Raw genomic sequence first — 144179 nt, 5'->3', positions numbered from 1 at the left:
GTCTTGCTTTTATTTCTCAAAAGCCTGTAAAAGTAGTAGCTGTAGATGCCAGGCTACAGGTACTAGCATTTATTTTATTTTTTCCCATAATTTCCAGACGCGTGTCCTGCTTCTCTCCATTATTGTTCTTGACTTTGCAACTGTTTTATACACAGTGAAGCATGGCAGAAAGCGACTTTTACTGAGAGCTTTCAAGAAAGCAGGAAATCAAAGTCTCTGACTGCTAGGTCTTAGGCAAAGATCATAGCAACTCGAGGCACTTTCCCTTCATACTTGTCATTACCATTTATTGAAAAAACACAAAACATCATTTTGTCTTTATGATGAGTTTCTCATGTTATCCATTCCAAACAGCGTTATAATGAACACGGAGTCTTACTGTGTATTGGCATTCGTGTTATCTGATCAGTGCAGTGCTACTCAAGTAACTTTGAAAGAGATGAAGTTCAAATGGTACAGCCCTCCCCACACCGAGATAATTACTGCCTCGGCCGTTCTCTCCAGCAGAAACTAAGTAAATCTTTCCCGAGTGGAACAGGTTGCACTCCCTGAGACAGTGAGCAATGTTTGTCTTTTCTAACATATTTCAGCTCACCTTGTAATTTAGAGGGTTCATTGCATCTCCTCTAGCCACAACTGAAACCTTTCATTATATGTCTGAGGTTTCGAGGTCGCAGTGTTCCTTTAATTTTCACAGCAGCATTGCTATTAATAGTGATCAATAAAGTCAACAGCAGTAAAAATGTTTTGCACTGTTTTGTCAACTCTTTATTTACTTATTTATTTATATTTTTCTATTTGGGAAGTTTTTTTAAACAGCTACAACTTATAGCAGGCATCCTGTTTATCAGCAAACAACGAAAACCTCCTCCAGCCAAATCCAGCAAGAGACTTTATGTCCTAGAGATTTTGCATTTTAGCCAATTAAGTTACATAAAATCACTTTCTTTACCCGAAGCAAGTGCTTCAGGTATTCTCACCAGCTATTTTTACACATAATTCCCTTTAAAGAAAGTCTGAAAGAAAAATCAAAACTAGATCAGTAGTGACTGCACAAGAGGATAAAATTGGCTACAATGCTATCGAAAAGTTCAGAATGATAAGGGCTGGAGGCAAGAAAATGGGAAATTCTCTGCTAACAAAGTCCTACATATGAAGAGGGACTATTAAAAAAAAAACAAACAAACAAGAAACCAACAAAAAAACCTAAGGCATAAACAACCAGCTGCAGGTATTAGATCATAAATTAAAGAGCTTGCTTTTCTTTTCTGTTAGAACTGTCATGGAAGCATTTCTCTTGCATTTGAATTGGTCAGAGCTGAAGTTCACCAACTTCCATGGACTCAGATTTGCTGTTGAGTTACGGCTAATGCATCTGCAGTGATGCTTTTAAGATATCAAGTAAGAGAAAATTCAACAAAATTGTATCATCCTGTGTTTTCCACACACTAAGAGGGTACTCACATGTACTGTGACTTAGCAGACATTATAATTTTTGCATTATCCCTACTGAGTTAACAAAAATAAAGTTTCATTTGATGGGTCTGCACACTCCTTTAGGTACTTTTAAGTACTTAGACTCCACTAAAAATATTCCTTTACAATACCAGATGAGTCCTTACTTCTGGCACTCTTAATATTCAAAAGCTGAAAGAAAAAATTTATGACATTTTCATACAGTAAGTGGAAAAACAGGCAGATAAGAACAGGATACGAAATACTCAGAACACAAAGCATGGGAATACTGGTTAGCACTTTTCAACTGGGATCACTGATAACCCTTGTGTGCCTTAAATCTGGAAATGCATGCAGGGTGTTGGAGGTGTGTGGGATGTATCTATTCTCAGGAAACTCAGGGTTAAAGCTTGTATTTCATAACGTAGTCTTTTATTAACCTTTTTCAGAAATTAGACTGGTCATTGCTTTTTTCAAGGCACAGGGTTTCAAGGCATGGTATGCTGAGGTAGTGAGAGATGCAAATTTAGCTGGTACTTTACTTAGGAATGTTTCTGGCAGAAGGAAAATAATGTTGCATAGAATAGTCACAGCCTTTCCAAATGAATGTCCCCAGCAGAAAAACGTACAGCCCGGAGGTTAAACTATTCTTGAAAAAGGGAGATGTAGATTTGAAATCCCTCAGGCCAAGGAAGATGTAGAATTTAGCTGGTGGATACCTTCAACACCAGTCCTTATCCTCCACTCCCCTACGGACACTCAGATAATTAGTCATGTTGAAAAACTGGTACAGTTCCGTATGATTGCTATGCATGCAATCAAACTAATGCCAAAACTGGGATAGATTAATATACTGTAGAAGATATTTTAATTGAGTATGCTCACAAAGCCAGTCAGAGGTCTGGACCACTTCTCTTACAAAGGCAGGCTGAGAGACTTGGGCTTGTTCAGATTGGAGAAGAGAAAGGTCTGGGGGGACCTTATTGCAGCCTTCCGGTACCTAAAGGGGACCATAGGAAGGCTTGAGAGGGACTGTTTAGAAAGACATGGTGTGACTGGAGAAGGGGAAATGGTTTTAAGCTGAGGAAGGGTAGATTTAGATTAGATATCAGGAAGAAATTCTTCACAATGAGGGTGGTGAGGCACTGGCACGGGCTGCCCAAAGAAGCTGTGGCTGCCCCCTCCCTGGCAGTGTTCAGGACCAGGCTGGATGGGGCTTTGGGCAACCTGGTCTAGTGAAGGGTGTCCCTGCCCATGTCCAGGGGTTGGAACTGGATGATCTTTGAGGTCCCTTCCAACACAAACTATTCTGTGAGTCTATGACTCTATGAATATCTTCTGGCTAATGTGAGTAATTTAACTAGGCTGGGCTTTTTCCTTGTGTGCTCTAAGCCAATATTAAATAAAGCAAAATGGAATCTGTGCATAGGTCAGATACGGGCACCCTGAGGCCAGTAATTGGACACTCAGATGGTGCAGCACAAAGCTTGTTGTTCTTTGCATAGTTCTCTGTTCTTGTTTCCACCAGTGACCTATTTAAATAACGAGAAAAGAATATTAGTGTAATACAGTATTTAATGTTAATCATAAAAGATATTACAAAGGCCTTTCATTAATGTATAAGAGTCAACACCCAGCACTACCCACCTCATGACTGCTTTACAAGCATCTTGTTCCAGAAACACAAGCAACTCTTCCTGTTTCAGATGTCAATCAAGTGATGTTAACATATGGTCCTCTTCCCTACATAGATAATACTGCCAACATTATCACGGACATTTGAAACCATTATTTTGAAGATAATTCCCTTTTGGTTTTCCCACTCAATTCGAATATCTTCCACGGTATATTAATCTATCCCAGTTTCTGGCATTAGTTTGATTGCATGCATAACAATCATACAGAACTGTACCAGTTTTTCAGCATGACTAATTATCTGAAGCGGGCAGAGAGACAGCCACACCAACAACACACCCACTATCTTTTTGCATAATATGTACTTTACACTCACCAATCTGTTCACATATAGGGGTATATTTTTCAGGCATTGTAACCAAGAATTTTAAAGAGATAACATATAGAGAAAAAGACTGGCAGTAAAAAAACCCAAGCTGGACAGAACTTAATTCAGTAAACGTAACAAGTACTAATTACATCTGTTCAGAGATATTGAAATATTAATCCAGAAAGGGTGCAGACTTTTTACACGTTCACACAGTTGTGCATTTCCTGATTGAATCCATGTTAAGAGACACCAACCCATGTACCAAAAATAATATATTCTTCTTCATCTAGTTTAGCATAAATCAGAATTTTCACAGGTAATTTTTATAATATATGACATATAGTATACAGTGTACAGTATGCAATATACAATTTATAATATACACCATATATGTGTATGTATAATATATTATTTATTTATTTGTAGACTGGGTAAACACTTGGACTTCATGTAACTCATCAGAACACATTCTCAGTCCTGTTCCTGGAATTTAGCACCCATTTATTCAAATTGCATTCACCAGTTACACACATCCTTCTCTGGAATATGAGCTACGCTAAGACCTGGGGAGACTCATATCGCAGAGGAGATGCTCTGAACGATGTGCTGAGGGGGAGGCCAGCATGCATTGATTCCAGCTACCTGTGACCCCTAAACGACAGTGCTTCTGTGCTGAGTTACAGCATTTGGCTGTGGAGAGAGAAGTTGGAGAGTCACAAATGGTTTCTGGGAATCTCAGAACTTCTTTGAACTTTAGCCCCAACTACTTTTATTTCCTTATTAGAGGATCAGAGGGAATGTGTTCAGTGGTATAATGAAAAGTATATGGAGCAATGAGATACTCTGTGTTTAATTTGGGCAGCATTTATTTCCCTTCTCTCTCTATTTTTTTTTTTTAATAGCAGGAAGGTAACTTTATACACCCTTTTACCACACTACCATTGTGCCCCCCCTTGCTTCATGTTCAGCAAATTTGGCCACATTATTAGCAAATATTCTTAAATTTATCTCAGGATGAGGGATTTTATTTGCAACATTTCCTTCCTTCAGCCAGCCAGCATTGCAGTATGTACATAAGGAATCTGTGATGAAAGGGTTAACATATATATATATATATACTGCAGTCATCTAATATCTACTATAGTTGTCTCTCTGTGGTCTGGTTCTTATAGAGAAAGGAGCAAGCAATGCCCAGGGTGCTAGTGAGAGGTATTATAACTCAAGCCCAAGGCAGATTCACTTGTGGGAGTACAGAAATCTGTGCTTCAGCCAGGTGAGGTCAGCTTTCATTTACTGCCTGGTCTGTGCTGAAGGCAACTGAGGTTATCTGGATGTGCAGATTGCATGTGACTAGAAAACTGTAAGAGACATATTGTTTGAAAGTCAGAACAGGAAACTTACTGAGAGGGGTGGCTGAGGTCTCTCCATTTAAGTGCCTATTCCCTTCTGAGTTTTGTGCTGAACAGAGATAACCATCTGTGCTCAATTGCTAGTTATGGTTTTGTAACATCAGCATCTGCTGATAAAGAAAATAAGGGAATGTGTGCCCGCAATAGCTGAAGCCTCATTTACCACATCAGAATTCACTTTCTAATTGTTCAGATTTATTTTAGTCAGAGTACAGGTGTTGGCACTCCTTCTGCCATCGGAAATTATTTAGAGCGAGATTCATCCATAGAATGCTGTAAATGTTACTTTTTGTGCTTGCTTTTATTTTGAATTTACTCTGGATTTTTGGACACAAATAAAAAGCATAAATTTTGTCCTGTGTGTCTCAAATAAATTGAAAGAATAAAAATGCTTTCTAAGGGTTGTTTTTCTGCGTAACCACATGCTCTCAATCTAAAATGATATTTTTTAGATGAGGAAGAGATGAAAGAGAAATCTAGAGGATCACAGAACATATGTCTCTTTTGTGCCAGCTATAAAATATTAGCCCAGAATGTCTGCCTGTCTGCTACTGACAATTCTTGACAAATTTTTATGTTGCAGCACATGAGATATTAAGCCATAAAAATATCAGTCTCACTCAAGATTGGCACATAGCCACACACCTGCACTAAACACAGTTGTGCACACATACCATTTTTATGTGATCTATCAGCTTGATATGAAGTGCTTAGTATTTCAGACTGTCAAAATCCCTGTTAGGTTTGCAGACAGCAGTGTGAACGCAGTGGATGATTTAAGGGAGGATGGTGCGATATATCCTCAGTGCCTGAAGTACCAGGAAGTTCCATATCTTCTATTGAGGGAACTTCTGTGCCCCTGGAACTGCAATCAGAGCACTTGTGTGGGTAGAGAGAGCCAGCTTGGCTCTTCTGACCTTACTGGATGGGATTCATAGCCAGACATGCCAGACCAGCCATGGTTACATCAAGAGTGATTCATTTATTCCTGCATTCTGCTTCCAGGAGCCATAGCATTTGAAAACACTACGTGAAAAGACCTAAACTGGCTTCTGTCAGACTTGTCGGGTAAAGCTGCACATGGCAGGAGAGCATCTGCATTTCTTCAGAGTCCAAGCAGTCATCAAAATACTGTACCCACACTTGTGCAGTGCTGTCTATAAGCACCTGTTCCCCAGGCAGCACTGTACACAGCACAGCAAATCTGAAACAATAAACCCTCAATGGGCAATTGAGATTAATGAACACCCTAAAAGGAAATAAAGATAAATTTTATGTTAATAAGAAGCTGAAATTCGAGAAGGAGCTGGAATCTTAATGTGGCTGTCTCTGCAGGAGAATCACTTCGCATAATTTGTATTTGACAAAACAAATTTAAACTAAAGAAAAAGTTGAATAACTGTGCATGGAGATTCAGCTTCCATGAGAAGACTAGAATATATTTTCCCCCTCCAAAACAAATTAACTTCTTTCCAAACCAACATATTTACTTGGAATAATATCCAGAAAAATGGGATTTGGTAGTCTGGACTCAAGTAGAGCAGAGAATTTAAGTCCAGTTCCTTACAGCCCAGAGCTGTATGTTCCATTTACAGAAATAATTATTAAAAATATTATAAGAAAATAATAATATTATATATTATTATACATAATTTCAGTGGCTAGCCTTTAAGCAGTGTTACAGGATGTTTTGTAGGTCAGTTCCTCCAGTCTTGAGGTGGAACTGGCCTCCCCTTCAGAGTGCTGGAGAGGAGTACCAGGCTACTGCAGTCTCATCAAGTAAGCCCCTGTGAAGTTGTTGATTGATGTGGTTGATTGGTATGGTTCTTTCCTCAGAAGTTGGGAGTCTAAACTGACAGGTATTGCAATACCTAGCACCCTAGAGGGTCTGGATCCCGCCCTTCTTCAATACATACTAGGTTTTCTTACAATTTGATAAAGAGAGTCCCGGAACCATAAAAATAAATGCTGGGTTTATTGTTGCTGGAAGCAAGGATATGTTTTTTCCCTACATTAAGCAAAGAACTTTTTATGTTTATCATCCTTTGACTAGTACATACTAGCACTGGTTATCTTGCACAAAATCTGCCACACTTGAATATTTTTCTTTAATCAAAACCAACAAAATTGTGTATGTCCTTAAAATGGTAAATTTGTATTGCAGATATTACACAATTCTTTCAAGACAAATTTATCCCTTTTTTTGTTACAGTATGAAAATAAGAGAACTGTTAAAATAATCCTCGAATAAGACTTCTAACTACTTTTTTTTTTTTTTTTTTTTACAGCTTAGACCTCATTTAAATTCCTTTGATTCATACATCCATTTGATGGCCTAGCAAGGCTCAGGGCTGACAGCATGTAGTGACACCTGCCAATACATTCATTGGCTTACATACACAGACCTAATTCTGACTGTCTGGAAAACTTAGATTTTAATTTTACCTGTCTTATTAGTCTATATCTGCCTTCAAAAGAAATTTACTGCATTTTGGTATTAACCAATTTTTTCCTCTAGAAAAAACAATAGAGAAACACTAGTCAACTTGGAATAAAGCAATAAACCTCCTTAATTTTATATAGCATTTATTAGGTATGGGTCAGGTCAAATACTAAGCTTAATTTTTTGTTTATATATATAAAACTTTAAAATTAATTAAATACTTGGGGGTTTTTGGGTGATCATTATCCCAAATATTTGAAGATGAGATGAAATGGACATGGCAAAAATGAAGAAAAAGATAAATGGCAGGTGAAAATCTTTGTTAAGGCATTAGCAAAGGAAGCAATTAGTTTCTAGAAAATTCAAGTAATAACCTAAAATATAATTAATGAAATGGAAGATTAACATAAATATGAAAAAGACAGTATAATTTAGAACACCACAAGAAATTTAATTTTTATATAATGGTACAAATAGAGCCATGTGACACTCACTCATGAAATTTAATATTTAAATAAATATATTGTCAGTGTTAGAAATGTAAATCTATGGGTGCTGTGAAATTTTGGTCCCAAAACAAGAGTTCAAAGAGAAGATAAAGTAATTGTAGCAGACTACACCTCCAGATATCTGTTTCAAATTACTCCCAAGAAAGTCATAACAATCTGAAGACTTTGTTCCTGGATTACTTTATAACTGCAAGGAAATGTTTTCCCTAGGACAGGATGTGCTTTACCTCTATGAATAGGATTCTCTACTTGAGAGTTATCATTAAATACAATCTTACCAAAAAAATGGAGAAGACTGGAGGTTTGCAATGTAAGTTGGACTTGATGCAGTTCAGTTTAACACAAGATAAAAATAAGAATTGTAGACAGGAATACAATTGGTTTCAGGACCAACTGTACAAATGGTAGGATTTGGATAGCTGAAAATAAGGACAAAGAAGATAATAGATGTCTTGAGGAAATTTTCTGCTTTGAAAAATGCCACAGGAACTGCCTGTGCAATAATATACAGAATTGCCATAGTGGTTTGGAACTTTATAGTGGTTTCCTTTTCTTCTATATCCTCAACTTAGTTTTAGCTGGAGGTCAGAAACATTTCAACTTAATGCAATTCCCCCTTCCAATTGAAACTCAATAAAAAGTCTAGCGAATTTTAACTACAACAAAATAAAGTGTGGTATTGCTGCTTGCATAAAATAATTACGCTGCAGCGTTTCACTCATTACAGCAACAGGTGAAAACTGTGTGCAAGCTTCAACTTCTTTTCCCCAGCATTCTCATTTTGAACATATTGCAAAACTGTCATGTTGTAGCTTCATATACAATCTTAATCACCAGAAGGGTTTGGTGTTCTGAAAAGGTGGTGGTAGTCAGACACAGAAGTTATCTATTTAGATTTAATGTAAAGTAGAAGTGTTAAAGGAACATAAATTGGAACAAACAGGGAGGTAAGCTATGAAATCGAGAGTAATTTAAATGAATGTGAATCAGTAGTCTTGACACACAAATAAGAATGAAAATAGAATTTAATCAAACAACACAGTAAGAGGATCAAACACCAGAATCAAACACCAACAACAGTGGAAGGTCATTGGACAAAAACAGAATATCTGTCTGCCACATAAAGGCCCAAAATACATAGAACTTTCAAAACGTGCTGCAAGAATCTTTATATATGGTTATTTACAAGATCACCACAATAAGTCTTTCCCACACAAACATTGTGTTGCATGGTAAATTGCCCCTAGCTTGTATATCTTTGACAAATATTTTCACAGTACATATGTTTGCTGGCTTAGATCAAATGATGTGCTTATGTCCTGTTATTAAAAAAAATGCTTTCAAGTCCATTAATTAGGCCTCTGATGAAAGAAACGTACTCTTCACAGTTCAGGATATACATATTCTTATGTGGGCACTGGACTGTCTGTCCTTGTCAGGTCTAAATCTCTATGCTAGGAGCAACTGCAGGGCTTTATTCAGAGACCATGACCTTACAAGTGTCTCTTCATTATGCCTCCTCTCTGAAACGCAAATGCAACCGTTGTTCCACCACTTGTGGCTGAGATTGTGATGAACACAGCTGAGAGCAACCATAAACAGAATGTGTAAAGGCAAGGTTAAACATTTTGCTTTCATTTGTGAGGCAGAGACAAGCGAGCCGTTTTGATTGACTTGCCATACAGAAGAAACCATACCCAGAACTGAATGTCAAAATTCTGTCTGACAAGACCTTCAGCTACAAGCTAAGAATGGCTAGTGCATATCCATACATCTGCAGGAATTCAGGATACTTCCAAGAATATGCTATCTCCCTTAAAGCAAGGAGCAGCAAGATTTAGAAACATGTACCTGGTTGCAGGAACATTACAAGCTCAGCCGTTTATCCGAGGCATCCCAGTGCCGCAGTGCTCAACTCAGTCACACTCAAAGGACTTGCAACACCACCCACAAACACACATAATCAGAGAAAGGCGTCTTGAGGAAACAGAGAAGAGATTCTTACTATGGAAAAGAGATTTGAACATATACTGAGAATGCCTCAAAATCAAAGAAACAAACTCTGTAAGAATTTTGGCTTAGATGCAGCGTGAAGTTACAATCTCCTGTCTCAAATGAGGGGAAGGGCAGAAAAATTAGACTGCAACACAGGATAAAAGTAATAAAGCAATTGGTCTGGGATAGTGGTCTAAGTTTGAAAATGAGGGACTCTAGAACACAGAAATGGTAATAGTCAATGACATAATATAGATACAAGTTTGTTATCATCAGCTCCATAAAATAAGCTGTAAATAAAAGGTTCTGAGATATAAGGGGCCTGTGGTACTGTAAAATTTGGACCAGAGGTTGTTGAATTTGTGTCAGCATACGGACATGTAGACTTGGCTGAAAATTTGTAACATTTAAAAAATTACAAAATATGTTTTCTGAAGACATTTTAGATTTCTGGAAAGTATCAGAGGATGGAGTGCAGCACAGTTCTCTCCCATTCACCATTAGACCTGTTAATAACAAGGCATGTATTTTTTTCATGCATATTTTTTTCCAGTAAAATTACCATGTAGTAATACTTTACTCCACAGCAATGCTAAAAACTCCTGCTTATTCTGTTGCCTTTATAATTTTTTTAGCTTTTTAGATATATTTGTGAAGGATTTGAGCATGTTCCTAGATATATGAATCTCACTCCTTAACAACACGAACAAGAAAATTCATCACGAATCATAGTTATATTATGACTAGTTTTGTCCATATAGCCTTTGGGTAATCAATTTTAATCTTATATATCCTCTAAGTGCTAAGAAAATATTTATCAAACAATTTTATAATCAGTGACTGTTCCCAAACTGATCAGTTCAAATATTAGGCACACGATTTTGTATAATAGCTCATTTACATCATGAATTATTGTTCCTATTGCAAAATTTGTGTTTGCAGTGTTTTGAATGGGAAATTGCTTAATAACAAAATTAGCATAATCATTTCTATTTAAATTACTTAAACTTTCAGACTTAACTAAACTTGCATGGCAGTATCTACTCATGAGTGATGAGACTAAAATCTAGAGGCAAAAAAAAAGATTCCTTACAACTCCTTATGAATAAAACTATATGCTTTTGCTAAATGCACCAAAATGCTTTTGGGGAAATTCTGAATTGTATTTTAAGTTATTGCTGTAGCTAGAGAAGGAAAGACAACTTTGCCATTGGTCGAGTTTCTGTAAGAATTTGCAAACTATAAAGTTACAGTAGGTCTGGGGAAATATTTTACCCTGGAAAAAAAGGTGGGAACTAATAGTTCCTACTTTACTGTAACTTTCTTTGCAAATGTTTAATGCTTGTTTGGTGAAAAGCTAAAACATTATAAAACGTGGTTTTTGCCAGAGTGCTACATTTTGTTTGAAAAGTCTGATTAAAGTTATTTTAGCATGCAGTAGTAGTACAAATATGTCTAAGGTGAAGGAATATGTATAGCTACTATATTACTGTAGTGGTATCTTACTACTGAAGTTACTAAAAGATGTGTATTTTAGATATTTGATCAGAAACGTTTAGGCTGGGGGTGATAACATAGTTTAAGTCAAAGGAAAACAGCTTCAAACACATTTCAGCATAGACAGATCTGAGACTGAAGCATGTGCTTACAAGACATATTAAGCAGGGATGATCTTTTTATATGGTGCCTGCCCTAGCTTACTCCATCTTTTTAATTTCCTCAGAGGTATGGCATGCCCAGAAAATGCTCTTATAGAACATTGATACTTATCATCAGCAACCACAATGTAAAATATCCTTGCAAATGAAAATGATGAAAGCCAAATTGTACTTCTTCATATAATTTGCCTTGGGACATGCTTACAGGATCCCAGAGTTCAGACTTTAACACAAAACTTTTCAGTGAGGCTGAGGAACAAGCATTAATATTAAGGGTAATATTTTCAATTAATGCTATTTCAACTCTGCCATTCTAGTAGTAGACATAGGCCCAGATAAAGAACTGGATTTATGCCCTGAGCATACGTGTGTGTGGACACTGTGATACTGGGGTGCATGTGTGTGTGTGCATGTGTGTGTACACAGTATCTAATAGTCTGGCAGATATACAAAGTAGTGAGAAAACTTGGGGCTCTAAGGCTGTTACAGTGCCAAAAGGTTGATACAGGGGCTTTGTGGATCAGAAAGGCACCCATTTCCTTTACTGGGAGTAGTTGGGAGCTTGCCACTCCCAACTACAATGGCTGTGCAATCAGCTGGCATCAGATGTATATAGGAGATACAAATATGCAAGTCTTTGGAAACAGGCACCTTAGAAAATGCTGAACTATTAAACTAGAACAGGTAGTGCCTTCCTCTCAGTTTATCTGTAATACCTTTCCTAGTATTTAGTAATGTTTTGGAGAAAACCAAAGCAAAGCAAAAACCCAAGATACAGCTATTCAAACATTGTATTTTGACGGGAAAATACCCACATAAAGCATATGGGTGTTAAAAATCTTAATGTGAATATTTGCTGTAAATCAGTAATGCAACATGATAGTCTAATTAGGAATCTTACCTTTTGTTCAGGCTAAAGTCCATATTTGAAATCATGAGAAAGCAAGCTCAAATGATTCCAAACTATATGGAATATATTATATACCTATATGATATGTATACAATTGCTGTGTAGGGTGTAAATGAATCCCAAACTCATTCTGTCTGCAGTGATGCCTTGAGATAACATACAGAAAACATCAACTGCAACTTCAGGGTGAGGCATGATTTTAATACTAAGCTGTATATTCCACTTTAATCTTCTCAAGACACTGATCTTACATCAATTTTGTTTGTCCACATAATTCAACAGCAAGTCAGCAAGTTGAACACTTTCTTGACTTTGGTCTATAAAATAGAATCCAAGAAGGGAAAAAAAAAAAAAAAGAAATCACTCCCTTAGTGATTTTTCTGGATTTAAAGGGAAGACATGGGTGACAGAGATGGAATGGAATTGCAACTTCCTCCTCAAAATCCCACTGCAGTAATTTTATTTACTACCCTAAACATGTGAAAAATACTTGTGAAGACTGGAAATCCAGTGCTTCTGCCAGGGATCTTTGCTAAATAATTGTTCTCATTCTTCTCTTTGGCTTTCTACAACTAAAGAACAAACTATGATCATTGTGCAACAGCTATGATCATTGTAAAAGAGTCATCCCCCTCTCCCCCATGTCTGGAACAATGAATAATTAAATATTTGTATCAGATTCATAATTAAAGGTGAGAGATGTAGTTTTTCCCGCAACAGAATGCTGAAGAGGTTGCATAAATTAAGCAATGGGGACTTCTGAATCAGGGTTTCTCTCCAAGACTGGGTATTGTAAGTATTTGGAAATGTACCAGCAAAGATGTTTAGTCTGCGTCTGCTTTGGATGCAAGGCTTAGTCCAACAGGAATGCTTTGAAACAGCTTTGTGATTGGATGAGATGGAAAGGAGAACACATAATTAGTGGAACAAACATATAATTTATGAAACACATAGCGAGAACATATCAGGAAACAGCACGTACAAATGATATATCCAACAGCAAAATGGATCAGGGAATGATGAAGTTTCCAAAGTTTTGCCAGATATGGTGGCAGTAAAGTTAATTATTTTTAAATAGTCAGCAAATCTATAATCTGAAAAAATGAGTAATCTATACACCTGAGGTTTTAGTTTAGTGGTTCTCAATAACAGACTCAACCTAAGTTAATCTCATTTTGTTAGTTAAATGCCTCAGGCTTTCACTTAGTCCAAAATTCCAATTAATCTAAACCACCACAAGATAGCATCAGGGTGGAATAGCTTGGCAGCGATCTAGTTTAACATGATATGAGCTGCACACATTAATGAGTCAGTGGCAAACTTACCAGCTAGATAAAACATGTAATAGTGACAAGCAGACAAATGGAAAATGAGTTGTGGATCTCCTCCTTAGTACATTAGTGCAAACTACTGATTTAGCTCAGAAAATAGCCTCTGCAAAGCAGAGGAAGATAGTCACTTTCTTGGAAATTTTATAGACAAAGAGATGATAAAAAAACAGTAAAAACTTGGCAGTTGTTTATGCAGATATGGGGTATAGTGTAATTATTGGAAGGAAAATAAAGATAGGAAAGGATTCAGAACAGTTGCCTAAAGAGAGATCTAAAGGAAGAAGGAAGATGGGGGTGGATGTAGACTGTGCTGTGAGTAGGGTTCATGGTGAAAGAATATGTGAAAATGAGTGTGAGAGAAGAGGAATAGTGGAGCAGTAAATTTAACGACAGTAAAAAGAATACATTATATACTATTGCAACATGTAAAACCTACATAACAAGAACATACTGAAGTCAATACTTCAACATATTCATTCCTCTCTTTCTATAATCCACCCCTTGGAACTGTTTACTCTGAATTGATAGTTTTGGACCCATTCACAGATTTCTACAATTCCTATATCAAACAAAACCTGTGACTGCTTTCTTTTTCCTCCTTCCCTTCCTCCCTGCACTTCCTTGCTCATGTGGAGGCTGAAGGCTGTGGTGGGACTGTTTGGGTCTCTTCAGAAGGAAGGCTGAAACAAAGTCTGGAAGGCCAGGCCCCACAGTTTGTGGTCATGGGCATCTGCAGTCAAAGAGAGGAGAGGAAAGCCTCCTTCTGTGCTTCTGGCCCCAATAAAGTAACCATAACAGCTTCTGAAATGGTTACAAACCTACTTCCCATAGTTAACAGTCCTACTGCAGTATTTGCCTTCTGGACTCCAATATGAGTCACTGTCCTTTTCCACAGTTTCATACTCCTCCTAGGTACATTTCTGGTAGAGGTGCTCTAGCTCCTCATAGTTGTGGGCTTGCTTATGCTGTATACAGATCCACTTCTCTTGCCATTGAAGCTACTTTTCATAAAACATAGATCTAGGACAGGATGCTTTCTAACAACTGCTATTTGTGCATTGTTTCATGGTGCTATTTGGTGTGCAGGGAAGAAGGTAGGTTGCAAGGAGAACCAGAAGCTCTCCATCCAGTCAGTCTCTGGAGTCAAAAATAGACACAGTATTCTCTGAAGAGCTGTGGATATCCACAGAGTAGCATGTCTGTAGCCATCCTCACTCTGAAATCAATGACCCACATTTTCCACTGAAAAATAGCACATCTAGAAGTAGTCTTTTGCAGACGTTGTCAAAGTGGGACTTCTAGCAAAACAGCTTGGGAGAAAATGTCTCCCTAGTAACCTGAAAGCTTATCTATGCCTTCAAGGAAAGATGGGATCCTGAGGTTAACTCCAGTGACATGTGACTTTACAACAATCTGCATCTGAGATTTCAGCAAAAGCTGTTTGGCAAGTACAGAGAAGCAGGTGAAGGACAGAGACAGAGTGATCCTTTCTGGGTCTTTGTAACTATTTCTGAGTGGTGATTAAGACAGTTACAGTACTTAAAATGCCTTTGTAAGGAAGATGAGATGTGAGAAAGCTGCTGTATGGTATTCTACTGGCCACCATCATTGAGATGTGACTTGGTCAGGTCTGTAACTAGAAATGCTTTGATGTGTGAGAAACACACAAGAGGAGTTTGGGGATTTTATTTTTTTTTTTGTTTAATTGATGTCATGCCAGATAAATATGATTCCTTCTCACTGTAACCGTTCTGGACAATAGGGAGAATTTTTGGTTCTGGCGTTTACAGCACTGCTTTTACAGCCTTATCATATAATCTATTTCCTGTGAGAATAATGGCAGGGATTTGCTAGGCCCCGTTTTCCTTGGCAGTCATTTCTGCAGCAAAGGTGTGCCACAACTATGTCTACTGGTCTTGGTTGGAGGGAAGTCAAGCAGTGACATAGTTGTTGCTGTGTGGGAGCGTTGCCTGGCTGGGAATAAAGCTATCAGGGAATAAAGCCTGGAGAGCTGCCAGTTAAAGAGCCTTTTCCTCCTGCTGACTGCAGATAGCATTGGCAGGGAGAAGCAGGGCAGGACAATTGCGTGAGTAGGCCCCTGGCAAAAGGGTGCTGACTCACACAACCTTACTCTTAAAATGTAACCCTTGTCCTTTCCTCCCAAAAACCTGTCCTCTGGTGGAATCATCACTGCAGGATGCACCACCAGAATGCACAGGGAGAGATTAGGATGATTTCCTAGAGCATGGAGGAGGAGAAAATCTTATTGCAGGATTCATCCACATCACCTCCAGGACCGCTGCACAGAATACGTCTTATATGTGGAACAAAGCTGATCTTGCCACTCCAGATGGTTGAATACTAGGTTACAGATACTGGTCAGTACCACACCCTTGTGGACCTAGCTCATAATCCAGTGTGGGTTTGGCTATCTCCGGTGACTATATCACACTGGATTAATTTAAGTAATTAATTTTGAAAAACATTTTTTATATGGCATGTTTCATTTCACCAACTGTAATAAAATCATCCATTATTTTTTTCTCCAGTGCATAATGCCACAGGAATACTCTCCTGCCCAGCTAAACAGTTGCATTTGCATAACTGCAGTTTGCAAATGGGGCCTCTTGAGATTTTTGTAACAAGACTATGATTTAAAAGTAGATATCATGACTTTTTTTTCATAAAACTATATTTGGGGTAGTAATTTCAGGTAGATTAATTTCTTCTAATAATTGTCACTTCAAGTGGTTTTTTATATGTATTTCTTTTTTTACTTTCTTATAATTCAACATGCATATATACAACACTATCCAGCTCTATCACATCATTTATGAAAAGTATACTATCTGAAATGCTCCACTGGCCTAAGATGATCTTCTACTCTGTAAAATAAATACAAATTTGAAATTTCTTTTATCACATCCTAGAGAGGCAATTGAACGGTTTCTAAACTAAATGACTAAGCCTGAAAATCAAGCTTATACACAAACTTCCTCTGTAGATACACTGAAACTAATAAGAAAATATTTAAGAATGTAAGAATTATTTAAGACTCATATCATCTTTTCTTTAGGAATAATACACTGATCATGAAAAAGACATAATCATATTATAAAATATAATGTCTAAACTTGAACCTTATCTAGGAATAGAGGAATCTTGTGGGGGTTTTTTTAAATTATTATTAATATATGCCAAGATCAATAAAGCTTCATAATCAGGTTGCTTTTAACTTCACCCAGACTACTTCAGTCACCCAGAAGACAAAAAGCCCAGCAAGACAGCATGAACTCAGCAAGTGGGACTTCCACTGCCTTGCACATTGATGGCAGCATTTTTTCTAATTAGAATTTTCCCCAAACAGTAAAAGTCTATATCTGCTATGCCTATGTGCTAGGCTTAAGCAGGGTGCAAATTTCTAGCAAAAAATGTGAACAAGAATGCTGTTAATGATGCCACCATTATTTTTGTGACTTTCTATGCAATACATCAGTTAACATCCAATTCATGAGGATACTCTTAATTTCCTAAAGCATTTCTGGAAACACATCTATTTTCACTTATATAACTTACTCATGCCTTACGATGTGGAAGAAAAAAAGGATTCATAATGAGAGTTAGAAGGATGGTTACTTAGAAACATCACCACCCTTGTTCAGAAAAGGCTGTGTCATTTTCTCTGTATGATTGTAGAAAATTATTTCAATTGGCTGAAAGTTTCCATTCTCTTCACTGAAGAAAGGAACCAAAGTGGTTTTCAGGGTGCACATTTACCACTGCATTTATCTGTGCAGGACATGAGTCTTAGGTTAGCTAGTCATTTCCACTAGCAGTATTACGGAGTTGCATTTGAACCTTAGCACAGACATGCAAGTCCACTGCGGTACGTAAGCTTCACGGGCTTACACTCAGTGTTCTGGGAGAGTATCTCTAAGTTCCTAGTGACTCATTAAGCAAAAACATTTTCTGAGAGCTGGTTCACCTAGAAATTGAAAAGTAGCTGGTTTGCTCTTCCCAAACTCATAAATGGGTTTGGATCATTGCTGCTTACATCTCAGGCACTCCTAGATGTATGTATAATGAGGAAAAGCTTAGATCCCCTGAATAATTGCTCTTTTGATTCTGATTTGTATATGGAATTTTCCATTCAAATTTGCTAGTAAAATATATCTAGATCAGAGAAGTATGTTTCAAAAGATAACTAAAAAAAAAAAAAACAACCCCAAAACCAGGGCAGAACTACAGGTACAGTAAAAACACCTACAAATGTTGCTAGACATTGTTTCAACATCATTTTAGCAAATCCAGTCCTGATGTACTAATTTACCTGCAGTGTAAGAAGAGGAAATTTTTCATTTTTTCAAGGGATGAAGAAGATGCATCAGGCAGAGTGAAAACCTGGTTAGATTAGAACTAAAAGAAGATGAGTCATGTCAAGAGAGGATGTTTTCTGTGTTTACAATCTTGCCTCACAGTGACTTGGCTGAGGAGAAAGGGCACGTCAGGCTGGGAAAGGGAAATGAAACGTGTTTGGCTGCAGCACACATGCCTTTCGGTGGAAGAAAATACTGTGAGCTTCTTTCACTGTGGAACATCCTGGGCAATGACACTGCCCTGTCCTGTAAAAAGCCCCTGTTGCCATGACTGATCAGTGGCCAGAACATGGTGGTGAAGCATAGAGGTCACAATTCAAAACCGTTCTTTATGCCCTGAAATCCCAAAGTAAGTGTGTTTTGTTAGGTAAAACACTTGCTTAGCTGTCCATTTGAGTTTCATGTACAGAGAGGGATGGGGCATAGTCAATGCACACAGCAAATCTGTAAGAACAAGATCTGGCAGTGTTCTGTCTTATATTGATTTGTTTAAGACTCAGGGCTTATGTCCTTATAGTCAGCACCTTAGATGCAAAAGAAAAGGAATGGAGTTTAATAAATACATACATACATACATGCATAAAATTTGATGACACTTGTAAAAATTTCAGCTCCCCAGAAACTCCCAAAGTAGACTGTCTTTAAAGTCAAGGCTAGCTCATAGTCTTCTGTTTCACATTGAGAAAGGCCCTTGGTTTTGTTGTGTTCTGGAGAAGACTAATGGCCTTTCTAAGCTTTCACTGCAGATAGGAATTGCAGACAACGGTAGGTAGACCTACTTCTGCAAGGATTAAAAGTAAAGTTTTTGTCCTAAAATCAGTGATGCAAGGTTGAATGAGTAGTATGGCTTGAAAACAAATGGCAAGTCCTGGGGGTTTCAAAATGTATTTTTAGAAGAAACATATGCTAATCAAGATATGCCCCACATAGTTGGAACAGCACGATTCACAAGGGAACTTCGTTAGCCCCAGAGCTGAGTAGTGTTACAACTCCTGGGAAATCCAATAAAATAGGTAATATTATTTTTTTAAAAATAAATACATTCTCCAATTTAATCCCCATGGATTTCCTAGATTTTTTTGGTTCTGTTCTTTTCCATCACTACTGTGCTGTCACACAGAAGATAGATTGTCATCTAGGAAATGTGCAGCAGTACTCTCCATTCTGCCTTGAATGGACAGACAGATCATTAATGCCATACAACAGTAGACTGAATATGTTCTGTCTTCAGCAAAATAGTCAGGCAGACAACTCATCATCCAAAGGGAACTAGACAGGTAGGGTCATAAAATGCGTATAAACCATAAATCCAGCAGATCTACTGGAATAAAATTAATTGTTAGTTTGTAGGTAATTTGGGATATCATGCCTTCATAAAATAATGCCTGCTATCTCTGAACAATTGTTCAGGGGAAAAAAAGAGTAAAAATGAATACTAAGATTCATTTTGTTCAGATTCCATTTTTAAAAGAGCAATTATTGATAATTTATGTAATGCAACAGCTATTGTATTCCTGTTGACACATAACTGTTGTGACTGACATTTTAAAATATACTTTTTGCTTTTTTTCCTTATATAAGTAACTATTTTTAGAAAATGAAAATGCAATACAAGGGAACAACAGCCAGAAAAAAAATAGCATTGTGCCAGACTTTCTACAGTCTGTGAGTTGGGTCTTGAACAGAGAAGCCAAGGGGCAAAGGGGCTGCTGTCAACTTGCAGGCTTCATTTACATCCTAAATCAGATTCTCTGACAGGAACAAATTCTGAGATACCAGAGCAAATTCAGCCCTGGCAAAGTTTCAGAGAACAGCCTCAGGGCACAGGTGATGATTCATTCCTGCACCTGAACTATGAGTAAGGACACATGAAAGCTGTTCAGAAACGTCCAAGAGTAGGACGAACTCACTGTGTCTTCACTGTCAAGTCTGAAGTCAAACTGACTGCCCATAATCCATTTACCTTCCAGAGCTCACTAAGGCCAAGCTGGAGAATATTTACAAGGCCTAGCTGTCTCAAGCATTCCCCCTGTGCCATAGCAGAGGGAATTTGATCTGAAGGCTCTTGCTGGGGTCAGACACTGATGGAACTGGTCCCCGTCTGCTTGCTGGGCTTTGGGCCAGAATCACCCAACGCAGGAATGCTACAGCTGAAGCCAGTCTGGCTTGTGGCAGCATGAAATTACCACATGTCCATGGACCATTAGTCTCATTAATCCAATTCTCCCTAGCAGTAACTGAAGAATTTCCTCTCTTAGAGAGTAACATAGCTTTTCTGTGTGTCTATAAGGATATTATCAAGGTTTTTCCCTTTAAAATAATTAGTGAGAACTACCCAAAGTGTTTTATATTTCCACATGGCTGCTTCTTCAAAGGTATCGGGCATTTTTCCATTAAAATAGTTCATAACTAGAACCCCAACAGAAGACTATTTTCTAATCCTACGCACTTTTTCTGAGGTTTTGTCCAGGTGCTCTCTGATTTGTATCTTTCAATCTAAATCCAGTTTAGTCTAGAACTTGAATTCAGCAGCCAAGTTACTTCTTATTTTATTTTATTTTATTTTATTTTATTTTATTTTATTTTATTTTATTTTATTTTATTTTATTTGCAATCAAAAGATTGAAGAATAAAAATTCTCTTGTTCACTTTGCTTATTGAGTGCAAAAAATTAAAGTTCATTATTTCTAGTGCTGTTCACCTGAGAGTTATGTTTCAGTGTTAAACATGTATTTCTTGTTCAGCGACTCCAAACAATTTCTCACCAATATCTATACTGACTAGTCTTCCATTTCATCAGGCTTTGACACATCTAGTTCCTACTAGTTTTCATTTTTGACTGTGTTGTCAGCTTCTCTTTACCATTAGAGGTTGGACTAGATGATATTTAAGGGTCCCTTCCAACCCCTAACATTCTGTGATTCTTTGATTTCTCCGTAGTATGCACTTCAGAAGGAGTGTTTTAGTAAATATGTACACATTAGACTCAAAAATAAAGGACTTTGCAAGAGTAAAATTTGCAAATACATTAAATGCTCTCTACCCTTGAATCTTGGTATATATATACTTGGAGATATTTACTAATAAAGCATTACTAATAAAATACCTCTTGAAAGTGTTTTTTATTATATTTTCCCATTCAAAAAGCATTTTAGTTTACACTGGTAACAAGGGAGAATGACAAAATCATTCCACTTGCACACTAGGACCAGGATAGTATGCTTTCTACTTTATATTGCATTAAAAATTGAAAAATAGCTTGTAAGGAGAACAATAAACTTGTTGGTCAAATGCAACCACATTGCAATGTGTTAGAGCTCTACGGTTTGGAGAGTCTTACCCAAGAATTTGCATGTATAGTAAAGGTAGAATTAGTAACAGGAAAATATCTTAAACCCCAAATACTTCTGAAAATTAAATTAATGAAAAAACACTCTAGTCTACAGAGTACAATTTCTAGCCATTCAATTGTGCAGAGCTTGAAATTATTGTAAAACAGGGCAGTTGATTTTTCTTTTGTTTGATCAATACATTTTTTGAAGAGTACTATTTTCCTTACTGCTGTGTGCATGAAGATTTGTTTGGAACATTTTGGATTTCGATGCTGTTGTAAAGTTAGCGCCATGAGCTGCAGATAGCATCAAGTTTTGCTCTGTTTACATGTACATTGAAATAAAGGATGGAGTTTCCTGTTGTAGATTATTTAAAATCCAGACATTGTTAATCAAAGGAAGCTTCCTTCCCTGGTATCTCAGTTGAGATCTGATCAAAATATTTCAGTCACTTTTAACGACAGTCACTTTGGCAAAGTTCCTCAGGGGTTCCTGGGAATACGAGTCTTCATGGAATTAGTGTCTGCAAAGGCTGCAGAGCTCACAGCTCACTTGACATCTCACAAGTCCCTGCTTCTGTGCAGTTCCTCTGAGGCCCATCAGCTTACATCTCACACAGATAGAAAGCCAGACAGCAAAAAGTTGCCTGCACCTGGGACACTCCAGATACAAAAAACCCAAACTATATAAATATATAGATTTATATGCTATATTTATACTACTATTTCTAGATTATGAGGTATTGTGGGATTTTCTCCGTATTTGTACAGATAATTAGCACCTTGCAGCCCAGCATTAGAAAACTGCATGTGTTACTTTTCATTGTTGTATATAAGAATGTCACAGGAATGGTGTGCCAGAGTGGTCTGAATATAATCTGCTAACTTTCCAGGAATTTTTCCATTTAACACATCTGCAAACACAATTCTTCTTGAAAAGGATTTTTTTTCTTTCTGTTTTAGTTACAGCAATCAGAATTTACATTTATGATAATGATAATTCAAAATAAAAAAAAATCACATGGCACTTAAGTTGACAGCATACTTTAGGGTACCACAAAACTTTTATGAAATACTGTACAGAAACTGTGTAATTATTCATATCAAACCCTACTGTTAAACAATGATTTTTAACATCACTTTAACCCTACTGTTAAATAAAGAACTGTTAAATAAAGAACTTAAGATACACGTCAAGAAAAATAAATGTTAGACTACGGATTCATTTGGCCAATGATTGAAACAGTTATTGAACCATTTAAATGCATGCTGCCATTTTCAATTTTTAATTTAAATACCTTAGCTAGAATTAATTTCATCTGGAAGTTCATTTTTATCATGCTATTTCTTTCTGCTTCAGCTTTCTCTTCTTTTTTGCAGTTCTCTCTTTTCTCTTAGTATATTTATGTTCATGACATTTTCATTTAATATATTCCTCTCCTTTTCAACTCTTTCAACTTCAGACATAGCACTGTAACAGCAGAATATAACACCTAGGTCTGGTGAAACGTTATGTGTATTGACAGCCAATAAATAACTTGATTCAAATTAGCAGAGCTTTATTGACCTTTTTTTAAAAAAAAAAGTTTAAAAAAGGATCAGAAGGTTTTCTTTTTCTTTTTTTTAGCCTAGCATCCCAATGACTTATGCAATTCAGTGGTTTACAGAACAGCTTTATAAAAAAACCCCAAAACAACAGGCTCCACAGAGAGTAAAGAACTCCTACTCCGAGGACAGAATAACATCCCTAACCTCTTAACCTCTTCTTACTGAAGAGTTTTAAACTTGCAAGTTATATCATTAAAATGGCTTCCCAATTTACAATATTTTTTTATCTTTTCCTGAGATTTCTTTTTTCCCCACCAGAAAGCATCTCTAATAAGGAAAATGCTCTAACATACATATTAAAATCTGAATGTGTATCAACTTCCCATAGAGAAAAAAATCAAATTTATGCAGATATTTCTGTTTCTACTGGAATAACAATGACTTTAATGTTTTCAGCACTCATCTTTGCATACACTATTTATATCCTAGTAAAACTTGGAGCTTCCAAAGAACGTGATTATTCTCAGCCTGTTTTTCATAGGTCTGCCTGTCTGACTAGTCTGCATGTACCTTATCATAGATGGCTATCAATCAGAAATGCTGCTTGGAAATGTAGATCTGTCCTATGATCCTTTAGGCCTTGCCTCTTAGGGATACTTACACAGATACTGAAACTGAAGGCAGTTGAATATGTAAAGCTAGTAGTTAGCGTGAACAGTATGTCAGGACTTCTCTCATCTTAAGTCTCTAAACACCTTTTTGGATCTGGGCTATAAACACTTGCATTTTTTTTTCTTCCTCTTGTTTTACTACTGTCTTTAAATTCTCAGGTGCATGACTTAACCATAAGATGTAAATTCTCTCAAGTTTCCGGTCCTTGCAAGCAATAAATACTCTTTAATAGGCTTTGCTGAGTGTGGCAATGTACTTTTATATTCGTTTCTACCTCTGAAAAATTCTGTATGTGCCATGCTGGGCCTACTTCTACTTCTCGAGAAGTGAATTTCAGAACCCGTGTTGGCTTCATTAGATGCTAGAGCAGTCCTACAGCAGTGTTCACATACAGTGGGCCAAAGGGAAGATGCTGCTGCAGTATCTATGACAGATCATGTATTCTCTGTCTAATGGCACTGCAATAAATGTCCCGCAGATTAGCAGGGCACTAGCATGTGAGACACATTCCTTCATGTTTGCATACATTTACGCGACTGTGTTTTGATATTAGTGAGGTTTTCTCATTTCTGTGTTGAAAAATTGTACAGTATGATGTAATTAAGGATGTTCCATTGACAGCTGCCATGAGAATTGATTATTCAGCTTTATTTGTCACTTGGACAGATTTCCCATAAATATCTAAAAGTGTTTATGTTTTCCCCTATATTCTATACTGCAGCAAAAAGCAGTATCTGTTATGAGTCACTTAGAACACAATGTTAGCCCTGCAAGATAAAAGCATAAGGAAAACAGGCCTCTTGCTATGCACGAAAAGATACATGCAGAATCACAGCAATATGAGAGGATCGTCATGGCTGGGAAAAAGCTTGAGGGCAAAAGAAAAGGGTGGAGAGAGGAGGGAGGATCAGCTTATAGAAATGAACTGGCATGGCCCTAGGGTTTTTTTTTTTAACCATTCCATTCAATTCTATCACAGAAGCAAATGATGACTGAAAAAAATCTTCCCCAAAAACCTACTGCTGTCTAAACAGTGGTAGCACTGTTGGAAACAATGTTGAAAGTGAGCACTTCTGAATTTCAATCAGGCCTTTCCAAAGAGGAGAATAACAGCCCTGTACATTGTGCAATTTTGGGCCAGACACCTTATGAGGGGAGCTACTGCGCGGCAAGGAAAATAATCTGAGGTCTATTACAGAACAAGAGAGCAACTGTTTGTGGGAATATGAAAGTGCTGGCAATGAAAAACAGAACACAGAAAACAGCCCATTCAAAAAGCAACGAGGAAATCCACATGTATTAAAAAAACATGTGAAATGATAGAAATCATCTGGTCAGTTTATAGAAGGTAGGTAGCAATTCAACTTGTACCTTGACACCTGAGAATCTCGAACGAGAAAATAAATTAACAATTTGTCTAATATAATTAAGTCAACTTAACCTGGAAACAATTTCACTTGGCAGAATGAAATGAACCAATATTGCATTGAGGAGAGCTCTGGAGAGGACTGTGTTCTGATTAATGAGAAACTTAGACACAACAACAACCAGCAAAAGCTTTGGATCCTGTTCAGATTTTAATTACACCAATACGAATAAGGCTAACCTTGTTAACGAGTTTTCCAGTGCAGAAGTGATTCAAACTTCAAGACCTACCTGGAAGAGGTCAGCAGTGAGTAGTTAAGTTACTTATTCCTCTAAATTATGATACTCAGAAGAGTCACTATGGAATTTGGAATGAAAATAAAGGGACTTGTTATTCTCATAAGGCATCAGGGAAACTTAATTTCCAATGGGGGAGGGAGAAGGTGTTTGATACTATTTATACTGTTTCCATGCCCACATAATTTCTCTCTCACGATGACCTTGATTATGGCATGTTAACATACATCAAAAAAAAAAAAAAAAGGTTTCTGATGTAAATGTGATAGAAGCAAAAGGAAGAGGCTTTTGTTGTGTGGCTGTTTGTTGGGTTTTTTATTTGGAAAATTCCAAAACAGCCTAAAATTACATGGCTCACAGGATGCTTTTCTCGGGAATACAGCACAGTGTAGGACAGCAGGACAGTGTAATATAGGACAGACAGGACAGCAGAGATCTCATCCCTGTATTAAAAGGGGGGAAATATTGTCTGTTTTTCTCCATGGCTTTTGAGTTACAGTTTGGGAGACAGCATGTGTAAAGAAGACTTTTAGGGTCTGAGGGGTTTCTCCTCAAAAGGAGACTGCATCTAGATAATCCGTGAGACCCACACAGCTCTACCTTTGTTGTTCTGAACTCTGAACAGCCTACGTTACAACCTTACAACATGTTGCTGCTGTCTCTTTTTTTCCATCCTCATCAATTATTTTCCTCACATTTGGGGTTTTTTCTGTGATGTCTTGTATCCTGGCCATATTGCCAAAGGCCACTAGACTGTAACCTGCCGTATATGAGAATTTCAAAAGCATTGTACTCCATAGGAAAAGCATGAAAGAGCCCTTCATGTTCTTTGGAATAAGAAATGAAAACAAAGGCAAAAGATCATGTTCCTTTCTCCCATGCTACTTTGAACACAGGCTCAAAATGCTTACAAACTGAAATGCTGCTACCCAATGCGGCCACAATAAAGAAAAGTAGTTTTAAAAGTGCAGTAGAAAGCCATTTAGAGTGTTATATGCAGGAACATAATTTTATCAATTTTCTTCATTTTCCACAGGTTTAGAAGTCCAGCACATGTGACCACATTATTCAATGAGAGATTTCAAAGAGAAATTTCGCAGATTTCGTTGGATATGTTCATAAAATGGAAGTGAAAGTAGTATATGCAAATAATATGCTCATAGTAACTAGAGATACATTCTCATTTTTAATTGCTGTCCAATCCACAAAAAGCACTTTAAGCATGTACTTACTTGCTTACTGTATTACAAAGTTTTAACATTAATGGTCCCATTGGGACTATTACCATTGACTTCAAAGGGAACCAGATTAGGAATTATACAGATTTGGCTAGTAGTGCTGCTTATTATTAAAGACCTTCTTTTATGTTGCATAAAACTTTGCCAGACTTTAACTATTTAGGCTGAAATTCCATATGCTTCATAGCTGCCTCAGGCTAAATTCTTCTGAAAAACTCCAAACAAAACAATTCAGCTCTTTTCCAGAGCTAAGGCTGACTAGGCAAAAAGACTGGGACAGGGAAACCAGGGAGCGTGAGTGGGACTATGAATGTCTGGAAGAGGAAGCTTGGACTGACAGTGGCAGAAGTAATCTAGGACTACAAGGAAAAGCTGAGAGAGAGAACCAAGAAATAAATTAGGTGAGGACAAACATGAGGTTCTGGGAGTAAAATACTATGGATTGAACAATATGATTTGTAGAAGAAAGCACAAGTGGGAAAGATGCAAAACTGGGAAATAGGTATTAGGTTAGAGGAGCTGGAACAATGAGGATTGGGCTATAATGCTGCAACAGCCTATGGTGTTACAGCACCATCCTCTCTGGAGGTTGGAGCAGAGCCCTTAGCTCTGCGATCTCATTGTTCACTCCTTCTATGGGCAAATAGCCATAAAAGACATGAGTAAAATTGCTGATTCTCCTCTACAGCTTGTCCATGCAGAGGGTAAGAATTTGTTAATTATTCCTTTGACTTCATTATATTTGATAACCTTAAATCCTATCTTTTATGGCAGTGGTTCAAATGAGGGATATAAATATTCCAGTTTCAGTCACTCATAGAGGTGTCACTATGAAACCACATCACAGAACTTAATTTTTACCCTTTTCTTCTTCAAAAAAAATTCATTTGCCTCCTGCTTTCCCTGGTAAAAGAGCATTATTTCACTTGTAAAATATAGGATTTAGGGTCAGATCTATGAAATTGTTCCCTTGTGACCATGCAATTCTTTCTGCTAACTAAACTTTTTCTGGTTAAGGAGATATATATATTAAAGAGAGACAAACAATAAATCAAATAAAAATGCCCATTTGTAAACCAAACAGGAAACCTCAGAATAGAAAACTGAAATTTTGAATTGTAATCTAGATTATTCCTAGAAGTTCCTATAGGACTGTGAAAAAAAATCTGATTTATTTGCTTCCAACTTGCATATTATTTTTCCTATGATAGAGTGAGGGGACCAGATCAACTCCTCAGGAAGATAGGAGGTTTATCCTTAGATCATGAACAAGGAGAAAGGTTTCCAGACTGCAGAGATGAACAGAAAAAGAAAGAAGGAGAATGACAGCAAGAAACTGGGATCACAGACCTTTATAAAGATCATGGAAGGGACAGATATGCCTGTAAGACAATAGAAAGAGAAAATATCTGGGGAACAACAGGGACTGTGGCATTTTTGCATGATCGATTGACAGCAAGCTGGGACCAGTTGTCAGGGACACAGTGGACAAAGCAAGTGTGGCTTTTTTATCTCTATTCTGGTTCTATTTTTTTTTTTAATATGCATTGTAATATCTAATCCCAAAATACACAGAAATTTGTTTGGGTTGGTTTGACATTTTTAGTGGGTTAGATTTTTTTTAAATGTTAAAAACTTTGGGGAGTTTACCATCAGCAAAAGGTCTAAACAGTTCAGATCAGCAAATCTGGGGTTCTGACATTGAAATAGACATTTCAAGGACAACTACAGGTGTTGCATTTGACTTCTAATCAAACTCCATAGGAAAATGACTGATACGTCTACTCTCTCCCTGACAAACAGTCCCAATCCCACTTAGTCCCTAGTCCTTGTGCTATGCATCACATGCTGTGGTTGCAGCACTGTAGCAGCATTGCTCTTCTCCACCTCTGGATCACCGTCTGCACTGACAACCCAATATGTAATTGAGGGGCAGCCTGAAGACTCAATGAAATGTAAAATGAAATCAATGGAAACCAGGATTTTGAACGCGTACCTGTCATTGAGAGCTGTAGATTCATGCTGCAAGTCAAGTGCCAACACACTGTATTAAAGTAAATGTTTGACCTTTGGCTCTTTCTGCTTCAGCTTCCCCTCTTTTGAGAGTGGCTTATGACAAGAACTTCATGAGTCTTTGTAAATCTCTTGTGTCTTTCATTTCATGGATGCATCCCACAGTGAAATCCAGGAGGAAATTAGTATGTCTTCTGTCTGAATAGTGTGTAATGCATAGAGCAGAAGGCCACATAGGGAACAAGGAGAGAATAATTCCTGAAACAGGGGCCCACTGTGTGACAGAAGCTTTTCCTGACTGCATAAAGGAGGGTCCTGCTAAAAAAATATCATATGTTAATATGATTGATGTCTGCATATTCTAACGCATGAAGCCAGAGAAAGTAAATTAATTCTGTAAAGGGAAACTAACCTTGAGTTCTTGGTATTGAATTAAAAGATTGACTATTTTAGGTTTTTTGGATAGTATATTTTTAAATGAAAGCTATGGCTTTATAATCTGTATGCAGAAATAACAAAAATATGAAAAAAATGCTATTTAAATACCTCAGATTTTAATGATTTAAGAAATATTACCATTATAAAAAAAGAAATTTCACTTTTTAAGTTACAAACCTTTTTCCATATAAAGTACTTGCATATTGACAAAGGAAAAAGGCCATATCAAATTTCTTTTACTTTTCATGTAAATGCTATGCATTATTGTAATGCTAACATATTCCATAAGATTTTGTAAGACCTTAAAAGGAAAAGCATTAGAAGCATTAGAAGCATTAGTGCTATGGTGTCCTAAAAGCTGTTACTGAAATGGCCAGATGTAATGAAATTGCAGCTGTATTTTAAATTAAGACATTTTGATTTGCACCTTTTTTTTCCTCATTCCACCTGCCAGCATACACCTACATTTAAATTTTGCACATTAAAAAACCTGCTCATGAATCCATCCCCACACTCCCGTGGGTCAAATGGCTTCCTCACTACATGCCTACAAAAGAGTTCATCTCTTTTAGTAGGCACTTGAGTGTGGCTTTTCTGTTCAAATTGTGTATCCGAAGGAAAGTTTTCAAAACATTTTGCCTTGAGTCACTGCTTAATAGAGGCAAGTCACGGTCACAAGAGGCAAGTCACTTTCTCTCTGCTTTTGCTTCAAAAATGTTTCAAGACATGATACTATGATGATAACAAAAGCCATGAGATTCTATTTTATTTGGTAGTGATGACAGACCCTATGTCATTTGTTGCCACAGCAGGAAACTCCTAGCTATGCTCCAGATGATGTATCACACGGCAGAAAATTCAAAGTGAATCCTACATGCTATTCCTAACTCATAGTCACAGCATGTCTTTTGCAGTGAGAAACTAAGCAGTGCCACAAACATAATAAAGAAATTAATGCATAACTCCTGCCCACTTGGCATTTTGGAAAATGACTGTTGGTAAACACTGGAAAATAGCACCTTTGGCATGAGAAAGCAATGATCTACAGTAAAACTGTTGGTTATTTTATTCTGTACTTAATCAATACTCAATGCACAGCTTTCCTAGGGCACATGATCAACTGCGGTACAAGTGCTAGACGCCACGCAGAGAAATGCCAGCTTGATCTTTAGAAGGAAACGAGACAGGAGAGTGACTATTCTTCCTCTGAACTAGGGGCACTGACAGCCACATTACACAGAAGCCTCCCTCAGTTTCCCAGCTTCTCGTGATTCGAGTGAGCACATTTTTAGAGAAATTAATTGGTATGCAATATATTTACCCTCCCTTCCTCTCCCACATCTTAGCACTAGCATGAGAGTATAGAGGGAATTTCACTACTGGTGTCTTTAATCTCTTCTTCTATTTCTTCTTTGCAGTTCAAAATCCATTCTCAACCAGGCCTCAAACATTGGCCTGCTCTGCTGGATGTGTGGATCATAACTGATAGAGGTTTTGTAATATAAAGTTTTTCACAATACCTGGTTATTAAACAGTTTCCTCCTACAAGGTGAGATGAGTGTTGGCATGATAGGACAAAGGGTAATGGGTTTAAAATAAAAGAGGGTAGATTTAGATCAGATTTTAAATCTTCTTCACAATGACGGTGCTGAGACACTGGAACAGGTTGCCTAGAGAAGTTTTGGATGCCTCATCCCTGGCCGTGCTCAAGGCCAGCCTGGATGGGGCTTTGGGCAACCCAGTCTAGTGGACGGTGTGCCTGACTATGGCAGGGGGGTTGGAACTATATGATCTTTAAGGTCCCTTCACACCCATTCTATGATTCTATGATTAGGCAGACTTTAAACTAAAAGTATTTTTCATTTTTATCATTTTTATTACTCTCCCTAGTGAAATATTTTTTCTTAGAAATCTACATTGCTGTAGCTACTTTTGAATAGTTATTCTGGGATCAGTTTTCTCTCTAGCACTTCCTCCCTTTGATGTATTTATAAAATACCTTATGCTCCTTAATTCTTTTGCCTGGCAGCAATAGTTTGCTATGAATGACTTCACTGTTAATGTTCCTGCAAAATTTTACACTTCTAAGTCACATGTAAATTTTCTGACATTTATTTAAAAAAAAACCCCAATACTCTACGCAAATACAAGGAACTCATTATAAAAAACCCCCAACCAAACAACCACAAACACAAAACCCAAACAACTTACCACAGTGTTTCATCTGTAGCAAAAGGTCCATAGTACAGCCCTGCAAATAACATGATTTCATAGAACGTTGTGTTGCATCCTGCACAAACACACAATGCTTTCACACAAAATAACAGAGAAATTGCTTCTTGATGCTTGTAGCATCATATAGCAGCCATCATGACTGTATTTGCTGTATCAGCCCTGAAATTGCTTTAAGATGCAGCATAATCTTTGCTGAAGATTCAGCCTTGCCTATTTGAGAACTGAGTGTACCAAGTTCCCTGACAGTTACATGAAGTCAGGTCACTATTTCCACCTTCCCAAGCCTTGAGCAATTCTTCCTATTTTTCAGTTCCTCGTGGCTTTTGCAGGCCTCGTGGTACAGTTGGATTTCCAAATGCATCCAGGCTTTCAGAGACTATCAAAGCAGCAGCCCCAGTTCTTTTGGTCTCTACTTGTCTGTTCCCAAGAATATTGTGTATTTTGCCAAGTTAGATGAAGAAAGGTGTATTTAACTTACTGGCAAGGGAAGTCATGTAACTCCATGTGAAATAGCTATTCCTCTAAGGAATAAATTGAGTCTAAATTGCAGATGTTCTTATGCTTTCACATGTAATTTGCTACTCAGCATGGGTGTATATATTCAGAGATCCACACAGTTCTTCAGGGAAGCAGGCTGTTTTCAAATAACTTTATTTAATAAAAGGCTATTTGAAAAATTACTTTCCAGAGGCTACTATCAAAAAGGCACATTTACACCAATAGTCTATCAACTTTGTTATATAGTAAATTATCCAATTCCCATTACAACAGATGGAGTGCAGCAATTAGATGATGTCTCATATAGGACTGTCTGAATTTTATTAGCTCATGACTCTGTTGAAACTAAAACTGAAGAATTCACAGGAGTATTTCTACTTACTGTGTTCTCACACCTTAAATGAGATCCTTCATCTTACTTTTGCCAATAAGGGTAAATGCAATTATACTGAAAATTTCTTGTAATTAACTACCATTGTATTGAATAGTTCATGTGTTGGACCCTGAACAATAGATGATGAATTATGGTTCAGTGCACAGACATAAATACTAGTTGTATTATCAAGTGTTCACTAAAACCTGCTGTCCCATTGAAGTTCTGCTGATAATTTAAAGATTTCTTAAAAGCCTTTTAAAAGGCTTGACTCAGACAGCACCTGTTTCTAGAGGTCAAGGAAGTGATATTTTGATGGAAAAGCTTCTGGGTTGTTTTGCTTCACTTTCCCTCTTTTAACTAAAGGCTTTTTGGTTTCAATACAGTTATTAGAAGTATCAATAGAGAGGAGCAAGAATGTGATATCAGGTATTGATACTAAATGAGTTTCAATTAAGTCATTACTGGTGAAATAATTTTAATGAAATGCTTTGCAAGCTGTTTAGTGATGAATGTCATGTAGGAGAGAAATTTTTTGTTTAAAATATTGAAATAGAGATTGATGGTCCTCAATCTGTTCCATTTATTGACTAACTTGTATTACCCATAGTCCCATTAAGGGTGTTCAGAATTCATACTTCTGTGAAGGAAGGTTATCAAACACCATAGAGTTTTCATTCGTTATGAATTTTTTTCAAGTTTTCGACTATACCCAGCTGTTAGGTCAGATATCTATTAAGTGTTCTGATCTGCCAATCAGGGATCAATTTTTTGATGCTATTCTTCTGAAATAAACTTCAGATTCCTTTAAATTCATGATCAGCTTGTGATGCAGAGATAGCTGGTAGGAAAGGGAGAAGGGATGGAAGAATGTTTTTCCTACAGTTTTCTGGAGTAGGGTCATCTGAAGAGTCCACTGTGTATAAACTTCTGGAAATGTTCTGAAAAAGATGAAGAACTCTTTTTCCTTTGTTGGCACAAGGCTTTTTTTTTTTTCCTGTGTGAGCTCAAGAGAACAAATCAATAGTTTGTGATTTTTAAAGAGTATATGTCAATAGCTAGCCCTATGAGACTCTGTTCTCATGTTTTTGACATTTTTTCCAGGTACATGTAATGTACCTCTTATTCCTCAATCTTACAAACAACTTCTGAGAATTTACTAAGCTATGTAACTGGCAGTGCAAGCCTAACATAATTACAGCACTTTCTGTTTGTGTGCTTCATGATTTACAGTGAATATATAAAGAAAAAAATGCAGAAGTCATCTTTGCAGCTAGTTGTATAGCACTAGGTCAAAGTGCCTTGGCTGTGCTTATGTCACAGAAAGTTTAAATAGCCTAAACCAGCTCAGATTTTATCCCTCATAAAATATGACCAAGAATCATTTTTAGAGTTTTACTTCATGCACTCACATGTAGCAGAACTCTCCCAAACCTAGTCTGAAGTTGTGAATGCAAAATTAAGAATTAAAGTTGAATTAGTTCGGAAATTTACAATCCATCCAAAAAAGGGATATGGCATATAGCTAAAAGCTAAAGCAGAAGACGGAATATGGGCTATGGTATTTCCCTTCTCCACCTTTTGCACTGGCGACAACAAGAGTCAGAAATTGCTTCCCCTTTTTTATTTTTTCCTTTGCATTCATACATTCTCCCCATCTTCTTTTCACCTGTTGTCGAGCGTCATACATAGACTACTCACATTCCAATATCTGTCTAATATTACAGTTTCAGCAGGAGGAGGTAGGATGGATGGTGTGCCAGGGCTTCGTCTGCCTACTTCCTTAGGACCTTGCCACTTCTCTTCCTCTGGTAAAGTGCTCCATGATGTGACACAGGATGGCAGATACTAGATAGGAGGGAAAGTCTTAGCATTAGTGGCACGATAGATCCATGCCTAATTCTATTTATTCTCTGGCTCTGACAGAAACTTCATAACTTTGAGCCATGCTGCCATTCTAAGCCAAATTTCTCACATATGAGAAGGCACTATTTCTTTGTATGCTTTGACAGTCATTGCATGGGCAGGTAAATCTCTACATGGCTTGACAAGAGAGATGTACACTGTGGAATTGTAGGCAATACTTCTTTTAGCTGCCAGAAGAAGAGAAAGTAGCAGAGAACTCCCAGCTTGCATTTTTTTTTTTTATTTTTGGTGCGTGTGTGTGTGTATGAAATTTTCAGTTTGTGATGACAAACAAGTCTGAGGGCATAGTCATTCCAGGACAAGCAGATTTTCCCATTCTGGAAACAGCAGTGCTTTCTTTTAAGCAAAAATATTTAAATCAGTATTTCAGTCTTCCTCTTCTCCTCCATCATTTTCTAATAGGGTTTTGTTTCTAAGCAGCTGTAAATTCTAAGGGCAGATTTTAAGACATAAGGATCATCTGGTTTGATATTTGCCTAACACAGGCCATAAAATTTCACCAATAATTCTTGTAGTGGAACATATCATCTTTCTCTAAAATTCAAATGAATACTGTCAAGCCCAATAAGTTGTGGTTTGCTAGAGCATAAAAACATCCTGTCTCAATTTAAGGAATCTTGGAGATGATGAATTTACTTCTTCCTTGGCAATAGATGATTATTATCACTGCAGAACAGTTGTTTCTAATTTTAATTTTGAACCAGAAACAAATACAGAGCTGCCATATGATATGGGTGGGTATGGCCTGAGAGTCTGTCACACTCACAACAAGGGACAAAATATTCTATTTATATTTGCACATATGTCTTGGCTCTGCTGACCTTTTATAACTGTTTTAAGGGTTCTACATTATGGTTGGCTCCATTTCAACCCTTACTTTACTTTTATCCTATTTCATGCTAATCCACTCTTAATTTCATTCCTCTCTCAGGCCTTACAAAATCTGTCCCAGGCTACAGAAAAGAGAAGGCAGGAATTATCTGTTATGTCATGCGATGTAACAATCAGTGCATCGTGTGATGATGGTGCTTTTTACTCGTATAAGAATATGTGTTAGGAGAAAAACTCTGGCAGCACAGTTCAGTTATGAGACTCAGAGTTATCTGCCTCGTTAGCAAAGCATCTGCCAGGCATAAACTTGTCAGCTTCTGCATAAATCATGCTGGGACCTCAAACATCAGATGCAACTGGTCATATCTAAGCCTGCCTGACTGCATCACGCACATGGCATCACGGACTATGAGAGGCTCAGCATGGTGGATGCCAGAAATACTAGCACTCTAATGGGGAAACCTGAAATTAAAAGCCAGTCCATACAAAGGGATTAGTCATAACAAGTACATTCCCAGTGCACTTCCAAACTCAATTTTGAATTTGAAAAAAAACCAACCCAAAACAACAAAGCCAACCCCCCCACCCCCAACAAAATCCTACAGGTAAGTTTCCTAATGCTATGTGTTGGTGATATACCTTTCTCTGTGGCAATCCATACTTGGCATAATCATGTATTTGCCTTATAAATACATTTTTAAAAGTATTGATAAAATGTCTATCTCAATAGTGGAGTAGCTGCACGGGCAAAGCAAGGCTGTGTGCACTGAATATGGGTCAAAATGCTATTTGGGGAGAGTCATAGTCTAAAAAGAAGGAAATACAAATGCTAATTAACAAGTACAGATACAAACTATAAGATAATTACTTAGCAACATAAATGATTAGTTAGTCCAGGAGTGTACGAAAAACCACAGTATGTTTAAAAAAGAAAAAGGAAGTCATGTAGAGAATGCTATAGAACAGTTGAAAAATAACTGGGAATCACAAACTGCTGTGCTTTTATGCAGAAACAGAAGGATATTAATCTACTTTTACAAGAGGGATGAGAGCATTCTTTCCATGTTTTATTCTACTGAATTTACTTAAAGCATAAACTTTAACTACTGTATCAATCATTCAATATAAGGAGGAGACTAACATATTTTGAACGAAAATCCTTTAGGAACATTCTATGATAATCCAATGGTGGAATCAAAGCAATTTCTCAGAAACTGGATGTCAGGATGTAATTTTCATGGATGCTTTTCTAACATTACTCTGAGGTTCTGTGGGTTTTGAATTCAGGTGTGAATTAATTTTTTGAGGCAAACCTGTGATTCAAAACTACATTTTACCAACCCAAGAATTAAAAAAAAAAAATCCATTATGAAGGCCTCCTAACCATGAATTTATCTTAATGATCCTAAAAGTTTGTTGGTTATAAATTGGCTTCTTGTGTTTGAGCAAATATTACACTTGGATCATTTTTCAGGCAGTATTCAGCAAAGCTAGAACAGGAAGGTTGCTACTCTCCCCTCTCCTAGCAAAAGCAGTGTCCCATGTAATCACAAAATTCAATAAATTCCTTTATCTGTAATTTACAGTTCATGAAGCATTCTCTTGCAATCTTCATCAAGATGCAGTTGTAGAACAGTCATGTCACAACAGATGCTGTGAGATGGTTCTGCTTCCATTCCATAGCTTACATAAACAATTTATCTTTCCTGATCTCATGGAATTTTACGGCAATGAAACAGTTACTGGAGCACAGGACCTGGCCTTTCTGTAAATGCCTGTGCCACATAGCTCAAATATTGACTTAACTACAAACAATCTCAGCCTGTAATTTTAGACGACATCAAAACCAAATACATGAAATATGTCTTGGAAAAGAGCACTGAGAGCAGCAACAGTGTACACAACTGACTAATCTGTACAGAAAGGAATTGTACAATTATTTTTCAAAACACAGTATCATTCGGCTTTTGCAAAAAAAGAGAAATTAAAAACTACTAAAGATCTGCTTGTTACTACAAAGTCCTTCCCAAAGAAAGGGAGGGTTCAAATTAACAGAGTAAAATTGTTTGCATAGTACAATAATCATCCAGATGGCAAAAATAAGCAATGCTGAAAATGGTAAATGTTATGAGGAAGACTATGCCTCTTGGGGTCATCGTCAGCAACAGTTTTATAACAACTATTTCAAGCATACCAAAATAGTTTAGTGAACATTAGCTAACCTGTGTATTGCTAATCTATTATTCTAGAAATGTGTGACTACAGCCCTTGGGTTTATGATTGACCTGGCCCTGCTTGACATGAAAATACCAGAAAAGAAATACCAGTTTAGAATTTTTTATGCACAGGTCCTCTCCTGTCAGAATTCAGTGCAACTATGAATAATGCAGGAAATATTTTAATCAACATTCCTATGTTACATAAAAGCATCTTCTGATCCACTTCTTATTTTCATACATAGAGAAGAGCAAAAGTAAGGGCAATTTACTACATGCAAACTATTAAGAGGCTAATCAACTGGATGAACCGAGGTTTAAGCAGCAACCTCCTTTCCCAAGAAAGTACCTTTATCTATTCTATGAATAAAGTATGCAACAACTACTTAATCTGCACTCAGAAAAAAGAACCTGAAATACATCTGATCTGAAGTAAAATAGGAGTGAATATAAAAGTGCATGGTATTTGATGCTGGAAGACATTCAAAGTAAAATCTGATCTAACCACTGAATAGCTAAAAAAAAAAAAGTGCAGATATGAAAATAATGGAAATTGCATGGAGGTGCAAATACATAAGACTGGTAATTATTTAGGTAAAGTATGGAGATGATTCAAATCAGAATGGAGGAAAATGGTCAAATAAGCTCCACATTCACACACCTGCAAAAGAATACTTTTTTTTTTTTTCCCTGTTGCTATATATAATACAAAAGGAGTGCACCCTACTTCTAGGTCATGGATGACAAAAGCTCTCTAAATCAAAAGGTCCCTCTCTATGTCTACAAAAATCTCTGAATACAGATAGAAGGAAATTAACAGCTACTTCCTCATGCAAACAACTCTTTCCCCCTGTAATCTGCAATAGAATTGCTGACGTAGTATTCTTGGGAATACACTAGCAAAATGCTCAGCCCATACATATGTATAATGTATTCTCCTCTAACATGTGTACTGTGGAAAAATACATTATTTTTTTTATCTTTACAGGTAACTCCATGACTTTCCCCATAGATGCTACTATACAACAAGAATTAGTATATCCTGAAAAATGGATGTCAGTGAATGGATTGAATACCTTAAGTTTTCAAATATTTGGGTGAACTAAAATCTCAACCAACGGGCTAGTCAAGCAAAATATGCATATAGTCATTGCATAAGCAAAAATCCGTGTTTACATGCACAAAGGTTTCATTTTCCCACCCTTATGTGGGATTCAGCTGAGACAGCCAGCAGTTAAAATTTCGTACTGTAAATAATTTTTTAAAAAGAACAATCATTTGGCCTTTTAATTAACTGATGCTAAACCCCTCAAATTTCACATGAATAAGATAGAAAACTGGCATGAATTGTAGTCATATTTGAAGTTGGGTAGGGTGTGTTTGGGATTGCTTAGGTTTGTTTGGGTTTTTTTTACCTGAAATGATAAAAATATAAGCATTTAGTTAATAATCTAGGAAAACTGAAATATTGCCACTAAATAACTACAGGTTATTTGGGAATCTTTCATGAATTAAATCTGAAGGCTTGTAAAACATTCTGAACAGCTTATATGGAAATTAGTGACTGGATTCCAGTTGGACTTGATCTGTCAGAGATGCAAGGCACCCACAGATCTAATTCCAGAAAAATCAGTCTGTAATCATACATTTGAAAATTTATGTTTGATGTAAGGCATGCTAACTAAATATTTGAATCTCTTAAACGTTTGAAATAAAATCTTGATGTCTGTATTTTGTATCCCAGTGGTCCTCTCTTCGGAAGAAAGTAATTTCAGTCATGGATAGTTTTGTCTGTTTGAGAAAGCACTATGAGATTTTCACATAGTGTGTATTCCAAGCTGCTTGTTACATTAAAAAAAAAAAAAAAACCAAACCAACAAACAACAGCAACTTTTGAGACTATTACATTTTACTAAACACTGTATCACAAAGGCAACCCTCTACTAATTTAAAGACATTTCAGGAATATGTTTTAATACATGGAAAAAAATATTATGGACCCTAGAATTATAGTAATATTTGTTTTCCAGTGTGTTTATGTTGTCAGATGGAGCCCTGAGAAAGACAGGAAGCAGCACTTTGTTTTTGGAAGTTATAAAATGCCAAATAACCTAGATGTATTTTAAATGCTGTAGTAAAAACCCAGAAGGATGAACACTGCAAGTCTAGGAAAAGAAAAATATGATGTTTGTAATTCTCATCAGAATACTACTCTCGAAGTAAAACATTCCTTTACATTGAAGCTAACTGAACTGGCAAGACAGGAGGAGATGGTCTAAGGTAGGTTTGGAAAGAAAGATTAGAGACCTGTTCTTAAGTGCATATTCCACTTGCACTGTTACTGAAAACGTCTGTCATTACCAAAGATATTTTGTTACAAAAACAGTGTTTCATGAGATAAAAATGGAAAAGAATTTTTCGGTTTTGTGGGTTTTTTTATGAGAATGAACAGTAGCAACACTACTGAAAATTTAGCAAGGAATGCTTATGTTAAGGAAAATACAATATGCATCACAACATCAAACTAGTATTTACAAAGTTAGATGTATCAGTACTTTGCTGAATTAAGTGCATGAACCTAAATCTTCATCCAAAGCAATGAATAAAATTACACAATCAGAAATAGAAATGTTACGATTTTTTTCAATAAGCATTTATTATGTTACATCTATTTATCTCTTCACACAGTTAGAAATATGCAGAAACCAACAACTGATGACTCTGGGCATGTAGAGAAATGTGAAGCCCATTAATCTTAGCAGCCTAAAGCTGCAAGTTGAAGCTCTTGTGTCTGTGAATTTCAGTTTGTCCGCATCATATGATCAAATCCTCCATGTTAGGAGTATGTATGCATGTATGTGGCACAGGAAAGCCAGCAGAATCCCTGAATGCTCAGTCTTAAAAGAAATATATAATCTATAAGTGATAACAAAGTTCTTGGGGATTGTTCAGTTTCACTAGGGGGGAAGGGGGTGTGGGATGGGAGAGCACTAATTCTGTAATTACACAGTAATTTTTAAGAACATAAATGGATGGTAAATACTCTAAATTTATGTATAACCAAATGATAATTATGTTTTATATTTGAAAGAGTCATCAAGGAATTGAAGCAGGTAATTAAATTGACTCATCTGCTTTCATCAAATTTGTAAAAGTACATAATAAAGTCAGGCAGAAACATGAGATTGGGGCATATACTGTATTCCCTAGAAAATGTTGGGAGTTACGTTGGTTATAAATATATATATGTGAAAATATTTAAGTGCATAGGATCCAAAGAACTTTGTATTAGGCAAGTCGATTCATTTCAGCACTGTTAGCCTGGATGACAGTCACTTAAGATCCCTGCCTAGATTTTTATCAGGGACTAACATGCCCCCTACCTGAAAAGTCATGATACAAGCTGTGTCTGGCACCTACTCACTATGATATTCCTCTCACCCTGAAGAATTAACTTTCTTTCTATGTAAAAACCCTTGTGCAGATGAGCATAATGGAACAAATTTCTTTTCATTTCACTTTGACATTTCCACTCCCTGGGTAGAATTTTTCTCTCCTCTTACAAAGAACTTTTTTTGATCTTTCTATTTGTCAGTAAGCATAGTATACTCCATGGAAAAATTTGTAAAATAAGACAAAAATGTGAAGATGGGAAGGGAACCAGCTTCAAAGAATGACAGGGAATGAGACAGTGTTTTGTTGTGCATTTCCTTATAGGAATTAGAAAAATAAATAAACCTTAGATAGCTGAGACAAAGGATGATTTTCTAAGTAAGGAGCTTAAAGGTTCATAAAATACACTTTAAGCATCCCAAGAACAGACTGAACAAGTATATGAAAAGTGTAGACGCAGGAAAACAGCAATAAAACACTTAGTCTTTAATCTTCTAGTACATTCATCTAAATTCTGAAAGAAACAAGTTAGTTTGAGATATCAGAGTATAAGCTTCAAATATAAACTTCAAAACACTGGATTTTTTTAATATAATTTTATTTTTTAAGAAATTATCCCAACCTATTTTTCCTATTTTCTTCTTAAAACACAGTAATACTCAAGATCTACACATTGCAGGGGATGTACAATTAAGCATGTAGTGTGGATAAAGATTCTGACTAGTAGTACAAGTTCCTATAAGTGAAATAAATCCAACAGACTATAAGTAGAAATTAGTTCCCCCACTGGTCTTGTACTAGCCTCTACAGGTGTGATTATTTTTCTGTTTGAATTCTTTACCCCTTAAGTATTTATATAAAATGACTCATTAAGAATAACCATCAACTAAATTCACAAGAACTCATACACTATATTTCCCTACTCAGAGCTCTGTACTTACTACCTGTCAGAGTGATACCACAGAGTTCAAAAGATGCTGAGCTGCGTTAATAAATTATTACAAAGATAATATATTTGATACATACTTGTGTTTCCATCAGAAGCTGATGAGTCTAAATATGACATATTACTACTGAAGTATTCAAATAACATTGTATAACAAAACCACAACACAAAATATATTAAGGCAACTAGCACACTTTCCTGGAACAGAAACTATTTATAATAACCAGGGTTAAAAAAAAACCAAACAAACAACAAACCAAAACTTTTTAAAAACCCACAAAAAACGCCTTTTTAGAAAAGGCTTTTTTTTTTTTTTTTCCTGCATCAAATAGGTGCTAATCAGCAGTCCTAGCACATTGGTCATTTTAGAAAACAGGTGGTTGACAGACATTTAAGAAAGGAAAAATACAGAATATCTGAAAGTACTTTTAATTTACACCTTCTAGGTACTGTCCATTCCTTTACTTTGAAGGCTTTTAATTCCAGGATCTGTTTTAATTTTGATGGAGCTAACCTTTGTTTAGGAACATTGTAACTATTTCTCCATTCTGTTAATTTAATAAAAAACCAATAAACATATCTGCAAAAAAACACAGCAACCCATAAATTACTCATGTACTCTGTCAGCAGAGTCTCTAGCTCAGAAATCTTGTTAGAAATCTCAGGTGGAAACTGAGCACATCTCAACTACACACCTTTGGCTTTGGATTCACAGCAGTGTGCTGCAGAAGGATTTGAGGCCAACTACGACATCCTAAATGAAATCATTTGACTTAAACCACATAGGTGTAAAATTTTCATGTTTTGCATTCCTCCTTTTTTTGTCTCCTGCAGCCCAATACATAATTAGCTGTAGAAAAGAGATCAGATTTAGCTGTGTCCCAAAGTCCTGACCAAGGAAGTAGGATTTACAGGTCCATATCCCCACTCCCAAACAATGGTGACGATCTGGTGATTGGGAAACAGTGTCTAGCCAGAGCCAAAATTGTTTGGTTCCTGCCTGTCCTTTCGTTATGCTCTATTTGGTAGTCATGATCTGAGGAGGCCTAAGATTCTGGATCTGACTGGTGAGATAGGCAGGAGAAAACCTTGCTTAAAATGCCCCTGGGGTTAGGTGTGAGCCTGGGATTTGAGCGTCTGGCACAAGCATGATGTAGGCAGTTCTGACATGCCCGCTGGCAGAAACTATGTAGACTTAAGCATCAGTGGGGCAACTACAGGGTAACAGCAGGTAAGTAGGGGTTTTAAGGATCTCAGAAGCAGTTAAATGCTGCTGAAAGAGAACAGAAATTTTAAAAACCCATGTAAATTAATTTTTAAAATGGGATTTAGATGGTTTTGGAAATATAATTCGAATAACTCAAAACTAAATTTAAATATACAGCATAAATGCAATTGCATTTTTTTGTCCTACGATATCATTACCCCCCCCTATTTTTTGCCATGCGTGATTACATATTCCCTTACAGCAGCTTAATTGCAGGGAAACTCCATCTGAATAAAGCTAATGTAACAGAGCATAAAATCAAGCTCTTTGTCTGCTTTAGTCTAATCTCTAGTTCACATTCCTAAAAGGTTAGTGAGATGAAGAGGTGGATCCAAAGATTAGGGGATATCAAATCTCCAATCTTTTGGTCCAAGCCAGTCAAAATGCTCCTGTTTCACCGAGTATCAATATTAAAAGTTCTAAACACTCTGTCCTGATTTAGCAAAGCCAACAACCTTGCAGCTATTAGCAGTTAATCCATGAGACTGCCTATGCACTTAAGCACAAATATACTATTAAGAACATAAGTAGACACTGTTTACTTTGCTAGAGCAGTGCCCTAGTTTAAACATCTTGAAGGGTTTAGCTCTCGAGACAAGGTTTACCAATTCTTATAAATATCCTCCAAAATATGATTTTTCATAAATGTGTGACTGTTTTCAACTATGTTGACAACAGTACCATGTCCCCTGAAGTTATTTCAGAGTCCTGACTGTGTGTAGAGCTGATTCCAGTGTCAGAGTCTGTATCGTTTATGTCCAGATTAGTCACTCTGTGAACGAAATCGGGAACCGCGATGCTGTTACTGGAGATGCCACTGCTCTTGGACGGATCTTCATTTGATGGAAGCCTAGTTTCAATGTTGTCTTTAACATGAAGTAAATTAAATTCTTCTGTAAGAAGTTCATATTCTTTTTCCTTCTTTTGAAGCAGTGAGTCTCTGTATGTAAGCTCTTTCTGAACGCAGCTCAGGTATGAGTTGATTCTCAGACCATCTTTCATACTTTTTTCCAGCTCATACTTTACACCTTCCAAATTTGAGTTTTCCAGTTCAGTATTAGCAGCTCCTTCTGCGTGAACATCATCTCCATTTTTTTCTGTGCAGATACCACGCACCTCTCTCTCAATTTCAGCACACAGCTTCTCTATCAATTGTTTGTGATGCTTCAGTCTCTCTTCAACTTGCAACATTCCCTCACTTTTGCTCAGATATTCATGCATCTCTTTTTGATCATCTGGCCTACTCCCTTGCTGCTCAGCGTCACTTGGATTGATCATTAAATAGGAGTCCTGCACATAATTTTCTCCATCATTGGCTACACGATCTAGATGGAATTTCGCTTCACATTTTTCAATTTCCATGTCTAGTTCCTTCATTCTAAGGACCTGTTGATGAATGGTATGATCCTGAGAAATGATCAGATGGATCAGTGTCTCCATATTATCTCTCTCTTGCTGAACACTGTCCTGTTTAAGTTTGGCCAGTTTCCGGAAAGTCTTCCTGACGATTTTCTTCTGCTTGTCTATCGGCAACATCTTCATGTAATTTGCTGGGCTGAGCTCCCACTGCTTTTCTACATTTTGTACTACTTTAGCTTCAGCTGTCTTCCATAATGGGAAGGAGAGGAAAGCATCTGACTTTACCAACACAAAGTGCAAATTAGCCTGCTCTTCCCCCCAGGCCTTCCAAAGTCTGAGTATCTTTGTCAAGGGAGGAAGGACTCGCTCTGAGCCTCTCCATTTTTCTACAATGCAGTAATCACTAGGTTTTCCAAAAAGGACCTTTTTCTCTCCAGATGTTGCCTGATGTTCCTCAAGCAGTGCCTGAATCACTTCCGAGCAAGTCGTGCGCTTTGTCAGGCCACATACAATCTTTTCTTCCTGACAAACCCAAACGACAATCTCTCTTTCATTTGAAGCCATGTCCTTGTTGGGAGACCTGGAAAACAGGAAGAGACCAAATATAAATTACATCTCAATGGCACAGACTGTATGAATATCAACTACAATTTTGGTATGACTACAGCATCAAAAAATTCCCATATTATTGTACAAAGCAATATACTTGTTTCAGTTACATGAAGAAATAGGTTTGGATTAAGTAACAGAAAAGCACACCAATTTCAGGTACTGTGCTAATATTACTACTAGTCTGGCCAAATGTGAATCCCACACAAGATGTCTTTAATCAAATTTAGCTTTTGTACACACCTTATATGTGTGTACTGACAATAAGAGACAACGTTTTGCAACCCGCTTTACGTTTCCAGGCTGCCCTAACATTACTTTCCAGACATAACTTTCAGACCTGGGTATCTCTTCTCATCACACAGGCATTGCACAAACATTTGCGAGTGCTTAAGGTCACTGAGGCTTCTGAAGGGCAGAATCATCATACCTCCAAATACACACTGAACATAGGTGGGCTTCAAAACCCCACTAAAAATGAGAAAAGATGACCAAACACCATCTAAGTTAAAAGAACTTGATGATAGAATATAGTTCTTTTGCCACACGTGCACCCGCATAAGCATAAACACCAACTTTTTTCTGCTGTGATTTTCACTAACAAGTCTCAAGAAATTTGTTGCTTTTCCTGAAGTACCAAAATAGCCTGAATTCCAGCGAGTTGTGAAAGAACACAGAACAAGAAAGAATATGTATAGAAGCTCTTATTTTTTAACCATTGCAGTGGTGTCACAAAATGTAAAAAAGTTTTATGTATGTATGTATTTCTGAATTCCAGTGAATGTGGCATTAAGCTTGGCACTGGTAGCTGGCACCTCCAGACACACACAACTTCAGGTGTCTAAGATCACATTATGATTACTGTAGCTGTCTAATCAATAACATCAGAGGGAGCTTAGAGAGTAATTCAGCAGACCAAATGCAGAAGTTCGCTTTACAGTTAACTTTTTGTCCCCATCTGCCACGGGTTATGTTCAATGACAAGAGGTCACACTGACAATGTAGGAGATGTGGTGGAAAGGGGAGGAACCTGGCCAGGATACTCCTGTCCTCTAACTTCTACACGTATAGTTTCCTGCTTGCCCAGACCTGATGATTTGGCCTCTTGCCTAAAAATGATTAAAAAATTCAACAATAAATTCCCTGAGAAAAGAATACATTTCTTTGGATTTTCTGGTATGACTTCCAGTTCATTTGAACGGATGAGATTTAACCCAGTCTAGCAGAGAAAGCCTGAAAATGAAAATGACTATTCAGACAATATTCAAAGGGCTTAATACGACATTTGTGTCTATCTGGGACTACTTATTTGCAGTACTTCTGTAGTATTTCAAGATGTAGTAGGAATGGAGTTTTAATTGGCTTATTTAGGGTTATACCCTATGATTAATAAAGCAAACCAACTTGTTCCTTTTTCTTAATTATTACACAACACGAGAGACACGTTGCAATCCAATAAATTGAACTATGAATGACTCAGCTCTAGGTGCCATTCTGACCAGGCTCCAATAATCCTCAAAAGAGACTGCAAATGAATACTAATAAAACCTACAAGATTGAGTTTATTACTATCATCGTACTGGAGAGCTCTGTCCAACAACATCGCTCCAGGTATTGGAATATTCCTCTGTAAAATTTGTGTTTTGGTAGATTACGCTGAGTAATGACATTATTTTCCCACTCTTAGCATCTTACAGTAATTATTTTTAAAACTCGTGTTCAGATGATGTTTCCATAGACAACTTCTCAAAATAGGAAGGCATATGTCACAGACACAGAAATGGCACAAAGGCACAAGAATATTCAAGTTTAAATGGCGGGGAGACAAGGAAAGATTAAACGGCATTACTGTTAAGTATGTCACATGCTCTGTGGTTTTAAGTTTACAGAATAGAGGATGCTACTAAAATATTTTTGTCTGTTGACAGATTGGTAGTTAAATGGAACTTATATAAATCGACAATTGCAACATAAGTAAGCTGTGACAGTCAAATAACTCAGTATTTGTTTAATAGTACAGATCTAAAAAGATAAAAGCCAGAAAAACTACAGTTATATTAAATGTTGAGCTTAAAATTATGCAAAAAAACCTATAGAAAATGCATGTCTCAAGCCACATTCAGTACTGATACAGAAATATTTGACCTAGAAATAAAAGTGTGTTACCAGTCATTGAATTTCAAGTTATGGAAGTATAGACAGAAAACAAACAAACAAAGGCATAAAAATATGAGCAATATCAGATTGGTACTTGGAGACAGTTAAATTCAGAGTATGTCTTTCGTGTTTGTTTGGTTGGTTGCTTTATTTTTTTAATTAATAAATACATTTCAAGGAATGAGTGTTATCTCAGTCTTTTAACATTCTTCTGAGAGTCTTATGCAATTTGTTTGCACATTGAAATTCTTCCTGGATTTTTTCCTCATTCTTTTTTTTTTTTCAGTTGACTGCCATATTGTCTCCTAGTCAGTATTTCCAGCACGTAACAGATAGCATGAGTTTAGCGGAAGCTTACTGTCGCTTTTCCTCAGGGCTCCTTTAATGCTCTCCTATGAAGACAGTTTCTCTCTGTGGTATCAGTAAATCTTCAGATAAATTTGAAAACCCCTAGATATCCCACAGCATTAGGTTACTGATAAATACTTTCGCTATACACATTTTTCACAAGGACTTCCCACAGACTTCAGCAGGAGTTAAGTAAGCTCCTGATGGACATACATTGTTTATTGCAAATCTCTACAGGATTTCTGCAAACAAAATGGACATAAAATAACATTTTAAAATTACTCTCCTCAATCATATTCTAGCTGTTTATTACCCCCTGTTATTTTTTTTTGTTACAATGCACCTGTCTACCCAGACATTCTATTGTGCTTTTTTGGGAAGGGCTTTTCTTTTACCTTGTCTGTAGCGTATTTAACATACTGAATGAAGCCCATAGCCAGTAATAGTACTGCAGAAATGTATAGAGTACACAAAGAATGATGCCTTTGTGTACCATGCAGGTACACAAAGAAGTCAAGTAGTTTATCCATGAAAATATGAACTTGTAAATATTTATATCTATATATGTATGTATAGCATATGTAACATAACACCTTGCAATTATATTGTTACCATTTACAGAAAAGAAAAACAAGAAATTCTCTGTGTTGCTGTATTTCTTGGAACAAAACAGAACTTTAAAGTGCAAACTCTTTCATTAATGTTTCCATGTTTTTCTCAGAAGATATACTGTCATTTTTATTTAGTAGCCTCACAAATTTTTTATCTTTCTTTTTAATCTAAAAAGAATTAGCAAGTCATTTATAATCTTACAGTGACTTGAAATCTGAATATCTTCTGAAAAATCAAAGGTGTTCTTTACTATCTTCCACTGCAAAACAGTAAACACGTGGCCTACCATGGACCTTTTAAGTAAAAATGATTGTATAAATTCTTTAATCGTAGTTAATTTGGGTAGTGCCAAACAAAAATGAAGCTTCGGCATGTCAGTCACAGCATAACAATTACTAAAGCTTTGCTTTCAGGATGTAGGAAGATGCTAATACTAGGAAACAACTTTTGTTAAGATGTGTTTTCCTCATAGAACGTGGAGAGCAGATTCTGCATATATGAAGTGGAATTCATCTCACTTTGGTATCTGGAAGTTAAGATTTCAGTACAAATTCAGCGTCAAAGTTCCTCCTTGTCATGAGAGGAGAGTGGACCTCCAAGGATAAAGTCACTACAGCCTAAACCATCTATGATCATTGGGATGAATCATCACATGAAGCTATTTCTCCCTTTCATTAACTACAAGAGAACAATGCGGCCACCATCAACTATATAGCTCATTTTCAAGCAGCTAAATATATGCGAGATTAATCCCACCAGATTCTGGTTTATTGTCTGAGAGAAGTGTAACAAGAATGGTTCAAACAGTGGTAGATTTAACAAAGATAAGTAACCACAGGACCTACAAATTATGATTTTATAGCTTAGTGCAGATGCTGACAATTCCACTCACTGTTCAATTTATTACTACAATTCCTGAGGAAATCCATTAAGTCACTTCAGTCTTAAGGAAGATATAACACATCTTGAAGATATAACTCATTTTGAATAAATGTTGGTCACTGACAAACACTTTTGCTTCTGAGATGTAACATCAAATATGAAAATATTCAGCAACAAGATCTGATTTTAGGTGGTCATTTTAAGGAAGAGGCAAGTTTCTCCTATTTACTGGTTCCCTGGCCTTCACATCCTGCAGTGCTGTAAAGGAAGCAAAGTAACTATAATTTTTTAATAACCTATCAATTACTAAGTCTGTAAGAGCAAAGGTGTTTTTCCAGTTTAAATGTCTGGCTTTCTTGAAAGCCTGTTTCAGTAGTAACTTCTTCAAAACTAGCTAGCTAATTTATTGCTGTTGCTGTAAACAGGCTTTAAAGCTTTCAGTTCTGACTGGAATTCTGTTTCTTTGAACTAATCAGTGGAACGTTCCACTTATCCACCTATGATTTCAAAGCCTTGATGACACCACCACAAGCCTTTTTTTTTTTTTTTCCTTCCCAAATTGCTTCTTGCTCAGGAAAAGGCAGGGATTTAAGCTTGAGAATGGTCAAAAGTACATTTCCAATCGTTCTTTGGTTGGTTAGTTGCTAGGTAGTTATATGACTTCTGCTCTCTGCATCTTTTCATGATGACCCAAAAAAACATACTAATTGTGTTAAGACCTCACACAAAGTCTTGATTGTGTCAGCACAAGCTGATTGTTGCGTGTCAGATATATGCGTTGTTATTCAGGCCTAAGGGAAGAAACATAATACATTCCAGCAATGTATAGACAAAACAAAAACATGTACTTATGTTGCATAGAGTCAAAATATGAGGTATTTTAATTGCTGGAAGCAGCAGTTTTGATATTCATTTATTTTAAGGGATGCCTGGTACAGAAACATACATATGAAATACAGAATTCTTTGCCTTCCTAAAAATGTTAACATTCTTCCTTAACATGCAATATATAATTTTACAACTAATCATGCCAATCAACTAAAGAGATTCCCCCTACTTTTTAGAATTTCACCTTCATGTCTACAAGATGCTTGTTTTTCCTTACTAATTTCAGCAAACATCCTGTTGGGACTAGATCACTTACAGATCATACTGTCAGCTGCTTAATAAGCTGTTTCTGAAATTCCACTGACACTAAAAGAATATTTTGTCTTTGTTGAGGAAAAAAACCCCAAAAGACACACACAAAACAAAAGCAAATCTCTTCTCTCCCTTCACTACAATAAATTCTTTTTAGGATTTTGCGGAAAAATAAAATGGGATTCCTTTCTCAGCATTGCTGTATTTCTTGATGTACCCTCCCCAAGGATAGATCAAACCGAGTAACTAAAAAGATACCTAGGTAACTGCTAAAAATTACACAGCTAGAACACTTTCAAAACTTGAGATTATGTTTAGGATCAAAAAATTGATTAGTTGTCTCCTCCCAGTCATTGAAATAATTCATAAAAATAAAAAAATCAGCAGATGAAAATAAATAGCATGTTAAGCAAAATATTAATGCTTTGCTTGAAAAGGTATACAACTGTTAATAATTTGTAAATTTGCTGTCAAAGAGTTCATGCTGAGAAGCCATTTGTGTGAAAAAAGCTTAGTCATTTTTCCCCAATTTATTGGGGAAGTCATTTTTATAAACCTAATTTTCAGAGATGGAAGAACTTTTACTTATTATTTGTGAATTAAATTACTGTTAATCATAAAGTTGTATCTGTTAGTACAAATATTTGTGGGTTGGAATATTCTTGTATTTCTTAGCATCACCTTCTTGTCTTTCAGCATTGCATCTGCATGTGGCACATAATCAGTAATTATTCTTTATGTTAGACACATTGCATCTAGCTACGCTATCAGACGAATAATTTTGTATATTTTAGTGTAGAAAATAAATAAAATTTTGTACTTTAAGATCTTTTCTTCATCTATTTTTTCTCTTTGATGCTGTGCCTGCATGAATTCATTCCAGGATACAGAAGACCCAGAAAGCCACATGACACAATTGCCATTTGCAATGCAAAAAAAGCAACAGAACAACAGTTTATAAACAACCTCCTATTGACAGCATAAACCCTCTCAATAGCACATTGGAACATACAGTCTAATCTGCAGCAAATCAGGTTATAATTGTGGTTTATGATTGACTGTTTGCTGGGTTGGCGTCCTCAGTCAACCAGCGCTCTCAGGTAGGTGTTGTCATGACTTCTCCAGAGTAAGACCAAAGTGCTTCAAAGCTTCTAGAAAACAAACTCCTACGTTATCTTAAGTTATTATCTAGAATACTTCACTTTTTCAATGGAGAAAACAAAAGTGAGTGAGAGACAGAACATGTCAGGGGTAGGGGAGGAAGCTTTAAGAGACAACCCTCCTGCTGCCTACTGCATCCTTGCAGTGAAGTCTTTGCCTGGAGCTTTGGTGTAGGGGCTCTCTTCTTTCTCAAGACACATACTCACGCCCAGCTCTTCACCAAGACCTTCTGTGCTTCATCTACTCCCTGCCACACCGCACCATGAGGTAGAATCTCCAAGCTAACCGTGTTCAGTGGTGGAGCCACTTGCTCTCTTTTGAAAACAGTGTGACACATCCCAGGAATACAAGACATCTGCCACAAAGGCACCTGGTGTTATCAAGGGTATATTCTTTGTGCACACTTATGGGGTGCACAAAACTGCCCACCTGAATTGTGACAAGTGTTCTATGGTCTTGTTTTCTGCACCCATGTCTCCTCCATGTGCAAGGGCCCAGAGAACATATGCCTTGTTTAAGCACAGCACTTGCTAATAACTTGTTATCTTTGTCTCTCAAAGCTGAGCTAAAACTACCTATCAAAGAAGTCTGATGACTTTTAATTATATTTACTTGCTGGAATTAAGGAGAGGGCAATATTACAGGGATAAAAACTACCTTCATTTGTAACATAGGACACACAGTACATGTCATTTAAAAGCTGCTGATACCACTGGCATTTATATGGCAGGCTATATAAGAGCAAATTAATTTTTCAGTCACGAATTCCTTTTAAAAACTACACTCTAATACTACTTTTATTTTTTTTATTTGTCAAAATCTCAGCATGTTACTGTATATAGTTTTCTGTTATATATTATGCAAACATATATTATGCATATTCATCTATATATTCAAAATTTTAAAAACCATATATGAGAAAATGGATGATCATTCTTGAAATAAAAGATCAAAATGTATTTTGGCTCTGTGGGATTTTTATCTGTGAGAGTCACAAAAAGTAAAGCTATTGGTGCCATGTGTTGCAGCCCTCGCTTGGAAGAATCTCTAACTTAATTTAATCCAAACAGCTTTTTGACAAAGAGTTTAAACATTAAAGCTAGAAAGAATAGACAGCACATATGAAAGCTGAGGTCAGAAGTACTTCAACCTTTCAGACACAAATGGATCATATTAAAAGTTCACACTAAGTTTATTCGGACTATCCACATTTAATCCACCTTTTGTCCCGACTTTCTGTCACCTTCTGTAAAGTTATTCAAAAAGCAATAAAAGCCAAATCTTACACTCAGTTATGCCTCCTGCCTAAGTAGATTACACGCTTCTGAGTTTCCTAAGGGCAGCAATGAGGAAGTATCTCCTCTCTCACCACCCAATGAAGCTGGAATCACTCCAAAGCCTAAGGGATTCAAGACAGTCTATTAACTAACTGCATTTTCATTCCCCTTCACCTATCTCTAAAAACAATATTAATGGAGGCACAGTTAATATCCATAGGAGCTGACAGAAATTCCATATATGTTAGGTCAGAAATTTGGTCCTTCTTACTTTCTGCATCACACATAAGTCATTGCAATGTCTAGCTAAAATGCATCATGGCAAAGCAGGACTGGTACTTTAAGAAGAATAAAACCTCTTGATATAGACAGAATAGTCCCAATACTGCCAGAGACTTGGAAAGAACACCACAGAATTTGTGAAAACAAAATAATTCTTTCAAAAGAAACAACTTCAATTTCTGTCTACCATCTGTTTCTGTACACGTTTAATGTTGCTCTATGATAAAGTTTCCTCCTTTACAGAAATGTATATAGGCATTTATTAAAAAGAAAAGAAAATTAGGCATCTAGATATTCATGTGACATTTTTCAAACATATATACACCATAATTGGGGCATTCTAATTGAAATATTTCAGACACTTGAAGAAAACAATTTAAACAAAGGCTCCTTTAACTAGCTATGTACAACACATATCTCCTAGTATGATTTTATGTTTATTTTGCAATTCCTGTTTTAAATGCATAGATTTTTAATTCAGCAAGATGCCTATACTGTCAGGAAGACTTTATGAAACAATTTAATTAGCAACAGCTGTTGAAAATTATGTCCTGTATCCATTATCATTTGTGCACTTAAAACTATAGCTACTTCCTTAATCCCTTCTGCAGAGGAATGCCATCACCTCATTTAGCTCCTGCACAAAATTGTGTACATTATAATACAGCAGTGACCTATGGTGAAAGTTCCACCCAACCATTTTATACCATATTAGTGCTCTATGAAAAATTTCAGTCAAATAATTTTGAATCGGAAGGGGAAATTATTGTTCTGCCACAGAATAAATAGCACGAAAGGTATGACTGATCTCAAAAAACAGTTCTGTAAGATAATTATTTTACTGCAAGTAAGTCATTTGCATCAGAGATCCTGCTGAGTTAAAAAAGTCAGACTTCGGTAAGAATCCAATGGGAAATCGTGTGTTTCATACCAGTTTCTGTACTGCTTAGACACAGCTGCCTGAACAGGGACCAATATTTAAGAAACATAAAAAGGGAATAAACCCTGATACTACTTCAAACAGAAATAAATGTAGCCAACCAGAACTGCCAACATGGACTGCCAGTAACAATAACAGAAGTGTAACTAGCTGGATAGAAGAGTTTATACTAGGCAGAAAATAGGCCCAGAAGTTGCACTAACTTAGACTTAATATTGTAAGAGGAATTACATACTTTGCTCACATAAATAAGAGTGGTAGTTATGGAAAATTATCCTGAAAAGCCCTCTGCCCTCCGCCTATTAATGATGATATAACCCTCTGTCATTGCTTCAGTGGTAGATAGCGTTTTGCACAATTTCATTTGTGAAGTTCAAGTGCAGGCTTTCAGCAGAGGTGACCAAAAGGTTACTAAGTCCTCCCCTTCACTCCTTAAGTCCGTCCTATACCATGTTTACGTTCCCAATCACTTAGGCTACATGCAGGTGAAAAGGCTGCAGTCCCTGCTCTGATGAAGACTGCATCTGCCCCTGTCCCCTCCTCCTGCCTTACCTCTGAAATTACTCCTCTCCCCCTAAGGGTACGCATTCTCTATAAATTACATCAATGCTTTAAATCTGCCTTCCTGTCAAACAAATAATCATTTCTCCATTGTATATTCAAAGTCTTAAGGTTAGTAAGTGGATATTAGGCAAAAAAATGTTTGGAATTGCAGTGAGTAACATCAGCAAGCGTGCTGTGTACACAAAATGCCATGACGGGTAACATGTTCATCATATCAGGTCTGTAATTGTGGTGGCCTGACACAGTGGAGGTTTGAAAACAGAGGAGAACTAGCTGTCTACCAAAATATTTTCCAAGATGAGCAACAGTAACAATAATGATTTGTTTTACTGGGAAAACATGCTTTGATGTGTATATTGCAATGGCTACTGAGGAAGCAGCTGTGATACACGAATGGAAGATCCAGGAAAAACTCCAGAGCCAAAACAAACACTGACATACTCAGCGTTAGTGATGCTTTAGACCGTGATGGGGGGAGAATGGGAAGATTGGCATTTTCAAATTCCTCAGTGTTAGGAAGCAACCTGCCAAATTTAGGAATATCAATATATAGCGAATGGTACGTCTTGATTTTGGGCAGTGCGTAGCTCTCCCCAGCTGAAAAGTGAAGATGCCACTGGTATTTTTTATCTACCACAGGAATTTTGCTGCATTGAAAAAACACAATTCTTTCTATTGGCCATGTGTCCATTTAAATGCCTATGCATATTTAAGCACATTATATAATCTTTATGGGACTCCTCTATTAATACTGTACAGAATGTGTCTAAAATTACATCACTTTCAATGACACAGAGGTAGAAGAATCATTTATAGCTCATTTAGAACATAGGCTTGATATTCTAAATGATAGAGCTGCTATTACAACTATCAGAAATTTGGTTTATCTAACTTCTATTAGAATTTCTGTAACTGCCTTTTAAAAGCCTCCTGGTTGTTTATGAGCTTTTGAGATCAAACAAGTGAGGGGAATTCCAAGGGTTGAAAGCACAGTTTTTGTTATTGTTGTTCCATGAAATGCAGTTCGGCTTTTGTTGAAAGGCAAAGGTATACAATTTCCCTCCCCTGGGTTTGTTGACATCTTGCCCAGTGAAGAAATAAACACAAAGCATTCCCGAGGTTGCGTCTGGACTGCCAAAACATGAACAAAGCATGCTAAACGTAGACCAGTGATAAAAAGGTAAGTTGAATAAAGGAACAAGATGCAGACAAGGAAATAAAAAGATTTCATGCCACCTTTCCAATACTCCCTGGGCTAAAGGAGGCTGAGATGGTTACTTCCTTATGAACATTATACACAGTGTCCAGACTTCAGCATACCTCTCCTCTACTCACATGGTAACACCACATGGGGCAGATGCCACCCTCACTATAATGGAAGGAAAGAAAGTCCAGATGGACTTTCAACTCCCCAAGTTGAACTCAAGCTCAGCAAAGCATATCTTCTTTTACTTGTAGTCTTTTCCTGATGACTACCTACTGTAACTACATCTGTAGCTGCTCTAGCAGCAGCCCGTGGAGAATTTCAGATGGATGCTCTACTTCATGATTCTGAAAAGGAACATTGTAAGAATCAATATTTTTAGTTTCTGCTTTTAAAACACAGCAACACTCCCCAGAATAATCCCCAAAATAGACACAATTATTTGCCAGAAAACTACCTTATAGAACTGATTATCTTAAATACTGGTTTTACCGCTAAATCTAATCTTATAGGTTAGCAACTGTATGAAATAGTTTAGGCAACCTGTTGTCTACCTGACATTCCCATCTCCTTGCTTGTACCAGTTCTGCTAGTTTAACTAAAGGTTTTCCAGGTTGATAAACTGGCAGCAAGCTAATAAAATAATAATAATAATAAAAAACCCCCAAAAAACAAAAGAAATCAAAGCAAAACAAAATAAACAAAAAACAAACACACCAACCCTCCCCTCCCCCCCCCCCCAAACCAGAAGTGAAACAAAAAGCAGGGACACACACTTCTTTTTTTTGGAGAGGCGGGGTATTACATTGGGTTCTATGGCATCAGGTGAGTACGACTACAAAGGAAGTGGCAGAGAGTGTCCAGGAGCCTGGAACGCTTTGTGCAACAGCAGGGCGTCCAGATGGGTCTTGAATATCTCCAGAGATGGAGGCTCCTCCACCTCCCTGGGCAGCCTGTCCCAGAGCTCTGTCGCCCTCACTGTGAAAAAGTTCTTCTGTATGTTGGTGCGGAACTTCCTGTGCTCCAACTTGCAGCCATTGCCCCTTGTCCTGTCTCCACAGAGCACTGAAAAGGGGCTGGCCATTTCCCCCTGCATCCCATACTTAGGATATTTATAAACGTTAGTAAGGTCCCCCCATAGTTGTCTTTTCTCTAGGCTGAACAGTCCCAGCTCACTCAACCTTTCCTCATACGGGAGATGCTCCAGGCCCTTAATCATCTTCTGGACTGTCTCCAGGAGATCCCTGTCTTTTTTATACCAGGGAGCCCAGAACTGGACACAATACTCCAGGTGGGGCCTGACCAGTGCTGAGTAGAGGGGGAGGATCACCTCCTTTGACCTGCTGGCTACACTCCTCCTGATGCACCCCAGGATCCCATTGGCTCTCTTAGCCACCAGGGCACACTGCTGGCTCATGGTCAACCTGTCATCTACCAGGACCCCCAGGTCCTTCTCCACAGAGCTCTTCTCCAGCAGGTCATCCCCCAGCCTGCACTGATTCAAGCAGTTGTTCCTTCCCAGGTGCAAGACTCTACACTTGCTTTTGTTAAGTCTCATCTGGTTTCTCCCTGCCCAGCTCTTCAGCCTGTCCAGGTCTCTCTGGATGGCAGCGCAGTGTTCCTGCCTGTCAGCCACCCCTCCCAGCTTTGTATCATCCTGTACTTGCTGAGGGTGGATGTTACTCCCTCATCAAGGTTGTCAATGAAGGTATTAAACAGGACTGGACCCAACACTGAGTCCTGGGGAACACTGCTAGTCACAGGTCTCCAGTCAAATTCTGCTCCACTGATTACCCTCTCTGAGCTTGGTCTGACAGCCAATTCTCAACCCACCTCACTGTCCACTCATCTATCCCATGCTCTCTCAGCTTTTCTATCAGGATGTCATGGGAGACAGTATCGAAAGCCTTGCTGAAGTCCTCAGCATTCTCATCAAATATCATCCTTTCTTAACGATTTGACATCTAGCAATCTTTCAAAATAGCTTTTTTTTTTTTTGTATATCACAAAACCTACCCAGTTTGAGTATCTCTTTGTGGTGTGCTGGGAGTGAAAAAGGCAAGATGGGCTTTAATTTTCTTCTGTATTTATTGCAATAAATTTTGCAGAGTGAGCTACTCCACTTTGAAATAATGCTGCATGATCTTCCTCATTTCATTTGCTTTCATTAAATTATATTGAGGATGTCACCTCAAAAGAGGTTCTATCAAGACCTCATTTACAATTAATTCTTTTTTTCAAATTTCTCCCTCAACTTTCTGAAAGATAATTCAGTGACAAATGTGTTCCATTACTTACAATATTTGAAGAGCTGGAAGGAAAAAAAAAAGACCGGGATGATGAAGTGGACTCTTATATAAATCTTCACGCTAAGGAGCTAAATTGAGTACTAGATACATAATTATGCTAACAAGACAAGTGGACAAAAAATTTAAGAAGAAACCTGAAGCATTTTAGTGTCCATTGACAATCTGAGAGATTTGTGCAGCTTATGCTTTCAAGTAATTTTCTAAAATTGCTTATCCATGAATGCTTCAATATGTAGTTAGTCAGGCACAGGCTGATAGGGTCTCTGAAATATCACCGCATCCTCTCTGAAGAAGCTACTGAACAAATGAAATGAATTGTTAACTCACCAACTGTGCTCTGCCCTAGGAATGGATATGCTAAACAGGTCACAGGAGCTTGCAAAACTAGTTCTAGCCAACTAAGCAATAGAGATAGGGAAGACAACGAGAGGAATTGCTGTCTGGAAGCAAGATTAATGCTGGATCATAAAGATCACAAGTAATGGAAAATTAACTAGATTAATGCAAAGGAGAGTAGGCAAGAGAAAGATATAGAGAACAGTGTCCAGTAGTACACACGCACAATTTTTACTCACGAGATGAAGGAAGCTTGCTGCAGAGGAAAGACGTTCCATCATTAAGATAAAATGTCGTGTGATCCTAAAATATTTGAATGATGATGACTTACACCCCAAAACTGTTCTAGAACAGAGATAATGAGCATGGATAATGACTTTCCAGCTGGGGCCACCTGAAGAGGCTCACAATCATGCCAGTTGTCCACAACAGCCCTCCCACTGGAGCTGAGCTGCTTGTCTGACCTCCAAACCACATGAGCTGTGATGAATTAGACCATGAAGATAAAGGCCTTGTGGAACCATCTAACATAACCCACCTGAATGTGACTGAACAATTTAGGAAGAAATAAGGAAGGAAAAAAATTAATGCAACTGAAAAGGTGGTAACCCCTGGCAAAGGGTTTGTGATGAGCACTGACAGCAAGTGTAGGCCAAAAGCCTGCAGCGAGCCCAGCTGAATCTGAAGACCAGGGGCCTGTGAACAGGGAAACAATGAGGCTAGTTTTGCAACACACATCTATGGCAGGATAGTTATTATGCGAACAGAGGGATGTGACACCAGAAAGACACTGCAAACTACTTGTTGTCTTTAGTTCACATAAAGTTGGACTGAGTCAACATTCAAATTAATCCGATGTTTCTTTATTTCCAAAGACATTTCCAAATGTCTTTGCAGGTGGGGATCCTTTCAACATACAAGCAATTCAGAACTTCACAGCTCAGGGAGGATAAAAAGGCAGTGTACTTCTAACAAGGCACTTCATAAGCTGAATGGATACCTCCATGACAGCTGAGTGAAGCCATTCTTCCTTCTGCCATGTGAACAGCTGTGATGTTTGAAGAAATATAATTTTAGCATGCTTCCGTGACACATTCACATTCAATTTGTTGCTTCTGACTTTTAAAGAACACTTGTATGTACCCAGTTTTGTAATATGTAGATGTAAACTAAGAAGTGGCTATTTCTGCATGTATTGTTTACATATAAAATAAATTACAAACGCCAAATTATTGTATGGTACCTTAGATGTAGATGATACAGGTTAGACGTACAGTAAGATATGTGACAGTAATCCTGTGTGCTGTACATATGCATTAAGTGATCACATAAAACACAAACTGTCATACATGTATCTATTCACCAAATATATGCCTACCGTGTACAAACGCTTTAGCAGAAAGAAATATGCTGAAGTTGCAGTTGAGTACTCAAAAATTTTAAAGCACTGTTTTTAAAGTTTTCCATGCTACTGGCTTAATTCAATGACAATTAATTTGATTTGGCTTATCCATAGCAAGGTGCATTCTATCCCTTACATCAGACCCCTGCATCACTTCAATGTGTGTACAAGAAACAACACTGAGTTTTGCCAGAGCCACAGAAGGTACTGAGGTGCCGCTGAAAATGAGTGTTACAACTTTCAGCTGTCTCCCCCACTGCTGGAATTCCTAATCCCTTCTTGGATACTTCAACTTCCATCAAAAGTGCTACAGAAGAGTTCAACTCCTAACAATGGGATTTGCTGACACCAGAAAGTTCAGGAGGAAATGACCTACAGTAGTCAGAAACATGAACAAAAGGACAGGCCTTAGGTAGTGTCAGGCTACATTCAGACATTCGCTGCATAAAAAACCCCACGGTATTAGAACTGCAACCAAAAGCTTGATCTCAGTCTCCCACTGAAGCCTTCAGCAGGAGTCCCTGCCTTTCTCTGCATTACTGTAACTCATCCAAGCCAGCACAAAATGGAACAGCTTAAACAGGAAACGCTGAGACAATTTCAGTTTAGAATAACCTATCAGGACTTTTCCTGACAAATACATGTTGAGGACTCTAGTGTGGGCCTCTCACAGGGGTGTTCTGGTCACCAGGACATTTGGCTGCACTTTTTGTGCTGTTGCACATGATCTGCTGTTAGATGGGGCCTCATGGTTGAAAAAGCTGGAAGACTGCCTTTTTCTTATTTTTGGTAAGGTGTGAGGGAGGCACGTAGCTGCAGGGTTTTCAGGACCAGCGTAATACACAGTGGGACTGCAGGTGGCTGGGGTGTGCTGCAAGTCAAAAACGTTACTACCTCAGAATTTAATCGTAATTTTTTCAACATCAGAAGTTCTTTGAGCTTCTCTTAGATGCCTAAAATGACATTTAGGTACCAAAATCTCCTTCATAAATCTAGTGCATGTTACTTATATTACTTATATTTGTTCAATGTGTGCCCACTTTATATCTTCTCTCCAAAGTATGGTACTACTCCTTATAGTAGACACATTTTTTAATTTAATCTTTTGCTGTATGCCTTTCATCAACAAATATTAAACTGCTTCACAAGCTGACACATTACTGACTTTAATACCATACTCTAGTAGGGTGTCCTAGTTTCAGCTGGGGTAGAGTTAATTTTCTTCCTAGTGGCTGGTATAGTGCCGTGGTTTGGATTTAGGATGATAATAGTAATGTTATTGCTAAGCAGTCAGGGACATCTCAGCATCTCTTACTGGTCCACCAACAAGGCTTTGCCTCAAGAAGCTGGAGAAATGACACCTGAGGAAACAACACAGTCAGAACAGCTGATCCAAACCGGCCAAAGGGATTTTCTATGCCATATAACATAATGTGCAGCATATAGCAAGTGGGCCTGAAAGTGGCATTACCCAGGAACTAGCTGAGCATCAGCTCTGGGTGGTGAGAACTGTGCTGTGCATAACTTTTTCCCTATATTCTAATTATCCTCATTGTCCTCTTCCTTTTCTGTTCTATTAAACTGTGTTTATCTCGACCTATGAGTTTTACCTTTTTTCTTTTTAATTCTCTTACCCATCTCACTGGAGGGACTATGAATGAGTGAACGGTTGTGTGGTTGTTTTAGTTGCCTGCCAGGTTAAACCACAACACAGAGAACTCCCTTTTACAAACCAAAGCTCAAAAAGATTTAGGCCAAAGCTATCCAGTCATTTAAGTTCACACTCTGGCTAACTGCATTGCTATCTACAGAGATGACCAAAGTAAGACATCCATAAATATCCCTTGCTCAGACCTTGTGCAAAACAGAGTACAGGACACAGAATTAGCAAATGAGGAGCATGTAGTGAGTAACCACTTTGGTAAACTGCGGTTTTGTGACTTGCCCAACATCACGTAGGAATTTTGTGGCAGGGATTGGAAAGACATCCATGCTATTAGGATGGTTCTCCCTTAATCATACATTATCCACCTGTAATTCACCTCTCCATTCACTATTCCCTTTTTAATTTCTAAAATGAATGGTACAAAAGCTGGTTAATTAGGGGCTCTACAAAGTCTGAGCATGCTCCATGAAGACCTTCCCTTTGAAAGTGATTGGGGTGGGGCTCATGTCATCTACCTTAAGCTATTTAAAATGTAAATGTGCAGTCAAAGATAATTTTCTGACCTTCCTCTGTAATCAGTGGCATAAGATAGGCACCTCCAAAAGGGTGACTAATCCCATACTGAAAGCTTGTCTAAGGCTGAATGAATTGCCCTCTGGAATCATTTAGGTGTATCCTTTAACTACAGAGAATACCCAGATGACTAGGTACCAACATTTTCAATGGCTGAAGTTGAGTAAGATGAAGCTCAACTTTTATGTTCTACTGTGTATTGGAATCTTGTGTACAGTATGAGTGTCAGTAAAAGTAAGTACTGTGACCACTCATAACTGCAGCTCCAAAAATAACTCAGATCTTTGTCTGACACATGTAGTGGCCATCAAGGGTAAACAAACAGGATTAGTTATCTACCTAGACCTTAGAGCACCAGAGGTCTGGGAAAGTGCGGTAAAGTCAATAGCAATCCTAAATTTTTGTTAGGAAACTGGATTTGTAGAGAGCTCTGATAAAACAGGATACTAACAGCAAAGTGGTTCCAAGAGATACAGGCCATAATCAAGTTAAGTAAGCATGCTTAGTGCCTCACTAATCATGACAGAGGAAGTCTGTCAACAGGTAACATTAAAACAAAACAAAGTTGCTGTTCTGCAACTTACCAGTAAGGAGGCCAACAGGAAAAAGAGCAACTGAAAATCCCTGTATGATCCTGCATTTATAAATAGCACTACGCCACTCTGATTAGTGAGCAGAATCTGATTACTTCCTATAACAAATGAGGCAACCCGCCCCAACTGTTGATCTGAAAAGTTTTGTAGTTTAAAGTGCTTCCACAGTGGAAACTACCCTCTGTAGAAATAATCCTTTTGGATTTGGAAGAGGCTGGGGAAAGCAAAAGTGTTCCACAAGGGTGAAGAAATCTATTAACGCAGAGCAAAATGCAGCTTCAAGATCCAAGGGCAGACTCCCTTAAAAATTATTAGTCTTCACTCAGCTACCTTACTCCACCAAGGTCATGCATCCTTAGAAGTTGAAGTAAACATATCTATATCTAACCAAAAAACCCCCCACCTTGGTCTAATAAATTATTAGGCTTTTTATAAACCCGATTTTTTCCCCAAACAAGGGAATGTTATGCTTTTGCATGTTTAATTTCAGCCTTGTTAGTTTTGTATTACTAAAATGAGGACAAAATAAATATCTGTTTTTTCAAGACAGTTGATCATATTTTCTATTATGATGGGAAATTCATAACTCCGTATTCTTTACATTAATGAATGTGAGCAGATATAAAGAAAGCAAATTAATCAGATTGACAGGTTTGACCCTAAAAAAAGACAAATTATGTTTATACATTTCATTCACAGCATGTACCTACCTCTGTACAAATACACTTTTCCTTCCATCATTAGTCTGAAGTGGACCAGAAAATGTGAAAAAAACACCCCAACAAATAAACCCCAACCCAAATCCAGGAAAATGTATGTTTACATCACCTCCAGGATTACAACATAGGAATTAAGTTGGTAGCGTGGCTTTAATGCTAAGGCTCAAAAAAAATGTATGTCCAGCAACCATCTAAACTACAAATTAAATTGTTCAAATTGGCAGATGCAAACATGTACTCAGGTAGACAGGTGTGAGAGTGAAATAGGAAAAAGAAATACATCTTTAAACAAAATGCATTTGAGAGGTGTGCCAAATGTACGCTGGAAGATTTTCTTTCAAGTTTAATGTCTTTTATTCTTCTACACAATGCCAGGACTTCGGTTTCACTGCATTAAAAATATCACTACATGACAACTTTATTATCATTACTGCCAAAAATCTTCCTGGGTTTTGAAATTTTTTTTGTTTCAAAAGTTAATTTTCTTTCCTTACATCCATCTCACAAAGCCACCTCAAGACACACATGGCAATTTTGTGGTTGTTTCCCTTGCTGTGACCTTACAACCCTCCTCACAAGCCATTTTTAACATTGGGAAAAATGTTAGACCATTGAAAAGTCCTCAGCGAATCATGGGAAATCAAACCTAAACAATCTGCAGTGCATTCTCATTTCTCTGTGTGGCAGCCAGCTCTAGTGGAGCGTAGGGTAATTAGAACCAAGGAAATCCCAGATTTTCATCACACCTCTCCTTCTGAACGGCCTTCACATTCTAAACTTCTACAGATTTTACACTGTCTAGTTATGTGCTACTCATTTTCCCAAGGCCTGTAAATATATATTCAAGAAGGAAAACTCAGTATGCTTATTAGTTGTCTGACGTCACAAACAAGTCAATATTGCTATCACTGTTACAACACATGCACCTTAAGTGCATTTCTGGATAGGGTGATGTAGGAAAAAGCAACTAATGGGTCATTCTGGTGCCTATTTGGGGCGAGTTCTAGAGAGGTGCTCAAAATTAAGTTTTCTTGGACAAAGCTTCTCAGAAAATGCAATTCCAAAATTACTAATTAACTCTTGGCTTTTATATTCACATGTAACACAAATGCATGCGACGGCTTATGAAAAATCATCAATTTTTGGAGGTCCACAGAAAATTTACAACCCTGGAAGATGAAATGCTACCACAAAAATTTGCATGAAAACTGTACCGCACTCAGTGCTATGTAATTATTTTTTTTCTAATGGCAGACACAGGCATGGAGTAGCTGATTTAAAAAAAAAAGAACAGATACAAACTGATCTCATAGGTGTTTTCAGAGAACTCTGCATGACATCTGTCTGCAATATACATATATATATACACACACACACTATATAGAATATATACATAGTTTTCCCCTCTCATTCCATTTGGTTGCTCATTCTTTCTTTCTGTTCTTCTTGAAGCCATTTGACTCTGTTATGCCCTGTGTGACGCCTGGGGAATTGCTAGCATGGTAACATCGCAGGAGAAGACAGAAAGTTACCACCTTGAGAATATCATAAGAGAAACAATAGGAGTGACAATAATAGCTCAGTTACCTATGAACACACTGGCTACCAACATGTCTAATATTTGCTTCTAGGCCTCACTTACTGCATGGTCTTAGACAAAACCTTTATCTTGCATCATCGTTTCTGTCACCATTAATAAGGACTTATCTACATACTGAATAGTTGGACAAACTAATTAAGGCTTGTATAGCATGTGTGATGTTAGTGCTTGCAAATAATAACATTTAACACCATAATTTTAAGTTGTTATTATTTATTATATAAAACAAAACAAACAAAAAATAGTTTCTGAGCATAAGTGTATACCTTTACAGGTATATCAAGAGGTACTACTCTGTTATTATCACTGACTTTCATGGAAGTTACTAAAATGATTAGAAACACCCGTCTCTAAAAACTTAGATCTCTGTGCTACATGTAAAATGCTTTTTCATCAGTAAAACAGGAAATCACAACTGACCAGCAAGTTTTTTCCACTGCATTAATAAAAATGCGTTTCCTTTGTCTGAAATGCATCTTCTCAGCCTGACTGTACATTAGTCTTTCAGATGAGCTTCGACTTAACCTAAGTAATGCTCTTTCCTTACATGGTGTAGTATTACACACATCTATTACTCATTTTATTTACTTCTTTGGAATGAAATTGCTGTCTGCCCTCCCGGAATAGTAGATAATTAACTCTTTAGAAATAAGGTTAGTGTTTTCCCAGACAAAAAGTTCTTCCTGAAAGTGAAGTGAACAAATATGTACAAAGATTATTAGAAAATGTATGCAATGATTTTGACCCGAGACATAGCTGACAAGCCAGACCAGAAAAGAAATTATAATGTGTGAACTCTGGTTCAAAAAGGAACTTCGCTGTTAGTTTGCTAATACATCTCACACTCAAGCAAAAGTAAAATCAGGAGAAGAATGTGCCCCACCATTACAAAACAAACACCATCTTTTAAATCTAAAAAATTAACACACAAAGCACCAGTCCTTCTAAATTGGCTTTTATCCTTCCCCCCCCTCCAACATACATACCAAATTGCCTGGTAGTCTTGAATCAAAAAGCACCTTTATAGCTTCCTAAAGACTTTTTTCAGGTATATTCATCCAAGAGAAGTATTAGACATCTCACATGATCCCATGAGACTTGCAGCGTGGGTCACACACAGTTCATTCCGATAAGCAGCTGATCTCCAAGAGCTTTTCCAGTTCAAACGTAAATGCTGAGTATTTTCGGTTTTGCTTCACTGCCACTTAAAATATACAGCAGTATACTCAACCGTAGAGTAGTAAAGATGATCAGAGTAATACTCAAATCACTGTGCTAACTAGATATAATGAGAAACTACTGGAGGGAGGGAGGAAGGGAGGGAACATGGTAATGCTAGGTCAGTATCAGATAGGTGAAGTCTCTAATCTAATGCATTAGCCTATGCTGTAATATAAAACCTGAGAGAATAATTGAATGTTACTCTCACTGGGGAGGGGCCTCTGACTGTCAGGACAGGAAGAACTCCCTCTATATCCGTACAAATGAATGGACATGCGTGATCTTTCTTTCTACCTCTGAACCAGAGGTGAGATGATTGAAGAGAAGCAATCCTTGCCTCTGATACAGAAACACTATGCTAAGCACCATGACACTGAGACATTGACAGCAAAGATGGAAAAAAATCACAAAGAAAAAGCAAAAGCACTGAATGCATTTAAATAATAACAAATTTGTAACAGCTGTTTCATCATCAAACAGTTCTGTGGGTTCAGATGTGCTGTATGTCAACAGAGCTTACAAATGGTTGTGGTAAACTTAGGACCAGCAAGAATTACACTGGCGAAAATATAATTCAAGTTATTTGTGCCTACCAGAAAGCCCTACAGCATCAAGGACAACTCTGTGAAGAAGATGAATTCTCCATACCCTCTCCCTTTCAGACTGCTACTTCCATGGCCTACAATGCATACAGAACAGTTGAGTGTCAACAAATTTGGGTAAGGTTTATGTGAAAAGCCCAAGGAACTTCTGCCAGTGAAAGAGAAATAGCAATGGAGTCACCTTTCTCGGCGTCAGATCACTGGGCAAATAAGACAATGATAGATAAGAGATGTCCTTAAAATGATGGGTAATGTCTCAAGTATATTAATGATTTAAATGAACCTAAAGACCTGTTCTCAGAAGTGACCCAATCTAACACTCAAAAGCTGAGAAATCCAATCTTACAGAAAATCAGTGGGGCATAGATTTCTGTTCTACTTGGCACTCAGGAAATTCTATACAATGTGAAACCCTGGTACATAAACACTATGAGTATTCTGGCCTCTATTTGTTCCTCATATTTGGATAGGGAGCTGTTTTGTCTCTAAGCAGTGCAATGTGTTAGATCAATACTAGGCCTTAACTGCAAAGAACTCCGTGACCTTTCTCTTACTCCAGCTGAGCATTTCCTCACATCATCACGCTTCCAAAGCACGATGGCAGCTGAACATTCCTCATGTTCCCAGAGAACAGCACCTTTAAGAGATCTTCATAAAATTAAATCCCCTGGAGTTTATATTCACACCACAGAGGCTTAGTAGCGCAGGAAACTGTCCCTTTTCCTTTCTTGCTTTAGAGGGTACAGCCTGTCCCTGCCGAGCATATTTGGATTTGCAGGCGGGTGGGGCGCAGCCTTCCTACCTTTTGGATGTATTGTTCTCCAGTGGACACACTGACAAGCACATTCATGCTCTGCGGACTGTGATTATTTTTGGTTGCCGCCCGGGAGGGCAAAGAATAGTATAAAACCTCCTCACTACTCTTGAAAAAGATACCAAGATACCATTCCTTCTCTTTCTGACCAAGAAAAATGTGTTGGGGCCACATTCCTAGCGGCTGCATCTCGGAAATCAAATCGGGGCTTACAATGAACCAGTTCCCAGGCCTTGTGCCGTCTGCCTGCATGAGCAAGATTTCAGCAGCCCAAGAGAGTAATGACAGCTGGAAATGTTTCAAATACTATTTGAAATAATATATACATACATAAATAAATACAAATTCAAATACTTTCAGAAACCTGTTCAGCACAGGTTTTGTCTTCCTGGAGATTAATCTTGGTTTCTTTCTCTGAAGCCTTGTGGCATCCCAGCCAGTTTCCCCCACGTCTTGCTCAAATACCTCACACACAGATACAGTTAGAGTAACCTCTTTGTTTAAACTCTGAGGTCTTAGGGGTAAAGACTGATGTTTTATGATCTGGATGTGAAGAGTCTGCTATGAAACAGGGCCCTGATCTGGGACCTCTGGGCAATGCTGCAAGACAAGCACTAATTACAGAGGTGTCATCTTGTTATCTGAGCAAATGACTGTAACGCCTTCATTTTCCTTCTGGCTCTTCTTCAAATTGCCTTTGCTGCCTTGACTTAGCCTCACCTCTGCCTCCAGTAAACATAGATTTTATTCCTCATTTGCTTATCTTATAGCTCTTAAGAGTTATATTTGCATGTAGCAAATGGTCATTAAAAACTCTCAGTGGAAAAGCAAAAAACCTGTTTCTCAAAAAGATGGACAAACATTAGACATAATAAGCAAAGCAGCAAATTAAATACATACATATACACACATCCCTTTTTGGGCCTTCTTTACAAGTAGGCAAACTAAGACACTGTATTCAGCCACAAGTTCCTCAGCTCCCCAACACTGGTCTAAACACAGTCAAGTATTTTAAGCTCATTTGACTTGCTTTTCAAGATTTGAAATGAGTTAACAAAGATACAAATATAAATAAAAAAAGGGTTCTCACATAGCTTTTCCATCGTGCTACAAGACCCTTCTACTAACTGCATAAGCAAACTGTAATTCTCAAAATTCAGTATCAAGAGCTAATATACACAAATTTAAATACGTGAATAGATAGTAAATCTTAAGAATTATGTAGTTTGCTTTGTTCTTAATCCCCTCCTTCTGTAGTCACAAGACTTTCAGGCCCTTTTTATGCCACAATACCTCTCTGCCATAAAGGCATTAATTTCTTGGGGGGTGAGGGAGGGTGAAATGAAAAGAAAGTGCTAGATGTTCACAGTAATGATTCCTTTAGTATTTTAATTTTTTATTGGCTATTTAAAGCTTTGGATTATGACTCTTCTTTTCCTGAGGAATAAAATGTGACATCAGCAAGCACAGTGAGATTGATGCAATTAGTATGAAGATATTTTAAACATCTGAAAGAGAAACAGTTTCTGCATTCGTTGAATGGAGTGGAACTGTGCTTTGTGATTTAACACAGTTATTCAGGTAATTAATGGCAGGACCAAAACTTCTATTTTAATAGTAATAGATCTACAGCTCTAGGTAAAAGCAATTTCGTGTAGAAGTTCATGTCCACCTTCCCAGATCTTCTGAACATAAAATGGCCACATGAGAACTACATCAAAGGCTTTCTGTTTCCAGACACATTTGCCAAATACACCGCTTAATCAGTAACCTACAGCATTAATAATTCTAAAAAGGTATTCTATTTTTTAAACCTTGACTGTTACAGTCTTTATGTTCCATAAAATATGCTAATTTCCCAACAAATACAATACCCCCATCGTTTTCAGTGTACGGAATGGGAAAACCAAAAGTTAGACCTGAGGAACAATCAGGACGTTCTAAACAACTTTTTAGGGTTCAATTATATTCCCTGCAGAAAAGATTTTCCCTCCCGTACCCTTAAGTACGAACTAAATTTCAGTGGAGAGCACCAGTCAAGGCGGGAAAGACACGGTAAGTGATTTCTGAGTTTCTCACCGAGAAACTTGTGACTTGTTTCTGTTCTCCCTTGGTGAGACGGCCACTGTAATCCCATAGGTTCCAAGCAATATTTACTCCATTCCAAGCACATTTACTCTTAAAAAAAAAAACCCAACCCTCTAATGCCACCCTAGCACTTAAAAAGATGACACAACTCTCTTTTCTTACTCTCGGGCCGGCGTGCGTGGCGTGTGGAAGCACGCACACGGCGAGGGGCAAAGTCCCCGCGAAGAAACTTTCGCAGGAGCCAGGACCTCAGCTGTCACCCTGAACATTTTTCCAGGCGAAAACCCATAGGCGGACAAGTTCAGCTCAGACTAAAGGCTAATTTAAAAACAAACAAACCAACCCAAACAAAAAACAGCATCCCCCCCCCCCCTCCACCCCCCTTCCCCCGTACTTAAAGATCGACTCTCTCCTACCTTACCGCCAGCGAACGAGTTAAGGGACGAGGTTGATCCTAAGGGGGTTGCAAGCTGCGGCTCTTCCCCCCCAGGAAAACGGGGGGAAAACAGCCGGCGGGGGGGTGGGGGGGGAGGGGGCCGGAGCTCAGCCCGCCACAGCCCTCCCGTGAGAAACTCGAATAGTTTTTTTAACTCCATCCCCCGCCCCACGGAGGGTGAGGGACTCCGGCCCCCCCCACCCCGGCGGTCGGCACTTGCCCCGCACACCGGGGCCGCCATCCTTCCCTTCCCCTCAGCCGCGGCCGCCCCTCACCTTGGGGATGGGGCGGGGGGGGCTTTCCAGTGCTCCCCTTGTTTTAGACGGGGTAGGTTCCGTGCCAGGAAGAGCTATCTTCCCCTCCCTGAAAATACTGTCCAGGAATCAAAGGACCCAGAGCGAAGAGGAGAGAGACAGGTCCAGAGATTGGCAAGGGGGGGGGTGGGGGTGGGGGGTCTGGAAAGCACCCCTTCCTTCTGCACACGCCGACCCGTCTCCTCCGGCCCCGCTCCCTCTCGCAGGTGAGCCCCGAAGTTACAGCTCCCGGGAGCGGCGCGGGTCCGGAGCAAGGCATCCTCTCCCCCCAGAACTTAAAACAAAATACGAAAGCCACCCATCCCGTACCGCTCTCCCTTTTCCTCCACGTACCCGCGCACTTTACCTGTTTTTATGCCGGGTTTTTAATAAATTCCTTCCAAAGGGAGCCATGATCCCAGCGGCAGAAGCATAACATCAGCGATCCCCAAACAATTCGAGGGTGTTCCCTTCTCCCCTATTTTTTTCCCTGAGAGCCTTCCAGCTTGTTAATAGTCACCGAGCGTAGCGATGAGCTGGAAGTTGTGCAATTTACTGCTAACTTTGAACTCCGGCTTGTTACTGCTGCTGCTGCACCTTTGGAGTCCTGCCCAGCTGCAAACTTGAAGGAGGCGTTTAGGAGCAGGAAAAAGAAAGGGGCGGAGGGGGGGGAGGTGTTGGGAGGGGGAGAAGAGAACCACGCACTTGCTCTTGTGATGTGAAGTTATGCACAGAACTCGCTAAACTTTCAGCCTCATCACCCTCAGGGCGGGAGCGAGCAAATGGGAAAGAGAAGGGGTTTTGCTCCGGTGGGGAACTCTGTTAAAACATACAACAAAAGGACTGAAAACTTTCCCCCGGGAGGCTCCAGCCACTTCAGGTCAAGTCGTTTAAGCTAAACACCAGCGTTAATGAAGGGCAAGCAACAGTTGCCACACCAGTTCTCAGTACATAATAACCTGCCTCCTCAGTACCTCTTTACAAGGTGTTGGACAAGTAATGGGAGGATGAAGGGGAAAAAAGTAAGATCACTGTCACCCCGCTGCCCTCCCTGGATTTTTAAGTGAAGAGGATATATGCATGAGAGCCTGCGCAGACTAAGCGGCCCCCCCCCCCCCCCCGCCCCCGCAAACCCCTTAACCGTGGCCTTGCAGAGAGCAAGGAGGGCAGCAGCATGAAAGGTTTGGTTCGTACTGCAGTGTTGCAGTAGGGATTTTCTGTTTTGGTGATGTTTGTTTTCTGGGTTTTGTTGGTTTTTTGGTGTTTTTTTTTTTTTAATTATTATTCTATTAAGCTAGCTTCTCCAGAAAGGAAATGAACGCACACTCACAGTTCCTGTTGGTTGGAATCTCCTGGGAAAGAGACATTCGGGGTAAAGCTTCAGAATATTTTTTAACAACAAAAAAAAAACCCTAACAACACCCACCCACCCCACCCCACCCCCAAATCCCCTCCCCTGTCCAATTGGGAGCGGAGGAAGGAAGAGCAGACCCATTGCACCCCAAAGGCTGATGGTGTGTGGGGGTCCCAGGGCAGGTGGGAACAGCCCAGCAAAGCTACAGCCCTCTACTTTCTGCAGTTATTTTACTATTAAATACTAGATACATAGGTAATATAAAAATGGTAGATGTAAATCACACTTTTTTTCTCCACATATTTCTTTTTTATCCTCATTTCTCACACATTAAAGGGCAAATTCTTTATGTGGCCACCCAAAAGCACAGCACAACTGGCAGTTGTTTTATTAACCAGGGGTAGAAAATTAAATAGGACCCTACCAGAGCAAGGACTTGCCTAAAAAAGAAAGATTTTTGCTTTTCCTAAAATTCCCCTTTCCTCCTTAGTCAAGACAGTCACAGCAGCCTGAAGAAAACAAAGCAAAGGCCCATTCCATGGGTTACCTATTACTGGCAGCTCTGGGAATACCCCACATATTTTCAGCTCAGTCCCACGCCTCTAAACTCTCTGAGCTGTAACTACAAAGAGAGGGACCGTAACCTCTTAAAAGCCTTGTTTGTGTAATCATCTAAATAACACAAAAATAGGGAAGCTGAAACAAAACAACTTTAAGATTTCTTATCCTGTTGCCAGGAGAGATTTTAAGCAGTCTGATTTTGGCATTATGAATCAAATACTTTAAGTCCACAGAAGTCTTTCAGTTTGCTATGGATCAGGTCAGTTATTCCAAAGAGGGTGTTGTCCATATTTAAAGGACTGGGAAAATTTTTCAGTCCCTGCGAGCTGTTCAAGGCATATTTGGCATAAAAAACAAATCAGTGGAGAATTTTCTATTCAAACAACCTTTTATTGGCTGAGGTAAAATGAAGTAGCTTTATCTACAGAATGATATTCACTCTTCATTATGAAAATAAATGGGACTCAATATTTGTAGCTGGTTTTATTACTTCTAAGTAGTCATCTCACTTTTTTTTCCCCCCAAATATTGAAATTCCATGTAAATTGTTCCTCTTCTACTAGGACATGCAAAATAATTTTCAACCAAAAGTATGTAATGTGGGAACTGGGTCCCTCTACCCAAGCAAATCAAAATACTTCTTACATTGCTGTACCTATGCAAAGAACTGAAGAAAAGACTCCAGCTTAGTAAGCAGGAATTTTCCCCGCAGCTGAAGGAGAAAAGGCGGCTTGCGGTATATCCACTTTCCACAATTAGGCTAACCGAGACCAGGAAGAAAGTAAGTGGGTGTATGATAAAGTCTTTTGAAGTAATAAAGGACAGAATCCTAGGAGCAAGGAATGTCGCTCTTTTCTAAAGAAAAGACCAAAAGACAGTACACCATAAAGAAGCGAATGTATGCTGTTCCACTTGGTAAGTCGTTAATTTGTAGAGCCCAAACAAAAGTATCATAGAGGGCAAAAAGTCTTACTGAATTTATACAAATACATACAAAACCCTCATAAAAATACACGGATATTTCTCCTAGTAACAGAAGTGACATCAATTTCCATCCCTTAGCACATAAACCAGTCTCTGACTAGATTAGTAGCAAAACATTTCAGAGGTATAGGTTAATTTTGCAGGCAGTGTTGACACAACAGTTCAGTTAACTTGCCCTTAAACTTCCAAAGTGCCTCAAACTATCTGTATCTGTACATACACGTCCTTAGTTTGCTTTAAATTCCAGGCCTGATCTTCCAGGAATATTGGGCCAACATTCCAGACCAGGGCCCTGGCGCTTCCCAGCATGCCATGTGGACATGAAAAGCAACCACCGCTCAATTCTTGAACATGATCACCTTCTAATCATGCTTTCTTCATGCAAAAATCTAAAAAGGCGAATAGCTGGTAACATCCCATTCTTCACCCGTGAGCTGTTAACCCCAGCCAAATTGTTTCACACAGGATCTTCCCCCTAGGAGAAGTAATGGATGAATGGCAGATAGTTACGGAGTTTGAAGGACTTGTTTTTTGAAATGACTCCATAAAATGCATATGTACTGAACTTGAGTTTGTCAGAAAGACATGTCAACAATTCAGTCTGATATTTAAAGGAGAAGGAAAGGGAATTACAAACACTGGAGTATCACCAGCCACCTGGGTAAGCTTACTGAACAATAAATTTGAGTGGAAACCTGAGGTGCTTGATCTTAAGGTTAATAAACTGAAATGTTTCATTTGTCATCTTCAAAAGCAGATCACTCATTGTATACACCTCTTTGGCAAAAAATACTAGAGCATAGCAATGTTTTAAAACCCCAGCTTTAATCATATCCTCCTACAGGTATGGTTTCGATTTAACTTCTTACATGCAGTAAGGAGCGGGTGTGCTACTGCTTTCTTCTTCCCTTTCTTACCTCTCTTACCCACCACTTGGTTCCAGTGCCTATCTTCCACAGTCTCTGGGTTCTCATCTGATCTCCTGGTAAACTGACGTAACGTTTTCAGATTCCAATCCAGCAACAGAAGTGTCTTACTTCTGTTTTGGGCCAATTGGTGAGGTGAATTGGCTTACCTCGGAATCAGACAAGATTAGTCAGACAGTGTGATTTCCAGAGTAGATGCAGGGGAGGAGTTGAACTATAAGCAGGGCTAAGGGAACAAAAGAGAGGAAGAAAAGTGAAAGGAGCACTTGGAAACAGGGGGAGGGAGCAAGACCTCCTCCTTTGGCTGTGTGGTAGTGCAACTTGGCAGCTCAATGAAACCTATCCTAAGAGTGGGTTTATATGAAAAGGTTTCATCAAATCTGAAGACTGCTGTCCTTAAAAGTGAGGAGGTTTTACTTCTCTCCCACCGGCCACAGACTCCTGACCCTTTCCTTGTGCCAGGTCTGGTTGTCAAGAGGCTTTGTGCTCCCACCATTCAACTTTTTTAAATGGATGGAAACCTGACTTGACACAGGAAAGCGAATAAACAGCTTTCTGCTGGGGAAACTAGTTAAATTGGCTTATTGAAGTGTCAGACAATTGGCAGGACTGGCATGTGAGGAGAGAAATGGGACCATGTGGCCGGGAGTGTGGGCAGAGAGATGTGGGAGGAAGACACGCTGTCTGAGCAGCCCTGAGCATCTGGACTGGCTCAGCCACGTTGTGTAATTTCATTCTGGCTGCAGCAGTGAGCAGCTCAATGGAGACAGCAAAAGCTACCATAGGAATGGGATAAATTGCCTATTTGTTGCTCTAGATTACTGCACATAGGCTGCTTCTGGTACCCTGGATCCCTTCTTTTAAATAAACATAAATATTTATGTGTGCTTGTCATAGTTTAGCCCCAGCTGGCAACTGAGCATGATACAGCCACTTGCTCACTCCCCCCACAGTGGGATGGGGGAGAGAATCAGAAGAATAAAAGTGAGAAAACTTGTAGGCTGAGATAAAGTCAGTTCAAGAGGTAAAGCAAAAGCTGCCTAGGCAAGCAAAACAAAACAAGGAATCAATTTAGTGCTTCCCATGGGCAGGCAGGTGTTCAGCCGTCTCCAGGAAAGCAGGGCTCCATCACACATAACCGTCGATTGAGAAGACAAATGCCATAACTCCAAACTTGCCCCTCTTCTTTCTTCTTCCCCCCTCTTCTTTCTTCTTCACCCAACTTTATATGTTGTCCATATTCATATGATATGGAATATCCCTTTGGCCAGCCTGGGGTTGGCTGTCCTGTGTTTCCTCACAAGTTCTTGTGCACCGCCAGCCTACTCATTGGTAGGGTAGGGTGAGAAGCAGAAAAGGCCTTGACACTGCCTGAGCACTGATCATCTGTAATGAAAACATCCCTGTGTTATCAACACTGTTTTCAGCACAAAACCAAAGCACAGCCCTGTACCAGCTACTACTGAGAATATTAACTCTGTCCCAGCCAAAACCAGCACACTGCTTTGAGTGTGGCCAGGTATATGAAGACAAGACAATGTTCCTATAGTCAATGCTGGAATTATAATTGGTTAGAAGGCAGGAAACCAGGTAGTCCCATCTTCAGAGAGGTTGTGGATTTTGCTGCTCAACTTATTTGAGAAGATTTGCGAAAGGAACTCAAAAGACTGGTGGCTGATGATAAACCGGCAAGTGAAAGTCATGTTGATGAGTGCAGAGTAATATACTAAGTAGAAAAATCTAACCAAATATTTAAATTAACTGTTTTGTCTCAGAACCGTAATTTACTTGGGGCAGCACTCAAACCCTTAGGTCACTGTTCTATACAGGTAGGACTAAACCAAACCAAACAAAAAAAGAGTTAACAATTAATGAGAAAGGAATATAGAATTAAGTGGAAAAACTCAATGCCACTGTAAATATTCATTCTGAATTTACATTTTGAATATTCCAGGTACCTCATCTGATAAAGGATTTGGGGGCAGCAAATGGCAGCAAGATGGTTTTAATATACAGGGTAGTGTAATGTATGAGGAGAAATTGAGTAGAGAGATAAGACTTGAATCTGAAAACTGAATATCTGATTATTAGAAGACAGGTTATAATATACTATATCACGGTGAAAATAAATAGGAAAATGCTATTTCTTGCAGTGTAAGTTCAAAGGTTCACTGAAAGAAGTAATTAGACAGCAAAGTTAAAGTAAACGCACATCAAAAAATTTGTAAGTAAATGACAGAACTGCCTTCTGACTGCAAATATCAGAGAGAATTAGAAAAGAGATTAGGCAAACCCATGGAGCATATGGCAGATAGAGGTTACAAAAATCACTGGGTTCTTGGGGCCTTATTGCCTCAATCCATCTGCTTCCCAAACTTATTTTTCTTTTCCTTTTCCCTTCATCCAACTACAGCTACTGTTGTAGCCCTACGTATACCAAACATCACAGGTTACTTTTGACTTACAGACTGGGTCCAGATGTAGCATCACCTCAGCTGCTGAGACCTCTGTAGAGGACTTCCATGTAAGGATTTTCCTACACTTTAATATAGCAGTGAACAAAACAGGCAGCTTGTCACCCTGTAAGCAGATTTTAATTCAAATTGCAGGTACAGAACTACTTTTTAAGTTCTGTAAGCCTCAAGGACTCCTAAGCATATATCTCAAGGCTGGGAGCAACTCCCCTGATGGCGAGTTGAGTTCTCTGTCTGCACATGACTGTCCCAGTCAGCACATTCTTCATCCAGCCCCAAACCTCTTTCTCTCCTTGCTTTCTTCAGGTACTGAAATGATGTCCTGTGACTGAATTTACCACTTTCTCCAACACTCTCCTCCCTTATGTGTTCCCACTCTTTCTGTAATGGTGTAAAAGTTTGTCAGGTGCTTGAGTAGGCCGCAATAAAGAGGCTGAAGCAAATTAAGTGAGTATCGAGGTATAGGAAAGAACATCCTTCTCTCTGTTGCAACGACTATTAAATATAATGGTTCTGAATATGCTCTCAGCTCTGAAAGTCCTTGAACCACTGATTACGTGATGCTGGGAGTAAAAAGTCTACCTCATATTTGCTTCACTTTTATACTCTTCCCTAAGTATCTGCTATCAGAGACAGGATATGACGCCAGCAAATATTTGGTGTGAGCTAGTAAAGTAGCTTTTCTGTTAAAGATTGGATGTAACATGGCAGTTGCTCCTCGCCTTGTGTCTCTTCTCTGCCTTCCCAGCAAATCCTTTTTTTCACTTTGTAATTCTGATTAAAACATGTTAAGAGACATGAAGTAAATTCTCATTTCCCCCAGATTTGCACAGTAATCATGGAAACAGCAGACAGGGTTAAGTTATCTATCTAGTACTCTCCTTTCATTTTTTTTTTTTTTTTTGGTCATCTTATGGAACATATCATATAATTCCTTTTAAAAACAGTTTTCACAGCATGCTGGATATATTCTTTGGTGTAAGTGCCTAACTTAGAAGCAGCTCTGACTGTTGTGTCGTCTAAGTCAAATGGAGCATTTTAAATTAACTACTATGCCCCAAGCTGCAACTGATCTGAACACACTTCCAGGAGTGCTAGCTCAAACCGCATCCATTTTAAAAGGCACATTGGAAATACACCAGGTACACCAAAGAAACTTCTGTTCTTGGAAGGGTTCAGAAGTTGAAGAGAAAAAAAAGAAAATAATTTTCCTTATTTATAAATATGACAAAAATACTTCCATTATACAAACCAATATAGGTTTCTAAATAACTTTAATCAAAATTTTTCTAGATAGCAATTTTTTTCTTTCAAAAGACATATGCCAAATTTGCATAATGTACTAAAACTTACTCTCATCTTCTGAAAAAAAAAAAAAAAGCTGCTTATTCTTATGCTGCCTACATCCAAGGAGAAGCAATGACAGTCCTTGCAGCACTAAATGTGAAAAGATGAGCATAGGATTTGTAGATCATCAATTGACAGTATTATTTTCAATGATCTGGAGACTTAAACACACAGAAACCAATGGAATATGGAAGAATCTATGAAAATATTCTCAGTAGTTCCCCTGACTTTAAATCTCCATTAATGATGATATGCTTCGAACTCCACTATGTGATTAATAAAGGGAATATTAATTGTATGCCTTTAGGTCTGCAGTGATAATGCCCATTCATGTCATGTTTTGTGGTTTTCTGAGGTTTACATTTAGTTAGGTCTCTCACAAGGTCTTGGTTCACACAGTAGGAGAATAGACGTTTTCAAAGCACAAATTGGAAAATACCACTATTGTTCCTTTTCTTCCTACTACATGTTAATAATAAGGGCTTTAAGAAGGACAAGGACCATGTATCCACCAGATAACCTGTGAGATAAGGAGTGTCTATGCCCTATGTATACTTTTTTTTTGAATACTGTAATTAAAATTGCTTCTTAACAGTGATGCATCCACACTGGAATTAAACTGTTGACACTCTTATGGCCATATTTGATTCCTCAAATACACATATATCCAGAGGTAATATTTTCTTTTCCTTGTAGCTGTATTTCATAAGACTCTTGGCTCAGCTGAGCTGGATCAACTGGTTCATTATTTAATTTCAGGTCATTATTTATTTTTTATTTTTTGTAAAAATGAGCTTATTTTAGGTAATTTAAGTAGACTGTACAGTGTTTAGAAGAACTGACCTTTGCTACTGAAAAGGATTTTCAAAAGAAACCAGCCTCTGAGTGTGCTCTCCTCTGCTGAATGAGAACATCTTTCAGAGACAAACATCTGAAACAAAAGCCCCCTGGAGGTGTGCACTACTCCAGTCATTACAGACTGACTTCTTATGTTCTTTAATGCCAGTCCCCGAGATCCTGTCAGTACCTGCACCCATTAAACTTTCACATTTCACATTCACTTTTCAACTTTACACCAAAATCCTTGATATTGTTTTCCTGATGTATGCTTCCAGCATGCCTGTTCTCGTCTTCCTGCACAGAGAGATCTTCTCCAGATGTCGGCTCACATGTGGGCCAGACACACATTAAGATACAAGCCCTCTCCCCTTGCTAGATCAGAGCCACGCATGGAAAATACTCAGACCCTACCTAAATGGCAGAACAAGTCCATCCCTGCAGTCTACTTGCATGAAAGATAGAAACAAATGTTTACACACACCTCCCCCCACCCCAACCCATCTCATCTCATCTAGGGGAATATGGAACGTATCGCAGATAATTCCACAGTGGCAGAAAGCAGCTATTTCATAATCGTATGCTGGCACACTGCCAGTTCATGAATTACTTTTAAAAGAAATTGGGACATCACGAAGAATAAGAAATCTTTTAATATGCAACATATGAAAATGCTAGGCTGAAGCAGCTTCAATACCTTTCTCTCACTCCATTTCTTATTTAAAAAAAATCAGCAGAGTAGGAATCTGCATATGATGTAATACCTGGAAACAATTAAATTCACATTTCTGTGTACTTTTTTAAAGCTTTTGCATGGAAGCCACTGGGAGTTGGATCTGATCAAGGCCTTCTTACAGAAACGAACAACTGCAAATGTGTTAGGAAAGGTTGATCTCTGGGACAGTGAATCACAAGTGTTTTGTCTCCTTTAGAAGATAAAAAAAAAAAAACCCTCTTGAGACTGTTCAGTAATTCATATCCAAAAGATTTTCTGCTGGAAAGCAGATTTATTGCAGAGAACATTAACTTAAGAATAAACCTGGCTGTAACCTCAGAAGACAGTAATTGAAACAAACTAATTTAAGGCACAGAAATAAAATACTACTACTAATAAAAAAAACCCCAACAACAAAACCCCAACTTTATTGAGCTTATTGTCCAGATGGGGCAGAATATTTTATATTTTATTTTGTACTGTCTCTGTCTATAATACAATAATATAATAACGCAATCAAAACTATCTGAGTCCTTCAGAAATCTAAGCCACATTTGCTTTTTCACAGATTTGGCATTAATTCCAATAAGGGACATAGGTCTCTAATGAAATGTTTAAGAGGATTTTACATGTCTGAATGTTTCTGACAGAGATGCCAGAGGTAGCATTCCAGGCCAGCTAGGATCAGGAAGATTTTCAAAGGGCGGAAAGCCATGTGGGATGCATGCTTGCATCTGACACACCAAAAAGAAGCAGCAGCATGAGAGTGTTTACATAGCAGAGATGCATATGTCAACGGACACATCTTGAACTGGGGTATAATTCCTCACAATGGAGGATACTTGCTTCCTTGTAAACGATTGCTCCTGTGAAACTCTTTTGTGCCTCTTGGTCAAGTATCTATTTTTTTCCTCACTAATTTGTTAATTATTATTTCACTGAGATAATTCCCTAAGGCCCAGACACCTAAACTCTAGAGGATAAAAGGAATGTATTCCATTGGTTTCTTCCCCATCCCACTGGCTGCTAGTATCCTAATTCCTGAAGCAGTGAAAAGGAAATATACCTATCTAATAAAAAGGTATAGAGCCTTTTGACTTAGCATTGCCTCAGTCCAAATCCACAAAGTTGCTTAGATAATTAACTCCCACTGATTTTAATATGTATGGATACTTTTACTGTTTAGGCCTAGCTCTCTTGTGCTAGAAGAGGTAGCATTATGGGGAAGACGGTCAATCCCTGACTGATTATGACTCTGAAAGACTCTGTGATGGCTTGAAGGCCTTACTCAAAAAAAAAAAAAATCTAGTTACTTGGGTGCATAAATCTATGACTAGGACTTGTATATATAATCAGCTACATAACCACAAAGGATGTGATTTGGCAAGGAACTGCTACCATTGAAGCATACGTGCAAAAGCACAGGTTCAGCACTGCAAATATGAGTGACATCTAGCAGCAGTGTGTGTGGAGGGTGGGAGCTGGAATGGTTGTTACGCATGTCGGAGCAGCATCCTACTGTCTCCTCTCTTCCATAGTGAAAATTGCTGTCGGAGAGTCCTGGCACAAGGGCCATAGGCTATGTTATGGTAATTCTGATCTCTACCCATTGTAAGCATTTCAAAACACAACTGCAAGCCCTACTCCACACAAAAAATAATAATAATAAAATGTATGGGCTATCGGATGAGGTCAGCATTATATCTAACTACCTGTTACAAATGTGTAAATAATAGCCAGCTCCTAACTTCTAATGTTTATGTTTCTGAGAAAATTTGGAGAGTGATAAAATTGGACAGTGTTATCCTGTGTTCTCTTCTAAGGTACACCTGAAAACTCATAATGGGTTTTAATCAGATGTGTCTGCCACTTTAACCGAGGCATTGGTCCATGATGCACATCCTTCTTTGGTCTGTAGGGAGTAGGAGCTACCTATACTTGCTGCACCTGTGTGAGCCTGCATAGATAACATGCCAAGCTTGGTAAGTTTTTTAACTCCTTTACACCTTCTAACACCCCTTTTCTGTATGGGGATGCTATCTAGTATTATTCTTTCTGCATTAAGACCCCCATTGGCTGTTCATATAGTGTAAGGACCTCATCTTTGAAAAGAAGATTTTTCCTTTTGGTGTTAATCATTGAAACTGGAGCAGAGAGGTTCACTTCCAGTACTTTACCTTGTTGTAAAGGCATATCCATATGGAGCAAGACCATTGCAGCTACATCTGTGAAATGTTACCCTTCACTTGTGAGCCCTAACACTGAATATCAAGCTGTCTCACCAGTTAATATGGCTAGAGCACTTGTTCATCCAGGAGAGACTGGGAACAATGAGGAGTAAAGCAGGAAAAAACTGAAGTTTGTCTCTTTGCCCTATATATTTGCTCCTGATTTTCAAAAGTTTCAGCTTCTCCTAAATCAACGCAGTGAAATGTTACAGGACACCACCAGGTAAATGGAATGCTCTTTAAACCTACTGATAATCTTTGACTGCTAACATAGTTTTAGTTAGTGCCCAAAGTATTCCATAGGTATCTCACTAAAATCAAGAGCTGCAATCCAGGTCTCACTGTTTAAGTCAACAATTCATGTTCCTCAGTGTGCATGCATGAAATTTACAGATACAGACAAGCATAAGTTTTAGCATTTGAGTCATGCTACTCATCTTCTTAAAATTTGGCATGTATGGAGGTGTTTGCAGGATTGGGGCTACATCATCAAGTGATTAGAAAACAGTCCCCTCTGGGTCTCAATTAAACATGGCTCCAGTAGCACAAATCAATGCACCAGAGGAGCGGTTTGTAGCTGAGATCATGTCTACAACACAAGGCATGGCTGACATCACCATGTTAATCTGGGGTGTGAGCGCCCTGTGCTCGCTGAATCCCCTAGTTTACGTGCAGCTATAACAGCACACCTGCTCTCTTGCCAGTCTAACTTATTTCTGTTGGGAGGAAGAGGGGGGAGAGGGAGAGAAAGGAGTGGGTAAACCAAGGCTTGATGCTATTGTGATATGTCGGCAGTCACAGATATGGAACTACTATCATGACAGCTGTCCAGGAGAATGCACTGCTCTGGATGGTTTTGATAAGGGATAAAGGTAGAGATTGCAGCTCTCCAGCATTCCCTGTGCTAAGCCTTTCCAGTAAAAGCAAGACTAGTATAGGCTGCGTCAGATGAGAAACTTTTTTTTTGCCAGAGCAGTGTATATTTATAAGCTGTATTCTAGTTTAGACATGGCTGTAGCTAATTAATGCTTGTAAAGCACTGAACTGGAAAAGTGCTATGCAAATGTAAAATATTCTTCAGATGCAAAGGCTTATTTTATTTTTCAGAAAGGCTGCTTGCTTTCTCTGTCAGTTATGTTTTTGCTTATGTTGTAAACGATTGGTTGCCTGTGTTTGCTGTTGTAACATGTATTCTTATTACCACTTTGTCTGCCTTTATTGGGATGTCTGCTTTTCAATCTCCAAGGAATTTCTTAAATGCTATGCATGCAAATTTCAGTTCACAGATGTGCAAATTACATAGATGCTTTCCAACCCTCATAGGTAAAAAGGCTGGAAGTTGCAGAAAGGGTGTATATGTGGAATGTGTGTGCTGGCACAGTACTGAAACCACAGCTCTTTGAATTCATATTTTGCTTCTGAGAATAACTCCTAAATCAAAAACAATCAGATTTAACAATGATTTTAAATGACCTGCTCATAAACGGTCAAATCAAGCAGCTTGTGTATGAAGAATAAATTTAAAAACAGTGCTTCTGCCTTGCTTAATGAAATTTTCTGAAGAAGATAAGGAAAAATAACTACAAATTGAATAAGGGAAACACTTCTATGAAATAAGGCAGTGGTTATTAGTCTTTTCTTATGTCGCAGTAGAACAACTATGGAAGACTGTCCATGACCCTAGAGGCTCCCTTTTATTTTATTTTTTTTTTTTAAAAAAAGCTTACTGCTTGTTAGGAAACCTCTTAAGGATTCATGTCAAAGACACAGTATCTGGCCAAAATGATGGTCTCAGCATAATCTCACTGATTTGCAGTAATAATAACATGTTGCCTCTCTACTGTGCACAGAGGAAACACTCAGTCCTCGGTATTTTTAACTCAAAGTCTCATGGCTGTGTGATTTGTAAAAAATGGAAGTGAAATTGTCTCTTGGGTGCTAGGAAAGAGCACAAACATTTAAGAAATTTGTGAAGGTGGCAGGAAAGACAAAACGGAATTACGTCAAGAGTTTCACAGTGTGGAATCCAATTCCTATTTATGTGACATACTTAAACCAGTGTAATGTAACTGTTTATATATGTGTGTGTGTGTGTGTGTGTGTGTATACACACATATATATAAATATAACTGCATGTCTTCATTTACCATGTTCTAGGGAAACCTGAAGAATAGTTGCAGACAAAAATGGAACATAATGGGGGAAAAAGAATCTCCCTTATGAATTCAGATCAAATTCATTTTGCTCTTTCAGAAATTGCAGATAATCATTGTTAATTGATCAGTCCAACAGTAACGCTATTAAAGCAATAATTTTGCATCTTGTAACTATTTCATCAGTTTAACACAGAATTTCAAAGCATGATCAGTCTGATGAACAGTGGATTACATGAATATGCAATCTTCAACAAAGTTATATCAGGCTCTTCACCCATGTCCATCGTACATATTATACCCTGAAACTTAAATTAAAATATTCATAGCTCACTGGAGACAAATGAAAAATTGATTAACTTAGGTATTTGGGGAAAATGTGTAATCAGAGAAATGAGAAAGATGCAATCTAGCTTGGAAATGCATAGTTGAGAGGTGAAAGTGGGGAGGAGGTGCCCAAAGCATAACTCCCATGACACACTGTGGTGGCACTTCTAACTGCACTGTTCGTTTTCTCAGACTAGTAAAAAAAAAAAAAAAGAAAGAAAAAAATAAGACGACAGCAATAGGAGGTAAGATTGTTTTCTTATGGCCTTTTTTGTCAAAAATGGCTTTTACTAATCATTTTCCCCACATTGAATCACAGTTACATATATATGTGTGTGTATATATATATATGCCAAAAAAGTTCACATTTTCGGTGGTTTTAACTGGAGATGTGTCGATGCATACATGCTGTGTTTGCTTTATAGTAAGGGAAATACAGAATCTATTTTGCCAGGAGAATAGCTAGAGAATCTCAAAGACCTGAAAATGTAATGTGCTTTAGTGGTAAAAACCCCCACACTGAATCAAAAAGACTTTGGATCATTCTGTTGAGATGATACTTTAAAATTTCCTGCCATTTAAGAATCACAATCTCCTGGGGTACTGAGATGTTATTGCTGTTTGATGAGTCAAAGCGTCAAGGAAAAAGGGTCTGCCATGTATGTAGAGTCTACACAGAATGCCACTTTCAGAGTTGCACACTCCGGAACTTTAAAACATAAAGAAATAGCTCATTAGCCATCCAGGGAGCTTTAGCTGATTTGCAGGTCCTTGCAAAATGTGCTATGGATTTGCTGCATGTTAAGAAATATTTCTGATTCATGTTAAGAAATATTTCTGATTCAAATGAAAATGGGGTTGCTTATGTGTTTGGCTTTTTTTTCCTACAGGAGTAAATTTACTTCAAGTGCACAACCTCATGAATCTAAAAAATGGAGTCGTAGAATGGCTAAAGGAGACTGGCTTTGAAGTAAAGAGGATGCTTATAACGTTTTTGTTACCCAGGAATGATCCAGTGTGTCGAGCATCATCTCCTTTTTACTTCTGAATTTTTTTCAGATTTCCTCTGGAGCTCAGGTGGTCCCTGGGATTTTCATCAGGTGAATGCATCATCATTTTTTGAGCATCACTGTCCTGACCAAACAGAATAAAAACTGTAGACATACGTTATGCTCAGAGAAAGTGGTGCTGAGAACTCAGAATGACTTGGAAATTCAGCTGCAGTGTCTGACTATGCTTTAAATGTGCTTTGAAAACCCTTTCATGTCTGTCCTGCTGCTTTCTTTGAGCTTGTAGTCCCTTGAGCTGACATGATAGAAATTAGTTTAAGTTGCCACTTTTCTGACCAACATTTGAACGTAAACTGATGATAGCCAAACTGTTGTAGGGGCAAAGCAACTTCATCACTACAACTCAATTAAAATTTGAGACTGTGAGTGGGCATCTCGAGCCAGGTTTGCTACAGAAAATTTTGCCTAGCTGACCACCTCCAGAATGATTCCTCTTACGGTTTCCATACTTCTATAACCACAGCAAGATGTGGCTAAAAACACACAAAAATAAAAAATAAAAAATAAAAAAATCCACACAAAAATTATCAGACATTAATGTATTTAATGACAAGTCCAAACAGCTTGAATTCCCTTCCATTCATTCTCACGGTGTTTATTTCTGTTCCCAAGGCGTAAGGCTGCTAACTGGAACATCGGCTGTTCCTTATTATAGTCTCCTGTGCCTTCTACTGCAGCATCATTAGGTTTTCTCCATCTGCTTGGTGATGCTGGCTTTTGTGTTTGGTGTCACCCATATATTGTGATGGTAGTTTTATGTCCCAGTGGCGAAGCAAGTGGAGGTTCATGTATCTCTTCTTTCATGAATCTGCCATTTGCCGGATAAAGTTTCACTACCTTCAGAGCCCTCACGGTTGTGAACAGAGCTGATTTGTAGGCCTGGACAAATCACATGTTGGGGGCAAGTAAAGATAAACCGAGTTTCCCAGGTTGACTGACACTAATGAATAGTTTTTTTGGTTTTTTTTTCTTTTTTCTGAGGAATATTTAAAAAGGGTGAGAAAGGGATGGATGGATCTCAAAGAGTTTGTTTTGGTTTGGGTTCTTTTTTTTCCTTATAAAAGCTTCTCTGGATCACATTACTTTGCAAGATAAATCCTCTTCCTTAGGAGAAAAATTATATGGTGACTTGGGGAAAGTCAAGGTAATTTAGAGAATTAGCTGTTGAAAGGGTTAAAATTCCTAATATGAAACTCTTAATAGAGTAGAAGCTATGGATGTAGAAAAGAGGTAGAAAAAGTAAATAAAGGAGCATCTGAGAAACAGAAGAAAATTCAGGTCTACTGAGAAAAAAAAATATAATTGTCCAAGCTCAGTGTGCCTGATCCAGGGGACTTGAAGATAATATGTCAAGAACATTCAACGTGATAAGAAAGCAAAGCAGAGTTTTAACACTGAAGTTTCTGCCTTGTCATTTTACAGGGGGAAAAAATAGCAAGCAAAAAATAAAGGCAGCTGAAAACAGAGAAATTATAAAAAAGATTGTGGCTCCTAATATACCATAAATTCATCCTCTTGAATTCACTAATTATTAGTATCTCTGGTATCTCAGCATTAAAAAAAAAAAAAATCCAAAAGAAAAAGGGCAACAATTAAGTGATCAGAGATTTTAATGGCAGAAAAAATGGCAATTATTCTCTTGCCGGGAAAAAAAATCACTCCTATAAATTCCAGTTACATAAGAATATGGGCAATTACACTATTGAAGAAATCTGTGACAGAGAGTAGGCACTAGAAAATATCTATGAAATATGGTTCTCATTCATAGAGCTTTCTGAACTGCAGAACACCCACAGAGCAAAATCAGCTGCAGATTGGTCTTTCTACATCATGGAAATAATAGAAAATAGGACTGGAGGGGAGTGTGAGTGGCTATCTAATCTAACCTCCAAGCTAAGGCAGATGAGCAATACCTGTAACTTTCTGGCAGACCAGAACAGGCTATATGGTGTGATAAACGTGTTCTGGGGTTTTGCCTGTTTGTTTATTTGGTTTTAAATTCTCCCTTAGTAGGATAGAAAGATGTGTTCCCAACTGCATGCAAAAAATCCATGTTCTTAAAGCAGCTAATACCACGGGAATGTATTTCTGCATGTATTTATTTGACCGTAAACCAAAACAACATTCAAATTTACATGTTGTTGTGCTGCTAAAGTTGATCTGGGGAAGAAGGAATTCAGTTAATGAAACTTTCCTCACCGGGTGTTCCCTGTAGCAGGATTTTGAAAATTCTGCATGTTTTCTGCAGCATTTATTCAGTAGCGTAGACAGGCAGGGAGGGCAGGGGAGGGAAGCAGCGCCTGTCAGTGATCTTTGCAGTTTAAAGGAAAGTTTCCGCAGTGAAGGGAACATCCACGCTACCAGAAGCCACCATTCACAGAGTGCGATTCTGCTATATGTGGTATGTGTATCTATCTGTCCTTAAACGTATTCAGAGAGATCAAAATGTTCCGCATTGTAGTATCTGCATTCAACAGATGGAGCGTTTGTCTGTATCTGAGAAGAAGAAGAAGAAGAAAAAAAATCACAGCAAAAACCAGTAGAGCGATGGAGGCTGATGCGAGTCTTCAGCTTTACATTAATATACCTATACATTAAACATGACCTTGCCCTACCTTCACTTAGGGTATTTCCATGGGGTTTATGACTCAGCAGACCCTGTAACATGTACCAGGTCCCATCCATGCACGGAGGGCAAAGCGTGTGATAGAGAGACAAGGGACCCCACGAACCCGCTCCCCTTCATCTTCCCCTTCATCTTCCCCTTCATCTTCCCCTTCCCCTTTCCCCCTTCCCCCTCCCCCTTCCCCCTTCCCCCTTCCCCCTTCCCCCTTCCCTTCCCCCTTCCCTTCCCTTCCCTTCCCTTCCCTTCCCTTCCCTTCCCTTCCCTTCCCTTCCCTTCCCTTCCCTTCCCTTCCCTTCCCTTCCCTTCCCTTCCCTTCCCTTCCCTTCCCTTCCCTTCCCTTCCCTTCCCTTCCCTTCCCTTCCCTTCCCTCTTTCCTTCCCTTCCCTTCCCTCTTTCCTTCCCTTCCCACCGCAGCGCTGCCCGCTCCCACCGCGCCCCCTCCCGGGGCACTGCGCGCCCGCTCCGCACCTTCCCGCCGCCGCGCTGCCTCCTGCCTCGGGTCCCCTGCGTGTTTTAGTGGGTCTTGAGCTCCGGATGTTGTTCACGGAGCTTGCTCTTTCCTTTCTGGCCGTGGAGGAAAGATACCTATTGTTAAAATCAGCTGGGGAAAGTGCATCTTCGCGCAGGAGCGCGAACTCTTCTGAAACCATGGCCGCTGGTCTATGGCAAGCACCCTTCTGGAGTAATAGGGAGCCCCGCCGTGTCGGGCGGGTATCCTCATTTTTTGCACCTCTGTGAAAAATCTCCTATCAAGTTGACTTTACCGTTAACGTTCTCTGTATCTCTCTCACATGTAGTCTTCTTCCCCCGCCCCCTCCCCTTTTTCTTCCTTTATGCTACCCATGCCCAATGTAAAACCCCTGTCCGTGCCCAAGGATATACCCCTGCCCATGCCCGCTTTTAATACCCCTGTCCCGGGTCGCTGTCACACCCTTGCCCGTGACCGGTGTGCGGCTCTCTCCTCGGTTTCTTTTTTTCCCCTCGTTACAAGGGAAAGGTACAAGAGATGCAGACAAAGCGCATCACACGACGGCAGCCGGAGGACCGCGGCGCTGCGCGCGGTGCGTAAGCTTCAGCGCGGCTGTTTCACGCCCCCCCCCCCCCCCCCCCGCCCCGCGCCGCGCGCGCCAAGGGGTCCGAGCAACTGCTGCAACTAAAAAGGATAATTTGCAACTTTCCAAGATCAGAGGACAGTTCCCTTTCGGGAAAAGCCGGCTCCTGCCGTGCCCCGCGGCGCTGGGCTGCGGGGGTTCTCTGCGCACCCCGCGGGGCTCCGCGTGCGTCAGGCGGCGAGTGGCGTCAGCGCTGGCGGGCGCGGAGCGGCGGGGAGGGGGCAGCGGGGAGGGGGGGGGTGGGTGGGTGTAGGGGTGGGGGGGTGGAAGGGGGAGGAGGGAGGGAGCTTCATCAGGAGGCGATGGCGGCACCGCCGTGACATCACCCCGCGGCTTATATAGTTGGGGAAGGGTCCGGGTCCCCCGTCTAGTGCCTGCAGCCGCCCGCCAGCGTGCGTGCTGAGAGCGCGGAGCGGCGCGGAGCTGAGCGGCGGGGATCTCTGTCTCTCTCTGTCTCTCTCTCCGTCTCTCCCCAGGATTTATGGACTTTACTTTCTAGAGGGCGGCGCGGCAAGGATGAAAGCCCAGTTGGTGTGCGTGGTGCTGCTGGCCTTGGCCTCCTGCAGCCTCTGCTCAGGTAAGCCCTCGCCGCCCCCCGCGCCGCACACCCTCTCCCTCCCCGGACGGGCGCACCCCACAAAGCGGTCTCGGCGCTCCTCGCCGTCCCCCGAAGCGTCCGTAACGGGCGAGGCACCGAGCCGCTCCCGGAGCCTTCAGCGGGACCCAAAGAGAGGAGGTGAAGTCGCTTCGGGCTGCTGCGGCTTTGCCGAGGAGGCGCCAAGGAGCTGGCCCTGGTAACGGGCTCTGGCCAGCGGCTCCTTTCTTCTCTCCCCTTTTCCTCTCGCTCCCGAAACTTTCTCCCGTCGGACAAGCCATTCCTCCGCACCGCACCTGTACCGCGGCAGCTGGCTCAGGGTGCCCATTGGGAATACCCGTCTTTGTAAACCCTTTGCTTGACTGTGCTGCCTCGTTCGCGTTTTATTGAACACCGCCTGTTTCCAAACTATCGTAGAAATGGGCACTTCTGCAACTCCTACGGACAGCTGCCATAGTCAAAATCAACATATACATGTTATATGTGTGTATATGTACATAATATATGTGTGTGTATGTGTATATGTATGCACTTTAGTCACTTTTTAGTGACAGAAATGCAGTCTTAGTGTTCTGGGGGGGAGGGGGAAAGAAACAAAATAATTGCTAGCAACCGGCCTGAGACAATGACATGCTACAGATCACACAATGGGAAGGTTAATGTAAGGACATTTCTACTCCAAGAGAAACTGCTTTAGGAACCTAAAATAGAGGATTGTGTATTAAAATGCAGTGCCTTCTCCTTCGGAAAACCACACAGCTAAGTAAGTGTCATTTACGCCCGAAGCTTATGACCAGAAACAGGTACGTGATTTAACCGGGTGTACACACACAGACATGAAGCAGAACAGACTTCAGAAATCAAACTTAACTAACTTGTAAATTACTTTCATTTTTAACGCCATAAAATGGAAAGAGTAAATTTATGAGTAACTTCATTTTTTTCAGCATCAGTATTCACTCCAAATTTGTGATTCTCACTTTAAATGAAAGTTTGTATTCCCCTGCAGAAGAAAACTATAATGCACATAATACCTGCATTTTAAGACATTTTAAACATAATCATTCTGTATATTATAGAGAGCTGTTGATCTTAGTGACAGGCTTAATAATAATTATTTTCTTCTTATATATCTGAGCTTTTAAAGCAAATACTTGACTAGCAGTTTCAGTGAGGCAGTTTCACATTCAAGTGTTTGTAGAATCTGAATGAAAGAACATTAAATTAAAAAAGAAAAAAAATCAGTAGGAATTCAAATAGACTGGTTAGAAATCCCAGAAAGAAAACTGTTTGTGTAACTGACATGATGGTGTATTTGCTTGAAGGTGTGAAATTACATTTAAAGGAGAAATGCCATGGAGAATCTCGTGTGGAAGGACCAAATCAGTTCTGACTAATGGACAGTTATGCCGTAAAAAAAATGATCATTAATTATAATTTTCTCTTGAAAATGCTTGACCTCAGGAGAAAGAGCATACCTGTAGAATGCAACTATTCCCATAGAATGTGAATAGGTGAATAGAAGATATATTTCTTGTTAATAAGAAGTGAATCAAGAGGACATCAAATTGTGTGAATTTCCCTCTGATTGTAATAATAATGTGTAACTGGACTTTTTATCCATTGCTTTCTGAGACTCTGATCTTTTTATGCTTCTACTCCTCTTCTGTTTCTTTACCCCTGAATTGCTTGGACGTGCTCCCTTCTCCTCCTCCAAGCCTTGCTTTATTCATCACTCAAGGAATCTTGATCAGCCTCCTAAATAATGTCCTCCAGACTTTTCTCAATCAAAATGTTTCTTAATACCTACGTATCTTTCATGACTGCAGCTGTCTTCCAGCTTCGATGCTGTGGAAGCTATCTTCCATGATCTACAGAATATAAACCCCAGGTGCTAACCAGCCACAAGTCCTTTCATTGTCCTCAGCGGGTATGACCTAGGACACCACAAATCTCGATGCTGTCACACCTGTGCCGCTCACCCGTTCACAGGAGCTGCTGCAATCCTTAGCAGAAATTCATCTGAGGTGATGTTGTGCTGCCAGCAGAAGTTTGGCTCATGGTAAAGAGGTTAAGATACTAGGTGACACCGATAACCAGTAGTGGTGAAAGGGCTGAAAGTCATTAGGTAGGGCATTAGTTGCTGCAACAGTCATCTACAAGCAGCGTGTTTAATATTTGCAAGAAGTAAGAGCGAATGAATGCAGCGTGATGGTCATGCAAAGGTGAACAGGAGAGTCACAGGAGAATCACTACGTAGGAAGAAGACTGGCATAACACGCAGAAGTTTTTTGATGACCTGAATGATAGAAGTGAGATTCAGTGCAATTGTACAAAATGCAATAGCTTAGGAAATAGTACAAGTTCTTATAAAAAGCTCCTTTTAACAGAAGCACAGCTTCTTCTTAGTCATGCTACCTGACCTATATTTTATACTGAAGTTTTTCAGCCACAAAAGACAAACAAAAATTAAAAAAAAAAGAAAAGTCTAAGACAGTTAATTCATGTAGCTAAAGGCAAGCATTAAGGTAGTTAAGCACTGAGGCTTCTGATCCAAACTGTGTTGTGCTGTCTTGAGATCGTATCAGGCACAGAAGAGAGCGACTGATGTGTTGGGGAATACAAGGCTATTACAAGAGAGAAGAATAGTTAAGAGTCTAATAGCTCTGGGCATAATCTTCCAGTGAAGTATTTATGGGATTTTCAGGGGAATGGTTTATGTCCAAAAGGCACAGTGATCTTGCGTTTGCTAATCCTCATGTAAGCACACCCTAAATGTCTTAAACTGGGAAGAGTTTTCATTGCTCTCAAACAATACATTAATTGGGTAAATATTGCAAACAGAAGGTGCTGTTTATAGTAAAGTTATATACACACCATTAATATTTTTTTAATTAGAAATATACTATCCTTCGAATGAAAAGAAGGTGAATAGCCATTGATAGTTTGGAAGAATTCTCCAAAGAAGAAACACAGTGGTGGTGTTAAGATCTTGTTATTGTCTAATATGAACATGATTGATTTTTAAAAGGACTTTAATGGTCGTCTTCCTGTGCTAGCAGAAATCTATGACAGATTAGCATCTATTTGTATAAAAGGTCCCTTAGCATCTCATGTTCTGTGAAAGGTAGTGATGCAGTGTGATCGTGATCCCTGAAATGAACACATGGGCAGAATCCATCCTCACATTCTGTGGTAGGCTGTCATTTGCTGACAGCACCAGTCATATCAATGACAGTGAGACATGACTTGTGTGAATAAGATGTTGGGTGGGTTGGTTTGCTTTTAAGTGTAAGTAAGTTTATTGTTTGGCTTTGGACTGATGGTATTCCAGGAAAGCTAAAAGCCACGTGGAACTCTATTTCAACTTAACTGATTTCTGTATGTATCTCATCTTTGAATTGTGATTGCTGCTACATTTTCAATTCCATGTGATTCTGTAGAGCACAATGCAGGAAAGTTTGTGGCTGTTTTCTCTTTCTGCAGCGCTTTTTACCCTATTCAACAAATCACAGATCTTGCAAGTCTGCTGAGCTATGGAAAGGTCAATTAAATTATTAAAGAAAATCCCAAGGCTTCCAGTCAGAATACGTTCTTTTGGTATATGCATTGTCAAGAAATTGTGTCACAAACCAGTTAAACTCAATTCCTTCGTCTCAGTAAAATTACTCTTAATTTAACCAAGAATAATCAAGACTAAAGCTTGTCAAATAATCATAGCTAACATTCACCTAAACACTTACTAGCTGCTACTTAAATAAATATTCTTTGAAAATAAATACCCAGCACCTTGTTCCAGAGTAAGCAGAGGTGAAGAGTAGCAATTATGAAAATCTTATTGATTTTGAATGGAGAATGCAGCAGTTTTGTTGACTGAAAGGGCTGCAGATTAGTGTGGCTGTCCACCAGTGAGCAGAGATTAATGAATCATTTCATTCACTTCAGTAAGCTTTTTAACATCAAGTTGTTGTTACTTGAAGACTCCTCACAGTCTCTCTAGATGACTTTGCTGTGTTTTTATCTCAGTTGTTTGTTTGCTTGTTTGGATCTCTTTTTTTGTTTTGTTTTGTTTTCAAAATTCATTGATGTATCTAAATTCTGTATGCTGAATTGAAACATCCGTGATTTATGATTAAATTGTAAACATATGTTTCTGGTTATTCCCAGATTCAGAAGAGGAAATGAAAGCCTTAGAAGCAGATTTATTGACCAATATGTACACATCAAAGGTAATTATTTTTACTCTTTTAGCTGACCGGTAGGGAGCAAATGAATTCTCATTACAAACCCAGAAGTTATTACAAAGTTATAACCTGTGGTCTAGACCAGAAAGTTCAGTGCTAGACATTACTTTGGTGCAAGATTTTCTCCAGTTCAAAGGAAATTTGAAGGTGTTGATGTGACACACTAAAAGTGCTCCTCACTTGTAACTCTGGTACTTCCATTAAACTGTCAGAACTGTGTTATGTGTGGAGATGTAAATTTATATGAGGAAATGTGTTTCCAATAGGATTGTGCCTGATGAAAGCTAAATTAACCTTGAGTCAAATCCATAAGTGCTCTTTTTTTTTTTTTTTTCTGCAGAACTTTTCCTATATTCATAGTCATAAAGCAAAAGCTGTGAATACATGTGCTGATTTTGGTCTAGGAATTTAATCATAGTGTTAGTACAGGAACATGGGGACATGCCTGTGAAAATATTAATCTCATAATTGACATTTCCTTGTCAAGTTGCCAGACTGTGAGTGATGCACATGCTATTTAATACAAAGAGACAAAAGTTTGGTTTCCAATCTCGTATTGACAAGGTGAAGCAGCGAGTGTTGCACATATGTATTGAACAGGGTGAGAAACAAACACTCTCTCAACCCTGCTATTTCCCATGAATGAGCTTAGAAATACGTACGTATAATATATCTTCAGCAACATATTAAAGAAAGAACCATCAAACAAATGCCACGGCGTTAAGGTTGAATGTTTTTATTCTTTGGTCGAATGAAGTTCCAGTGGTGCTTAAATTAAATAAAATGAGAAGAGAAAAATTTCCTCCCAAAAAGAATTTCATAAGCCAATGACTAGTTGAAGGTTAAAGACAAAACCTGCCTGGAAGACTTCTGTATTTACTGTATTTGCTTATATGTGAGCTTTTCACAGGATCCTTTCAGTAGCTTAGAATGAGAAACGAAGCCAGAAAATGTATTATTTTGATCTGGTGTGGAAGATTTTAGTTTCTTTACTGTCCTGGTAATTAAATTTAGATGCCAGATAAATGTGTTTGCCACTCGCTTCCCTAAGGTATAGAAAATTTTCATAGAAATTATTTTTCTGAGACAAATTTAAATATTCGGAGGCTCACACAAAAATATCCCTGCAGCTGCTGGTATTTCTGCTACTGACTGTAGTGGAACAGTGAACATAACTTCTACTTCCATCTTTTCCTCCCTCTCAGCACAAAATCTAATCTCAGGTAATTTTTAAATGCACAAATATAATGCACCAGTTGATAATGTAATGATGTTTGCCATAATACTCTTATATGTTGTTTTACATCATGTGGCTTCCTATTCAGTTTCCTTATGGTATATACCATAAGTTTAGTGGCACCTGAAGTTGACAGAAGTAGATGCATGGTGGAGACTTTGCTTTAATTCTTTAATTCTACATTATACTGCCTTAAATTCCCATTTAAAATTAATTAGCTTAATATATATTGTTTCTTGACATCAAAATAAGACATGGTGGTGACACTAAAAGGTGGGCATAAATGTTTCTACAGGATTTCTACCTTTATTCCATTCATTACTTAAATGTCTTTTTTTTTTCTATTATCCTATGCTAGCTTTTAACCCTGATAAGAAAAAAAAAATGGTTCTGTTGTGAGAGAAAAAAATGAGGATGGTATGTGTAATAAATGCCTTGTATTGTGCCTGAGATCTGGTTTCAGTTGAGGGCAATTACTGTTCAATTGCATTAACTGTCTTTGACACTGAATTGGTAATAAGCAGCAAGGGAAATCCAGACAATTTTAATAGCATTATGATGGGGAAAAGAAAGAAAAAAGAAGAAAAGCAAGAAAGAAAAAACGTCTATGAAAGCTCAGATCTGAAAGTGCAGCAAAGTGGATTATCATTTGTGGTTCTAGTATTTGACAGAAAAATCTTTCCTAAATTGGCACATGTGAAGTCAGGTATCAAGACTATAAACAGGGTTTAAGTATGTAGCTTTTGCAACATTCAGTAGTCTATCCAATATTACAGAAAGAGTAACCATGTGCTTTTGACTTCATAGGCTGCTGTCCAGTGTCTGCTGGACCTTTTCAGGCTGCTCTGTAAAGTCGTGAATGTGCTGGATGACTCTCTACCTTTAAGGAGCTATGTCCATGCTTATCACAACCCATCTTCCACATTTAATTGCACAAGACGGCATAGAAGATTTCATTATCCTTTCCTCTTCTGTTCCTGCCCACTGGAATTTTTATTTATTTTTAGCTCAGTCTCACTTGCTCACATAGCACCGCCGTTAGATTTTATTCTTCATTGAAATTTAGATACTGTATTGCTAATTCATATTTCTTTTGCATGCCCAGGAAAGAGAAGTGCATTGGAAAAGCCTCATCATTTGTGACAAAAAGCTCCATATTTTTGCATTTCACAAATATTTTAAAATAGACCAAAGAAAATTTTGATCTTGCAGTGGACACTTACTCTTTTTTTGCTAGCTTAAATTCTGTTAATTAAATCAGACATTCTGCAAAGAGGTTAATTTTTGTTTGGAACCTGTCACATCTTTTGAGGTAATTCGACAGGCTAATTAGGGCACCTAATGAGACAACAGATGAGCTCAAAGTAAGCAATGCAGAACCTATTCTTCTGAAAAAAACTCGAGATTTGATTTCTTCTTAGCCACAAAACAACAGACTACTTTTTTTTTTTTTTTTTTTCTTTTCCTGAGCCCTGTCAGGCCTCTGAGAACACGTAGTAGTGTTATTAAATGGTGAAATCATTCTTATTTTGAAAAGCATGCATATATCAGGTATATATTGGAGTAATAATAATGGTTGAAGATTTTTTTTAAATAATGCTAATATTGATGTGAGATTTTGTTTCTTCGTTGCGTCTCCATTTTCTTCCTTTTTTTCTCAAAAATTAACCAAGTGTGGTGAAGATGCAGAAATCTTGCATAGAGTGCCCCTTTACTAGGAAGGTCCTTTAAAGACACAGCAGTGTATGTTATTATCTAATGTTCAGCTAAGTAAGCACTGCATCCACACTCTTATTTCATGCTGTCAATATATAAAAGGAATGTGTGTGCTAATGTAATAACTATATTTAACTTTGTAGATACAGGAAAAGAAGCAACAACATTCCAGTTCATAGTACAAGTATAATCCTAATGTGCACAGCAAGGAAGCTCTTGCCAGTAATAAGTAAGACTTTGCTATTTGCCTTTTGGCTGGAGATTCCTATGTCACCATTTCCAGTTTAAGGAAAATGAAATTCTATACTCACCACTAAAAGGGATATAATTTGAAAGAAATAATTAATAGTGGGAGAACCAAGAAAGTGAGAAAGACATGAAAAGCAGTGAATGAGGTAGGAATTAGGTTTTTCTCTTTTTTTTTTCTGTTGAAAATCAAAACTAAAGAAGTCTACTGCCACAGCTGCACGGAAGGGGCAAAGTAAAAAATATTCTCGGCGGTTTTAAAAGGTTTTAAAAGTGATATAGCTCCTAAACAATACAAGATACTGGAGCAAGCACAATTTGAGACAAACCATGATGAAATTTCTCTATTTCTGTCTTTCTGTAACATCTCAGAATGGGTCCATTATGGATCACCTGAATAGAGTTGGTCTGAGTTTTCAGTCTAGCTACCAAATCAGGAATACATAATTTGCACACCTGTGTTTCATCTTTACTCTGTCTTCAATCTAAGCCTGTAGACCTTTGATTCACATCTCCCAGGTTCATCACTCTCAAAAACTCCCAGGGCTCACAGATTTCATAGCTTCAGACCCAGCTTCATCAGTCAGATTGCCTTAAAGCAGGGACTCCGTTCCTTTTCTCAGGGAACTTTGAAATGACTGGCATTTGTTCTGACCTGGGGAGGAGCATCTAGTTAACCACAGGCATCCACCTTGGATTCTAGTACTGGGAATTTATCCAGTGGGTTTGACTCATTGTCCTGATTTACACTGGTGAATTTATATTATATTAATTTCCATCTGTGTTTTTGTTTGCACCTCTGCAGAATCACTATGAAATGCTACCATTCTGGTTTGGTAGCAGTCTAGTTTTTCATCATGTATATCTACCTGGGAGGTAAAGCTGTGGGGAAGCAGACTTAGTGTGTTTAATAAATGAGTTGTCCTAATTTCAATATGGTCCTAAGAACAGTCTAAAAGTTGAGCAGACTAAAAGTACTTTAAACACACAAACTTGTTCCTAACAAAATGTATGAATGTCACACATTATTACTTAAAACCAAAACAAAAATTGCAACATGTTAAATAGAGGGTACTTGTGTTTTCAGATTAACAGAGCAAAACTTCCTTACTGGAAAATGACCCTGCTAAATGTCTGCAATCTTGTAAACAACATAAACAACCAAGTTGGGGAAACAATAGAGGTAGACGAAGAGGATCTCGTTTCAGGAAGACAGTTTCCTGCTGCTCTGGATGGTTTCAACTTGGAAGCAATGCTGACAGTGTATCAACTCCAAAAAGTTTGCCACAGCAGAGCCTTTCAGCATTGGGAGGTAAAACAAACTGCCACAAATGCTTGTTGGAATTGCTATTAAACTCTCAGGCTGTGTGTGGTGGTGGTTAAAACCCTATATCCATGGGACCATGTCACTGTCTCTGAGATTTCCTTTCCTTTTTTATATTTTCTAATACCTCAAATAAGCCCTTATTGAAAGAGTTGTGAGTTAATATAGTCTCTGATAACCCAAGTGTCTGTTTTTTATAACGACCCATGGATAAATGAGAACTATTGTTAAGTACATATTGTCTCTACTCTTTGTAGCATTCCAAGGAACTAAACAAACCCATGAAAGTGAGGTCTATGCCAGAAAACAAAATTAATGTCTGCTTAACAGACGTGAAGTTACTAAAGATTTATTGAGGCATAAATAAATGTAGGCAGAGTTTCTAAAAACCCTTTTAATGCCCTAAGGCAAACTGGATGCAGAATGCATGGACAGATGCCCATATATATGTGTAGTTTTGCCAGGTGCTCTGGGTTTCTTATCATTACTAGGAAACTGGTAGCAAGGGGACTCATGCTTTTCACTTCCCCACACCTAAAGAGGGCCCTGGAAGTTGACATTGTGATTAAAGGAGGATTGCTGCTCTTAAATAGTGATTGTTTATAGTCCATTTGTGAGATTTATGTTAGTGCAGTGAGCACACTGGGCACAATCCACTGATGTTGTTACATATTACATAAAAGCTGCTTTGTGTAGCGAAAAAGAAACCCTGATATCTCAGTGTCACTGCCCAAATAAGCTTAATTTGTTCAGCTATCACAGGTTCACAAGCAGGCTGTCTGAACCTTGATCTTCTTTTATTTGCTGAATCACAGCTCTGTATTTGCAGGCTAGTTCTCAGTCCTTCATATTAAATGGGATGGTCCATACAAAAGACTTCAATGTCTTTGAGAACCAGACTTTGCTGAGGAGTGTCCTCATCAGTACATTTCCTGCTGAAAAGAAGCAACCGTAGAATTGACTATATACAATAGCCCATATGATTTAATCACAATTCCTTATTTTGAAGTTGTATTACCTTTTGTGGTGGTTGGGAATTGTCGTGCTTAACAGGACTTCATGTGAAATTAAAAAAAAAATAATTAAAAATTCCTGCCTCAGCATAGGAACACACTTAATGCAGTGCAGAGGCATACAAGACACAATAAAAGAAGAAAGGATATAGCCAGAGGGAGAAGGTTTGAAGGTGGTTTGAAATAAACAATGTATATAATGAAAGAAGCTCTTGTGATCTTATTCATCCAGGATAGACTCCAAAGTCTGTTGAAACCCTGAGAGTCTATCCATTCATTTCAATAGAATTTAGATGAGCACTCGTTTATTAAGTAATTGAGTAACAGTTTGATTGCTTAGGGAAATACTGAGGTGAGTAGTTTTCAGTTTGATGTCTTTTCAGTCAGACAGTAGGGCTATACTTGACCATGGAAGAACATGGTGAGAGAATGGATGAAAATTTAACAGATAAAACATGAAAGAATCTGAACAAAGCACTGTAAAAGTTCAGAGTAAAACTCAAAACATAAGAAATTTTGATAAAAAAAAAGCCTTTCTTGTACTTTATTTGAATTTGGATTTGTTTTCTCACATTTTGACATTTTAGATGTGGGAAGCTGCAGATACAAATATAGCTCAAAAGTTGAAACAAGCAAGGAGTGTGTGTTTCATAGGTGTTTAGCCCAAGTGAGTTATTGTAGAGTGAAAATCATTAGGAAATTTTCAGTCAGTTTGAGTTTCAGTCTAAGGAGGACATACCAGCTTTTCTCTCTAGCCAAAATTAATGCTCTCATTTATTTTAGTGGAATTTAACTATTACTTCTATAGCAGTCAGGTCATCTTTAGCCTTATCTTATTTTTCTGTAGTTTTGGGCTTCCCCACCTCCCCCCCCCCCCCTTTTTTTTTTAAACCTGCAACTCCTATGGTGTCAGATGTTCAAATAAAGTTTTATAAAACCTTCTAGGAATGTATAATCTCACAAAAAAAAGCTGATCACATTTTGTTTCTTCTTGCATCCTACAGTTACTTCAGCAAGATGCTTTTGATTTAGAGAACTCAAGCCAAGACAAGGAAATAATGAAAAGAAAAAATCCCTATATTCTGAAACGGCAGCTGCATGTGAACAAAGCTAGAAGACCATACATACTCAAGAGAAGTTCATATTACTGATGCAGCAGAAGAAAACAATGTATATTTAGTTTATAGGTAACTGTGCATTATGGTTATCTTATTTAAATCTAAAAATCATACTTGTGTGAAAATATGCTATGGAAAATCATTGAGATGATAACATAACTGTGTCTTTTTTGCAATTGCTGTTACTTGATTGTGAATTTTTCCTACTTGAGATTAATTGGACCAATACATTTGCAAATAAATCTAGTTTCTAAGCATGATGTATTGTACAAAACTGAGATTTCAACATATTCCCAACATTATTGAAATCCTTTCCTATTTTATAAAGCACACCAACACGCACAAAGTAAATTGATGCTGTCCATACACCCTACTGAGAATCTTACAATTTCTTAATGCAAAGTCACAAACATACATATGCTTGCAAATTCTGGTATAATACACTAGTATTGTATAGTTTGATTTATTTGGATTAGTCCTAAGGAAGAAAAGAAATGCTATCAGCTAACTATTAAATGGCATTTTCAAAATTCGTACTTTAAATAGTCTGCTTGTAAATTAATTTTAAGTTTTCAACTCCTAACTTGCCAGTAAAGAGTCATAATTTATGAGAACAATACATAAATTAGACTTAAAAAAAATATGCTAGTGAGAACAAACCCAGGCGTGTTTCAGAGTCTTGTGCATTGCCAACTAAATAAGGAAAACAGATTATTAAATCAGTAAAAGAATTTGCAGTGTTCACCTAAGTTATGAATGCTCAGGAAAAAAAAAAAAAAACAAAAAATAAAAGCTTTCACCCTCCTGTGCTGTCACTGTTGCAGTCAGAACACTAATCTGTTGATATGAGAAACTTAGGGGTATTTGAAAGAGCAATTAAAAGTAGATAATCTTCGACTTGCAATTAAAAAGCAGTTCCTTCTTCTACCTCTACAAATTTGTAAAACCAACAGTTAGTTTCAGGGGTTATTGACAGCCTTGGAAGGTGGTGGAGAGGGAAGCTCCCAGCATGGAAAAACTACCACCTGAAGAGTGCACATTTTCCAGCTCTGTGTCTGACATATGTACCTGAGATAGGTTATCAATGACCCTGGATTCCAATCTGGAGTAAAACAGTCTGGAAAAACTGTGTGTCACAACAACAGTCATAATAGAGGGATAGTTGAAGACCTTTGAAGCTGGGATGCTCAGACGAGGAGGCAAAATATGGGACAGACATTGCTTTTGAAAACCTACCTGTTTTCTGCTTGTGGTATTTCCTCAAGGCAATGCTGTTCCAACAAATCACCAGAATGAAACCCCTCCCAGATTTCCAAATCTCACAGGTCAGATTTTCTGCAAATGTTTGTTTAACACACACACAGAGATGCATGGGAAAAACATACCCATACCAATGACTATCCCAACCTTGTTGCATGGGGATTTTTTGTAGTAAAAGGTATTTTCAACTGTGTTAAAGATAATTATATTTTCTTTTCTCACTGCAAATATTAATAATATAATTTACCCAATAGACACTAAATGCATGCACTCACAAGATAGAACTGAGGGTGCTGTAATAATAATCATGACTCGAATACAGCAGAGCACTTAAGCACATTAGGTCTCAATGTTTTAAACGCTTAATGTGCTTAAGGGCTTTGCTTAAATAAGGTTCTAGTATATTTATACCCTTGATTTTTTTTAATGAAACTTGTAGAATTAGACTGGAGACACAATAGGCTCTCAGTTGGATAAGAAATGTTCCTCTTTCCAACAAACCTACAAGCTCCTTAGTCCTGTTATAGACACTTTAAATTCTAAATTAGCTTTTGGTTTGAAAAAAGAAAAGAGCAGAGTTTGTTCCAAAATTCTCTGGTAGCAATATATGAAGAAAAAAAGAAGATAAACTTAGGATCACAGTTTCCTGGGGAAAACAAAAGAATAAACCAAAAAGGAACAGGTTGACCTCATATGTTCATGCCCTCTCATGTTCATTTTAATAGCATAAGATTAAAAAAAAAATAAAAAGAAGTATGGTAAGGTAATTGGTTGTCATCTGATAAAGAATGTTAAAGTTCCTGAAAAAAAAAAGCACCCTTCCATCTGTTATTTTGGAAGCGATTTAGATATTCAGGATGATGGCAGAGACCTCAAATGATGATGATTCCACCCTCATCCAGTGCTCTACACTCAAGTGGGACTTACCCTGTGACTGCGTATGTGCACCTCACAGTGCAGAGTTAATGGATTATCCAGACTGAAAATGACTTAAAATAACCCATTTCCTCAGCACGCTGTGAATCCACTCATGGTCAGCTGCCATGTGTCGCTGGAGGAGGCAGAGCTTAAAGTATGGCAGGAAGTTCAGTTGTTTCCCAGCCTCTGATGGAGGTGTTCAGGGAGCTGTCTGAGGAACGTCAGGAGGAGTGAGAGGCAGGTCTCAGTGGGTGAGGAAACCGTATCCATAATTGTAACAAGGTTGGTAAAGATATGAAAGCCAATGCTGCTGGTGTTTCAGTTTATTGGTCACTGGTGCAAAACAAGTGTAGCACCATTAAAATGTTATAAAACATGCTTAAACTGTACAATTAAGCCAGATAGACATAGATGCTAAGGGATATTTTGATGTCTTGGGGTTGCTTATTTTCTTGAAATCTCTCACTTCTAGCTGTCACTACCTCCTAATGACTTCACTGCTGTGGAATTGTAGCCTCTCTTTAGTCCTCCCTTTTGGATGATGTCAGAAAAAAAATTAATAGGCAGGTTTATGCATATTTGTTTCTAATCTGCACATTCTCTCAGTGGCATACCTGCCTTGGTCCTAGATGTGCAGTTACTACAAAATCATTGCTGCAAATACAGCAGCAGTGGGTGCTGATAGAAGTCCTAGCTAGAGAAGGCCCTCGCAGTATGTAAAGATCTGTAAATTCAGACATTTCTTTCTTTCTTTCTTTCTTTCTTTCTTTCTTTCTTTCTTTCTTTCTTTCTTTCTTTCTTTCTTTCTTTCTTTCTTTCTTTCTTTCTTTCTTTCTTTCTTTCTTTCTTTCTTTCTTTCTTTCTTTCTTTCTTTCTTTCTTTCTTTCTTTCTTTCTTTCTTTCTTTCTTTCTTTCTCTCTTTCTTTCTTTCTTTCTCTCTTTCTTTCTTTCTCTCTTTCTCTCTTTCTTTCTTTCTCTCTTTCTCTCTCTCTTTCTCTTTTTCTCTCTCTCTTTCTCTCTTTCTTTCTTTCTTTCTTTCTTTCTTTCTTTCTTTCTTTCTTTCTTTTCTTTCTTTCTTTCTTTCTTTCTTTCTTTCTTTCTTTCTTTCTTTCTTTCTTTCTTTCTTTCTTTCTTTCTTTCTTTCTTTCTTTCTTTCTTTCTTTCTTTCTTTCTTTCTTTCTTTCTTTCTTTCTTTCTTTCTTTCTTTCTTTCTTTCTCTTTCTCTCTCTTTCTTCCCCTTCCTTCCCCCTTCCTTCCCCCTTCCCTTCCCTTCCCTTCCCTTCCCTTCCCTTCCCTTCCCTTCCCTTCCCTTCCCTTCCCTTCCCTTCCCTTCCCTTCCCTTCCCTTCCCTTCCCTTCCCTTCCCTTCCCTTCCCTTCCCTTATCTTCCCTTCCCTTCCCTTCCCTTCCCTTCCCTTCCCTTCCCTTCCCTTCCCTTCCCTTCCCTTCCCTTCCCTTCCCTTCCCTTCCCTTCCCTTCCCTTCCCTTCCCTTCCCTTCCCTTCCCTTCCCTTCCCTTCCCTTCCCTTCCCTTCCCTTCCCTTCCCTTCCCTTCCCTTCCCTTCCCTTCCCTTCCCTTCCCTTCCCTTCCCTTCCCTTCCCTTCCCTTCCCTTCCCTTCCCTTCCCTTCCCTTCCCTTCCCTTCCCTTCCCTTCCCTTCCCTTCCCTTTCCCTCTCCTCCTCTCCCTTCCCCTCCCCTTTCTCTTTTCTGCAGCTCGTACTTGCCACAAGTTTAAAAACAATCTGAAAATCATGTAAATCACATTGCTACTCTGACTTAAAGAACTGCCTCTTGTTATGGACAGTTTTGTTTTTAAAAAGGCAATTACTGAGACATTTGCAGTCTGTCTCCACAGAGGAGCGTATTTTTTCCTACATGTTCCATTGCTGGTCTCTTTGCAAAGTTCATAGATGAATAATCATACCAATTATTCAGAAACTTTATGCTTAATTATTTCTCATACTCCTAAAATATTTGATATAGTCAGAGAAAGCAATTGCAGAAACGTCTCAGTTATTTCTAATGTAGAATTAATTGTAACTGAGATTCAATTTGTTTTTATATATATTTTAGTAGCTATACGTAGTCATACAAATGCCCCATACAAGAAAGGGAAAACATAGAGAATTGAATAATTTTATCATCTCTGCAGCATATATTTGCTACTTTTCTTTAAAAGAAACACTAAAATATATTAGTTACAGCTCTCAAGGTTGAATGTGGTGATAAAATAAGTCTTCAGCTTTCTTGAGTCTTGCTTGTGGTATATGATAAAATTTGCTGGTTTCCGTCTTTTCTATTACAAGTCTAAACTTTGTTCTATGTTTTGACTAAGAGTTTAAGTTTAGTGGCTGTGGTGTGAACAGAGTGGATGAAACGTCTTTACAGATAAAACGGGGTTTAATTTTACGGTGTAAGATTGTGGCTATACATCCTACCCTACACAATGGAGACACGATGGTTTGGTCTTGAGTTTTATTCTTTTCCCCAAAGATTAGTTGCCTGTTTGCGGTATGCAACACCAAATTGACAAAGCAAGCCATCCCCTATAATACTTGAGTGTAGAAGGGCAGAGAGGGGAGCAGGTTCTTCGGAAAATCCCCATGGTTCCAGACTGATCACTCATTTTCTCCATACCCAAAATAGCAGACTGCCTGAAGGCAGTCATAAAACAAGAGTTGCAGGGAACCCATAGAATAAAATATACTGACTTAGGTGTCCTAATGATAGAGACAGAGCTTATACTTTGCTGTCCAGGAAGCAAAGAAAGAGGAGGGAAGAATTGATCTTCATGAAGAACCTGGGTAATGATATTTTCATTGATATCAAATTCAAGCATTCTGAATTTGTGAGTGAGACTGCAAAAACCTGCAGAATGATAATAGATAGATGATAGGTAGGTAGGTAGGTAGGTAGGTAGATAGATAGATAGATAGATAGATAGATAGATAGATAGATAGATAGATAGATAGATAGATAGCCCTGACTTCTAAATACAGTAATAACTAGACATCACATGATTTTTATTTCCCTTGAGTTATTGGACTGCCAGAGAGCATCTGAATCACATTTTTAAGCTTTGTCAACAAAAGGAGCTAAAACGTATTTGTTTGTTTCCATTCATTGCTACTGAAAATTGAGATTCTCATCCAGTCTCTTGAATCCAGCAGGTGTCACATTGAGAATGATGATCGGATTTCAAAACCTGTCAAATCCAACATACTTGGATGGGTCTGACAGATGCAATAATCAGACACTAGACTAGAAATATCTTTCTGGTACCCTGTTAGCAGTCCAGCTTTGTCTGGACAAATGATTCCTCTGAAGTGGCAATGTGGGGAAATAGCATGGGAGCCACACAGAAATTTTTGGAGGGGTGTCAGCTCTTATGAAACAAAGCCCCAGGAGCTATTAGTTGCGTGATTAAAACTTGTTTTTTTGAAGTAGATGAGACTGTAGAGCTGTAGTCTCAGGAGACTTCTCACATCCCCTCATAGAGAAGGAAAAGATGGGACTATAGATAACTGAACTTGAGTTATGAAGGAATAACATTTCTATGTTTGAACTCCCAGTGGGTCAAGTACCAGTCTGTTTTGCCTCAAAAGTTACAGTGCAGTATTACCCTAGAACCATTTTCTATTTTACTCTTGAAGTCCAGCTGTAGGAATGTGCTTCTCTTATGTGTGCATAAGGAGGTTCTCAGATAGTCTACAAATTGCTTTCATAAATGACTGCCAGCAGCAAGAGGACCTCTGTCCAGATGTAGTGTCTAAGCTGCTTAACAAAGTGTTAACAGTATGTGAATGAAAAACTGCTGGCTTTACGTCAGTGAATCTGATCTGGAGGATAGACAGGAAACATCCTAAAAGACAATCTTGACATCATTAATGCAGCTTTTTTTGATTATTATTCAAAAATCCAAGCCGCCCAACAGATTTTTGTAATCCAATATTTTAGAATGCAAGACTTTTTCGTCCTATAAATATTTAAGGTCCAAAATAAATGTCTACATACACACGGATACACACAACCCCCCAACAAAAAAGCTAGTATTTGTTATATTGTGCATTATTTTCCCAAAGAAAGTTGTCACAGAGAAATATGACTTGGGAATTGTTTTGTATGGAATGAATAATGTGGTTCCTCCAAACTTGTTTTTCAAAATGAAATTGTTTGTATGTATTCAAAGACAAGAGTTCCTAGAATCTAATATAGCAAGGCCTTTTATTAGGATGCAAGAAACAATCTAGTTGATTAAATGAATAATCCCTATGGTTAAAAACCAATCATCCTCCTCCCCCCAAAAAAAATAAAATACAGATTTCGTATTTTATAGCAGGTATAGAAAAGGTCTTAGAAATAGTTTACCTAATAGTTCTTGCATGAATGAATTCTCTTGGTTATATTTGTGTACTACCAAATCCTTAGGGTAGTTGCACAAGCCATATACTGCAGCTGTTGTGTTTTGGTATCTTATTTAATGATCTTTTAAATAAAGAGCTGTTTGGAACAGACACCATGCCTTTTGTTCTATTCAAAAAGAAGAAATCAGAAAACAGCACCACATGGGTAAAGCTATATCTGTATGTATCCACAAATGAAAAGTTTATTCTAATTATTCTGAAATTTACAGCAAATGAAGTCTATTTATTACAGGGATATGCAACTGCAGAATATTATGGTACCATAGTATGCTTGCCATTTTCTGCAGAAATACACAACAATGACACAAATTCCTAAATGATTGTCTTTAATATGCAGAAGGCACTGAAGTACTAAGATTGCAACTGCTTTTGAAGCTGAAATCCTTGGTGAATACTTAACTTCCATTCTCTTAAAAGTTTCCATTTACTGCAGACAGTTTCATTCATTATAGTGGAGTTAAGTTACTATTCCAAGACCCTGCTGTGAAGAATAAGTTATGAACATTATAATTTGTTTTTTTTTTCTTATAACTGTTACATGTAACTCCACTTACCTTGGTGGTTTTACAGATTTCTGTGTTAAGAGTTGAACTGAAAGGGAACAAGCAAGTTGGAAACAAAATATAGACACATAAGGGACTTAATGAGAAAATGTGGGAAGATGTTGACTCTATTCCTTCTGTCTCGCTCCAAGCAGACTGTCAGACCTGGGTGAGGAATGGACCATATGCATTTGGAGTCAGGGAGAAATAGACTCAAGTCTTGCTAGTTTCATGCTGTTTGAGGACTGAAGTGTACATAGGATATGTGAACCAAAAGATACAGGATATTCTGAAAAATAGGGAGTTCCCAGCAGAGGATAGTAAGGGCAACCATCTGGTCTCCATTCCCAACACTTGAATCAAGAAAAGCATCTTGAAGCAGAGGCTTCAAATGGAGAGGTTTTAAGTTGAAACTTGAACAACTACAGAGAGCTGATCAGGAAAAGGTGAAAGTGGGTGGGAAGGGTGAGGAATGACATAATTCAGAGTAAATTCAATCATTCAGCAAGCTGTGCGGAGCCAGGAATATCAGCACTGAGTAGGGCAGAAATACAGTAGATTGCTGTTTGGGGTTATCAACACCAATCTGCCCAGGTTTGAGAAGGCTGGTGGTTTGGGTCTGTGTTTCAAGCAAATCAGCACCATTTTCTCGCACTGAGGACATCGTGGCGTCCGTGCAGGAGACAAGGAAGGCCTTTCAAGGGCTGTGTGAAAGAACAGAAGAAAACTTAGCTCCAAGGAGAAGGCCTTGTCATAAAGCAGAAGCTCATTTCATTCTTGGAAGGTAACAAAAAACATTCGTAGGTGTGTATACATTGATAGATTGTACATTGCTTAGCTTCATTGTGTTCTTTCCCCTGCTTCGGGATTATTATTTTTTCCACTGTGGTGAGACCATTTATTACTATTTATGAAATTATTCAAAAAAGAGTGAATCTTTAGGAATTTAATGTTCCTTGATATTTGCCATCACTTATCTACTCATCCATCATAACACTAATTTCTTGTCCTACTTCAAATTCTTGTGCTGCTATTTACAGTGGTTCACTTAGGAAGTTCCCTGATAGGGCTGAATCAAGTATTAGTGAAATAAAAATAAGGTACATATAGTCTATTTCACATGTAATAATAAAAGGTTATTAGATAAAATATTGAATTATATATGAACTGAATTTTATCCCGCTTCATATGTATCCAGTTAAATATTCCATTGAAAATCTTAAATTCTAATAAAAAAATCACAGCAGTCTGTAATTACACAGATTACTTTGCTCCCCACTAGGTCCTAAATCTAGATTTGTTAATGTCTCTTTTTGTCATACTAGTCCAAGAGGCATATATTATAAAAACCAGTATCTTCACTTTCAGAATTCAGATCTATTGTTTGGAATGTTGGCATGGAGTTTACTCAGAATTCTGACCTAATCCTCTGTATGATTCATGCTCTGATAATCCTTAAGAAGTGTGGCAAAACATTCCTTTTGAAAAAGGTGACATTCAGCTAGCCACCTGTTTGCATCCTTCATACTCACGAAGAAAAAAAGACAGAGAGACAGAAAGATTGGAAGTAATTCCCTATTCCACAAAAGAGAAAATTCACATTTGTTTAGAGGGTTTAAATGTGGTCTGTTTCTCACTTTCTCCTTTCTATCTAAGTAAATATTTACTACTAAAATAAAGCAAGGAAATTACTCTTTGAGCAGTCTAAGGAATATATCTTTGTTAAATACTTGTGTGTTGCTGCACTTCAGGCAGGATGCTCTTACAATTGGTCAAATCACAGAATCACTAGGTTGGAAAAGACCTTTGAGATCACCAAGTCAAACTGTACCTGTTCCTACTAAACCATATCCCTGAGCACCTCATCCACCCATCTTTTAAATACACCCAGGGTCAGTGACTCAACCCCCTCCCTGGGTAGCCTGTTCCAATGCCCAACAACCCTTTCGGTGAAGAATTTTCTCCTAATGTCTAATATGAACCTGCCCTGGCACAACTTGTGGCCATTGCCCCTTGTCCTATCACCTGTTGCTTGGGTGAAAAGAACAACACAACAAAATGAGTGTGTGTGGTTGCATAAAACCCCAATCCATCCACTTTAGTAAAACGTGCAAGTCTTCAGACTTCAAACCCACATAATTTCTGCATAGTCAGCACTCTAAATCAAGTTTCCTTTTAATGTTAATGACACAGAAAAAGAACAGTAAAATATCTGTTGAGAACCCACTCACTCTGTCCAGAAACTGAAATTTTCCAGGATAAAATAAAATAAAAAAGCACCTATGAGAAACATCTGAATCTCGGGGAAACCTCCCTGTCAGTCAGTGTAAGATCAAGGAGTGGCATTTGGAACTGTAGTTTCTATCACACAGGCTTCACAGATAACTCCAGAAATTTATAGTGTCTTAAATAAAGTAATCTGGAAGTCTTGGGGGAAAAATAAAAATAAAATAAAATAAAATTCTTCATTTATCTAGCATAATTGTGGCAAATCAGACAGCCTACTTCAGTGTGTGGTTCTCTGACCTAGTCACGAAATTCATGTTTCTGTGACTTATAGATTACAAATAAAATCTCTTCTGAGCATTCATCAAGGCAGTAAGAAGAAGATGTGCTGTGCTAAAACTTTTTTGATTCCTTATTAGCAGCTTTCAGTAGTGTGTGAAGACACATAATGTACTATTTGCACCACTTCCCAAGGCATGTCTAAATGTGAAAGAAGGAGCTGACATTTACTGTGAAAAGTAAAGTCTTTATTTAGATAGAGTGAGTGTTAAAATATCTGAGGCATGGTGCTTGTAAACCTGATTTCTGTTCACTTAAGCACTTCAGTGCTTTTCTGCTAGAAGTGCATCTGCCCCTTTGAGAATACTGAAAGTCTCTCTGACTCATCTTCCTTAGCTAAGCTTCTACCAAGGAAATGTGTTTGCCAACAGGTGTGGATGAGAAAGGATTGCTCAGATTCGCCATTATAGATGTACATTCAGACTGATAATGCCAAAAACTAAACCTTGATAAAACCATACATTTCTGTGCAACCAGTTGAAAGGGTTTGGCAACAGTGAAAAGGTCAAATAAATGGACAGTCTTTTCTTTTACTAATGTATAGGAGGAACACATAAACACAAGCACACACTTGTATATGAAGACACTGCACATAACGTGCCATGTCATAACTCTGTTAAGCTGTATGTCATCACAAGAAGGTCTTCTCAGAGCTGTTACTTGATTTCTCTGGCCAAAAAAATGAATATCTATGATTGTTTCATAAATAAAAAAGTGCCTCTAGTTTCATAATTCTCATTGTCATTCTCACAATGACAATGACCCATACCTGATCTCATCTAGTGTGGATGTGAGCTTTACAAATGGGTAGGAAACCCGATGGTCACCTTCTGACATTCACAAAATCAATTCACACTGGACCTGAACTGAACATGTGATTTGGAGTGGGGGAGAGGAAAAGATGTTGTCGATAGAGAAAACTCAGTCTTCATAGACAGCAGTAGACATATAATAAAAAACCCTCAGATATTGCAAAGATACGAGGGCAGCCTTCTGGAAGTTGGAAATGATGATCGGATATAATAGGTAGGTAACAAAGAAAAAAATGGAATAAATAGCTGCTCTTAAAGCTAAATGAAGAAAAGAGGGACACAGAGACAGATAGATGATGTTGCTCCTATACATATACATAAGTTTATGTCCTATGACATAAACATCTTAAAAAGATGTTGTTGCCCTTTAAAATTACTTCCTTTTTGACCGAGTAGAAGCAGCTTATGCCCTCTTCCAAGAACAGGCTCTTACCTGTCCTCCTGGGATTACAGAAATCAAACTTGTGAGAACTAGTATTTCAATTTTCCTATTGCAGTAGCACCCAGTCAGCAGCAGCAGATCATTATAGAATCATAGAATGGCATGGGTTGGAAGGGACCCCAAGGGTCATAGACCTCCAACCCCACTGCCACAGGCAGGACCACCAACCTTCAGCCTGGATCTACACAAGGTTGTCCAGGGCCCCATCCAACCTGGCCTTGAACACCTCCAGGGATGGGGCATCCACCACCTCCCTGGACAGACTGTTCCAGAACCTCACCACTCTCTCTGTAAAAAACTTCCCCCTAACATCTAATCTAAACCTTCCTTCCTTTAGTTTTAATCCATTCCCCCTTGTCCTGCCATTATCTACCCTTTTAAAAAGTTGATTCCCCTCCTGTTTGTATGTTCCCTTCAGGTACTGGAAGGCTGCAATGAGGTCCCCCTGCAGCCTTCTCTTCTCCAGGCTGAACAAGCCCAGAGCCCTCAGGGTAAGCCAGAATCCAATCTTCTCTTTTGAGAAGAGTAACTGATTCATGGGCATCCTACTGCACTTGTTTTTTTAACTGGTCTCTAGATACTTGTCCCAATCTAAATTACAGGACACAATTACTTCTCAGCAAAGTGGGGTTTCCTCTATAATTCCTTAAAACCACCCTGATTGTTGCATGGATTGTAAAATTAGAGTTACCACAGAGTTGAAAGTGCAGGAAATTTGATGTGAAGTGACACAAAAGACAGTAAAAGTAGAAGACACCACCCAGGTCACCAAGTTCAATCCTGCACAGTTTTGGGCTGGCAAGTGTTAAGGATTTTTCTTGTGGAATTCATTGCATGTAGCTGTAACAATATGAAAGTCAGGTATCTAGAGCTAAGATAGTTACACAGACTTCTTCCACGCATAATAGAGAGGAACTTCAGGAGAGAAATCCTGCATCAGGAATTATCCATCTATAAACAAACCATCTACACCAGACTGGACATTTCCACCTCAAGTGTTACAAAGATGCCAGGTGAATCTTGGTTTGAGCCTATAATGAGTTTCTTCATACACAGTGATCATCACAAGACAAAAAAAGGAGACAGCAAAAGAGCTAGTTCCCTGAAACAAAGGTGAAAAGATGAAAGTAAGATTTGAAGTAATAATCACGTTACTGGTCCCAGTATCTGGTGTCACAGAAAACATTTTTCCCAGTGCCATGTGAAATGTTTATTGAGAGGACTATCAGAGATTTAGGAAATATTTGAAAAAGCAAAAATGCAAATAAATAGCATTTCAGAATAACATGACCCACAAAATAAAATTTTAGCAATATGTTTATTTAAAATGAGATTCACAGATCTGAGCAAAAAAACTAGCATGTTGCTGTGAGTGCATTACTTACCTGCAGCTAAAGAAAGCCTCAAAGGCAATTTACATAAGAGAGTGTTGAAACAAAAAAAAAAGGAAGAGTGTTGAAAAATTGTTAAAGATTAAATTTTTGTTTCAAAGTGTATGTTCTATGAGACTGCTACTGCCACAGAGAGATTAAGAACAAGCTTATTTATATGTTGGCTTGGAAATTTTTGTTACTGAAAAAAAATGACAGGAAAGCTTTAAAACATCCCTAAAAGTGAAGCTGGTTTACAGTGTGACTGGATACTGCATATATTACAATATTTAGGTCTTGATTCACTAAATATTTGTGAATGTGTTGGAGTTTATGTACTTTGAGTAATGTATCTGTACAAACAAACTATTCATCCTTCTTGAACTTTGTTATCAGTGGCATGGGTATGGCTTGCTCTTTCGTTTTACGGATTATCCATTGTTCCTGGGTGAATCATGAGTCTAAGAGAGATCAACTTTACATTTGTAATTCTGTTACTAGCAAATAATATGTTATTGAAGTTTTTAGCTGGCAATCACATTTTTCCTTTCAAAAGTGTTTGTGATTACTATTGATATTTTTATCAGCTTTTATACACTATCAATAGAAAGTTCAGGATTTGATTTAATTTTGGAACTGGAGACTGTAGCTATAAAATTTGCAGCTGTATTCCAAATTTTTGGAATATTATTATCAGATGTGTACTCTTTCTTTAAATCTTTAGCAAAATAATGAGATAATGTTGAGTTGATGAACATTCTGGAGAGAAGACAAGGAAGAAAGAAAGAGGGAGAGACTCTAAGGATAATGCTCTTTTCCTTGTTTTACAGAAACTGAGTGAGCAACACGGTGTCTTATTCTTACAACCAGAAACAATTTGACCTGTGGTAAAGCTGGGAATCTGTTTTTGTAAAGTTTCCAACAGTTGCCTGATTTGTACCATATTAAGCAAGATTGCCTTTTAGAAAATGGTACTTTCTACATACTGGTGTTCCCCCCGCCTTTCCCACCCCCACCAAATATTTCAAGCTGAACACCTACCAACTGAGCCAGCATGTAAACCATAACCTGGTACTTGAAAATTATTTGCAGGTTTTTCATCAAATTCCATTCTCTAAAGATGTTTCAGGCCCATATTCAATTTTAAGCAAAGTTATGAGTAAATTACAAAGGTTTCCATGACTTGTTCTCCATCAGTTTCCCAACCCATGGGGAGCTCTTGACTTTAACAGACAAAACCATGCATTTCCCCTTCATCTTTTTTGGGTGACATAAATTAGTTCCTGCTGTGGACTCAAGGAGATTACTGGCAATGCAGGAAGCTTTCATAAAGGACACTGCCAGTTCAGCATGTACCCATGTCACATCTGCCAATTTGTAACCCAGGGTGAGGGCACCAAGTGATGAACTGTGTTCATGATCAGGGGTCTTAAAGATCATCAGCATTAACGATGAGCAGGTAACTTAGGAGGCAGCAGTCAGCATGGCAGAGAATAATTCTGCAGAGTATGGATAACGGGGCTGGGAGTTTGGGCTGTTTCATATTTGGGACCAAAGGGTAGAATATCTGTTTTAATTACTTTTAGCTTCTGAGACTTGGGCATGAACAGAGGATAATTAGAAAACAGTCCTGTGCTCCAGGCTTGAAGCCTACTTTTCACATCCACACAGCTTAGGGTGGAGTGTCAGGACTTGTGTTAAGCGTCATATTCCCAGGGGCCCCAAACTCAGCCTCTGGAACGTAAGGATTAGCAAGTTGGACCCTTTTATTTGTGAATGCATATCAAGGCATTGCCTGGAGATATGCAGTGAATAAAGCATAGACAACAGCATTATATTTTGCCTTTTAAGTTTTTCCCTTGTTAAAACCAGTAACATACAGCTTCCATTCAGTTCAGATGATGAAATAACCGTTTCCCAATAGAAGAAAAATCACTGTATTCTCAGATGAGAATAAAAAGGTTTTTGACTGGGAGCCCTTCAGCCTTTTATTTTTAAACTTGTGAGCATTTTAAATGCCTCCTTATACAGATTCTAATTCAATACTACAATACTTGGGCATGAAATGTAACAGTATTATCTACCTAGAATAAAGCTTGAAAGATCAGAAGTCACATCACCCCCGCCACCAATACCCATAGCACTTGCAAGAAAAACCCCATACCCTTCAAAATTCAACGTTTTTCACCAAGTTATTCAGTTCTAGAAGGTGCTGGGGATGCTGACATGGCTTTGTGCACACACTCACCTGTTGGCTGAGGAAATTCTTTCAGGATCAGGGTGAATCTTCCTGCACTGAGAGTAAAATGAAACTAGTAAACTGCTAAGATGATAGACGAAAACACCGTAGCAAATCGCTGCTGAAGTGGGACAGAAATATATTTTTAAAAAATAACTGTGGATCTCTATTCAACTCAGTCTGTTGAAAATAAAGGTATCTAACGTGAAAGAATAATGAACAGACCATAATTAAAGTCACTTTATTAATGCAGAATTTCCCATGTTTTTTTGGTAATGGGTAGAAAAAAAGGTTTTCAAGAGTGAGTTTTTTTGCAACATACCACCATCTGGTGGAAGTTAGGAGAAAGGCAAAGCTATTGAGCCGTTTACTGCAGTCTTGCTAATTGTTAACCTTTACTTTCCTAGAACCAAGTGACATCAGTGGGCCCTTAAGGTTTTAATGTACCAATCACGTGAAAACATGTGAAATTTCCGTACTGCTCAGCTCACTTTATTTACTTCAGTTATTTAATTTTAAAGTTTGGTTGTTTCTTTTAAAGGGCCCAAGTGTGTTGTTAAATATACACTTCAGCTTTATATATATATCTCTGCTACATAAAACAAGGCAGAATTTTGTACATGGTGATATAAGACACTTCAAAATATTTTCCTAAATATAAAGCAAGATTTATCATATAGATTATCTGTTACATGTACTGGTAGAATTTGATTTGTTTCTCTTTCAAAATATTGGTAGCAAGATGACTTTCTTTCAGCTATTAACTATTTTTTCCTCCTCATTTTTTCTTTAAAATCATAAGGGGAAAAGTGGTCATATACCCATGTATTTTAGGAGCTAAACTTAATTTTGCACTGCAGTGAAAATTCATATGTTGCCAGGGTTCATGATATATATGTTGATAGTTTCTGTGATCAGCAGGTACTTTCTGTACCCTCACTGACAAATATTTTGAGTACAAGAAAGTTATGAATAAAAATAATATTTAAAATATTATAAAAATATTAGGACAAAAAAAAACCCCAAATAATTATGTTGATGTTTGTTTTATTGTAGAACTAGATATTCTGTTCTGGAGCTATTTTTCTCTCTTTGCTTATTTTTTGCTGGCTTCTATAGGCTCTCAAGCTGAATAATCAGGCATCCTTAGTGTCCACTAAGCAATTATTTTGGGAAATTGAGGTGTGGTAACACCAAACTTTGGGGAACTGGCTGAAGAGAGACATATGGAGGCTTCTAACCAGGCATCTGGATGCCAGCAAGTCAGCAAGTCTTTCTGAACTAGGTGACATGGTCACAACCAAGTGGTCAACCTGTCTGCCAGTTTGTCCTGAAATTCATCAAGATCAGATAGGCCATTGGAGTGTGCAAACACTATACAAGTAGCATTTTTTTGGTGGGAAAATATTTTGTTGCATTATTTGACAGGGCCTAATAGCACACTGTGGGTACAACTATGGCATTGGCTTTTTCATAGTTGCCCCTCTCACACTGGATAGAGAGATCTCCTCTGGTGTCTAAAAAGCCAGAGAGAATGCAGTTGGCAGGAGACCACCTTTGATGGTCTAGAGCTGCTGATCCATTCCAGTGTGCCAGGGAGGAAGAGATCTCAACAGTGGTGTAAGGAAAATGTTGGACATAGTGTGTATTCACAAAGGCTGCAACATGTACAAGGTGGGATAGGATCTTGTTCTCTTGCTTGCTGTTTCTAGTGAGACTGTGTTAGGAAGACACAATTTGTAGCTGTACCCAGCATGTGAGAATGTCTGCTTATGGGCCTGGGTGCTGCCTTTTGCAAGAATAGGGGCTAGCTGTTAAATTTGGTTCAATATCCAGATTGTGACTCTCCCCCTACCTACTGAAATCTGGAAGGGCTTAGATTTAATTTTTTTAAAATTAAGCTTTTTTTTTTTTTTGCTGTAAAATCATTGCCTAAAAAAGATAAAAAGTGTTCTTTTTTCTTTATTTGTTCTAGTTTGATTAATTTTTGAGTCAAAAGCATAGAATAATTTAATTTTACTATATACAGCAGGTATAATTTTCCTGGTGCACCTAAGTAGGGTGGGACAGGGGCTCGAGTTCCACTGAGAATAGAGGAAAGGGTTTAAGCTATGCTACTGAAGAGGAAGCTTCATCCAGTGGAAAGTTCAGTTAAAATAACTAAGAAGATTGTACTATTTTAATTCCATAGTTTTTTATTACGGTAAGGAATCCTATCTTAGTTATGATAATATCGAACAGCTTAGTTACACATAATACTGTCAGTTTTCTAAAAACTGTTCATTCCTTCTCAATCACATGGCCACTATTTTCACAATTTAATTGTGCCTTGTAATACGAATCATTTTTGGATATTATTAAGCATGGTGGCTTTAACTTTTGTTTTAAATCTATAATGATGTTAACCCTTAGACAATGAAAACCAGCATCATTATCCACTTTTTTAAGAGGGTTTGTGGAGTTTTTTTTTGACAAACAGTCAAAATGAGTCCTTCTGTTTCCTTTTGAAACTAATGTTACATGGCTATAGTGCATTGCTCCATTATCTAAAGTTCTGTTGCACTGGTGGGCAGCTGATTGTTCAGTAAATTGCTTTCTTCCTAAAAGAGATTCTTGCATGGCCCACAATACTTCTAAAATTTTTGTGTATCTTTTTTAGTTGTCTCCAGTTGTGGTTAAATGGGGGTAGGCTGCTAAGCACCACACTTGCACATTCTTTCCCCACCCCACCCCCCCCGGCAGTGGACAGGGGAAGAGGAAAGGAAGAGTAAAAGCAAGCAAATTTGGGGGTCATATATTAATTAAAAAGGATTAAGGAGTGCAGGATGAGTGGAAGAAGAGAGAAAGAAAGCGAAGCAAAGGATGAAAGACAATCAGTCACAACACTTCCATGGGCAGGCCAGTGCCCCATCAGTTCCTGAGCAACAGATAGTTAAAACCCTTCTTTTCCCATTTTGTTGCTGACCATGATGCTATATGGCATGGACTCTCTCTTTGCTTAGTTAGGGTCATCTTCCTGGTTGTGTTCCCTCTCCACCCAATCTATTCAACAGGGAGGAAAAAGTGAGAAGCACAGAAGGCCTCAGTGCTGTGCAAACGCTGGTCAGCAATAGCTACAAGATCAGCATGTCATTGTTTTGATCACAAATCTAAACCACTGCACCCTATGAGCTGCTAGGCCTAGTAAAACACATTACTGTTGGATATGACCAAAGCTTTCCAAAACATCTGGTCTCTATATTGCAGTGAAAGCAGTTTCATACACAGCCTTCAATGCAATAAAAACTTACTTGAGAGAAAATATGAAATCTTCCATTCTGTTTTTTGCCTGAAGGAAGTGCAGGATTAGTCTTCAGTCTCCTTATTCACTGCAACGGTGATTTTATTTGTCTTATTTTTTGCCAAAGGTTCAGTTTTCCCTTGCTTAAGGTGACAAAATTAGTAACTATACCTAGCAGTCTACCAATTTTATTGAAAAAATCCCAAACCCTACAAGCACCACGACTCTGCCCCAAACTCCGGATTTTCTAGTTGGCTGTATGACATGAGTAAAGGTTATAAAAAATTATTTGACTATTTATGTCACATCTTTTTCGTATTTGCTGCCAGTCTTTCTGATCTTCTGAAGCCAATTCCATAGGTCCTTTGAACTTTGTGCTATGTATCTACAAGTATAGCAGCCTGAATCGATCCCCATGTTTACAAAAACGGGTCTTACATGATATATTTCAGTGGCAGTGTACAAAAGTTGATGTTTTCCTGTCTACATTATATGTCTCAATATATTCTTTGGTTTTTAGGCTTTCAGTAGGCAAAACCTGAGGTTTTTCAGTCCAGATATCTAAATTTGTGCTCAGACATTTTTTATCAGTCAGTAGAGTTCAGATAATCCTAATTAATAAGTGAAGAATGCTAAAGGAAGAACAGTTAACGTCCTGCTTAATATTTGCCCCAATTTTTTGCCTTTATTGATACATATAGGTTTAAAACAAAAAGAACATTGTTCAAAACCACATGCCCAGAATGACATGAAATCACAGGAAAGGTATGAAGTTAGGTTATTTTAATCAATAGAGAAGAAATAAATGGCTCTGAAAAGAAATATATTTTTGCAATAATTTCACAAAAAAACTTGTGGCCAGTAGGTGGTAGCCTTATTCCAAATAACAAATGAGAGGGGAAAAATCCTCAAACAACCCAAAAAACAAACAAAAAAACCCCCAAGCTAGGAAGCTGAACATTAGCTCAAAACTGTATTTTGCCTCCCTGCTATCCACTGCAGACCCCAGCACATACTCTGTAATGAACGCTGGGCAAAGCTAATGAGAGTTTGGGCAAGGCAGCTGTATGTGAATTGTGAAAGGACAAAGGGTCAGGTTCCGTTATGGACAGACTCTTATTGCTGGAATTAGACACTAGTTTTCCATGGTAGGAAGCTTTAACCATTTTGGAATCAAGCTTTTATGCATTCAGCAATTTGGTATTCACACTAAGTACATACACCTCTGACCCACGGATTGTACTACTGGTGAGTAGGACTAACTCAATAAAGATAAAAGATCTTTAAAAACTTGATGCTTGATTTGTGAGAACATTAAAACCTTTTTCTTTTTTTTTTTTTTTTAGTTGAGACAAGCTTCTTTACTATTTTAGACAACTCTTAGAACAAGGAAGGAATTTAGGAAGAAAAGTGAGTTTAATAACATAGAACATTAATTAGTCAGTGTACTGTTCCTTGTAGATATGTAGATTAAAATCATTAGGGCAAAATGTCAGCGCCTGTGAAATAAAAGCCAGGCATAAAATGTTACAGTAGAATGGACAGTCTTTCAAACACTGATACTCACGTTTTTGTACAATGAATTGAAATTAGTGAAAGACCAAACTGGCAGAACTGGCAGTAAGTATTGCTTTTATTTTATTTTCTTTTTTAAAGTATAGAGACAAGCATCTTCAGTTTAAAACACTGTTTTCTTTTGGGGTGGAGGTGTGGGAGGAAATTGAACTAACAGACAAAAAACCCAACATAGTATACTGGCCACTCAATCAGTCCTCTCAACACTGGAAGTCTTGTCTCAGCTAGTCATCCAGTTTCCATTACAGCCTCTTGTAAAGGAGGTACCCTGAGAGATTGCCATCTCTCTTTGGCACTTACTTAACCTAGTATAAAATGAATAGCTCTCTGGAGACAGGTCTACTGACTATAAATACTCCTACACTGGTTATCTTAAACCAGATGCCTCAATTTTAGAATAATTTAATATTGAGTTTTATAGATGTTTTTTGCCATGAAGAATAATAGTAATACTGGGCCACCAGATGACACTTCCGAAGGCTATTTATCACATAAGATCCCATAACCCCTGATTTCAGATGTCTCTGATACCAAATAATATCTAAAATGTCACTAAACATGATCGATCATGAAAATGAATCCTGTCCAAAAACAATTACAAACTTTTCCCATTTTTTGACCAGAATCAAGGTAAATTGACTTGAAAATGCTAAAAGGCTAGAATTTTTTTTCTACTTCCTTCTAATTTTCTTATTTTTTAATATAAAACAGGAAGAATAACAATTATGAGATGTTATAAGTACAGTATCTCTGACATTCTTCCACTAATATGAAAAATTTTTCACAAAATTTTGAAAAATGAAACTGAATAATCAAATACATTGAATAGACTGATAACACCCATATAAAACAGGCTAATTTGAAAGTACATCTTCTGAAATGAACTTGGTTTTTGGCCTTTCAAGATGCACACAACTCAGAAACCAGTCTTCACACTGAAAACCTGCATGTAATAATGGTAGAGATTATGTGTCTCCACACCCATCGTCATAGGTCCCATTAGAGTTCATTCTTTTCTACTCTAGCACTTAAAAAATATTTTTTCAAAAAAGAAGAACAAATAGGAAATATAATTTTGTGTGAACTGTTGGGTTCTTTAAGTGAAAGTTCAGTGAAAATTATTCATGTGAGAGTAAATTTTATTGGTTCGTGCTCTTCATCTCTATTTTCTCTATTCTCTCCTGCCTTCCTGAATCCAGATGATATTGATCTATGCTATGGCTCTCTGACATCTCTCAGTCTCTTCTTGCCTCCCAATGGACCTGGCTGCACTAGAAGCATTTTTCCCACCCTTGTCATTTTTTTTTTAAAATTGCTTTACTAAAGGTCATAGCTTTTCTGTCCAGCCCTCTATGAAATGGAAAGGATTGATGTATTTTTATCCTTTCCAGCCTTAAAATCTCTTTCCCATCCTATAACAGAGTTTTTCTGATATCATTATTTTTAAAGCATAAAGCTCCTCTTCATCTTACAAACCGAAAATTGGAGTTATTTTACAAAGCTATGCAATTCCAGATGTCCTTTTCAATCTTAAAAAAATCAAGTGATTGTGGAAATTCCATTAGAAAGTTGTACAAGACTTAATTCAATTAGTCTTCTGTTTTCTGTCCCTAGGTTTACAACTATGCTGAAAAACACTCCTCTTTGTTTTTTCCCGACAACATTCCTTCCACACTGCCGTGACTTCGCATCCTCTCAGTATGAAACTTGTTTACTGGCAGTGAAGTCTGCCTCCACATTTGTCTTCTCCTTACACTCCTGAGCGTCTTGGGTGGAGGAACCTTGACATTGTAGTGGCAAATGTGGGGTATGCTGAAGGTAGACAACTAAACTCAGAAACAGGGACAACTCCAAGGTGCTGCAGCAGTATCTGTGCCAATTCTCTACAACCTCATGCACTCTATCAACAACTATCACTGACATGCCATGCACATTCATTTATGTTTAAGCCTTTGGTATGTATTCAAAATAAGCATGTACTTATGAATTTTGGGAAAGAATTGATAGATTTATAAGATGTAATTGGAAGATTATTTTTTTTAATACAAACAGAAGATGATTCTGAGATGTTTTGGTTTTAATTTTCTTAACTCATCCAGAAAGTTTCTGGTTTATACTCATCTGCCTTTACCAGACTATTAGACACAGTATTTGGCTACAGAGACTTAAAATACATACCAGGTATTAAATAGGTCCTAATTTATGCATGTCAAGCTGAAATTATCAAATCAGTATGATTTTACAGCATGGGAAATGCTTGTTTATAAAAAGTTAGCAAAAATATAGCAGGAGATATAAATTAAAATGAGTTTCTTTACAGAAACTGCTTTATAATTGAATGGATGATGAGCATTTGATCTGGGGGTGGGGGGGGGGGCGGAATTTTCTGATGGCCACAAGATTACTTTTTATGTAAAATTATAAAGGGCCAAAGAAGAAAAATAAAATTGCAATATTTACAGCTGAACAATGAGAAGTCATGGAGACCTAGGCTCAGCTCACAACTGTGATAGTTTTACTTTGCCATCATGGTAACTCTGAGTATTTCTCTGATTTATTTCATCTGCTTGGATTAACACATTTTTCTTTCTCTGTCTTGATTTATCTTTTTAATGTCTTTAGATCTGAGAAGATTATTTTATGTGCTAATACAGAAACTAAAGGAAAGGGATTATAAATATCTCAGAGACTACAGACAACTGCTTAGTCATTAACTACACAGTGTTTCCTTTCCATCTAACTGAATCATATTAGCTCCAATTTCTTAGCTATGCATGAGGACAGATATAGCCAAATGGTAACTGAACTAACACCAAAGTTATTATTTCTTTCTTGGCTATAATCTGTATTTTGTTCCTCTCTTCTGACTCACTGACTACTTGTAGCAGAGTAGGGCAGGGACTTGATGGGAAAACAGGAACAGAGGCAGGGTCGGACCACAAAACCCTATTTTCATCTTAGGGCAAATGGTGGTAACTGATTTTAATTAAATTTTGAATAGCTCTGAATAGGATTTCTTAAACATCAATACCAACAGTGTTTTGTTTTCATGGCTATTGTCTCAAAGTGCCATCAGTAAGACTACTTTAGATAAATTTCCAAATTAGGGTATGATCAAGGACCTTTTGAAGGCATACTTTTTTTTTTTATATAATTCAGTGGTCTTTGATTAACTTTGAAATATTTAAAATTGTAAAATAGTTTGGGACTACTAAAAGCATTTGAGTCATGCTTTGCTTTGTTAGTTTCTGTCCCCCTCCTTACACCTGATTACTCTGCAGTGGCTGTGGAATTGCTACCTTCAGGCTTGAGAAATAGTTTGAGCTAAAGTAATTTATCTGCTTTGCCTCTTTAGAGGTAATCCAGTGTGCCACCATACATGCTCACTTCCAAAGTATGGCAGGGCATTCCAAAAGAAAAATGCTCTTCTGTAACACTGCTCTGGCAATTCAGTCCCACTTCTTTCTATATCCTGTCTTTTGTGGTAGTAAAAAAAGAAAATACAAGCTCAATTTACCAGATGAACTGCTTCTTACAAATAGTTCCCATTCTGATAGAAAAAAAAAAGAAAAGAAAAAAAAACACCCTGCAAAGAGAAGCTGTTAGCATGTTCTCATCTGGATTCTAGTACAGCTGAAAAAGGGAAAAAAAACCCCACCTCGAGTTCATAACAAACAGTGATTGCTTAGACACAACAGAGGACTAAAAAAAGCAGCTGAGGGGAAAGAAAAAAAAAAAAGGTGCATTAACACTTAGGAATATGTTGCAAATAGCAGTCTGAGTGCCAAAAACTCTGTCTGAGGTGCCATATGGGAGAAAAGATCTGTTTTCCAACAAAAGGGATAAAAAATGAACAATTCTCCTGAAGGCTATAAACATTTTTCCTAATTGTTTCTTTGTGTCTCTCACATTTTTGTCTGGAAACTTCAGTGAACTGAAGCAAACAGGCAGAACAGAAATAATTCCTGATTGTGAAATTTTATGTCATAAAATACCAAAACCTGAAAACTGAGTCTATTAACACAAGTGCAGTGAAGGCAATGAAGCTACTGAGTGCAGCAGTTTAGAAGTGTGGGAGAAGCTCTCCTAAGAGTCCTAGTAGATGTACAATCCATGTACAAAATTATTAATTTTATCCTTTGGAATAATGACTGTTTTGGAAGAAAAGTGTGTTTCTATATCTCATACTGAGATGAGGAAGGAGGAAGGAAGTTCTGATCCAGGTTCCTGATATTTAAATGTTCAAACTCTCGGGAAACCCACTTTAGCACTTGTTTTTATGAAAGAGAAGGGAATTTAAGTCTTTGGTTTCTTACTCTGAGTTAAAATAAAGATCCTGTTCCCCTTCAGATTTTTGATGGTATTTTAATCATCTCCGTCTATTTAATTATAGCATTATTTTGAAGCAAATAAAGGGAAAAACTTACAGCTTTTGGTTTTCAACTAGTATTGGAAGTAGTTATTTGCACCAGGGTAATTCAGATAAGCATCTGGCCCCAAAACTATCCTGGCACAAACAAAAGATTTTGGTTTTTTTTAAAGAACTAGGAATTTTTCCAAGACGTCCTGACTACTGGGACCAGAGTGTCTGACCAAAGTATGCTTACCAGATGGTAGAGGTTTCCTTATGGGTAAATATTAAAAAGTTCTAAATCTATGCAAACTAGGAGGTAAAGGTGGGAAAGGTTTGCTGTTGTTTTTCAGTTTTAGTTGCCTATGCAGCTAATGGGAGAGGAAAAAACAAAAACAAAGCTAAATATAATGGAAAAAAATAAAAACCAGAAATGTCTCCTAATTTGTTCCTGGACCTGATCTACTGCTAATCATAATCACAGAATCATTAAGGTTAGAAAAGACTTCCAAGATCATCTAGTCCAACTGTCCCCTTACCACTTATATTACTAACTAAACCATGTCCCAAAGTATCTCATCCAACCTTTCCTTGAACACCCTGAGGGATGGAAACTTCACCACCTCCCTGGGCAACCTGTTCCACAGCCTAGCCACTCTTTCTGAGAAGAAATTTCTCCTAATTTCTAACATGAACCTCCCCTGGCGCAACTTGCAGCTGTTACTTCTCATCATATGGCTAGTCATCTGCGAGAAGAGGCTGACTCCCAGCTCACCACAACCTCCTTTCAGGTAGTTGTAGAAAACAGTAAGGTCTCCCCTGAACCTCCTCTTCTCCAGATTAAATAGCCCTAGTTCTCTCAGCCACTCCTCATAAGACTTGTGTTCCAGACCCTTCACCAGCTTCGTTGCCTTTCTCTGGGCATGCTCCGTGGCCTCAATGTCTTTCTTGTAGTGAGGGGCCCAAAACTGAGCACAGTATTTGAGGTGAAGCCTCAACAGAGCTGAATACTAATGACTAATTTGGGGAAATTTATAGTTAAAAGTGTTTTTTTTTCTACATTTTTTTCCCTTCATAACATTATGATTTTGCTATTCAAAATCTTGCTGCACTGAAATATGATAGCTCCACGAATAACGGCAAGAAGGATTGTTTTGTGTAGGGAAGCAAATGTGAAACAAGCAGAAGCCTATTTTAAGGGCCAGCTGGGGGCCTTGCACAACCAGCCACTACTGCCTGGTGGGGCAGAAGCAGAAGGCAGCATGGGGCAATGCCACTGGCACACAATCCCCAGCCTGTCAGAATATTTAAAATACTGACAACAGTAGTTTTGCACAAAGATGTTGCATTAAGCAGTGGCTTTGCTGAGCTCTTCTCTTCCACCAGCTTCACTGCTGGGGCTATAACTGCAGGCAAAGTGAGGATGGAGAATTCAGAGAAAGCTGGTGGGAAGTAAGGTTTTAAACTACTATCGCTGTTGGCTGGCTGGATGTGAGTCGGAGGCCTACAGTGCTATAACACACACTGAAGGAGTCTTCCAGGAGATGTAGCAATGCCAGGTTTGGCTCCAGTACCCAATCTCAGCAGGAATAGACAACTCTACCTTAAACATCTGCATAAATGTTTGCTGGGTTAGTAATTTATCCCCGATTTAAAACCACAGAGGCAGCTAGAGGGTACATCGACACAGCATGGTGTAGTTCGACAGGAAAGCAAGCTGGCTTACGTGACGGAAGATTTATAGCTGAAGTGGCATAGCAAAGTAGTACAAAGTTAATAGAAAAGTTCCCACTAACTGCAGTGAGCTTTAGATCACATATCCACAAAGGCACACGAAATGGAAGAAATGTCACAGTGAAAAGGCAGGGCAGCAGAAGGAAATGTTCTCTGGCTTTCTTTGTACTGAACTTGATATATCTAAGACAGATTCTAATTCTCTCTTGTGCTCTCTACCAGAAACTTATTGCTTATAATGCCTTACTGTTTATTTGTTTGTTTGGTTTGTTTTTTTCACTGTGTGTATGCTTGCAGCGAATGAGGAAGTAGCAAAATCTGGATATGAAGCAAGTGATGACAGAAATACGTGATGTAGACATATAACCAATTTTTACCCCCTCTGCTCCTCAGAAAATCTGTCTCTATGAAAACAAATAAATAAACCCAACTACTAACCACTTGTTATCAAAACAGTGAGACATATTGACCAGAACTCTTTACAATATTTTCTTCTTCAGGACAGTGGAACATAACTGTTCAACTTTTAATAGGCATAAAAACATAAAAGTTCATTGAACTAAATGCATACAAGCTTGATGGAGATCTGACTTTTTGTGGAAGTAATGGAAATACATGGTATGAAGAAACTGGGTTGCATGAAGCAGAACTAGGGAAAAGTGATGTCTTTCTGTTGACAAAAGAAAGCAAAGTTTGGGAAAGGGATATGTTTTCAGTAATATGGTCCTAGTTATGAATATTCTTTCACCCGATGTCCTGAAACAAAGATACTCTAGTGGTTTTTGGAACAGATAAAAGCCTAAATATACTTTTATGGTTTAAATACCTTTTCTTAAATATTCTATAAGTACAGCATCAGAATCCAGTTTCATACTAGAATACACATGTGGTTCCTCATTCTTTTTTTTTAGAGTGTTTATATAAATACTATTGCAGAAACATATTTCCTCAGTTTAAAACATAAAAAAAAAAGCTTTTAAATAGAACCAGACAAGAAAAGTATTTTATCAATAGTTTATGGTCAAGGTAAATGTATTAATTATAATCAATACCCAGAAAAAGAAACATCTGTTTACAAAATACATGCAACAGCTTGGCAAGAGATATTACCCAAGAGAATATATTCTATGGAATTGGCTTAGTATCAGAAGAAAGAGTGATTAACTGTAGAAAAGTTAATGTCCAAATTATTTCTGACACACTCCTTTAATAAAAAAATGTTTTTTTTTTCTTAGCCATAGAACTTAAAGTCTTTGGTTCAGAAGGCAGCTATAGATGTGGGTTTTTTGCAGCTTCTTTGTTAATGCACATGTGCACACACCTACTTACCTAAAACGCCTTACCTGAGTTTTTGTTTGGTTTTGTGTGACGAGCAGTTACAAACACACTTGAACAACGATTTTCTCTCCTTTGAGGGAATATATTGCATATGTCTTTTTGAATGCTTTTTTTTTTTTTAAAAAAAAGGACCTTTGAAAAAAAATTCTGTCTGTGTTGTGAGTTTCTGTGTAAACAAAATACCCCTTTCCAAAAGAAAAATCTGAGTGTATGCATGGGAGTGAGTAAAGGTGTTAAGAAGGCGTACCAACTGTTCATACTAAGATACAATTTTGAGGGAGAGAAGGTAGGAAACATACAGGAGAAATTGCATCTTTGAATGGCAGCAGACAACCACTAGAGAGAAAAACTGTTTTGGGCTTTTTTAATCTTTCTTCCTTGAAAGATGCTATTCAGGTCTGTGGAGGGGAGAAACCTGGCTTGCTTTGCAAATGCAAAACCAGACTGCTGCCAGAAACCATTTGCAGGACTGATTAACAAAACCAGTTTGCTTTACAAGATTTTCACAGAGGTAAAAAGGTATGCATATAATTTTGACACAATCAAATAGTGTGCCCTTAGAGCTATCTGGCAAAAAAAAGTTAACACTTCTCCCTTAAAAGGGTGTTTCTTTATAGCATTCCTATTGTCTTCTCAGCAAATGTGGCATATAAATATAGTGAGCAGTGGTCAAACGAAGGAAATAAATTATGAGAAATAAATGGCAGCAACGGTCCTAGTTTCCTGAATGTAGGTGAAAGTGATTTGGCAATATTTACCCAAGATGATGTTCATTTATTCAGTATCGAAATTAAAGAGAGAGGGAAGGAATTCCTGTGTGTACTGGTGAAAGTGCAGCATGGATTTAGAATAGACTCTAAAGTTGCAGATGGATTGAAATATCCCAAGATGCATCAATGCAAACCAAGGGACTTTCAGTAGCAGCAAATGTTCGTATAAGGGCTTAACTTCTGCTTTAAGATCTCTGCTTCTAGCGGTGCAGGTTATACTAAGGAAAAAGAGCCAGAAAATTTTAATTTGTAGCTCTAGACTTCAGTTTGAGCAGGAGTTGTAAATCCAGTTTATCAGAACAAAGTGAACATACATTTGGGAAAGCAAAGCATACAGGAAGTCATTGTTAAATTTCCTTTAATGTGTGCTTTTTGCTCATGGGTTATATGCACCTTTGGCCCAAGTTAAACAAATTTAAATGTGGTATCGACAGTTAAAAGAAAACTGGATAGTACTGTGGATAAAGAGAAGGGCATTAAGCCAAAAAGGTCTTTCATATCTTAACATTTATTTCCAAGAATATTACAGGCATTGTAGCAAGGATAGACACTACTCCTTGTTACATTTCCACCCCCACTCTGGTAGACATAAGTATTCCAGTGCTGCAATACAGCAGGCTGGACAGACGGCCAATATTGTTCTTTGTGTACCACATCACTGTGTGCATGCCCAAGGCAATGCTTTTGAAAACTGAATCTATTATTTTTATTGAGACAGCAAAGAAGAGCAGTTCTAGGGTCCACCATGGGTTCCCTTTTGCTGTAAAAGGGTTAATACAAAGATGATAACTGTGACAAAAAAACACCTTTAAATGATAAGTTAGTTTAAGTGCAATCATACAGCAGAAATACACACAGAGAGTATTTATTTCATGTTTTCTTGCCATCATGGTATTTTAATCTTTTCTACTTAAATTGCTCAGGCTAGACAAAGCCTGATCACAAAGAAACCTTTGAACCCGGTTTTAAAAATTAAAAGTAGGTCTTTGGCATAACAGCAAGTTTTTTGCTGGTAATCTCTTTTTTTTTTTTTTTTTTAATGTCTTGTGCTTGATGCATTTGTCTAGGAAGAAAACCCACTCTCATAACACTAAGGGAGAGCCCCTGAAACTGAACACTGTGCTTGTCATAGTCTTCAGATTGCGGTACATGCCTGTTAAGAGATGGGAAAATTTCACAAAGTACAAACACAGTATCTTTGAGACTGCGAATGCACAGCCTGAGATTTCCATGACTGCCAGGCAGGTTTTCCTGAACTGGCAAAAGCAAAACCAATATTAATGAGCAAATAGCAAGAAAGAGGGAAGACAGCTATTTAACCAGCTGAATGGAGGAAATGAACATCAGCTTTTGATGTTCAGCTTTACTCATTAAATGTGAAACGCTTACATAAGCCCAGCAAAGGGTTGGCAAAAGGTTTAATTAGCAATAGAACCCTACTTAAAGCACTTTCAAGTTCTACGTGAAAATTTAAGAGGTTTTCTACAACTGTCAGGGCAAAGTAGAATTTTATTTATAGTAGGTAGTATGACAGATGAAAAACATTGCAATGAATCTTTCTCTGTATTTAATTTCATTGTTAAATTAACATGTAATAAATGATATTTTAGATTCAACGTGGAGATTGATATTTCTTATTTTAAAGCTGAACAAATTATTTTCATTGAAACTGTGAGCTAGTATTTATGAAGAGGATATTGAACATCCCTGCTGTGAAGGGTGGTGCTGCCGATAGGAAATTATCTGTAAAGGTTTACATGAACCATGCATTTTGGTCTAGATTTATACATGTTATATGTAATCATGAAAACCAAGCAGATCTGTATCTCTATTTATCTAGGAAATGAATGTTCAGGCCAAACCACTTGCGTAGCTTCCTGCCATAGTCATTAGAGAGAAACAGATCTTAGACAACCATTATATCCTGAGATATCACCAGTTGTGCTCCTGCTTCTCTCCCTTTATAGCAGAAGCAGCAATCTAGCCTTTGTCTGCATGCCTGACTGTGTTGCTAAAGGGCATGAATGCCTAGGTGACACAGAATGCGTTTGTTGTGACAAAACTAGTAAAAAGAAGTAAGAACTTGGAAAATGCCATCCAGACATATCAAAATACTTCTGTTTGGAGACTGCTTTCATTGAAAAGATAAGACAAATGTTTGCTTATATTAAAACCAGTAACATTATAAAATCAACACTTTTACCTATTTATGATATATAGGTCAATACTGTTTCCACTAAAGGGAAAAGAAATTTTGTATTTGTCATCTCCAAGGACTAAGGAACAAGAATTAAACCCCTTGGATTACTTTACCTGAAAAGCTGGTGGAGTGGTGAAGACATGTAATTTCAATTGGTTTTGTATACAGAATATGACATCAAAATCACTTAATTTTTTTTTTCATTATAACACATCTGTATTTTCCATCTGTGTTTTGCAAAACATTATATGGCACCATTTGAAGATATGACACTGCTTGACCTCATGATAAATGAATTGCATACCACTCACAATTTAATACTTATTGAAATGTAGCCTAACAGAACAGAGGAGTAAGAACTATAATTGCCAGCAGAATCTCTGAAATGCTTCATAATGAAAGCTGATTGCATCTGTGGTTTTTAAGATGGTCAACCATGAGTTTTTTCCTTTAATAGTTTTACAAGATTAAATATTTTCTAAGGTGTTACAGTTTGCTGTTTATTTAACTTTTAATAATTCAATAATGAGCAGGTTCCCAATTTCTCTTTATAAAACAAAAACATCTGTGTTTAACACAATACTGAGCAGATAGTAAAACAGAGCATCATGTTAGAACATTGACCTAAAAATAACACATTCATATAGCACCTTAGTGAATTATCTTTATCATAGTATATATAGTAAATATGCTAAAGCTGTTTTTTAGCATTACTGTTTCCTGGGTTTGTTTATTCTGATTTAAACTAAGGGCTCAGTTCTTTTAATTCACAGTGAGTCGTATTTTACTTGACAAGAATTGCCTGTGTCAGAGGGCTTATACTATGTGAAGAAAGATAGAAGACAAACTGCCTTTTAGTTAAGAAAGTAAAAGAATTCCCATAGATGTTATGCAATGAGGAATCTCAAACAGTAACAGTAGTAACAATACTTGTATGTAAGTGAAGAATAGATCCATTAGTGTGCAGGCCACAGAGTAATATTTTCAGCATTGGCATTTCACTGTGAAAATATTGACTTTCAGTCCACAAATGAACCCTGGAATTACACACCAATAGAACCAACTCTAAACACCAATGAAGGGAACTATGTGATACTGCTTATCTCTTGCTTTGTTGGTGAAAAAAAAAAAGGAAAACAATTTTTGAGAAGCATTAGTGAACATCTGATTAAATATTTCACCTTTAGAAGGCAATCACTTTTCTTAGCAGATAAAGAAAAAGAAGTATCTTTAAATATATCATTCTGAAATCTGCCTGAAAACCAGTTTTCAGGTTTTGGGGGGATTTTTTTGGTTTTGTTGTGTTTGGGTTGTTTTTTTTTTCCCCCAAATCTGGCAACCTTTTTTATGTAAATGAATTAGATAAAGTATGCTTTCTGTGAAAGAGGAGCTTGGACCCATACACTAAGGTGACTGCTCAAAGTACTAGCTTACAGAAACGCATTCTTGCCTTTCCTGGGATAAATGTATTGTTAATTATTTTTTCCAAAAGAACTAAAATTCAACAGGAAGAGCGGTGCATGCTTCTTGTTTCCAGCATATACTACTATCCACACCCAAGGAAAGCTTCCTTTGAGAATATTCAATTTTGGCATTTGTGGTTCCAACCCACTCATACTGGTAACATCTAGATGAGAGTTCTCACTGATAAGCCATGCTTTGAAGATGACAGTCATTACTGCTGTTGAAGATGACAGTCATTACTACTGTTGTTTTAAATAGGAAAGCAGCTTTGTTCAACTCCTAATTAAAAAATGCCATTTTAAATTACTTCAAGCTTATGTTGAGAGCATTTAATTTGTACTAGTCATTCACATTGTGTATGGTTTTGATTACAAGAACATTTTAAACCTTGGGATTGAATGTGGTTTCCATTTTAATTTAGAAGATTGCTGCATTACATGCTGCATTTCTGAAGAAAAGTAAAGGTAATGTCCCTGGTTTAACCTAGTTAAGTTTGCTTTGGCAGTGTCTTACAAGGAAAGGCTGAAGTCCCTCCTCCCAACCTGGAGGAGACTGATGGGAGACCTCATCGCAGTCTGTGGCTTCCTGGTGAGGGGAAGTGAAGGGGCAGGCACTGATTTCAGTTTGGTGACCAGGAATAGAACCTGAAGTAATGGCAAGAAGCTGAGACAGTGGAGGTTTAGATTAGGAAGAAGTTCTTTCCTGAGAAGGTGGTCAGGCACTGGAACAGGCTCCCTAGGGAAGTGGTCACAGCACCAAGCTTAATCATAGAATCATAGAATCATAGAATTGTAGGGGTTGGAAGGGACCTCGAGAGATCATCGGGTCTAACCCCCCCTGCCAAAGCAGCTCCCTAGGACATATCACTCAGATAGGCGTCCAGATGGGTCTTGAATATCTCCAGTGAAGGAGACTCCACCGTCTCCCTGGGCAGCCTGTCCCAGGGCTCTGTCACCCTCACTGTGAAAAAGTTCTTCCTCATGTTGGTGCGGAACTTCCTGTGCTCCAACTTGCAGCCATTGCCCCTTGTCCTGTCCCCACAGACCACTGAAAAGGGGCTGGCTGATTCCCCCTGCATCCCCTGCTTAAGATAATTATAGACTTTAATTAGGTCCCCCCTTAGTCTTCTCTTCTCAAGGCTGAAGAGTCCCAACTTACTCAGCCTTTCCTCATAGGGGAGATGCTCCAGGCCCTTAATCATCTTCGTAGCCCTTCTCTGGACTCTCCCCAGGAGATCCCTGTCCTTTTTATACCAGGGAGCCCAGAACTGGACACAATACTCCAGGTGGGGCCTGACCAGGGCAGAGTATAGGGGGAGGATCACCTCCTTTGACCTGCTGGCTACACTTCTCCGGATGCACCCCAGGATCCCATTGGCTCTCTTAGCCACTGAGGCACACTGCTGGCTCATGGCCAACCTTTCATCAACAGGTTGACTGAATTCAAGAAGCATCTGGATGATGCACTCAGTCACATGCTCTGACTTTGCTGGCCCTGTGTGGAGCTAGGACTTGGACTCAGTGATCCTTATGGGTCCCTTCTAACTCAGGATATTCTAGGATTCTATGATAGTTAATCAAAGAATGGAAAAATAGAAGAATTATAATTTATTAAAAACAATGATGTTGAGTAATGACTAATTATCAACTAATTGTTTGATAATCATTGAAGAACACTGTATAAAGCAAGTCCTTCATAAGTACATTGGAAATTAGCATGTTACTTTAATTTTCAGATTGAACATGTATGCTATTTTTAATCTTTTTTATTGAATATATGTATAAGAAGAATAGAGATTTAGGAGTGTATTAAGGAACAAAGAAACAAAGACTTTGAAAAGAGGATGCTTTTCTTAATTACGTTGAAGTCTATATCGGATTTCTTTTTAAATGTACCTCATGTCTGTATTGGGGGATTTGCTGAATGTGGACCTGAATGTATCAGGGTTTATGAACCTGGAAAATGAATTGCATTGCATTTTTGTGTAAATTTTTGAAAAAAACCCCATCCTTCTGAAATTACTGATTTAGGTTTGAACTTATTGAATGCAGTAGTTAGTTCACTCTTGGTCAGTGCTGACATTTTTGAAATTTGATCCTTACCTTCCAGATTTAACTAAAACCCATACATGCAATTAGATGATAACTACAATATTAATGAGACTGACAATACAGTGTTCATCTGTGTCACACCTGATACTCATGGATTTCTTAATGCGGCTAATGAGAGAGTCTGTAGAATTTCTTAGAGGAAAAAACCCCATAGATTATGGTAATCCTAATGCATACATATAGTATAAGTTATATAACTATACAGCCTCCCTGTGTGATGCACGAAAAGCCCATAGCTGACATCGATGTCTTCAGGACTGAGGAAACGTTTCTGCTTATTAGCTAAAGCCAGGCAAAATAAGCTTACAGGGAATAACCAAAGGCAGTGGGAAGATGTCTACAAAACTAACATGATCAAAATTAGAATGCTGAAGAAAAATTAAAAGCTAATTCAAACCCACATTTTTTTTCCATTGAATCAAGATTCCTCATTTTGTGTCTGCTCTATTGGCTAGAGGTTGTCCTGGAAAGACTGAAGATTACATTAATCTCCAATTTATTAATGTGGCACACATGTTCATATCATACATAGACTCTGTGTGTAGATATGTAAGGTATAACAGTCCTTGGAAAACATGATGCAGTGTTCAGCTATGTGCAAATTTATCACTGGGTGGGGGGTGTGTCCGCATGTCATGATGGAACAGAAAATGTTGAAGTTGAGATTTGTTAAGGTGCCTGTCTAAGAGAACAGTGTTGCCCTTGAGGTGCTTGAATTTGATAGCGACATCTGTACTCAAGCAGAATGCTTGCTTACTCTGCGGCATTTTGTTCAAATAAGAAGAGTAAATTGGTCCCCTAAGTAATATAGGATCCAAGTAGTGCTTGTTTCTGTGGAAGGACCCAGGAAAAAGAACAAAGGATATTTGTTGAGACAGAATAACAGATGCAATTATCTATTTTTTACATAGTTGTCATGTCAAATTTATAATTGTACATACATTCCCTTTTGAAAAGAACTTGCAATGATTAGCCACACTATTTTCTTACAGTGCTCAGAATGAAACTGCCAGCTTCAGGACAGATTTCCTCGTCACAACTGCCTTTAAAAGAAACACATCACCAACTATTGTACAAATGCATACTACCATAACATTTTAAATTTATATGTGCGTAAGGTGCAATCCAATTTCTTTTCACAACATACTGTTCATAGCTTTAAAACTTTTGGTAATTATAAGATGTTTTGTGTGTTCTGTTTTGTCCAGAAGATCTCTTTTACAGAGAAATGATAATAAAAAACAGGTTCAAGATCTCAAGAGACTTTTGAGAACTTCTCATTTCCTATAAAATCCAAAATTTGCAACAAATAAGTGTTTGTATATTGCCTGGCCAAACTAGTAAAAAATAAATTGCTTTACTTCTTTTGAGATTTCCCCAGATTTTCTGTGTCTCTAGTGAAGAGCTAGACATGTCAGTTTTTCTGGGGAATGGCACCTGTTGGGACACAGCTGATGGTATTCACTCTGTACCTTCTCAGGTCGCTTTCTTTATTGGTTTGGTGTTTGAGAAGTCCAGACGCTAATGCTCCTAATGATAAGCCATTCTTTTTGACTTTTGGTGACAAGTATTCTCATGCAGTTAATGTCAAAAAGAACTTTGTGCTCTACATCTGTTATTTCAAAATTCCCATTTTTGAATTCCCCAAGTCTCAAGTAAGTAGTACACTGTCTCCCCTTTTTACTCCCTACAATCTTTTCTCCTACTTCCAGGGCCCCATGATGCAAAATATCATTTTGCCGGTCTTCAGTTCCAGTGACAACTTTAATTTTACTGATTTTAATGGGCTTTTCAAATACAATCCCATAGAAGTCTCCCGTAGAAGGAGCTTTGCCCCAGAAGTACTCATCAATGCTGCTGTAAGCCTTGCTTGCCTCATAGTTTTCAAATACATTCATGTTGGTGTGCAAGTTTGCAGGTGGGTTGTCAGGGATATCAAACGATTCCTCTTCAAAATCATCGTCCTTTAGCTTATTTTCAGCTCCTTTGTAAGATGAGTAGTATCCCATGTGCTGGAACAGGGATGGCTTGAAACGTATCACTTCCTTTTGAGCTAACAGCCCACGGAAGTGGATGAGCAGCCAGTCACAAGGCATTTCTTGGTAGAACATCAACAAAAAATGAGCCAGGCGTGGGAGGTCATGGGAATGGTAAAGCTTTCCAATGTATCCCAGTTTGGAGAATTCCAAAGTCACCCAGTAGGATCCTTCTCGTGAGGTAATTACTTTCTTAACAGCAGTCAAAAAATTCTTCGAGCAGCGGACGTCATCTTCTAACATTACATAATAGTCAGAAAGATTAGCACAAAAGTTGAGAAGGAAAGCGTAATCTACATTTTGTTTGGATCGAAACTTCACACGGTCCTCTGGGTCATTGTAATTTCTCTTGAGGCCATCCAGTACAGGATAATACTCCTCAGGGACATGAATAACTATTAATCTGCCTGCAATTATATGATGTGCAAATTTCTGTGAAATGTCCTGGACCATCCCTTCACACCAGGCTGAGTCAAAATCTGCCAGCTGCACTACCACTGCAATTTCTTTGAGTTCCTCATAGCTTGACTGCTCAAATATGGACTTGATGGTCTCAAGCAAGTAGTTTCCCTTTTTCCGTTTCACAGAGGATAGACCAATTGTGAGATATCCTGTACAAAAGACAAGTAAAGCAAAAATTGAGTATCTGATGTTGGAAACCATTTTTCCACAAAACTATCCTCCAGAGCTTATATTAAATAAACCTCTTGAATGGTGAAGACTCAGAAATTTGGTATGTGAATTTATTAGGCTGCATGCAACAGAGGATGTTTATTGTCTTTTCATGAAAGAAGAATCGTATTCCAAGCAAACAGACATATGGAGACTGTTGTTATTCACTTGTTAACTGCAAGAAATGGCATGTAGTAGACAAAAGCCAAAGCAATGTGCCGGGTAAATGAAACCACATAGATAATGATAAGGCCATAAAATGTCCTAAAAGAAAGAGGATCATGAGGTATGATTCACACAATATTTTTGAAGCAAGGAACTATGAAATGCAGCACAAAAATGTGAGCTATAGATTAATTGCCAAAATTTTATCATTTGAAGTACTCTAGAAGATTAGTTGCACTTATGCATAACTTCACAGTTTTATGAATGTTATGTGAATAATTTTTTTGCATGTTCAATTTTAACAGAATTTTTCCAGTTTTCCCTTGCTAATAGTTTTTCTAACCCTCTTTCAATGAACTTTTTATGGGAAACACCCTCATGCAAGATGTATTTTAGATATTATTTTAAAGTAGAAGAGAACTTACTACTGCATACTTATGCTTGTATAAACAATTTTTAATGCTGTTACATCTTTCTAAAGAGAGATGCTTCTTAAATATAATGGAAGAAATTTTATCTCTGCTGTTTTGGAGTTGCTGCCATTCCATTTTTACCAGCAGTCTAAATAATTTTTTTTTGGTGAAATTTGCCTATATATCTACATTTTTCTAACTTATGACGTAAAAAATGTTTTTAGAGCATAAGTTATTTGAACCTACCCCAACTTTCTTGAAATATTTTGGTTTGTAACAGACTGCTCTGATAAAGTGATTCAGTTTCCCTTGAGGTTTAAGTCTGCTCAAAATGCAGTTGTACAGTGAAGTACAACCCCCAGAAGCCATTTACGCTGCCTACACAGCCCCAGATTTCTCAAATCTAATTCGAACAAACTTTATAGCTTTCTATGAAGATCAACAACTCTCAGATGATTTTATTTTATTTTCTGGACTTGGACTTCTGAGCCTTGTTTGTGTTTATGAAATGATTGATTTGAAACCCAAAGGACTAAAAGGTAGATATGTCCATATTTCACTTTGAGATTAAAGTCTTGAACCCTGCCTGAAGTAAGAATAACTAAATAGTCCATCTGCAGATGGCTGCAAGAAGAATCGTCCCTGTAATAGCACAATTCACCTCCTTCGTTATCACAGATACAGGAACAAGGAGATCTGTTCACAGCTGCTGGACTGGCAGAACAGAGGACCTTCAGGGTGTATCCACCTGATCCCAACTGTATCTTGGATAGGATTTATTGGTTATACTGACAGAAGCTGACAGTAGGGTGCCAGAGGATAGTTACAGAGCTCCACCATCAGGTACCTTGCTCCTGTTTTCTAAATCATCTCCCTCCGACCTCCATGTAGGAACACATCAACAAAAGTATGCTCAAGCAGACAATTCAGGAGCTGCCTGCAGGATGACTCCATGTCAGGCTTTTGGTCAGAGGGTAACCAGGCTGTGTGACAATCACTGCTAGAGCTGAACTAGCAGCTGCCCAGGAACTGTGTATGTAGAGAAAGTCCCACTGACTGAGATTGTCAATGTCTAAGACCCTCTTGCCTAGAAATACCACAGGGACTATATGAATTTCACCCATTTTTAAATTACCTCATTTCATAACATTCAGATTGCAGTTACTTACTTTTCCTTGGCAAGGGCGTGCCAGCTAGGTAGCGATAGGAAATGTTTATAGATCCTGAGAAATTAGACAAATCTTTAAATGTGTGAACATAGCGCTCGGGGTTGAGCTGGTGCGTGGCTGTTTCTCTGATTAATTGCTTGTCCCCTTCCTATTAGTGAGAAAACAAAAAAGAATAGGAGAGGGAGAGAGACAGAGAGAAACACATTTGTGAATGCCAGCCAGAGAGGAAACATGGACAGGCGGGTTTCCAAGAATAACATTTTTCAGTGTCAGATTTCGTGAAGGCATGTAGATGTCACCTCTTTCTTTTTTTTTTTTTTAAAAACCCATTACTGAATACCATACATTTTTGGCTACAGAAAATCTACCATAACCTTTAAGATTATGGTAACAGGAAAAAAAAGAAAAATGGTTTTGGACAAAAGCTCTGGAAAGGTCACAAACACTGAAATATTGCCAAAAAATACTGCGGTATTCAAAATAGGGACAAAGAAATCACATCAGTCAGCAACAGATGAGATAATTTTCATAGATGGTGAAGTAGGGGAGATTTTTTAAAAATGTTTTCAGTGATTAAAAAAACCACCAAAACTGTTGGAAAGGAAAGGTGGAACTAGATCCTGGCATCCAGCTCATTTTACCACTTTCTGAGTAGCTCCAACTCAGATTTGTAATAAACAGAAATGCATGTGATCATCCAGACAGCCAAAGCCTTCTCTGGATTTGGTGAACACTGGTGGTATAGAAAAAAGGCAAATTTGTCACTGTTCCTCCTCTTTCTCCCTACTTATGCTGTCCTTTTCTTCCAAGAAGCTTCTTGAGCCACAGTGAAGTCACACAAGGGAAGGAGTGGCTTCATCTGCAGTGCCATATCCATATGTTCAGTTTGGTCTCAGAGAAAATCTGTTCCTTGGTCCTTAAGAAAACAGAAATATGGGACAGATTCTAGTGCCACAAAACAGATTCTAAAGGTAGGTGCACTTACTTAATTTACCCTACATCTTGTCTGATGACAGGTCAGTGCACAAATGAGTAAATTTCTTCTGATATACTTACTATGTTAACACTCTAAAAACTTCCTGATCTGTCACTAAATGAGAACATTTTGCAGTGACAGTACTGGTGCTAAAAACCACCACTGCAGAAACAGCAGTTATATTATGAATATTAAAAATATGTCAAAGATATAATTTATATCATACAAATATTTCTGTAAACTGATCCTAAATTCATTTTAACTTCATTACTTTTCTTTCATATAAGCAGTAAATAATCCACTTCCAAGCTTAGTAAAGGTCTTCCGTGGACATTCAGGGTCATCTGTTACACTCTCTTGATCTACAATATCTCTCCAGTGATTTCTCTCTATGCTACTTTGCATTTGCTCATCAGTTATGAGAGGAAGGCTTATGCTGATCAGATTCCAGATTAAATTGTAACTCTACAAGGAAGGAAGAGAATGTATGAAAACTTCAGAAGATTTTCCATGAAAACTATCAAATGGAAAAAAACAAAAAAGAGATGGTCCAAACCATCTTTTTTTAAAAACAACCTTTCTTTAATGTCAAAACATCACATGTCATTGGAGTTGCAAAATTCTCCATTTCATAAGAAGGCTTTGGAATGGAAACCCATCCTACTGAGGTTTTTCTACATAAAAAGTATCAAAATATTTAGAAATAGAGAATGTCAGGACAAAATGTTTTGATTTTGAGAAGCAAAATATCTAAACTGACCACAAAAATGTTCCTTTTTTTAACCCTTCTTTAAAAATAATTTTTCTGGCTAAGAATCTTTCTTTATTTTTTTTTTTCCATTTTACTTTTGTGTTTGAGTTTCTTTTTTATTTTTAATGGAAACCAAAACTGAAATATGGACTTTCTGAAAATTGAAAATCTTTTTTTTTCTAGATCTGACCACAGAAGTCAGTGAGTTGAAGAACTTGATTAACTCTCTCTAACTGTCCTCTCTAATGGTTCTGGCTTTCATCTGTTGACTAGCCTCTAACTTGCATTCCAGCGTTTGCTGGAGTTTGGGAAGTTCCTATGGGTGCCATGGGGTAATGTGCCAGAATTTCTTTCTTTACAGAGCTACTCTGCTCTGCTAAGGATCCTGTGTCACCTACATTACTATTATTTCCATAGAGTCCAAATAAAATCATTCATATTCACAGAAGAGTGCAGAAGGCACACTTCACTTACAGTTCACTTACAACTCAGAATGTGTATAAAAAAATCACTGCAAATAATTCAGATATTGCAATCTAGGTTATATTAATTTAGCATGTCTTAAAAATATTTGCAGATGGGATACACACACTACAGAAGAAGCCTCTTAAACTGCTCTGCTAACACACACACATCAGCACTGTATATCCTCTATCAGAAATATTTAAACAATCTTCCCAGGTGAGCCCTTGCTTTCCATTTCTGGAGACATTCAAGGTCAGGCTTGATGAAGCTCTGAGCAACCTGATCTGGTGAAGATGTCCCTGCTTACTGCAGGGGGGTTTCACTGGATGAACTTTAAAGGTCCCTTCCAACTTAAAGCATTCTATGACTGTATGATTTCCACAGCAAATGCTGTGCAGAAAACAGTGAATGGATTCCTCAGAAATACATGAGTCTCTGAGCAAAAATGGAATTTTTTCCTCTCCTTTCTTAACTTTTGCCACAATGAATCTCACTTTGTCATGCTAAATTGCTGAAAAAGGCCACTTATCTCACCTTAAATCTTCTGAAAGAGGTACATCCCCTTGCACAGCCTGCTCGCTGGAACTGGGAAGAGAAACTGGGTCAATTACACCCTTCCTCTATCATCAACCTTCAGGAGATATTCCAGCAGAAGACTTGATACAACTAGAAAGTTGGAGGGCCTTTGGGACTCTAAGGACATTCAGATTACTGTTCCCTCAGGGGAACTGGTTAGCCTGCTGTCCTTGAAAGTTATTCCCAAGTGCATCTCGCCTCACCACAAACACTGAAACTGCTAATCTTTTACCTCAGTAGAGAAAACACACCAGACAAGAGCTGTCAGACATGGTCAGGAAAGTTGAAAATAAAAATAAATAAATAAACTAAGAAGTCAACAGCCTAACACATTTGAAAAATGCTTGATGGACCATAAAGATCTCTTGAGATCTGGGAGAACTGTCAGGAGACTTGGCAAGAGACTTGGCTGGGAGCTACATGGACGCAAACATGCCAGAACTGTGATGAGAGAAGCAATGAGAGAGAGTGGGTTTCTAAAAAAAGGGGGAAAAAAGAGCAAATTAAGAAGAAGACATGGAGCCATCTGGGGAGCTGGCAAATAGGACAGGAAAAGATTTCAAAAACAAATCAAGAGGAACACCATTAGCAGTGATAAGAAAAGCACTTTTAGAAACATCTGGGGGACTTTGAAGCAATTAGTGAAAAGAGAAGAAGCATCGGGGAAAATACCACTGGGAAAAAAAATGTGATAAGCCAGGTCAAATTCAATCACAAGCAAGAAATGATGAATAAATAAAACATAGTGCAAAACCTTATTGCAAGTACTGTTAGAGAAAGCAATGTGTTTGTAATGGAGTAACGTACTAGAAGCATGAGTTATCTTTTCAACAGTTCAAAAACTAGCATGATAGTCTTAATAATATTTACAATGTTTGCAATATTTCTATAAAGCAATGGTATAGGTATGATTTTCCCTAAATTACTAGCAAGTTGTCTATGGTTTTGGTAAATTAATGTAAGCATTTTCCTATATTTTCATACTATGGTGTTGCATTTCATATCCATCTGAGATTTGACTTCACCTTTCAGAGTATCAGAAAGCCCATACTGTTCCAGTTGTATGAATCAGACAAGGTAAGGTGGCATAGAGGATCAGAAAGCTGCTCAGTATTTCAATCCAAGTTCAAGAAAGAGGACTGTTTAATCATACATATCACAATGTTACATATTCAGCTTAATCATTTTACTATTTGAAAGCTCCAGTTATTAAAGTACCATGTTCTTTTACTGGGCCCAGTCCAACCTCAGACAAACTGGAAATTCAGTGCATTAATCAAGTCTTGTTAGTTATTCTGCACTGAGACGCCCATAGGTTACATATAAATTATAGAATTAGGTTATATTGTAAGTAGCTTGAGCGTTGAAATTTGTAACAGAGCTCTCGCAATACATCCTTTTCACAATCATAAACTTACACTAGATATCATTTATGTCTAAATGTTAATGCTGCAGCATGGAAGCTGCCAGACTCAAAGCTGGGGTAGAGGAAGTGAGAAAAACACAGAATCAAAGCACTAAAAAGAAATTATTCATGCAAGGAGCTTGAAATATATGGGATCAGTGTAAGTTCTCTTCTATAATTGTATTTCTACAATATTGTTTAATAAAGCATTGACAGGTGAGATTTGCAATGCACTGGAAAAGGAGCTCCTAGCTCACATGAATATTTCAGATGTAAAAGATTTTCAATATCAAAATTGGGGGAATCCCAGAAATATGGAAAACAGGGGATGTTTTGACTCAAAAGGAGATATTTGATGAAAGTATCTCCCTGTTTTGCTACATTCATTATCTCCCATGCTTCCAATAAACAATGACATATTTTACTTCTGTGAAAATGACTGTTAGGATCACACCCCCTGTGTGCAGTGTAGTTTGATAAGATGGCTTCATCATAAAGGACATGTTTCGAGTACACTTCACAGTGAATGGTACACTAGCAGGGGAAATTGCAGGAGTTATGAACTTTACTGCTTAATTAGGGATTTGTTTTGTTCTGTTGTTCCATGATAATTTCTTCCATCTAAAAAACTTACCAAAACATAACCATCTTCAATGTACAAGTTCATGAACAGCAAGCAAATGACAAGGACTCCTAAGAATGACACTGCTGATCGTTTCCGCAAGCATCTCATTTTATCAAAATATTTCAAGTTTTGTCTCATGTGAAGAAAGGCATACAGTAGTGTCACCTATGAAAGAAAACCACAGTGTTACAAGAACTGCTCATCTGATAAACATGATTGTAAAATGACTTACCTTCAGGCGTATCAAATCTCTTCAAACACGCATAGACTATACCCTTAATGTGGCACTTGTTTCCCATGCATAACTGTCAGATCCCAACTTTATGTCAAGAGAAGACATGATGTGCTGTGTATCCATGTCTCCTTCCAAAGACATCTCAGGCAAACAGGCAAGGAAGAAGCTATTATATGGGCATCACTGCCAGTAGAAGAAGTCTGGATTTCAGAACCTTCAGGCAGAAAAGAGGTACCTTCCCTGCAGTGAGAAGTCAGTAGCAAGTCTGTGCAGCATCATCTAGCCTTAGATCTCTTTATTATGATGAAAAGAATCCCATTGGAGGTGTAATTTTCTCCAAGAGAAGAAAGGTACATGCCTACCTTAGACCAGACACATCTAAACAGAGTATTGGAAAGTCCTTACTGCACCAATTAGATGAATCGTAGAGCGATGGCACAGAGGATCAGAAAGCCATTCAATAGTTCCTTTTGGGATCGAGAAAGGGGACTGTCTGGTTGTATCACAGTGCTACATATTCAGTTTAGTCATTTTACTATTTAAATCAAGCTGCATGCTGTTCCAGGCTACCAAATCATAAATATTAACCAGTGGAAGACCACGTGTCCTTTGAACAAGACCTGGGCACAAACTAAAGAAACAGCCTCCAAATTGGACTGCTCATACTTTAAGGGATTCTTAACTAAAAAGTAGATTATAAATTCATAATTTATGTTCTTGCTTATTGAAGTGCAGATGTATTTTGGCCATTGTTTGTAACAATGCCTGTCTATCAAGTTTAATTTATTGAAGTCTTGTACAAATGGAAGAGTTTAATGCCAGACTGTGTGAAGTAGTAAAGAACACTGCATGTACAGTGCTTAAACTCTGCATTTAAATACCTTCATTTTTTGAAAGTGCTGAACATCTAAACTGACACAAAATAGGTCCAATTAGGAGTTCAATAAAAGATTTGTCATGTCATATAGAAAATTTTCTTCACTAATAACAAAAAACCTTCCAAGTGCAAAATTCATTCTGTATTTGCTTTGCTAAACTGATTAAATAAATCTTGCACTATAAAATATTAGTCCATTAGACACTAGAGAACAGGGAGAAAAATACATCAAGTATTAGTAATGCAAACATTTAACTGCAAGGTTTTGTCTGTATGGATTCAACATGAACTGCAGTAAACGGACATCAGTTGCACACAAATTTTGAAGACACTATGTTGAGAATAAGA

General features: G+C 38.0%; 3 protein-coding genes across 3 annotated transcripts; 1 reads left to right on the top strand and 2 right to left on the bottom strand.

Annotated features, from left to right (window-relative positions):
• Positions 1-43341: 43341 nt before the first annotated feature.
• Positions 43342-70279, bottom strand: RASSF9 (Ras association domain family member 9; the record flags this gene model as incomplete). The annotated part of the gene is made up of 2 exons (XM_084273965.1): positions 43342-44617; positions 70233-70279. The coding sequence occupies 2 exons, from the start codon at positions 70277-70279 to the stop codon at positions 43342-43344; spliced, it is 1323 nt and encodes a 440-aa protein (XP_084130091.1).
• Positions 70280-89095: 18816 nt separating this feature from the next.
• Positions 89096-100105, top strand: NTS (neurotensin; the record flags this gene model as incomplete). Its single annotated transcript, XM_084274226.1, has 4 exons — positions 89096-89156; positions 93342-93403; positions 97705-97929; positions 99959-100105. The coding sequence occupies 4 exons, from the start codon at positions 89096-89098 to the stop codon at positions 100103-100105; spliced, it is 495 nt and encodes a 164-aa protein (XP_084130352.1).
• A 34851-nt stretch (positions 100106-134956) lies between these two features.
• MGAT4C (MGAT4 family member C) lies at positions 134957-142871 on the bottom strand (the record flags this gene model as incomplete). Its single annotated transcript, XM_084273772.1, is given in 4 exon segments — positions 134957-136113; positions 137922-138069; positions 142729-142854; positions 142857-142871. Coding segments are annotated over 4 exon segments (1446 nt in total).
• Between the last annotated feature and the right edge of the window lie 1308 nt (positions 142872-144179).

Source organism: Gallinula chloropus (genome assembly GCF_964237585.1).
Source record: "Gallinula chloropus genome assembly, chromosome: 1".
Taxonomy (NCBI): domain Eukaryota; kingdom Metazoa; phylum Chordata; class Aves; order Gruiformes; family Rallidae; genus Gallinula; species Gallinula chloropus.
Note: the sequence above shows the minus strand (reverse complement) of the source record. Positions and strands in the feature narration are given on the sequence as shown.